At 41.3% G+C, this 144,179-nt stretch overlaps 4 protein-coding genes, 2 long non-coding RNA genes and 1 pseudogene across 33 annotated transcripts; 4 read left to right on the top strand and 3 right to left on the bottom strand.

The window, feature by feature from the left end:
- Positions 1–501: 501 nt before the first annotated feature.
- On the bottom strand, positions 502–15,036 carry LOC103888701 (uncharacterized). Its single transcript, XR_002912426.3, has 4 exons — positions 14,853–15,036; positions 14,038–14,207; positions 10,076–10,239; positions 502–3,387 (listed from the first exon to the last, which is right to left on the bottom strand). It is a non-coding gene; the product is annotated as an uncharacterized LOC103888701 (long non-coding RNA).
- On the top strand, positions 14,989–25,216 carry LOC103888700 (zinc finger protein OZF-like). Of its 9 annotated transcripts, none has more exons than XM_054539146.2 (6): positions 14,989–15,228; positions 15,735–15,805; positions 16,157–16,215; positions 20,037–20,163; positions 20,411–20,503; positions 23,734–25,216. In XM_054539146.2, exons 3-6 carry the CDS (start codon positions 16,186–16,188, stop codon positions 24,831–24,833), a joined length of 1,350 nt encoding a protein of 449 aa, XP_054395121.2. In that variant the 5' UTR covers positions 14,989–15,228; positions 15,735–15,805; positions 16,157–16,185; the 3' UTR covers positions 24,834–25,216. The 9 variants fall into 9 exon arrangements, with proteins under 9 accessions (XP_054395121.2, XP_009231448.3, XP_063575828.1 ...); XM_009233173.4 differs by having other exon boundaries at positions 14,989–15,089; XM_009233172.4 differs by having other exon boundaries at positions 15,203–15,327.
- Positions 25,217–29,587: 4,371 nt separating this feature from the next.
- ZNF582 (zinc finger protein 582) lies at positions 29,588–40,615 on the bottom strand. Of its 2 annotated transcripts, none has more exons than XM_009233169.4 (5): positions 40,362–40,615; positions 38,668–38,756; positions 37,210–37,336; positions 36,835–36,930; positions 29,588–32,016 (listed from the first exon to the last, which is right to left on the bottom strand). In XM_009233169.4, the coding sequence occupies exons 2-5, from the start codon at positions 38,674–38,676 to the stop codon at positions 30,695–30,697; spliced, it is 1,554 nt and encodes a 517-aa protein (XP_009231444.3). In that variant the 5' UTR covers positions 38,677–38,756; positions 40,362–40,615; the 3' UTR covers positions 29,588–30,694. The 2 variants fall into 2 exon arrangements, with proteins under 2 accessions (XP_009231444.3, XP_024093114.2); XM_024237346.3 differs by having other exon boundaries at positions 40,140–40,478.
- A 221-nt stretch (positions 40,616–40,836) lies between these two features.
- LOC134760665 (uncharacterized) lies at positions 40,837–46,061 on the top strand. The gene is made up of 3 exons (XR_010138526.1): positions 40,837–40,973; positions 41,137–44,934; positions 45,781–46,061. It is a non-coding gene; the product is annotated as an uncharacterized LOC134760665 (long non-coding RNA).
- A 4,864-nt stretch (positions 46,062–50,925) lies between these two features.
- Positions 50,926–72,676, top strand: ZNF583 (zinc finger protein 583). 6 transcript variants are annotated; one of them, XM_009233178.4, is made up of 5 exons: positions 50,926–51,344; positions 53,940–54,037; positions 60,933–61,059; positions 61,319–61,414; positions 69,893–72,676. In XM_009233178.4, the coding sequence occupies exons 2-5, from the start codon at positions 54,029–54,031 to the stop codon at positions 71,368–71,370; spliced, it is 1,710 nt and encodes a 569-aa protein (XP_009231453.1). In that variant the 5' UTR covers positions 50,926–51,344; positions 53,940–54,028; the 3' UTR covers positions 71,371–72,676. The 6 variants fall into 6 exon arrangements, with proteins under 6 accessions (XP_009231453.1, XP_009231452.1, XP_063575824.1 ...); XM_009233177.4 differs by having other exon boundaries at positions 50,966–51,344; positions 61,316–61,414; XM_063719754.1 differs by lacking the exon at positions 50,926–51,344 and adding an exon at positions 51,368–51,392 and having other exon boundaries at positions 61,316–61,414.
- A 14,126-nt stretch (positions 72,677–86,802) lies between these two features.
- Positions 86,803–124,702, bottom strand: ZNF667 (zinc finger protein 667). Of its 14 annotated transcripts, XM_054539154.2 has the most exons (8): positions 122,554–123,791; positions 121,425–121,446; positions 120,496–120,608; positions 118,146–118,658; positions 108,044–108,135; positions 106,377–106,503; positions 103,831–103,923; positions 86,803–89,917 (listed from the first exon to the last, which is right to left on the bottom strand). In XM_054539154.2, exons 5-8 carry the CDS (start codon positions 108,074–108,076, stop codon positions 88,338–88,340), a joined length of 1,833 nt encoding a protein of 610 aa, XP_054395129.2. In that variant the 5' UTR covers positions 108,077–108,135; positions 118,146–118,658; positions 120,496–120,608; positions 121,425–121,446; positions 122,554–123,791; the 3' UTR covers positions 86,803–88,337. The 14 variants fall into 14 exon arrangements, with proteins under 14 accessions (XP_054395129.2, XP_054395133.2, XP_063575833.1 ...); XM_054539158.2 differs by lacking the exons at positions 121,425–121,446; positions 122,554–123,791 and adding an exon at positions 124,562–124,702 and having other exon boundaries at positions 118,146–119,758; XM_063719763.1 differs by lacking the exons at positions 121,425–121,446; positions 122,554–123,791 and adding an exon at positions 124,562–124,608 and having other exon boundaries at positions 118,146–118,655.
- Positions 122,789–144,179, top strand: part of LOC134760675 (nascent polypeptide-associated complex subunit alpha, muscle-specific form-like) — a 23,314-nt pseudogene continuing 1,923 nt past the window's right edge.

Genomic DNA, 144,179 nt, shown 5'->3' on the forward strand with positions numbered 1-144,179 from the left:
AAGATGTTTGAAGCACAGTTTGTGTGTGTTTAAACTGGCAGTACTGATCCTTCCATGTATTTGTTCCTGATTATTTATTAACTTAGAATATGCATCCATTCTTTATTCCTTCATATGTTTAGGTATTAAGCACCTATTATGGGTCAAGGTTTGAATCAGGCTTGGGAAGAAGGTAATGATTATGATGACCTCAAGTCACAACCTAAAGAAATTTACAGATTAGTATTTGGGAAGACAAAGAACAGATGTACACTTATTTTCTGTGGTGCCAATATTATTTACTGACATCCTCATTAACACCAGATACCAGTGTGTACTTGGTGAAAAACATCTACTTTAAGATATGCAATAAATAGATGAAAGGATGAGACAGGGAGAAAAATGTAGGGAAAGTTCCACATTGTCCCAGAAGGTAAATGCAGGGTTTGCTGATGGAGTTATGCAGATGGAGGATTTGGTAACTGTCTTGTAGCGGGACAATCAGAGATGGGAGAGACCGAACAGAGTTCAGGAGAGCCTTTATTAACGTGATCACCTGGCTCAGTAGGACTAGCGTCCAGGAAAGGCTGAGCCCTGAACAAAGAGAGCAGCCACCTTTTCAACAGTCAGTGGTGGGAATTACGTGATGCAGGAAGCATACTTACAGAAGTGAGAAGAAAGGCAGTTGTTAGCCCATGTCTTACATCCTTGGGAATACATGGTTGTGTAACATATACTTATCAATCTTATGACCTTGCAGCTGTGCTGGGGAGGTAAGCAAGAATTCGCAGAGCTCTAAGGAATGTGAAACTGGGGAGTAGAGATACGGCTCACGGAGCACAGAAGGAGCACAGGCTGTTTAATATCCTTCTCTAACTTCTACTACAGGGTGGGGGGGGGGGGGCACTACCTTATACTAAGCCCTGAGGGGAAAGTTAATTTTCTGGCTTCACATATTGTAAAATTCATTAATTTCCTTTTCAGTCTCAGTGAGGAGAAAACCAAGAGTGTATAACTGATTCCATTTACCCCATATCCTTCTTTGCGCAATTCTTATAATTTTTACTTTTGCCTACAGTATAAAAACTGCCTGTGGGGTTATTGTTCTTTAAAGAGTCGGTAGTGTTTTACAGCAATTCCATCAGGAAAGAAAATGTTGTCTTTTATATATACTCCTTTACTGTTTCTCAGGTTCATCCCTGGACCTGCACTATGATTCCTGCAGACTGAAGGAGTTCCTTTAGAACTGGTTGTCATGTAGGTTGTAGGCAATAAAAATTCTCATAGCTTTGCATGTTTCTAAGATTACCTTGATTTTTATCCTCATATTTAAAGGATATTTTCCTAGGATATAGCATTAAGTGTTTTTTATTCTTCAGCAATTTAAAGACAATTTTCCATTTGTGTTAGGCCTCCATTTTTTGGATGAGAAGTCAAGGGGCCTTCTTCTCCTCTTTCTCCACTGTCTGTGACGTGTCTGTTTTTGTCTGGCTACATTCAATGACTCAGCTGGATGCCAAGGGTGTTAAGGAACTGTTCATAGTCACTGCTGTGTGTTAACAAGTTTGGAGAGTGAGGAATAATAAAACATAGTCACTGCTATTTGGTAAATGTCTGGTGATCTTGCCTCATGCATGTGAAGCCCAGCCCTCAGCCATAAGTGTATAGAGGCCCCTGACACAGACTTTATCATTACACAATACTTACACATATTTTGTTGGTACATGCGGTATTTTGATACATGCATACAATGTATACCAATAAACCAGGGCAATTGGGACTACCTCACCCCAAACCTTCACCCATCTTTATGTTGGGAACATTCCAATTCCTCTTCTCCAGCAACTATACCACAAAATATTGTTAGCTATATAGTTCTACTGTACTGTCAAATACTAGATCTTAATCCTTCTGTCCACATGAAAAAAAATCAAATTCAAATTGAAGGACATTTGATAAAAAAACTTGACAAGTGCTCTTCAAATGTGACAATGTCATGAAGGATAAAGATAGACTGAGGACTCACTGCAGACCAGGGTAACTATAGACCATGGCGGCCTAAGGAAATGTGGGATTCCTGATTGGAACATGGAACTGGAAAACATAATTCTTGGAAAAACAGTGAAAATCTGAGATGGGGAGGGGCCAGGTTGGCCAAGTAGAAACAGCTCCTGTCTGCAGCTCCCACCAAGACAAAAGTGAATGGAGAGTGAATTCTATATCCCTAACTGAGGTATCCAGGTTCTCTCACTGGGACTGACTGGGCAGTTGGTGTGACCCATGAAGAGCAAGGAGAAGCAGTGTGGGGTGATGGTTTACCCAGGAGCTGCACAGGGCACAGTGACATCCCTCCCCCATACAAATAAGGTGGTGAGAGATTGTGCTACCCGCTCAAGGAACTACTCCTGTCCTACAAATTTTTGCAACCTGTAGATCAGGAGATTCCCCTGTAAGCCCACACCACCTGGGCCTTGGCTCCCATGCACAAAGCTGTGCAGACTCACGGCAGCCACTCAGGCCAACTGGCCACTCAGACGGGCACTGAGCTGCAGGAGTTTTTGCATACTCCAGTGGCTTCCAGAACTCTGGTGAGGCAGGCGATGCATCCATTCCTGTGGGAAGGGGGCTGAAGCCAGGGAGCCAAGCGGCCTTCCTCAGTGGGTCCCACTCACACAGAACCCCACAAACTAAGAAGCACTGGCTTGGAATCCACACTGGCCAGCACAGCAGGCTGGAGTCCACCAGACACGACCAAGTTCCCAGGGTGGGGCTGGCGAGGGGCAACTGCCATTACTCCAGCTCCAGCTAGCGGTTTTCCGCAGCCAGGGCTAGGGAAACTGGGAAGTTTGGAATGGGTGGAATTCCCCACAGCACAGCAGCTGTGGCAGATCACGGCCAGACTACTTCTTTAGGTAAAATCCGCATCCACCCCTCTTCACCAGGCAGGGGCTCCCTGCAGGAATTCCAGCAACTCCACCCAGGTGTTTACAGACAGAACTCTCATCTCCCTGGGTCAGAGCACCAGGGGGAAGGGGCCTCTGTGGTCTCAGCTTCAGTGGACTTAATGTTTCCTGCCTGCTGGTTCTGAAGAGTCCAAGTGATCAGGACAAGGGGAATTCCCCCCAGCACAGTGCACCTGCTCTGCTAAGGAGCAGCCAGACTGCTTCTTTAAGCAGGTCACAGATCCCATGCTCCTGCCTGGGTGCAACCTCCCAACAGGAGTCTGCAGACACCTTCTACAGGAGCAGTCCGGCTGGCCTCAGGTCCATGCGCCTCTGGGACCAAGCTTTCAGAGGAAGGAGCAGGCAGCAATCTTTGTTCTTCTGCAGCCTCCACTGGTGATATCCAGGTGTACAAGGGCTGGAGTGGACCCCCAGCAAACTGCAGCAGACTTGAAGAGGGTCCTGACTGTTAAAAGAAAAACAAACTGAAACCAACAACAATCACATAAACAAAAAAGACCTCACAAAACCCCCATCCAAAGGTCAACATCCTCAAAGTTCAATGGTAGATAAATCCATGAAGATTAGGAAATATCAACACAAACACACTGAAAACTCCAAAATCCAGAATGCTGCTTCTCCAAATAATCACAACACCTCTCCAGCAAGGGCACAGAACTGGGCTGAAGCTGAGATGGATGAACTGACAGAAGTAGGCTTCAGAAAGTGGGTAATAATAAACTTTCCTGACCCAAAGGATTATGTTCTAACACAACGCAAAGAAGCTAAGAAGCATGATAAAAGATTACAGGAGCTGCTGACTAGAATAACCAGTTTAGAGAGGAATATAAATGACCTGATGGAGCTGAAAAACACAGCACAAGAACTTCATGATGCAAACACCAGGATCAATAGTTGCATTGACCAAGTGGAAGAAAGAATATTAGAGCTTTAAGACTATCTCGCTGAAATGAGGCAGGCAGGCAAGATCAGAGAAAAAAGAATAAAAAGGAATGAACAAAGCCTTTGAGAACTACGGGACTATATAAAAAGACTGGAACTACGACTGATTGGAGTATCTGAAAGAGATGGGGAGAATGGAACCAAGTTGGAAAACACACCTCAGGATATCATGCTGGAGAAATTCCCCAGCCTAGAAAGACAGGCCAACATTCAAATTCAGAAAATGCAAAGAAGCCCAATAAGAGAGGATCAACCCCAAGACACATAATCATCAGATTCTCCAAGCTCAAAATTAAGGAAAAAATATTAAGGGCAGCTAGAGAGAAAGGCCAAGTTGCCTACAAAGGGAAGTCCATTAGACTAACAGCAGACCTCTCAGCAGAAACTCTACAGGCCAGAGGAGATTGAGGGCCAATATTTAACATTCCTAAAGAAAATAATTTCCAACTCAGAACTTCATATCTGGCCAAACTAAGCTTCAAAAGTGAAGGAGAAATAAAATTCTTTTCACACAAGCAAATGCAGAGGGACTTCATGACCATCAGGCCTCCCTTTCAAGAGCTCCTGAAGGAAGCACTAAACATGGAAAGACAAAACCATTATCAGCCACTACAAAAACACCCTGAAGTACACAGACCAATGACACCATGAAGCAACTAGATTAACAAGTCTGCAAAATTAACCAGCCAGCATCATGATGACAGGATCAAATTCACACATAACAATATTAACCTTATGTGTAAATGGGCTAAATGCCCCCAGTAAAAGACAAAGACTAAAAAATTGGATAAAGAATCAAGACCCATTGGACTGCTGTATTCAAGAGACCCATCTCACATGCAAAGATACACCTAGGCTCAAAGTAAACGGATGGAGGAAAATTTACCAAGCAAATGGAAAGCAGAAACAAGCAGGGTTTGCAATCCTAGTCTCTGGAAAAACAGACTTTAAACCAAGAAAGGTCAAAAAATACAAAGAAGGGCATTAGGTAATGGTAAAAACTGTAATTCAGCAAAAAGAGCCAACTATCATAAATATATATTCATCCAATACAGGAGCACCCAGATTCATAAAACAAGTTATCTTTATTTTGTTTTATTAGGACTGAATCTCGCTCTGTCTCACAGGCTGTACTGCAGTGGTGCAATCTCAGCTTACTGCAACCTCCACTTTTCAGGATCAAGTGACTCTTGTGCCTCAGCCTCTCAAGTAGCTAGGATTACAGGCGCCCACCACCACACCCATCTAATTTTTGTATTTTGAGTAGAGGCTGGGTTTCACCACGTAGGCCAGGCTGGTCTCGGACTCCTGACCTCAAGTGATCCACCTGCCTCAGCCTCCCAAAGCGCTGGGATTACAGGTGTGAGCCTCCATGCCCAGCCCATAAAACAAATTTTTAAAGACATACAAAGAGACTTGGATACCTACACAATAATAGCGGGAGACTTTAATACCCCACTGTCAATATTAGACAGATCATCGAGAAAGAAAATTTAGAAAGATATTCAGGACTTGAACTCAGCCCTGGATCAAGTGGACCTGATAGAGATCTACATAAGTCTCCACCCAAAACCAACAGAACATACATTTTTCTCAGTGCCACATGGCACTTACTCTAAAATTGATCACATAATTAGAAGTAAAACACTGCTCAGCAAATGCAAAAGAACTGAAATCATAACAGTCTCTCAGTCCACAGCACAATCAAATTAGAACTCAAGATTAAGAAATTCACTCAAAAACACATAACTGCATGGAAATTGAACAACCTGCTCCTGCATGACTTCTGGATAAATAATAAAACTGAGGCAGAAACCAAGAAATTCTTTGAAACTAATGAGAACAAAGAGACAACGTACCAGACTCTCTGGGATGCAGCTAAAGCAGTGTTAAGAGGGAAATTTACAGCACTAAATAGATCCCACAAAAAGCTAGAAAGATCTCAAATGGACACACTAACATCACAACTAAAAGTACTAGAGAACCAAGAGCAAACAAATTTCTGAGTTAGCAGAAGACAAGGAATAACCAAGCACAGAGCACAACTGAAGAAGAAAGAGACACAAAACACCCTTCCAAAAAATCGACAAATCCAGGAGCTGGTTCTTTAAAAAAAAAAAAAATCTATAAAATAGATAGACCACTAGCTAGACTAATAAAGAAAAAAAGAAGATTCAAATAAACACAATCAAAAATGATAATGAAGATATTACCACTGACCACACAGAGATACAAACTACTGTCAGAGAAAATGATAAACACCTCTATGCAAATCAATCAGAAAATCTAGAATAAATGGATACATTCCTGGACACATACACCCTCCCAAGACTCAACCAGGAAGAAGTTGAATCCCTGAATAGACCAATAACAAGTTCTGAAATTGAGGCAGTAATTAATAGCCTACAAATCAAAAAAAGCCCAGGACCAGATGGATTTACAGCTGAATTCTACCAGAGGTGCAAAGAGGAGCTGGTACATTTCTTCTGTAACTATTCCAAACAATTGAAAAGAAGGGACTCCTCCTTAACTCATTTTATGAGGCCAGCATCATTCTGATACCAAACCTGGCAGAGATATACAACAAAAAAATAAAACTTCTTGCCAATATCCCTGATGAACATCTATGTCAAAATCCTCAATAAAATACTGGCAAACCAAATCCAGCAGCACATCAAAAAGCTTATCCACCATGAACAAGTTGGCTTCATTCCTGGGATGCAAGGCTGGTTCAATACATGCAAATCAATAAACATAATTCATCACATAAAGAGAACTAGAGACAAAAAACACAAGATTATCTTAACAGATGCAGAAAAGGCCTTTGATAAAATTCAACATCTCTTCATGATAAAAACTCTCAATAAACTAGGTATTGATGGCACATACCCAAAATAAGAGCCATTTATGACAAACCGACAGCCAATATCATAGTGAATGGGCAAAAGCTGGAAGCACTCCCCTTGAAAACGGGCACAAGAAAAGGGTGCCCTCTCTCACCACTCTTATTCAAAACAGTATTGGAAGTTCTGGCAAGGGAAATCAGGCAAGACAAAGAAATAAAGGGTATTCAAATAGGAAAAGAGGAAGTCAACTTGTCTTTGTTTGCAGATGACATGATTCTGTATCTAGAAAACCCCATCAACTCAGCCCAAAAACTCCTTAAGCTGATAAGCAACTTCAGCAAAGTCTCAGGATACAAAATCAATGTGCAGAAATTAAAAGCACTTCTATAAACCAAGAGCAGACAAGCAGCGAGCCAAATCATGAATGAATTCTCATTCACAATTGCCACAAAGAGAATAAAACACCTAGAAATACAGCTAATAAGGGGAAGTGAAGGACCTCTTCAAGGACAACTACAAATTACTGCTCAAGGAAATCAGCAAGGACACAAACAAATGGAAAAACATTCCATGCTCATGGACAGGAAGAGTCAATATCATGAAAACAGCCATACTGCCCAAAGCAGTTTATAGCTTTAATGCTATTCCCACTAAACTACCATCTGATTTTCAACAAACCTGACGAAAACCAGCAATGGGGAAAGGATTCCCTATTTAAAAATGATGTTGGAAGAACTGGCTAGCCACATGCAGAAAATTGAAACTGGACCCTTTATTACACCTTATACAAAAATTAACTCTAGATGGATTAAAGACTTATATGTAAAAAAAAAAAAAAAAAAAAAAAAAAAAACTATAGAAACTCTAGAAGAAAATCTAGGCAATACCATATGGGACACATAAGCATGGGCAAAGATTTTATGATGAAATCTCCAAAACCAATTGCAACAGAAGCAAAAATTGACAACTAAGATCTAATTAAACCAAAGAGCTTCTGCACAGCAAAAGAAAACTATCATCAGAGTGAACAAGCAACCTACAGCATGGAAGAAAATTTTTGCAATGTATCCATCCGACAAAGGTCTAATATTCAGCATCCATAAGGAACTTAAGCAAATTTACAAAAAACGAAAAGCCATTAAAAATGGGCAAAGGACATGAACAAACACTTCTTAGAAGAAGACATACATGTGGCCAATAAACGTGAAAAAAAAGCTGAATATCACTGATCATTGGAGAAATGCAAATCAAAACCACAATGAGATACCATCTCACACCAGTCAGAATGGTAATTATTAAAAAGCCAAGAAGCAACAAATGCTGGCGAGGTTGCAGAGAAATAGGAATGCTTTTACACTGTTTATGGGAATGTAAATTAATTCAACCATTGTGAAAGACAGTGTGGTGATTCCTGAAAGATTTAGAACCAGAAATACCATTTGACCCAGCAATCCCATTATGGATACCCAAAGGAATATAAATCATTCTATTTTAAAGATACATGCATGCGTATGTTCACTGTAACACTATTCACAATTGCAAAGACATGAAATCAACCCAAATGCCCATCAGTGATAGACTGGATAAAGAAAATGTGGTACAAATACACCATGGAGTACTATGCAGCCATAAAAAGGAACAAGATCATGTCCTTTGCAGGGACATGGATGGAGCTGAAAGACATTATCCTCAGCAAACTGACACAGGAACAGGAAATCAAACACTGCATGTTCTCACTTATAAGCGGGAGCTGAACAATGAGAACACATGGAAACAGGGAGGGGAACACACACACTGTGGCCTGTCAGAGGAGGGTATGGTTGGGAGGAGAGTATCAGAAGGAATAGCTAGCTAATGCATGCCAGGTTTAATACCTAGGTGATGGGTTGATAGGTGCAGCAAACCACCATGGCACACATTTACCTATGTAACAAACCTGCACATCCTGCACATGGTCTCTGGAACTTAAAAAAACAAAAAAAAGGCTGGGCACGGTGGCTCATGCCTGTAATCCCAGCACTTTGGGAGGCCAAGGAGGGCAGATCATGAGGTCAGGAGATCGAGACCATCCTGGCTAACACGGTGAAACCCCGTCTCTATTAAAAAATACAAAAAATTAGCCGGGCGTGGTGGCAGGCGCCTGTAGTCTCAGCTACTCGGGAGGCTGAGGCAGGAGAATGGCATGAACCTGGGAGGCGGAGCTTGCAGTGAGCCAAGATTGTGCCACTGCACTCCAGGCTGGGTGACAGAGCAAGACTCTGTCTCAAAAAAAAAAAAAAAAAAATTAAAAAACCCACTGAAAATGTGAGTGTCTGTAATTTCTTTAATAAATATTGTACCCATGTGAATTTTTAAGGTTCACAGATGTACCACACTTAAGTATGAAAGTAACATTATGCTGGGCACTATGGCTTGTGCCTGTAATTCCAGCACTTTGGGAGGCCAAGGTGGGCAGATCACCTGAGGTCAGGAGTTTGAGACCATCTTGGCCAATGTGGCAAGACCCCCACCTCTACTGAAAGTACAAAGAATCAGCTGGGCATGGAGGCATGCGCCTGTAATCCCAGCTACTTGGGAGGCTGAGGCAAAAGAATCACTTGAACCCAGGAGGCAGAGGTTGCAGTGAGCCGAGATTGCACAAAAAGGCAACAGAGTGAGGCCCCATCTCAATAAAATAAAATAAAATAAAAAAGGTGGCCGGACGCGGTGGCTCATGCCTATAATCCCAGCACTTTGGGAGGCCCAGGAGTGCAGATCACGAGGTCAGGAGATTAAGACCATCCTGGCTAACACGGTAAAACCCCGTCTCTACTGAAAAATACAAAAAAGTTAGCCATGTATGGTGACGGGCACCTGTAGTCCCAGCTACTCCGGAGGCTGAGGCAGGAGAATGGTGTGAACCAGGGAGGCAGAGCTTGCAGTGAGCCAAGATCATGCCACTGCACTCCAGCCTGGGCGACAGAATGAGACTCCGCCTCAAAAAAAAAAAAAAAAAAAGGTAACATCAGCCAACACTGAAGAACATGTATATGGGAACTGCCTGTACCATTTTTACAACTTTTTAGTAATCTGAACATATTTTAAAATACAACTACTCAAGAAAAAAGAAAAAAATTTACTACTTCATAAAAGCATTTTCTAAAATGATTAATGTCCCAAAGTTATACATTCCTGTAACTCTCAGTACCTCTGTATTTTTAATGCTCCTTGCTGTTTATATATTTCAGTGGTTACCTGCCCATATTTCTCTAGTTTTCAGGTGAGGGATATGACAAGAACACACAGATCTAATGGATTTTAAACAGTGTATTTGTCTCTGAACAGCATCCTCTTAGAAACACTCACCTCTATCACTCAGATTACACATTTGCCAGATAAGCGAAATGAATTCATCCTCTTCCTACTTCTCTTTTTCTCTTCTTCTCGTCTTCATTCTCTGCTGCCTCTGTCTGTTTTCTTTTTCCCCGAAGTGTATTTATCCTCATGTTCTCACGCTTGTGGTTCTCATCCTAGGACATAAGAGCCAGTGGAATATTGCTATAAAGATATCTGAAAATGTGGAAGCAACTTCAAAACTGGGTAATGGGCAAAGATTGGAAGAGTTTGGAGGGCTCAGAAGAAGACAGGAAGATGAAGGAAGTTTGGAATTTCTTAGAGACTGGTTAAGTGGTTGTGACCAAAATGCTAATAGTAATATGGACAGTGACGTCCTGGCTGCTGAGGTGTCAGATGGAAATGAGGAACTTATTGGAAACTGGAACAAACGTAACATGTGTTATGCCTTAGGAAAGAACTTGGTTGAATTGTGTCCATCCTTTAGGACTCTGTAAACATTTGAACTTGAGAGTGATGATTTAGGTTATTTGGCAGAAGAATTTTCTAAGCAGCAAAGTGTTCAAGATGTAGCATGGCTGTGTCTAACAGCCTATGTTCAGATGTGTGAGCAAATAAATGACCTAAGGTTGGGAATTATATTCTATTTAAAGAGGAAGCAGACCATAGTAGTTTGGAAAATTTGCAACCTGGCCACGTGGTAGAAGAGAAAAGCCTATTTTCAAGAGAAGAATTCAAGTGAGCTGCTAAGCAACCACTTGCTAGAGAAATTTGCATAAGTAAAATGCAAACGAGCTGATAGCAAAGACAATGGCAGAAAGGTCTCAAAGGCATTTCAGAGACCTCTGCAGCAACCCCTCCCATCACAGGCAATCCATCCACCCAGTAAAGCTAGAACATGGATGAGGGGATGAACTGCTGGAGAGCTTCTGGGCAGGAAAAAAATCCTGAAGTCAGGCAAAGAATAGATTGAGGAGACAGAGAACCTGAAGGGTGACAGCACTTTTTAAAGCTCAGTGGTCCTCTGCAGGACTTTTTGAACCAAGCAATGTAGAGACAGCTTACCACATGAACTCATGTTATTACTCATGAAAGTTGAGAACTAAATAGAATAGTTTTCAGCTATTGTAGGCCAATAATAAATCAGACTGTCTATTGATATTACTTTTGCTTCACTAAGAAAACAGGATACTACTACAGACACATCAGAATGACTACAATTTAAAGAAAGACAATATAAAGTCTTGGAAAGGATGTGGAATGACTGGAATTATCATACACTGGTAGTGAACATGTTATATGGTACAACCACTTTGGAAAACTGACAGTTTTTTAAAAAATTAAACACACAACTATCCCATGACCCTACCTCTATTACAAGAGAAAGGAGTGCACATGGCCATGGAGAGATATGTTCATACAGCTTTATTCACAGCAGTTAAAAACTTAAAACAAGCTGGATGTCCATTAGTGAGTGAATGCATAAACTAACTGGTACATTCATGCAATGGAATGCTACTAAGAACTGTTGATGTATACCCTACACATATGAATTGCTAACATTATGCTAAGAGAAGCCAGATGCAAAAGAATACATATTGTATCCTATTCTAAGAAGGCCAAGAACTGGCAAAATGAATCTATGCGGATAAACATCAGAATAGTGGTTATTCTAAGGGGGTGATGAATGGCAAGGAGCTCAAGGGAAGTTTCCAGTGTGATGGAAATATTCTTTACCTTCTAGGTGATGGTTACATGGGCATACACATCATCATGCTGTACACTTAAGATAGGTACATGATACTTCAATAAACCATTTTTAAAAGAAAACATCCATTCCTGGAAACACAACAGACACATCACACATAAACAAGAACGCTTTGTTCTTATCAGAATGTATTACTTCATTTAAAGTCATGGTTTGGCCCTCCAGTTGGTAGTGGAGGCCCTCCAATTCCTATAACTTGATTAATTATTGTTGATCTTGAGAAATGTACATAATGGGATGTATTTGTTTGGCTATAGAAAAAGATGAGATTTCTGTCTTAGCAATCTCTTTAGCAGACTGCCTATGGTACATACTGGATTCTGGTATAATGCTTATTCAATAATAAAACTGTTTTCTTTCCCTTCTACCTTTGTAGCGAGGTTTTCTGGGTTGGCAGGAAGTTTCTGTTTTTATTTCCTCAACAGTAGACACGCAGCTTCCCTATACAACATGGTTAAAAGGCTTAAGCAGCTAAAATTCACTACCTGCTATTAAAAGATGAGTCTCATATGGATACAAAAGTGAACATGTTTAAAGACATTACTGAGACTTCCAGTTTCTGGTCCAGCAAGGAGCTGGAAGTCCTCACTCCATCCTAACAACAAATAAAAGCTGAACAAACTGAAAAATCGGCAATTCTTCTTAGATCTGTCAAATAAGTGAGGTCACAAGGCAAGCTACTGCCTCCAAAGTTGGAGACAGGCAGACACAGAGAATAACTTACCAGAGTAGAAACTCACAAGCAGAAATCTTTGTGCCTCTGCAGGAACCAGAACAAGGTTAGGAAAACCTGAACTGTAATTGATGAATTGCTGGAGGCTGAATGTGGTTAAGTCTGAGAGTTAAAAACTCCAAGAAGACCTTGCCATAGAGCTATCTTTATACTTTCGTGAGTTTTATCTCCAAGGACTCTAGCAGGTTCTCACAGTGAAGATCTGAGAAAAGTCCCCAGCTGGTTCTGGCAGGGGAAGAGGAAGAGTAGCCATTTTGAAATATACCACAGCATTCTGTTCAATGCTCTGGAGAGAAACTATTTTATCAGAGCCTACCGTCTTGGGGTTTTATCAGTGTCCAAATGACCTGGAAGAAGGAAAAAAAAAACCAATTCTGGTCCCCTCTTGCCATCCTGTCCCACTTAAGGGGAAAGGGTTTTACTGAGAAGGACTTGTGAAATTCATAGCCCCTGGGCTCAGGATAAGAGACTGAAACCTTTGGGAGGCCGAGGCGGGCGGATCATGAGGTCAGGAGATCAAGACCATCCTGGCTAACATGGTGAAACCCCATCCCTACTAAAAATACAAAATATTAGCTGGGTGTGGTGGTGGATGTCTGTAGTCCCAGCTACTCGGGAGGCTGAGGCAGGAGGCAGAGCTTGCAGTGAGCTGAGATTGCACCACTGCACTCCAGCCTGGGTGACACAGCGAGACGCTGTATCAAAAAAAAAAAAAAAAAAAAGAAACCTTACCATTAAGATTTGTTGAAACCATTAATTGGGAGGCCATTAGGCTGAGGTGCCTCCAGTAGCCTGAATTCTTAACCTAAGCAAACCCAAACCCAACTCAGTGTAACTGGCCTTAACCAATCAGAAACCACCAATTAACCTCCTACTATTGACTTTCCACTGGAATGATCCAAATAAGGCTCTACTCTAACCAATCAAGTATTTTCTTTGCCTTGTTTCTGAGTTCAGCCTGTAAAAGCCCTTCCCTCATGCCTCTTCAGAGAGACCCTAAGCTGCATGTGGTCTGGCAATGCCCAATTCATGAACTGCTATCTGCTTAAATAAACTCTTTAAAATTTTAATGTGCCTAAGTTTATATACTATTTTTGCAGACTATAGAACACTTCCCCTCTCACAACCAAATCTTATTACCATGTTACTAAAGACCTATCATGCAGCTCATTTTACCAAGTACATCATATTCAGCTATCAGGAAAAAATTACAAGGCACTCTAATAGGCAAAATACACAGACTGAAGATTTTACTTAACTCATTAATGAGAAAAACTGGTGACGTGTTAAAACCAACTCATAAGAGAACCCTTCCCCGAGCCGGAAAAAAGTCACATTTATAGATCAAGAATATTAAAGTGGCTGGCTGCAGTGGCTCATGCCTGTAATCGCAGCACTTTGGGAGGTCAATGTGGGAGGATCGCTTGAGGCCAGGAGTTTGAGACCAGCCTGGGTAACATAGTGAGATCTCACCTATACTTAAAAAGTTAGCCGGGCGTGGTGGTGCACACCTGTAGTCCCAGCTAATCAGGAGGCTGAGGCAGGAAGATAGCTTCAATCCAGGTTGTCAAGCGGCCGTGGCTGCAGTGAGCTATGATGGTGCCACTGCACTTCAGTGTTGGCAATAGAGTGAGATGCTGTTTCTTAACAAAACAAAAACAAAAACAAAAAAAATTAAAATTAAAATGATCTGCAGCAGCAAAAGAGGCAAAAACTGGCCTCCTCCCAAATGGAGATGGAGGAGGGAGGTAAACTGAGCCTCCTCCAATTTACTTTTGTGTAAACAAGAAGTAATTTGAACTGCCATCAGTGATCCACAATGTGAGTTGGTAAATAGCTCAAAACAATGACAAAGTAGAATCAAATGACCTAAAAGCCCATGATCTAAATAATGCACTGAAGCACAGTTTCTCCATTCATTGCTTATCTTGTGCCAGGCACATTTATGAGCACTTAATCCTCGCAACACTATTAGCTAAGAAATATTGTTCCGTGCACACATGAGCAACAGAAGCTCATAAAGATTAAACAATTAAGAAAAAGTCACACAGCAGACACACTCTACAGCTCAAGTGTCAACCAAACACCCACAGAGATGCATATAGGGTCACATATCAAATCACATAGCCTCACGGAGAATAGGCCTAACCTCACAGATACACCAAATGAGCCATCAGATACACCAAAGCAGACGCTCGGTGGTCCCACCCACCTCTCATAACAAACACTTTCCCAAACTTAAGACGCACATGTCCATGCCAATGTATTATCATAGGCCCGTTCCCAACCTCTTAAAGCCTCCCACGAAGTCTGAACCTGGTACTGATATACGCTTCGGCCCTCAGAGGGCAACCGCTTGATTCTCTGCGCAGGCGCAGCGTTCTCAACACCGCCAACGGGCACAAAGCCAATACCCCAAGGCCGAACTCACGCCTGCGTACTCAATCACCAGCGGAACCCTCTCCACTAGGCTCCGCGTCGAGGCCCTACGGGGCGTCAGTACGCACGCGTACTTTGTGTCCCAGGTAGCTTGTCTCATAGCCGAGTACGCCTCTGCATTCCGGTCACCAGGAGCGGGGCCGTGGGGCTGCACATGCGCACTGCGAGTCCTCGCCTACTCCCAGAAACCACCCGGGCGCATTGGCGGTGCGGCCGCTGCTTCAGGTCGGCGGGCTCCCGGGAGGCCTGGGTGGGCAGCGTCGCCATTTCTCCTTTCTTGGGCGGTATTTTCCCAGCGCCACGCGGAGCCTGGGCCATTATGAGGTTTGTGTTGCGTCGGGGCGGTCCGTCTCAGAGGCGCTCCGGGGAGGAGTGGGCGGCTGAATGGCCAGAGGCCCAGGGATCCGTGCAGGTCAGAGCTGGCGTCCGGGCCTGAGTTTGGAGGTGGCGGGTGCGTGACAAGAATGCGCGCGTGATCAGTGTGTTGGCGTTGGTGTACACAGAGGACATTATTAAAATTACTCTTTGTGTGAATGGTTCTATCCCAGAGTAGGCGACTGGGGCATTGAAAAAAGCCCAGTTACATTTTTAGGAACCAGAGCTGCACGCTAAACAGTGTTTTCTTTTGACGGTGAAATCTGTCGTTTTTGGAGTTTGTTAGGAACATGGTTGAAAATGGGTGGCAGTGGGTTCGAGAATCTCGTCTCTGAAGTTTTCTTCCTTCTCCTTAGCTCTGCATTTCCAGGACTCGGTCACTATTCAGGACACTGTTCCAGCGCAGTGCGCATTAGCCATGTCTCAGGTAAGTTTTGTTTTTTTTTTTCCTGAAACATCATAGGTTTTAAGTCCTGGGCACATCTAATTTTGCTTACTTGGGTGGTAAAGACTGACACCGGGACAAGGCTCAGGTCTTTTCATTCAGCAACACATGGGACTATAGGAACCTCTCTTCTCAGAGTCCATGTCCTGTACTTTAGTGTTCATTTATTCACTGAATGAATTAATCTGAATCTCCACTGTCACCAGTCTTCTTTTAAGCACTGTGTGGTGGGTCAAAGATACATTCCCTGGAGAAGACGAGAGCCTTTATCCGGGGACTGTCGTCTTCCTGAAGTAGAGGTGAAGACTCAGTCATCTTTGAATTTCTTTACAGCTCCAGACTGAGAGGACGCAGCGTAGAAAATGCTAATGAGTGGTTCAGACTCAGTAATGGTAATCTGCCTTTGGAAATTTTGGGGAATGGGAATGTGATTGATATCTTAAGCATGAAAGTCCAGGTTAACAAAGTCAGGCCATTTACTAGGACATTAGTGAAAGATAGTGTTTTGGATCACAGGTTCCAGTTTGACGCTGGGCAGCTTAAAGTCACAGGCTTTATCTGTGGAATTCCGGAAAATACCTATTGGCTTTCTGTAAATGAGGAACAAGAAGTATGCTGCAAGGGAGAAGATGGATGAGTTGGCTATATTTCCCAAAAAAGGGTTCTCTTCAGGGGGTTTGCATGGTCTCTGAAATTTTGTGCAAATACAACCAGATTTGATTCTTAGCCCGCTAAATGTAGTCACCAAGACATTTCGTTTGAAAAATAGATTTTCTTCTCAAAGGGGAAACTTATATTTTCTTTCTTTTAGGGAAACAGGCAGTATTTTCCCTACACATTCTGTTTGTTATGATGACTCAAGCTATTCATGAAGTTGTTAAATTATATTTATGTATTCTAAAAGAAAAGTTATTAAAAAATTTCAACCGTCATATAACAACCATGCAGAAAAAAACATTTTTACCACTTTATTGTTTCCGTATTTTGATGTGAAGTATTTGAGCTTAAGACTTTTTTTAACCACCAGTTCTTACCCCATTTCCTCCATACTTCCAATGCTTCCTTAACTCTGTTGATATTTTCACCATCAAGATAGATTTCCATCACTCCTGCAAGTATTTTTCATGTAGTTTTCCCTGCCCTGACCCTCAGAGGAAACTAATTTCTTGTTTTGATGACAGTGGATTTGTTTTGCTTGGCTTCACATAAATGGAGTCAAGTAGTTAGTAGGTGTGTGTCTGGCTTCATTAACTCAACATAATGATTTTAATGTTCATTAATATCCATTATTATTTGTTGTTTTGCTGAGTATTCCATTGTGTTAATATATTACAGTCTATTTACTCATTTTCCTGTTGATAGACATTTGGGATGTTTCTAGATTTTTGGCTATTATTAGTAAAACTGCTATGAATATTATTGTGTAGGCTGAATATCCCTTATCCAAAATGCCTGGGACCAGAAGTATTTCAGATTTTGGATTTTTTTTTTTGTTTTGGAATATTTGCCTTATACCTACTGGTTACGCAACCCAAATCTGAAATCCAAAATGTTCCAATGAGCATTTCTTTTGACTATTACATCAACACTCAAAAAGTTTTGGATTTTGAAGCATTTCAGATTAGGGATATTCAACCTGTATATGTCTTTTTGTGATCTTTTAGAAGATGTAGTGGTAGAAAAAATACTGGCATCTGGGCACAGTGGCGCATACCTGTAGTCCCAGCAACTTGGGAAGCTGGGGCAGGAGGATCACTTCAGCCCAGCATTTCAGCACCATAGTGCATCATGATCACACCTATGAATAGCCACTGCATTCCAGCCTGGGCAACGTAACAACACTGCTGTCTCTTAAAAGACAGAAAATACTGGCATCTGAAGAATATCAAGAAAAAATATTCATTTAAAATATTGTAGTCTGCCTCATTTATGGTGACAGAATTCAGGACAGCAAGAGGTGTGTCTTGAAGCAATCTTGGGGAATCTTGGAGGTGCTGGTAATATTCAGTTTCTTGATCGGGGATCTGTTGATGGTGTATTGTTTTGTGAAAATTGATCCTATTGGACATGAATTCATCATACTGATCATGGCTTACTGCAGTCTCAACCTCCTAGGTTCAAGCAGTCCTCCTGTCTTAGCCTCCTGAGTAGCTGGGACTATAGGCATGTGCCACCATGCCTGGCTAGTTTTTTAATTTTTTTTGTAGAGACGAAGTCTTGCTGTGTTGCCCAGGCTTGTCTTGAACTCCTGGGCTGAAGCAGTCCTCCTGCCTTGGCCTCCCAAAGTGCTGGTGTGGCAGGCCACGTCTCATCAAATGCAGGTGTCCATAACAGCTGTTTCAGTACTGACTGACTGGTTAAATATTAAAAGCCACTACCCTTACAAAGAGGCTGGAACGTAACCAAAGCCCACCAACAGTTTTGCCTCGGCCTTTCCTGGGCCTTAAAGCATGACAAAATAATGAAGGAGTTCTTAATTGGACCCATTTAGGATGAAACAAATTTTACTGGGGGTCTGAAGAAACTCCCCACGCCTCCACAAACAAGTTTATTGGAGGTCTGAAGGAAATCCCCAAACCACCGTGGTTCAGCAGGAGACAAGATAAGGGTAATCACTCCAGCATCCTACACCCATTTAGATTAAGTAAATTTGCTGAGGCTCCAGAGGAAGGTCTTCAAGACTCAGACCTTGGTTATAGATTAAAAGAAGTTAATCACTTGTCTTTAGATGAATGCACACCTACACATAGACATATAGCTTAGAAGGTATATAAGCACTGGAAAACTTTGTAATTTTGAGTTGGTCTGGCAATAATTTCCAAGCCTTCTCTCTGTAACCGGCTACAGAAATAGAAACTCCCTCCCCAGTTAATCTGCATCTCGTTATTGGGCCTCAATAAATAGCAGCCTGACCCTCAGCTTGGTCCAGGAACACTGGGATTATAGGCATGAGCCACTGCACCCAGAGATCCTTAAGATTTCTTAAACCCTACATTCATGTGAGAAGAGGAACCTTCTCTGCCCCATGTTTAATACAATTAAGTTTCAATAGCTTTTGACCTACGTACTGTTGTTACAGAGGGTGCAAGGGTGTATCTGGAAAGGACAACACAGGGCAACTGTATATGATTGGAGTGATTGGGAATCATAGTTGTATTATGAGTTGATGAAGTCCCAGGATATTGGAAAGGAAAACTAACCACAGGCTGGGCATCCTCAGTTCTTCCCACCTTCTTCATAAGTAGCTGAGGATGAAACCTTATTCCTTGCTCCTGTTGCACACCCCAATGGAGGCAAATAAGGTGAAATAATTAACACATCTGCTGCAGTTTTCAGACCATTACATCTACTACCCTAAAATGTAGCTGCTAGAGCAAAGACTACTTTATTTCCTATGATTCTATGGGTGAGGAATTCACACTGAACTCGACAGGGTGGGAATGATTAATCTCTGATCCTATGATGCCTGCCAGGGCCTGAATCCCCAAGATGGCTTCATCATTCATGTATTTTATATTTAGCTAGAATTGCTGGAGTCATGTATCTGGGCCACTGTTCTTTGCTGCTAGCTGAGTTACTCAGCTTTGTTTGATGTAGTCTCAGAATCTCTCACTCTCCATTGGCAGTGTCTCATTGTCTTTTCTTATGTGTCATGAGCCCCTATGAGGGCAAAACAGAAGATGCCAAGCCTTCCTAAAGCTTTCACCTGGAACTAGTTAGTGTTACTTCTGTCACATTCTGTTGATTAAAGCAAATTATAGGTCCAATCCAGATTTAAAGAAAGAGGACTACACTTTGTTCCAGCAAAAAAGTAATTTGTAAGTTATTCTGATACTCACACTACACAGATCTATGGTAGAATTGATCATGACTGGCTTTCAACAAAGTCAATGTGTGGTCATACTATGAATATGTAAGATTATAAAATCAACTATGCTAGTTCCTTTACAAATTGGTTTTGAATACGTGGATATACAATCTCTGAGCAATACATTTCTTAAATTATTCAGTGTTTTTTGAATCACCCTGTTCATCTTGAATGTTTCCCTTATTAAGTATTTTTCTATACCCAAATTTTAATAAACACTATTTCACAGTATTGCTCTTTAGTAACTTAAATAAGCTGCTGTTATAAGACACAGAGTCCTTATCAGCTCGTCCCAACTTCCAGTTATTTACCTAGGCTCTTCTAAGGAAGTGTTTGTCATTTCAGGGATCAGTGACATTCCAAGATGTGGCCATTGACTTCTCCAAGGAAGAGTGGGGATTCCTGAACCCTGCTCAGAGAGATTTGTACACAACTGTGATGTTGGAGAATTATCAGAACCTGGTCTGGCTGGGTAAGTGCTTAAAGCCCTTAATTCAGCATCTGGTCTTTAGTATTTCTTTTTTTGTTTTTATACTGGGAGTCTTTGGTGAGATTCAGAATTTACATGAGATGTGGAAATTGGAGTGAGCAGCTTTCTTTATCCTATCTGCCAGATGTTCTAATTTTTTTGTTTTTATAATGGCTTGTGTTTTGATTACAGTGTTGATCTGTCACAATACCTGAGTAACCAGAGCATAGCCAACTCTTTCTATTCACAGGACTTTCCATTTCTAAATCTGTGATTTCACTGTTGGAGAAAAGGAAACTGCCTTGGATAATGGGAAGAGAAGAGATAAGAGGCCCATTGCCAGGTGAGTATGAAGAACCAACTAGCGGGGGTAAGCCATGTATATGAAAGGCATACCAGGTCTAGAGGGCAAAGCACCTTTAAGATGTGAAAGATGCTCTCTTCCAATGTTCCATACGTATGTAGAAATTGAGGCTCCTTGAGTTTGAGTTCCTAAAAGGGTACTGATCACCCACCATTTATATCTACTTTTATAAATGCCTGTGGGCTCAGAAATTACAGGTGTGTCTTTCCTCTTTGTCTATGGTAAGCTTCCTTTTAAATTCAGGATCCTGTTTCTCATAACTTTTTTTTTATTTGACTCTTTGATATTGTTTTCTTTACTGTAAAATGACTTATATAGTGGTCTGATTGTTTGAATGGGTGTATTCATTGGTCATTTATTCATTAACGTTAATTCCTTTTTTAAAACTAGTCAACTGTTGAGAGTCCCCAAGACCACCCCCAGGTTCAAGGACTTACTAGGAGTAGTCACAGGAGTCATCATATCGTTGTATTCATGCCTGCAAAGTTAGTGAATAGTCCAGAAGAACACCATCATTCTGATGCCAGCTGCAAAGTATGGGGATCCCCAAGACCACCCTGAATTCTGACACAAATTGCAAATCCAAAGGTCCCCAAGATGACCCTCAGGTTTGATAATTCACTAGAAGGATTCACAGAACTCACTGAAAGCTGTTATACTCATGGTTAGAGTTTATTGCCATGAAAGGATACACATTAAAATCAGCTGAGGAAAAAGACATGGGGCAGAGTCTCGGAGGACTTCCATTTATGCCCCCACAGTGGAGTCATGGACAGTGTTAACTCCTCCCAACAATGATGTGTGGCAGTATGCACAGTGTATGGACAACCAAGGAAGCCTACCTGACCCTTGTTATCCAGACTCCTTATTAGGGCACCATCATGTAGACATGGCTGACTGCTCATGTCTCACCTCAGTCTCTAGCCCCTCTGGAGGTCACCCTAATATCATGTGACCCAAAGCCCCACATAAATCACATGGTTTGATTATCTGCTGTGGTCCAATGCCCATAGGTAAATAGAGACACTTTTATCACACAGGATATTTCAAGGTGTCAGAGATGATCATCTCCCAGGAGCCAAAGGCAAAGACTAGACCTCTCTTTGGAAAAGGTTAAATTCTTTACTACACAATGGCCAAGATTTATTTTAGCAAAAGATACAAAACAAAATCAGCAAAGGTAAGCTCATAAGGCAAAGTCTGGAGGAAATCAGGAATGTGCTTCCGAGATTCCTCTCCCAGTGGAGTCACACATGAGGTACTTAATTCCTCTAGCAGCAACTTGTGTGGTATGTGTGAGATAATAGCAGCTAGATAACATTAGACTTAGTGCCAAGGAATTTACTTAGGGAAGCCATAAAGGTACCCTCTGCCTAGTATATGCTAAAAATCCAGAATCTCAGAAGGAAAGTAGGTGTTGTGCATAAACCGCATCATCTGCACAAATAGTTTAGGCACAGTAAGCCACATGTACCAGTTCCGGGAATGGTAGAAACCCTCCTGAAATCCAAGTTCCTTAGAGGTCAGTCAGGGGCCAACGTTGTAAGCACACCTTTCTAAGGAGAACAGTCTCAAAGCCTGCTGTGTTCTTTTCTGAGTTTGCTTAAAAGTATAGAAACTTGCAGTGAGTTTACATTTGAGTGAAGGGATTAAGACTTGCTTCCACAAACCTTGTGCAAAGTAGAAACTAATTAACTAGTAGAAACTAATTAAAATGGGTTATTTTGATGTGTAGGAGTTAGTAAAGTTTTCGTTTCAAAACTCGGTGATATTTAAAGTTATAGAAAGTGAGGAAATGAAGTACATTTGTGATATATTTATTTAAGGAATTGTTAGAATTAAGGTATGTCTTGAAGTGTGAGTTACAAATATGTAGCTGGATCTCAATAGTAATTCAGAATTGGAGATGAATGTGTTTTTTATATGTTTTGTGGTGATGGACCCTTAGGAATGGAAGAAATGAATTGCCTATGGATAGCAGAGAAGGACTGATTGATTGGTAGCAGGAGAAACAGAAAACATCCTGTGTTAGAATTCCAGGGCCTCACTATTCATGAAGAAAAGGTAACCAAAGTAAGACCAAGACATTAGGATAAGACAACGTTGAAAGGTAGTTTATATCTGACTAATTTATGGTTATTGCTAAAGTGGATATTTCTATGGTGCAAAGGATGTAGAATAATGACCTTGAATCATCACATTTGGTAATAATCTTTTATTTGAGTTCATTTTAAAAACCATTAGGCCTTTGTGGTAGAGGCCCCCTGTAAAACCAGCCCCTCTTGCACCCTTAATGAGGTTAGCCCTCTCCACTGTCTACATACACAGTATAATCTGGAAAAAACAGTGGGATTCCCACATGTTTAGTGCATGAAAAACAGGCCAGACTCAATCATTTTCCATAATTGACCAAGGTTCTTTCTGTTCTTTTACAGCAAGCACAGCCAGCATCTCTGCCCTTTAGCTCCTAAACAGTAAAAATAACTACAGGTTAGAAGGGTATTATGTTCGTCTTTGTAGCAAGTCCTATTGCCTTTCTTTAATTTTTGATGATGTTGATCAGCCTTCCTGTAATGCCATTTTGGCCCCTGCAATTCCCCATAGTACATGTTTTCTTAAGCTCTAAATCTGTCTCCTTGCTGCCTTCACTTGACCCTTTTATTTTTCCTGTTTGCTTAGCAATCTCTTTAATCTCAAAATGTCTGTATTAGTGAGAATTCATACCCTGTCTGCCCCGATTATATGATTGATTTTATTGTTTCTATATTATGTCAAATTGTTTCTGCAGTGAAATAATTGGAGATGCCTTCTGTCTGGACACATTAATTCCTCTGGTTAATGCATACATCTACATACAGAAACTATCATTTACCTTTTTGTGTTTTGAAACTTGTGGTATAACTTAGCACACTGCATCTTGTTCTCTTCACTTAATACATTATCCTGCAGCTCAGAAAACAGCTGAAGTTCACTCTTTTTTTAGTAGCTAAGTAGTACTACAGATAGAGATATACCATGGTTAATGATGAGGGACCCCTAGTTTGTTTCCAATATAAAGCCTATTTCAATAAGAATTCTTATCAATATAACCTTAAAAACTGGTATCTTAGTTTCTTGATTAGGTGCCTAAAGTGGGATTGAAAAGATAAAAGACAGGTATATTACATAGTTTAATTTACATCTGTTCATTGATTTTTTTCCCCTTTTAGATGTGCCAGGTGCAGAGATTAAGGAGTTATCTGCAAAGAGGGCTATTAATGAAGTATTATCTCAGTTTGACACAGTGATAAAATGTACAAGAAACGTATGTAAGGAATGTGGAAATGTATACTGCCACAATACGCAGCTTACTCTCCATAAGAGAAATCATACACGAAAGAAATGCAATCAGTGTTTAGACTGTGGGAAATACTTCACTCGTCGATCAACTCTCATTCAGCATCAAAGAATCCACACGGGAGATAGACCCTATAAATGTAATGAATGTAGTAAAACCTTCAACCAGAGGGCACACCTTACCCAGCATGAGAGAATTCACACTGGTGAGAAACCTTACAAATGTAAGGAATGTAGGAAAACCTTCAGCCAGATGACTCATCTCACACAGCATCAGACTACACATACAAAAGAAAAGTTCCATGAATGCAGTGAATGTGGAAAGGCCTTCAGCCGTTCCTCAGCTCTTATGGATCACCAGCGAATTCATAGTGGAGAAAAGCCGTATGAATGTAAGGAGTGTGGCAGAGCCTTCACTCAAAGTGCCCAGCTCATTAGACATCAGAAAACTCATTCTGGAGAAAAACCCTATGAGTGTAGTAAGTGTAAGAAATCTTTTGTGCGCCTGTCTTCCCTGATTGAACATTGGAGAATTCACACTGGAGAAAAACCGTATCAATGTAAGGACTGCAAAAAGACCTTTTGTCGTGTCATGCAGTTCACTCTGCACAGGAGAATTCATACTGGTGAAAAACTCTATGAATGTAAGGAATGTGGAAAGTCCTTCAGCGCCCATTCTTCTCTTGTTACTCATAAGAGAACACACAGTGGAGAGAAACCGTATAAATGCAAAGAATGTGGAAAAGCCTTCAGTGCGCACTCTTCCCTTGTTACTCATAAGAGAACACACAGTGGAGAGAAACCCTATAAATGCCATGCCTGTGGGAAGGCCTTTAATACTTCCTCCACACTTTGTCAACATAATAGAATTCATACTGGTGAAAAACCCTTTCAGTGCAGTCAATGCGGGAAGTCCTTTAGATGCAGCTCTCACCTTACTCGACACTGTAGAATGTGTAATGGAAAATGTTAGCAAATAACCAAAACTCAAAATGTTAATTCTGGTTATTCTGTATCATCACCAGTACTTTGTACTCTGAGTCTTTTTAAATATGCTATCTTAGTTTGTATGGAATGATATTTCATTGCACTTTTAATTTAACTTAAAAATGCCTTCCCTTGACTGTTGATATATATTTTTTGTGAAGTGTGTGTTGAAGTCTTGCAGATTATTTTTTAAATTAGAGGTTTTTCATTAGGTATATCTCCTAATGCTATCCCTCCCCCCTCCCCCTAATGTAAATGACGAGTTAATGGGTGCAGCACACCAACATGGCACATGTATACATATGTAACCTGCACGTTGTACACATGTACCCTAAAACTTAAAGTATAATAAAAAAAAAATTAGAGGTTTTTCTTAGTGTGCAGTTATGACAGTTCACCAGATTTTAGAAATATTTTCTATTCTGTAACCTACCTTTTCATTTACATAACGGTGATAAAAGCTTTAAGTTTGATCACATCCAATTAATCACATTTTTTAATAGTTATGCTTTTATTTATTTTTCAGACAGGGTCTTACTCTGTCACCCAGGCTGGAGTGCAGTGGCACAATCATGGCTCACTGCAGTCTCTGCCTCCCGGGCTCAAGTGATCCTCCCACCTCAGCCTCTCAAGTAGCTGGGACTACAGGCATGTGCCACCACGCCTAATTTCTATATTTTTTGTAGAGACTAGGTTTCGCCATGTTGTCCAGGCTTGTCTTGACCTCCTGAGCTCAAGCAGTCCATCTGCCTCAGCCTCCCAAAGTGCTGGGACTACAGACGTGAGCCACTGTGCCTGACCTAGATCTGCTTTTTATGTTCTATGAAGTATTATTTATTCTATGCTGAGCTTACACAGAATTTCTTGCGTGTTTCTATAGCTATATTGTATTTGTACCTTTTACTGTTAGATCTATTTCATGTTTTTATTATGGATAATGGAGGAGGTAAAGGTTGAATTATATTTTCCCCCATATTATTGACCCATAGTGACACCAGTTTTGGGAGATGTCTTTCATTTTTGCCCTTACGTTGTTATTGGCACCTTTTGTAAAAATCAATTATTTATCATGAGTACACTTCTGAAATAATCAGTTTCATCAGTCTGTCTGTCTTAGTAGTTCTACATTGTCTTAATTATAGCTTTAGGGGAAGTCTTGAAATTTGGTAGTAAGTCTTCCAGTTTTGTTGTTATTTTAACAAATTCCTCTTGGCTGGGCATGGTGGCTCATGCCTATAATCCCAGCACTTTAGGAGCCCCAGGCAGGAGGATCACTTAAGCCCAGAAGATCAAGACCAGCCTGGGAAATATAGCAAGAACTTATCTCTACAAAAAACTTTAGAAATTAGCTGGGCATGGTGGCACCCATCTGTAGTCCTAACTACTCAGGAGGCTGAGGTGGGAGGATCGCTTGAGCCCAGGAGTTCAAGGCTGCAGTGAGTTGTGATCACACCATTGCAGTCCAGCCACGTTGACAGAATGAGACCCTGTCTATTTAAAAAAAAAAAAAAAAATCTTGGTGATGCTTTTCTGGATTAAAAAATAAAATAAAAATTGGCCTCACTATTCTAGCTTATTTACATTTTCTAATAAATGTTCAGAGTCACCTTGTCAGTTCCTACCAAAAAGCCTGTCAGTATTATAATTGAGATTGCATCAACTCTGTAGACAAATTTGAAGAGAATTGACACTTAACAGCAGTGACCTCCAGTCTGTAACCTTAGCATAACTTCTATTTGTCTCCTTTAATTTTTATCAGAAATACCCTGTAGTTTTCCGTATAGAGATCTTGAATGTATTTTCTTAAGTTTATTCATAGACATTTTCACAATATGTAAATTGGTTTGTCTTTTACTTTTCCAGTTGTTTGCTACTTGTACATGAAAATAGCATTTTGTACATTTATCTTGCGTCTTGAACATTTCACTTATTCTTGGAGTTGTCATACAGATTTCTTAAGATTTTTTTTTTGAGATGGAGTCTTGCTCTGTCACCCAGGATGGAGTGCAGTGGCGCCATCTCGGCTCACTGCAAGCTCCGCCTCCTGGGTTCACACCATTCTCCTGCCTCAGCCTCCTGAGTAGCTGGGACTACAGGTGCCTGCCACCATGCCCAGGTAATTTTTTGTATTTTTAGTAGAGATGGGGTTTCACCGTGTTAGCCAGGATGGTCTCTATCTCCTGACCTCGTGATCTACCCACCTCGGACTCCCGAAGTACTGGGATTACAGGCATGAGCCACTGCGCCTGGCCTTAAGATGTTTTTCATAAGCAATCATGTCACCTGCTAATAGACAGTTTATTCATTTCTGGTCTTTATGCTGTTCTTTTTTTTCTCATCTTATTGCAATTGCTGTGTGACTGCCAGGACAGTGTTGAATGAAAGTGATAAATGTAGGCACCCTTGTTTTGCTTTCAACCTTAGGAGGAAAGACTTACTGGGGAGGAAGTGGCAACTCTGAGTCAGGATGTAGACTTCTTAGCACATGCATTTGCACACATTGCTCAAATCCCCAGGTTTCCCTATACCCGCTATGCTCCCTTTAAAACAATGCTTTCTTTCGACAGTATCTTTCCCCCAAATCAATAAGGGGTCAAATTTCAGTAGTCCCAAACTGGGGAAGTTCTGGGACTGCTGTGGTAAGAAATGGATTCAGACACCAAAGGAGCTGTAGAACCTGGCTAACATGTACAAGCAAGAACCAGAAGAGTATACCTGGGAGGAGATCCTGAGACTGCTGCACTATTGGGTAAAATACAAAGTTGAATAGGGGAGAGTTTTTTGCTATGGGGTCACTGTATGACAGGATTAACACTGGCAAGGGAAAAAGATGCTTCTAATGGATGCTGGGACAGTTTTTGAAGCTTGGAAAAAGCATTGGTTCTCATTAAATAAAATGAAGATAGCAGAACTGCCATGACAAATGAGGACGGGATCAAAAGAAGTGGATATACAAGAAGGGAGAACAAGAGTCATGGAAATGGCCGACAGTGGCTGTCCCCTAGGCAAGAGCTGGCTGCAAGAGGTGCTGTTAAGGAACTGGGCTCTAGTTGCAATGGGAATGACAGAATCTCAGAATAATGGCAGCCAGGTGATAGCTCTTAGCATCAAAAGCAAGGAGGGCCATAATTACCATATGGGTAGAAGGCTTAGAATAGAATCTGGGGAGACTGATCTTCAGAAATCTATGGTTCTGGGTCATAGCACATGAGTTTGCCAATGGCAAGTCATCTGCTTCCAGTAAGAGTAAACTTACTGAGACAAGGTGTTGCTCTGTTGCCCAGGCTGGAGTACATGGCATGATCACAGCTCAACTGCAACTTGAACTCCTGGGCTCAAATAATCCTCTCACCTCAGCCTCCCAAGTAGTTGGGACTACAGGCACATGCCATCACACCTGGCTAACTTTTCTGTTTCTTTGTAGAGATAGGGTCTCCCTTTGTTGCCCAGGCTGGTCTAGAATTCATGGTATCAAGTGATCCTCCTGCCTCAGCCTCTGAGTGTTGGAATTACAGGCAGGAGTCATAGTGCCTGGCCCAAACTTAACTAAAACACCAGAGAAGGCAAGGTGCATTGGCTCACACCTGTAATCCCAAGACTTTGTGAGGCCAAAGTGGGAGAATCGCTTGAGCCCAGGAGTTTGAGACCATCCTGGGCAACATAAGAAAACCCTGTATCTACAAAATAATTTTTTAAAAATTAGCCTAGCGTGGTGGCACATGCCTGTGGTCCCAGCTGTTCAGGAAGCTGCGGTAGGAGGACTGCTTGAATGGGAGGTTGAGGCTTCAGTGAGCCATGGCTGTGCCACTGCACTCCAGTTTGAGATGCCATCTCAAAAAACAAAACAAAAAAACCAGACAGTAAATATAGGTGTTGTGGCCATATAGTCTCTGTGGCAACGACTCAGCTCTGCTGTCGTGAAGCCAAAGCAGTTGTAGACCATAAATGCAATGTGTCACTCAGACTTTATAAAGCAGGCAGCAGGCTGGATTTGGCTTTTATACCCTGCACTAGGCAAAATGGGATATTATGTAAAGATAAAGGTATAATTCATAAATAGAAGGTTAGTAGTATGTCCCTGTAAGTCGAACAATATAAATTAAAAAGCATAAATGTCTGGAAACTCAAGGTGTTGGCAAAATTTTTTTAGGAAATTCTGATCCAGCATACCAAATTATATAAAAACATGGAGATTTTTACCATTGCAGTCTAGTGGCTTAATGGATTTATTTAGAAACTTGTATCCAAAAATGCAGAATACCTATTTTTTCAATGTTCATGGTATACAGAAATCAATCTTGTATTTAACCACACACAGACAAAAATAAGTCAAATTGGGCGGCACAGTGGCTCATGCCTGTAATCCCAGCACTTACAGGAAGTGCTGGGAGGCCGAGGCAGGTGGATCACAAGGTCAGGAAATCCAGACCATCCTGGCCAACATGGTGAAACCTCATCTCTACTAAAAATACAAAAATTAGCTGGGCATGGTAGCACGCACCTGTAGTCCCAGCTACTGGGGAGACTGGGGCAGGAGAATTGCTTGAACCCGGGAGGCAGAGGTTGTGCCACTGCACTGCAGCCTGGTGATAGAGCGAGACTCCATCTCCAAAAAAAAAAGTAAAATTCAAAAAAGTAGATAACTTCAGGCCACATTTACCAACCATAGTAAAATTAAATTAGATATTATATCATTTAGGATGCTTTTGGCTGTGAATTTACAAAATATCCAAGTAAAAGTAACTGAGCAATCAAGGTTTATTTTTCTTACATAACAAGGCATCAAAAAGGCAGTTACAGAATTGGCCTAGTAGCTGAGTCTTCTCAGGCTCTGGGTCAGCTTCTCTGAGGTCCACTTTTTTCTCTTCTTGGTTCCAAGATAGCTGCAGCAGCTTTAGGCATCATGTTCTCATATAAGAATGTTTAAAAGCAGGAAGTGAGAGAGGAGGAAATCTTCATGATAAACCTGTCTCTTCTGAATGAGGAAAATCTTTCCCAGAAGCCCCGACAGATTCCACTGAGCAACACTGGGAGATACTGGCCATGCTGTGCTGCACAGGAGACTGGAAAATTAGCATCTGATATCCTCAGAGTCTAAGGCAAGACACAGATGCTGCCAATAACAAGGGGAATTGGGTATGGCTGCTGGGTTGGCAACCAATGATTGTCTGTGCCAGTCACATAAAACAATGTAACAATGTGGAAATTAAGAAATATTCTCCTAAATTTAGATTACTTCTGGATCAGAAAGAAACAAAAACCGAGATTAGTGTAAGATGGTCTCTTTATTTCATCATTTTCTGTTACTTTCTTCTTTCGCTGCCTGGATGTTTGGTAGTCTTGAACAGCATGTTTAGTGCATATGAGTTTATCTTTCAGAATTTCATGTATATGCATGCATTCAAAGGCTATAAAAATTCCTCCAGTGTAGCTTTGGCTTTCCCCTTACCCTCACATCTCTTTGGCCACATTTCACATCTCTTGGCATGTTAAACTCTCAATTCATTCTTTTCATTACCATTTATAGTAATTGCATGATTTCTTTGTTAAGCAAATGATAATTTGGCTGTTTTTTTAACTTGTAAGAAAACTAAAACTTTTTGCTCTTGATAAAATTACTACACTGTGGTTAGAAAATGTGATTCTGGAATGTGTTAGAAATAAAATTTCTTCCAAGCTTTCCCTGCTTCTTTGACAATTATGATCTGAACAATTTACATCCATAAAATTTTCTTTGATATGAATTTTCAGACTTAGGATAAAGGATGACCTCTGAATGATGGCATTGTCGCTGGCATTACATTCTTCAAGTCTTTCTCCAGGAGGGAGAAGTAAGTCGTGATTAGCCTAGGCTAATGGACTTTCCCCATTACTTCCATTCATATGGTTGCTTGCCAACATAAATTCTCTGATGATTAGTAAGGGGTAACTGCTGATGGAAGGCTTTTCTACTTTTATTATATTCACATGTGTTTCTCTATTACGCATTCTTTGAGGTTGAACAGTAGGTGAATCATGACTCAAGGTCCTGTCACATTCCTTATATTCATAGGGCTTTTTCTCAGTGTGAATAACCTGATGATGAATCAATTGTGAGCAATGACTAAAAGCCTTCCCACATTCCTTACATTCATATGGCTTTTCACCTGTATGAATTCTGTAATGTACAGTAAGATGTGAGACCCGTTTGAAGGCCCTACCACATACCTTACATTGGTAGGGTTTCTCTCCAGTGTGAATTCTCTGATGTTGCTTGAGTTGTGAGCTCACTCTAAAGGCCTTTCCACATACTTTACACTCATAGGGTTTCTCACCGGTATGAATTCTCTGATGTCGTATAAGTGTTGAGCCTTGATTAAAAGCCTTCCCGCATTCCTTACATTCATAGAGTTTCTTGCCAGTATGAATAGTCTGATGTTGAATCAACTGAGAACGATGACTAAAGGTTTTCCCACATTCCTTGCATGCATAGGGTTTTTCACCAGTATGAATTCTATAATGTACTTTAAGATGTGAGATCCGATTGAAGGCCTTGCCACATTCCTTACACTGATAGGGTTTCTCACCTGTGTGAGTTCGCTGATGTTCAATCAACTGTGAGCTTCGACTAAAGGCCTTCTCACAGTCTTTACATTCATATGGTTTCTCACCAGTATGAACTCTCTGATGTTGTATAAAATTTGAACCAGAATTGAAGGCCTTTCCACACTCCTTACATTCATAGGGTTTATTACCAGAATGAATATTCTCATGTTGAATTAGTCGTGAGCCATATTTAAAGGCCTTCCCACATTCCTTACATTTATAGGGTTTCTCATTAGTATGAATTCCTTGATGATTAATAAGGAGTTCCTTTTGCCACAAGTCTTTTCTACATTTATTATACCCAAAAGGTTTTTCTCTAGTATGAATTTTCTGATAAAAAGTAAGGGATGCATGCTGGTCAAAAGTGGGCATTTCTTCATGTCTGATGATCATTTGATGAAAATGTCTGTCTGGATTTCCCTGTTGTCTGTCAAACTGGTTTCTGCATTCCCAATCATCTTGGAAACTTGAACACTCAAGACCATAACTTGTAAGGCTTTCCATTATCTCCCATTGGGGTGATTCGACTTCATGAACATGCTGCTTTGGAGATAATTCCTTGGTATCATATCTGGACTCCAATACTGAGGAAGAATGAAAAAAGCGAATATGTCTGGTTTCTTTTTTTTTTCCAGATAAAGGAACTAAAATAAGAACTGGAGGGTTTAGACTCAATGCCTATTAACTCTTGAATGTAGCTAAGCAATTAGAAAATGGACAAGTAGAACAGTGAAAGGAAACTAACATAAATGAGATGAGGGAATAGAGGTTATAAAAGTGATTCTAAAATGTTAGTGTGGTGCTGGGCATGGTGGTTCATGCCTGTAATCCCAGTGCTTTGGGAAGCCAAGAAGGGAGAATCACTTGAGGCCAGGAGTTTGAGACCAGCTTGGGCAACATAGCAAGACCCCATGTCTACAAAATAATTTTTAAAAATTAGCCAGCTGCAGTGGCACATGCCTGTAGTCCCAGCTGAGAAAAGAAGACTGCTTAAGCCCAGGAGTTAGAGGCTGTAGTGAGCTATGATCATGCGAATGCACTCCAACCCGGGTGACAGAGGGAGACTTTTTAAAAAAATAAAAAAGAGTTGGTGTGGGTCAGAATCACTATTGAACTATATTTTTTAAGACAGTAAATGTTTCTGTGAGACTCTAGAAAAGACAAATATAGAGTGACAGAAACCAAAGCAAATCATTGGTTTGACGGACTGTGCAGGAAGGAGCACAAGGGAACTTTTTGGGTTGATGGAAATGTTCGCTATCTTGATTGAGGTGATGGTTATGTGGGTGTATAAATTTGTCAACACTCATTAATACTACATTTTAAAAATGCATTTTATTGACCATAAATTATGTCCCCAAAAGAGTGAATTTTAAAAAGATGATGGGGATTTCAAGATGAAAAGAGTTCTGGAGATGGACGGTGATGATGTTTGCACAACAGTGTGAATGTACTTAATACTACTGAACTGTACGCTTGAAAATGGTTAGCATGGTAAATCTTGTATTTTACCGCAGTTTTAAAAACTAAAAATAAAAGTGATGGAGGAAGTGTGTGGTTGGGTCTGCAACCTGCCCCAGTGCCTGGAGGACATGCAGGAGAATGAGCCAGAGGAATATGCTGGTACAGTGGCAGCTATTCTCATGTGTCTGCTAGAAGTTAGAATGACATGGCTACTGTCTTCCTCTGTGAAGCTTTTTATATCTGAAGTTTAGCTGAACACCATGGTGTTTTTTATATCTGAAGTTTAGTTGAACACCATGGCTGAAGCCCATTATCAACTGAGTGACATTTCTTAAATTTCTTAAATGTCATTCATTTACCTGAACCTTTTCATTTCTTAAAGGTGACCTTGGAAAAAGAAGGGCTTTTCTCCTTGTTTAGAGGATTAGGCCAGTTGATTGAGGGTGGGTCCTTCTAGAGCAACATACTTTGCTGATTATTCAAACTGCATGAAAAAGTTGAATGGTATAATGGACTGTGATTCTACCTGGTACATGATTTCAGCTACAGTGGCAGGTTTTACTGTACTTATAGCAACCAACCCCAGTTGACTTAAAGAGACTCAGATATAGCTTGACTACAGGTGGGCACCACCATGCTCAGCTAATTTTTGTGTTTTTTTGTAAAGATGGGGTTTCGCCGTATTGCCCAGGCTGGTCTCAAACTCCTGGGCTCAAGCAATCCGCCTGCCTTGGCCTCCCAAAGTGCTGGGATTACAGACGTGAGCCACCATGACCAGCCTCAAAGTACTTTTTGCTGAGAATTTGATTCTCTCCTAATTTGCTGAATCGTACATCATAGAAAGATTCAAGCTGATGTGCTAACAAGGATATCATTTTTAAATGTTGCCATTAAATTCAAATGCACCTTTTCATACTTTAAATTGATATATGTATATAACCTTTAAACATATTCATGATAATTCTGTTGAGACTTCTGGCTAAGGATGTTGCTATACTGGTATATAAAATGTGCACAATTAAACTCCAGTGTGATACTACTCATTTCAGTATATATGAGTGGTATATTTTGTGCAGTATCTTTATCTTAATATGGCTCTTTGTGAATGCACTTTATAGCATTTATTCAGGGTGAAAGAGCAGGAGGGAATTCTATGTTAAGTATTTTTATAAAAACATTGGTCATTTATTAAACAGAACCAGTATTCCTAACATTTGTCTGGGTTTTAGATATGCTGTTTTGCAGATCTATTCACTGTAGTGATCCCAACATTATTGAAAATTACCAAGCTTTTTCTGCTCTCACCAGTGAAAAATTGTACCTTCTTAAATTCTGTCAGCATGTCACATTTATTGTAATCAACAGTAACTGGATGTTTCTGAGGTGTTTTGACTGGACTCAAAAGTATTACAATCAGTTTGGACACAAAAACACAATCTGCATTTTAGTTTAAGTATGACACTGATGACTAAAAAAAAAACTACACAAACGTTCTATATAAAGTTTGCCTCCAAAGTATTTTTCTTTCTTTTTTTTTTTTTTTTTTGGGAGATGGGGTCTCATTCTGTTGCCCACGCTGGAGTGCAGAGGCACAATCATATTATACTACAACCTCAAACTCCTAGGCTCAGGTGATTCTCCTCTATCAGCCTTCTGAGTAGCTGGGACTACAGGCATGAGTTACTGCGCCTGGCTGCAGAGGGATTTTAATATGTAAAAGTATTAACACAATGTATTAACTTTGTGCCCACTCAAATCTCTTTTCTATCACATCCTTATGTTCTTCGACAGATTGACTTTTATGCTTCTCCTTTTAGAAACATAAAATTGTTTTATTCTTAGTTTCAAAAAACATTTGAATGTATACCCTTGCTTATGCGAAGATTTATGACCTACTAGTCATAGCTAAATAGTCAACATTGTAAGAGTTGATGCTTTTTGGTTCATGTGAGGTTTGGTATTCTTGCATTTATGTACATGGATGTCAATTGTGTGGACATGTTCTGTATTTATGTTAACTAGTTTTTACTGAATTGTTGAAACTAAAAAAGTTAAAAACGTGCTTATAAAAAAAGAGGGGGGGATTATGTCCAAAGAACCCAGGAGCCAGTTTGAAAGGGTGTCACTGGGCAAGTTTGGAAAAATATGAATGTTGTGATAAATAATGATAATAGGTAATAATCTGTTACAGGATAAAATAAGATTTATTTTATTCTGACCTGGAAATGAGAAAAAAAATGCCATCTATGATTAATCCATATGATATAAATGAAGAAACAAATGGTGAAAGGGAGAAAGCTCTTCTTTACAGGAGTATGTGATCTGATAAATAAAGAAGAATAAAGTTTTTTTAAAAATCACTATTTTGTAACTATTAATCATATCTGATCCAAGAGAAAACTATCAATGACTTCTGAAACTAGCAGGTGAATAATTTGTGAGAAGCACAATATTTATATCCTCTCCAGGTGGACCATAAAATCATGGCTTGGCTCTATTTCTACACTGCTTTCCTTCTGCCCACAGTGCAGAACCCAAACTTCTTAACGTGGTTGCCTTTCCTAGTGTATCTTTTTTCTTTTTGAGACACAATCTTTCTCTGTTGCCCCAGCTGGAGTGCAGTGGTTCGATCTTGGCTCACTGCAATCTCCACCCTCCGTGTTCAAGCGATTCTCCTGCTTCAGCCTCCCAAGTAGCTGGGATTATAGGAATGTGCCACCACACCCGGCTAATTTTTGTGATTTTAGTAGGGACGAGGTTTCACCACGTTGGTCAGGCTGGTCAAGTGATTTGGCTGCCTCAGGCTTCCAAAGTGCTGGGATTATAAGCATGAGCCACCATGCCCGGCCCCTAGTGTATCTCTTTGTGTTCCTCCCTTTGCTCACTGACCTCAGCCACAAGGGCCATCCATTATCTCAGAGGTACCAAGGGCTCCCTGCTCAGGTCCTTCACACTCATTGGCTACAACTGGTATTCCCCAGCTACATCACACCTTTCATGTCTCAGCTGAAATGCCTTATCCTTGAAGAGGCCATTGGCCCTACCATGCACCCTGACTGAACCTGTTCTTTTTCTTTCACATATTAGCTCATGTCCATGTGTGTATGATTTCATGTCTATTTTCCCACTGCAGTGTAAGTTCCATGAAAGCAAGGATAATGTCCGCCTGCCTCATCAATGTATGCTGTGGCATATTCCATGGTGCATAATAAAAGCTTAATAAGTACTTGTTAACTGACTCCAGATTCAAACAAACCAATACAAATTCCTTTAGAAAAATGGTCAAAGGACAAGATCATGTCCTTTGGAGGGACATGGATGGAGCTGGAAGCCATTATCCTAAGCAAACTAACACAGGAACAGAAAACCAAATACGGCATGTTCTCACTTGTAAGTGGGAGCTAAATGATGAGGACACATGGACACACAGAGCGGGACAACACACACGGGCCTCTCAGAGCATGGAGGTTGGGAGGAGGGAGAGAATCAGGAACAGTAACTAATGAGTACTAGGCTTAATACCTGGGTGATGAAATAATCTGTACAACAAACCCCCATGACACAAGTTTACCTATTTAACAAACCTGCACTTGCACTCCTGAACTTAAGTTAAAAAAAATTTTAAAAATTAAAATTAAAACAAAAAAAGAAAAATGGTCAAAAGATACAGACATCTTTCCAAAGACAAAATACTTTCCTTAGGAACCACCATATTTGTACTCAGTCTAGCCCTATAATCCAGGTTGAATTTTTAAGTGTTTCAGGAGGAAGGAGCAGCCACCTTTGTCGAATGCTGCTGATGAGCTGAGGAAAACAACACGTAAGACATAAGCTTTGAATGTAGCAACCTGCAGGGAAGATTTTCTAAGACAAAGGGCCACTTCCAGCTGACCTGATACCTGCAGTGGCTGCTCCCTTCCCACTGATACCTCACTCACCTGGACACAGGCCTCCAGACACCACCCTCTCCACCATCCAAGGCTCTTTGCCTTGCTCTAGGAAGGAGATCACATCAGGTTTGGAAACGGCAAGACCTGGAGATGAGAAGAAACATGCCACCTGGTTATGGTGTGGGGGCCCCAGAATTCAGATCCAGGACCTGGTCATCAAGCAGGAGAGGCAGTTGCAGGAAGTGCCAGAGGAAGATGGGACAGTTGCCTGAGGGTAGGGAAGATGCAGCTTCAGCTGACAGCGCTGCCCTTTAACCCCTCAAAAATGACCAACCAGTCATAAGACTGAAAAGCATCCAAAAACTGACCAGGAAGGAACATGCCCAAGGATAACCTCCAAACTAACAGACAAGATCACCTTACCCAGTGAGACCAGGTTGCTGTAGGTCTCCAACATCACGTCTCTGTACAAATCCCTCTGAGCAGGTGCCAACCACTGCCATTCTTCTTGGGAGAAGACTATGGCCACATCCCTGAACAATTCTGACCCCTGGAATGACAGGCATGTATGACATATCTGTATTTCAATGGTTCACAGTGGGATGAAAGGAGGTTGGGCAGGTCTTCGCGGGAGGGGGGGTTGTTTTGTTGAACAAGAAGGGTGGGACTGAATGGGAAAGGTGACAGAACAAATGGGGATGAGTAAAACAGAATGATCAAATGTTCTCAAACACTCCTTTTAACTGCAAATCAATGCTCTGTGTACAGATTTGGGATGAAAATTAAAATCAAGCTAAACGGAGTTTTCCTTATTGTAAGAAACAGTGTAATAAAGCACACTGCCCACTCTGTACTTGGCATACAATAAATTCTCAAGGTGAGACCTATCATTTCTATCTTTTGGAATAACAATAACAACAAAAAATATTTCTGATGGATTTTCCCCAAATATTTTATTTTTTAAAATTATGGAAACATGTTTTCTATCTTAGATACAGGATTTTCATGTAAGTCAAGAATTTCTTGGAGATGAAAGTTCATCATTATGTTGGAACATAACACAAGCATTTTTCTTCATGGGAAAAACCATGGAGATCACTTTTATTGAGTGTACAATTTTCTATCAAGTGAAACGAATGACTCAAACATCCTCTTATTTTGGATCCCGAGATTGGATCAGATCTCTAAAGCTTTTCCAAGCCCTGACCACTAACCCACCTAGCTGATCATCTCACTTGCTGCATCACTCACCATCCTCAGCTCTGTACTTTTCTTCCTCTTAAGCTAAAGAAACTAATGGAGGATGTCCCAGATTCAAATGCTCTGTTCAACGTCAAACTAGACTTTAATTCTGTACTTTTCTTCCTCTTAAGCTAAAGAAACTAATGGAGGATGTCCCAGATTCAAATGCTCTGTTCAACGTCAAACTAGACTTTAATTCTGGCATCACATTTTTGATGGATTCCCAGCCAAATTTCAATTACATATCCAATCATTAATCATTCCCAAAGCAGGACACTGTACCACGCACTGAAACTGACACCAACCAACACCACCTCCCCTGCTTTTTCTATATGTGATTGCTCCTAAGCATTCATCTCCATCTCTTTAAACTTCAGTTCTTACAAAGGATGCTCTCATTTCATACAGGGAAATGAGTTTCTCCTCCTAGAAGACGAAAACCATCAGGAGATGCAGAATGCTATAGAGAATAAACCTGTGGGCATTTGTCAGAGAGGAGAGGACAATGGGAGAGGGGACTCCTGCCTGGTCCTTTTATTCCCTAAAATGGGAAAGTCTGAGAACCAAATTCCTGGATGGAACCCAGGTGGAAAGTTTCAAGATAAGGAAAGCAAATATTTATGGGATTTAAAAACTCACGAGGGACATGACTTTTAGAATTTCAAGGGCTGATAGGTCCTCCTCCTGGTTCCTCTCTTGGGGAAGGGCAGAGTCCTGCGATGGTAGAGCTGGGGGAGGAAAGAGCAAACATGAGAGGCTAGGCTTGCCTCACAGCTCCTAGAATGCCAAAGTTACAAGTCCCCACCTGCTTGCCCTCTGCCCACCAAGAAAATGAGGCGGGGGAGGCAAAGGGATCCTCACCCAACCCCAGGAAACCAGCTTTAGCTGCTGCAAGGCGAAGGGGAACCAGTGGTCATTTCCCTCCCATTTCCCCTAAACATCCAGTGATTCTGTTTTGTTGCAGATGCAAGTCTGAGACAGGGATGCTGAGGGCTGTTCTAGTGACTGAGACCCACATGTTACCTCAAGGACAAGGAGGGCTTCCCTCAAGCCAGGGAGCATAGAAGTCCTGCATAATTTACATAGCCCCAGCCTAGAATAAAGCCTTTCCAGGACTAGGCCATTTAACTCTCTCCTGCAGGAAATATAAAACCTTTGAAAGTCTACCTGGCTCTTTTCCCAACCGCCAAATTTACAAAAAGCTCTACAGCCCAAACTGAGGCTTTGTGGATGCCACTTCATGGAGCACGCCTTGCATCAACAAACGGAATAGAGTTGGAAGGAACAGTAAGAGACAAATTACAAGCAGCACGCCCAGTGCTCCATTATCAGCACATAAATGTGTCCTTCCATAGAGACACAGCAGTGCACAAAGCTGCATGTCCAATAATGTTTGCTAAATAAGAGAACTGAAAATTAGTACATAAGTAGGCAAGTCCACAAGTAGCCAAGAGGTTGAATCATTTTTGGCACAGCCATATAATGGGATGCCAAGTGACTATCAAAAATGACTATCAAAAACTGACAAGCAAAGATATTAACTACTGAATCCTTTGAGAACATTCAGCAAAAAGAAGTCAAACTCACTAACACACAGGCTAAAAACAAAACAAAACAAAAAAATTGGAAGAAAAAACACCCAAGTATTCGCAGTGTTGTCATTTAACCAGTTCTTGAGCTCACTGTTAAGAAATATTTTGTAAAGGAGTATATAAAGTGCCTACTGCATTACAAACATTTGGTTCTAAGTAACGTGTAAGTGAAGTAATTATGAATGTTGCTTAACATGATGTAATAGGCAGCTTTTCCTTATTATGATCACTTTTATAAGCATTATTTGTATTAACTGCACGATATCCTATTTACAAAGGATGGCCTGTGATCCACTCAAGTGTTTCCCCATTGCTGGACACAGAATTTGAACATATAAAATGTTCCCAAGTATAAGTTTTTCTAAACTAGCGGTTCTAAATCTTCTGGGGTCTTGCAACTCTCTGAGAACCTCATGAAACAAGATTTCCTCTCAGATTAAAAAAAAAAAAAAAAGCACGCATAACAGTGAATGCAAAACATCCGCAATTTCTGGGGGTCGGAGACCCCTGCGCACCCACCTAAGGGGTCCATGCACCTGGGCTATGAGGCTGGAAGCAGAAAGGGGGCGCCGGCAAGCGCGCGTCGCGAGGGCCGGCGGGAAATGTAGTCTCACGCCGGTAAAGCCACAGAGCGACGATGGGGCGAGACGTCTGCGTTCTTCTCAGGCCTGAGACCCAACCGGCCGCGGCACCAGCTCCTGCTGGACCCCAGAGCGGCTGGAAAGCTCCGGAGCCCCTCACCTGTCGCCTCCTCGGGTCCAAGTGCCACCGCGGCCGCGCCCCCGGCAGCCCAGGGCGCGCTTCCCCCACGGTACCGGTGGATTCGTCGTGCGCAGCCGGAAGATGGCGCAGACGCACAAAGCACAGCGATGCTGCGCCATGATAGGGCCGGCGCCGCAGTGCCTTCTGGGAAACATAGTCTCTAGGCGTAAAGGCAGCAGCCCGGCCTTGAAGCCGGATCTCGCGATGTTTCGGGGTGAGCCGGCGCAGGCGTGCCTGCGCAGTGCGCGGAGGGGCGTTGTGAGTGTGTTCGAGTCCCTGGGTTGCTTTCTGGGGGTCTGTGGTGCTGGGTGTGCTATCTGCGTCTGATTCTCTAGCGAGAGATTGTGGGCGAGTTACCGAGTGGGCAAGGGGCTGTCACTGTGTGTGCGTGATTGTGACGGTGTGTGGTGGTCGCTTCTGACTCCGCGTGGGTCGTTGAATGTGTGACTGGGACCGTTTAGCGGTGGATACACAACTGTGTGCGGCTGTGGAAGATTCCCTCATCGGTTAAGTTCCCAATTCCGTGGAAAAACAGTTTTACCAGAAGGTTTCGAAGGAACTTTAAAGTTTGGAAGCGTAAGAGTTTATCTGGTAACTAATTTTAAACATTACATCTATGGTGAATTAAATGTGGGTTATGAAGGAGAACGCAAAATAAAAACGTTATAAAGACGTAAAGGAGTTTTATGGGGCGGCATCTCTTGGCCAAATATCAGACCGCCACAGGTAGTTGTTAATTCTCTCTTGTTTTTAGGCAGCTTTGGTGTCATCAAGTGTGAAAAGCCCTGGACTTTACACATCTAGTAGGATCGGGAGTCTGAGTACCAGATGCTGGTCAGGACCTGTTATGCTGGGTCTCAGAATGCGGAAACCCTCCTTGTCCGAGGTGGAACAGTTTGTCCTTGAGTCAGGCCGGGAGTCCTGAGTGACTCTTTTGATTTGATCCTGTTTCCCTCAGACCTGGTGAGCTCTATGGTGTAATAAGTGGTTAAGAGTGTGAACCCTTAACCATCTCTAAGACTGGAGCCAGAATGCCTGAACTCCAGTCTTAGAGATGTGCCTCAGTCTCCACATTTGAAAGAGGATGATTGTAGCATCTAATTCATTGAGTTGTTGGGGAGGAGTAACTGAGCTAATACATGTAAAATAATGCTACTGCTGCTGGATAAGGATGCTGATATGACTGAAGCTCATGCTTTCTTTCTGCAAAGATGCTTTTTCCAAAACATACCATATTGCCTCTTTACACATTCTTCAGGAGAGGGTAGAGGCTGCATTTTCGTTGCAGGCGCAGTGATGTGGTGGAAAGCACACTTTTAGAGTTAGACAGATGTGGATTCAAATAGCATTTCAGCCATTTATTAGTTTCTTCATGCCTATCTCAGTTTTTTTGTCCATAAAAGGAAGAATGTAATGCTGGGCTTGCAGCTTTGTCCTGAGGGTCAAATAAAATGATTTAATAATGTAAGCAAAGCTTAGAGGTTGGTTATTGCTGATGACTGATATTAAGAGACAACTTCAGCAAGGATGGTTGAATTTCACACTTGTGAGCAGACAGTTGAGGAGACAGTTGTAGATTTATCCTACTTGACCTTATTTGTGGTTCAGGACAGTGTTGTGAGTTCAAGAGGAGAGGGTAGATGCAATAAGTCATCATCTTTCGTATGTTCTCTGATCTTGGGAAGGGGCGAGTGGCTCTAGTTTCCCTTTAACATCCCACTGTGTTGAGTGTGTCTATATGTACATGCATCAGTATTTGCTTACGGAGGAAAGGAAGGAAAAGGACCAAACAGGTACAAAACCAGCCATCTCTCAGGCTAACTTTCTTCTATACCATTTTTACTTTCTCACATTCATTAATCTGCCAAAGAGAAATTTAGAGGATGATGAAATGGCCACTTCTGACTCTGAACCAAGCCTCTGAAGTCATACACCATTACACCCTTGGTCACAAAATCAGCCGTGAGTCTAAGTAGGTGGAGACTACACAAGAGTATAAGTACTAGGAGGCAGGGATCATTCAGGGTCCTTTTAGAGGGTGGCTTCCAGTTTCTTCCTTTTAAGAGTATGAGAATGCTCTGAGCTAGCCTTTCCATTCCATGGAATCCATAGGTCTTTTGTCAGCCACTTCCCAGTACACACTCCTGTGCCAAAGCACATGCAGAGTTTGTAGGGTCCAGCCCCACAGGGTTGGTGGGTTTTTCCCCATGTGCGGAGACGAGAGATTGTAGAAATAAAGACACAAGACAAAGAGATAAAAGAAAAGACAACTGGGCCTGGGGGACCACTACCACCAAGACGTGGAGACCGGTAGTGGCCCTGAATGCCAGGCTGCGCTGATATTTACTGGATACAAGACAAAGGGGCAGCATGAGTGTGAGCCATCTCCAATGATAGGTAAGGCCACGTGGGTCACGTGTCCACTGGACAGGGGGCCCTTTCCTACCTGGCAGCCGAGGTAGAGAGAGAGAGGAGAAAGAGAGAGAGAGCTTACACCATTATTTCTACTTATTAGAGACTTTTAGTACTTTCACTAATTTGCTACTGCCAACTAAATGGCAGAGCCAGGTGTACAGGATGGAACATGAAGGCGGACTAGGAGCGTGACCACTGAAGCACAGCATCACAGGGAGACGGTTAGGCCTCCAGATAACTGCGGGTGGGCCTGACATTAGTCAGGCCCTCCACAAGTGGTGGAGGAGTAGAGTCTTCTCTAAACTCCCCCTGGGAAAGGGAGACTCCCTTTCCCGGTCCGCTAAGTAGCGGGTGTTTTTCCTTGACACTAACACTACCGCTAGACCACGGTCCGCTTGGCAACAGGCGTCTTCCCAGACACTGGTGTCACCACTAGACCAAGGAGCCCTCTGGTGGCCCTGTCTGGGCATAACAGAAGGCTCGCACTCTTTTCTGGTCACTTCTCACTATGTCCCCTCAGCTCCTATCTCTGTATGGCCTGGCTTTTCCTAGGTTATGATTATAGAGCGAGGATTATTATAATATTGGAATAAAGAGTAATTGCTACAAACTAATGATTAATGATATTCATATATAATCATATCTAAGATCTATATCTGGTATAACTATTCTTGTTTTATATTATACTGGAACAGCTCATGTCCTCAGTCTCTTGCCTCGGCACCTGGGTTGCTTGCTGCCCACAGAGTTACTCCAGCAGCTCCCTCTCCTGTTATCCCCAGCCATATCCATGCTTCTGCCAGATTCCTTCTATTTCAGGATCACCCATTATCACTTGAATGAGATCAGCTGTGGGGAGGTGGGCCATATTCTGTTGTGCATAGTAAACCAAGCAAGGAATCACACAACAAAGTGGGTTCTAACCCAATCTTAGCTACTTACTCCCTGAGTGACCTTGGGCACCTCCCCCAATTTTTCTGACCTAAAATCTGTGCATTATAATAATAATAAATTTCCATGGAGGAAGTATAACCTTTTCAACAAACAGTGCTGGAGCAACTGGACATCCATAGCCAAAAAAGAAAAAGGATAAAAGGCTTTTCTCCAGTACTAATCCAGGAGAAAAATAAATGTATTGCATCTTCCTTATGACCACTGAGGACAAAATACATGTGGCCTTCTCTCTCTGAGGACTTTTTTTTTTTTTTAAGAGACAAGGTCTCACTCTGTCACCCAAGCTGGTGTGCAGTGGTGTTCCTGGACTGAACTGAAGGTCAGGCTGCTGATTCTCGCAGCCCTATGACAAGATGCTGATGAACTGTGAAAGAAGAGAGTTTTATTTCTGTAACCGGGTACAGGGAGGGCCAGAAAAATATTGCCAGACCAACTCAAAATTACGAAGTTTTCCAGTGCTTATCTACCTTCTAAGCTATATGTCTACATGTTAGTGTGCATTCATCTAAAGACACAAGTGATTAATTTCTTCTAATCTATAACTAAGGTCTGAGTCTTGGGGACATTACTCTGGAGCCTCAGTAATTTTACTTACTCTAGATGGGTCCAAGTGCCAAAGGTAATTACCCTTATCTTGTCTCCTACTAAGTTATGGAGGTCTGGAGAGTTTCTTTAGACCCCCAGTAAAACTTGTTTAATCCTAAATGGATCCTGGTATAAGGAGTGTGACCATTCCTTCATTATCTTGTCATGCTTCAAATCATCAGCCTTTGTGTTAGGGTGCTGGCTCTCTCAGCCTTTAATATTTAACCTAACCATTTAGTCAATGCTAGAACAGTTCTTATGAAGGCCTGCCTGTTCAGTTTTTGTGACATCTGGCTTGCCACAGTGGTACAAATGGCTTACTGCAGCCTCAACCTCCTGGGCTTAAGCGATCCTCCTACCTCAGCCTCCCAAGTAGCTAAGAACACAGGTGCGTGCCACCACACCAGCTAATTTTTCTTTTTTTTTGTAGAGATGGGGGCCTCACTGTATTGCCCAGGCTGGTCTTGAACTCCTGAGCTCAAGTGATCGTCTTGCTTCAGCCTTCCAAAATGATGGTGAAGCTGCATCATTGTCTGGGGTAAATACCTGAGGTTCGTTGTCTCACGCCAAGGGAATCAAGGATGTGGACACACAAGAAGTGAGTTTAAGAGCAGAGGTTTAATAGGCAAAAGAGAAAAGAGAATAGCTCTAGCTCCCGCAGAGAGAAAAGGGCTCCCAAGTAGGACTTCCAGTCCGTGGCGAAGGGCATGAGGTTTTATAGACTGGCTTCAGGAGGTGGTGTCTGATTTACGTAGGCCCCAAAGATTGGTTGGACCAGGTGTGCCAATCAGAAGCTGGCTGCCCCACCCTAATCTTTTATTATGCAGATGGGGTCCCTACCTGACCGGGCCATGTTGTATGTTCCGTACTGTACACGTGGTTGACAAAGAAAAGGGAAGATGGAGCTGTGATGTTGGACATGCCTGGCCCCCAGGCAGCTTTTTCCTATTGGCACAGCTGCTGGCATTTACCCGTGCAAACTTCCAGCTTGCTTATGTATGTCTGCAGCTTGATTTTTCAGGCTGCTCTTTGTTAGAAAAGAAATGACTTGGGGGCTGCTTTTCATTAAAAGGAAAACCTTACTGAGGATTTCCTTACCCTCACTGTCTGCCTAAATAATTTCTTTTTAACTCCTATGTCACTTGGGATTACAGGCATGAGCCGCTGTGCCTGCTAGAGGGTTTTTTATCTTTATTCCTCAAGATTTTGCATTTAGATAATTATGTTAAACTTGGGTGTGCTAGGTAGACATATGTCTGCTGATTACCCGTTTAGGAAGAATGTGGATTCCTATGTAGGGAAAAGGAGTCAGGCTGGTGGGACCAGGAGAAAGCAAAGAGATAAAACAAATAAGCTATAGATCTGCATTTTCTTCATGGTCCAGGATATATAAACAAAAAAAGGAAGCAGATAAGCTATAGGCTTGCTTTTCTTTATGACCCAGGACATACAGCCCTCCTGAGCAAATAATGAACATAACTCACAAACTTCCTGTTTATCATCAAACGCACGCATCCACTTTCATCAAACACCTCGGTTGACAGAAGAATGCAGGTTAGCTCCCTGCTGCCTTGGCATTATCAATCAGCCCAGGAACCATCCTATAAAACGTCCAGCAAGCCTTTGTTTCCTTGCAGTCAGCTCCTCTGCCACTGATTCTGCCTGTTGCTCCCTGATAACATACTTTGATACTGTCTTTAATAAATCTGCCTTTCTTCACCCACAGCTGTCTTGGTAAGTTCTTTTACCTCTGCGCCACCAGCCCAAATAGTTGCTGCTCACCTGAGACAAAGAATAAATGTGGTTTTTAAGCAAATCAAAGTTTATTTACTGACTCTTACCAAGCTTTGTAGAAGGCTGTGCCAAAAGGAGAAGCTTAAGAGATAATGGCTAAAAATAAAAAATGTTACCACCGCCCAAAGGGTTCTTCCTGCCCACTGCATAAAGAAAGACCATGGCATTGTAGTAGAGAAAGAGGTTAATAGACATGAGGCTGGCCATGCCACATGGGAAATGGAGTTCGTACTCAAATCATCTAATCCAAAGCTCTTATATTAGAGGTTTTTCAAAGTCACTTTGGGGGAAGGGGTGGGAGTGGCCAGATAACAGGTGCTTGCTGCTGATTTTTTGAGCTGGAGATGAAATCATAGGGGGTCAAAGCTCTCCTTGTGTGGGGTGAATTGCTTCTGGGTGGTGCCACAGGAGCTGGGTTGGTTAGTCCAAGTGGAACCATCAGGTCCAGGTGGAGCCATGGGTGTCAGACATGAAAAAACCTGAAAAGATATCTCAAAAGGCCAATCTGAGGTTCTACAGTAGTGATGTCATTTGCAGTAGTAATTGGGAAAGTGGCATATCCTATAACCTTTGGAATAATGGCTGACAGTTGAATAATGGTGCCACCTTAGCAGGACCCAGACTCCTCTCCTCCTAGACTGATGGCCTCCCATTAGCTTTACAAAAACAATTGAGTTTTGGGCAAAGCCTGTTATTTAAACTATAGCGTAAATGTCTTCCAAAGTTAGCTCAGCCCTATAGCCCAGGCATAATTAAGGGAAAGGCAAGATAGGTGGGTTAGCTCAGTTTACTGTAATAATTTTTCTCACTGATAACAGTTTTTGCAAAGGTGGTTTCATAAAGATGCCTACTCTCTTCACACATTTGTGAAATGTCGAAAAGACTGCAAAAACCTGGAAGTTTACTGATGCCTTATTTTAAACAAGGCTTGTCTGGTTTGAAAAAGCGAGGGGAAGCTATCAATCATAATTTTGTTAAATACAGTGAGTTCTAAGTTTCTCCTCAAAGAGTCTGTGTCAGTATGTTCAGTTCTTTGTTTTCCATTTTAAAGTTTAACTTCCTCATTCTCTTCATCTCCTTGCCCCTAGTTTCAGTAAACAACCTCCCTGCCAGTTCTGATCAGTAGTTCACATCTGTTCCCCTGGTCACTTGCTCCATCCTGAGTCACCCCTGGTCACCCACTCTAACCTAAGTCACCTTTAGTCACCTACTCCGTAACCGTCTTTCCTGCCAAAACTGCTCACCCCACCACTCTGGCTCTTAACCCCTGCTGTCTTTAAAATAGCCAATCGGAATTAGCTTAGACTGTGCAGTCCAACCCTAGCCAATAGGGGAACGATGCAGCAGTAGGGGCTACCTGTGTCAGGGATAAGAACCCCTTCCCCTCCCTTGTTCAGGTGTGCTCTCACCATTGCTCCATCCGCAAGATGCAACCTTCTATAGAAGTAAAATTGCCTTGCTGAGACAATTTCTGTTCAAATGCTATTTCTTTTGCGGCACCAAAAATTTATTTCTAACAATTTCAACACTCAAACACAACCCAACTACAATTTTTGTGGATTATGTTCCTTTTACTTTTTAGGAACAGTTTTCCAATGTTGCAGTCATAATGCAATTTTATCAGCTTTGTTCCTCCTTTAAGAAACCTTAACACAAGAAGTATTTTTACATGTTGCTTCATTGCCATGCAATTATTCTTTTAAAAAGTTGTATAGTTTTCAGTCAGATAGATGTGAAAGGAAAATAAATCTCAGGACTCCAGTTGCGCACAGTGGCTCATGCCTGTGATTCTAGCACTTTGGGAGGCCGAGGCGGGTGGATCACGAGGTCAGGAGATTGAGACCAGCCTGGCCAACATAGGAAACCCTGTCTCTACTAAAGATTAAAAAAAAAAAAAATTAAGCAGGTGTGGTGGTGTGCACCTGTAATACCAGCTACTCAGGAGGCTGAGGTAGGAGAATAGCTTGAACCTGGGAGGCAGAGGCTGCAGTGAGCAGAGATCACACCATTGCACTCCAGCCTGGGCAACAGGGCGAGACTCTGTCTCAAAAAAAAAAAATCTAAGGACTCCAAAATCACTAAGCAAAGGGAAAAGTCAAGCTGGGAACTATGTCAGGCAGGGCTGCCTCTCATTTGATTCCTAAATACAATAGCTATAAAGATAAAAAACTACATACCTCCCTCACAATTTGCCCACAAGGAAATTCCTTTCGGACAAAGGACAGAAAGAATTCAAAGTCATCCCTCTGAGGCTCACCTGAGAGAAATGCATATCTGATTGCTTCCTTGGACCTATTGTTTAGGTAAAAATGCAAATTCATGGAGCCAGACTAAATTGTGTATTCAGTGGAAAGCTAATCAATAACTCAAAAGAATGCAACCTTTTGTCCCGTATCTATTTATGACCTGGAAGCCTCCACCTCCAATTTTTCCACCTTACCTGACTGAACCACTGTACATCTTACACATAGTGATTGATGTCTCATATCTCCCTAAAATGTATAAAAGCAAGCTGTACCCCAACCACCTTGGGCACATGTCATCAGAACCTCCTGAGACTGTCAGTGCTTCCTTAACCATGGGAAAATAAACTTTCCAAATCGATTGAGACCTGTCTCCAATACCTTTTGGTTTACAACATACTGTTATTTATTTGACCATTCTTCTACTTGTAGCTGTGGAGTCCTGATAAGTAAGCAACAATGACGAAGGGGCCTCAGTGGGGAAGAACAATGAACAGTTGTTCTGAGAGATGGCTAATCAAACAACAGCTCTCTCCAGGATGACCCTATAAAACTTCCTTCCAGCTCCTGCCTCTTTGCAGACAGCTCCTTCTCTCCTGTGCTGCCAGTTGCAACCCTGCAGTGTATTTTCATACTTTCTCTAATAAATCTGCCTTTCTTTAGGACTGTCCTGGTAAATATGAGACTGTTTACCACCTTTGATACAAGCCCTATCTAGTTGCTACCCGTGACAGTAGCTATATTGTTTTTGTTCAACATTTTATTATAAACAATGTTTCAGCTGGGCTCGGTGGCTCATGCCTGTAATCCCAGCACTTTGGGAGGCCGAGGCAGACAGATCAGGAGGTCAGGAGATTGAGACCATCCTGGCTAACAGATGAAACCCCGTCTCTACTAAAAATACAAAAAAAATTAGCCAGGTGTGGTGGCACGCGCCTGTAGTCCCAGCTACTCGGGAGGCTGAAGCAGGAGAATGGCATGAACCTGGGAGGTGGAGCTTGCAGTGAGCTGAGACTGCGCCACTGCACTCCAGCCTGGGTGACAGAGCAAGACTCTATCTCAAAAAAAAGTTTCAGTTAGTATTTTTTGCTGATATCATAGTTGCATTTTTTTTATTTCCTCAAATAAAATTCCCAGCTTCTATGATGTTCTTTGTCACTGGCAACTTTGGTCAGACAATTAAATGAAGCAATTGAAGGGCATAACAGGATTTTGGAAGGGATGGTACAGGATTGGGAGATAAACTAGAGATAGGAGTTTATAAAATATTTTCAAAGACAGATTGAAGAATAGGAATAAGAGAGTATGATATTGTGAAATATATATTTGATCTTCCTAGCATAGAACTTCTAAAATCCTTAGAAACTACAAAGTAAGAGTAAAAACTGATTTTTTGCTAATGAGTTGACAGCTTGCAACCCCTATAGAGTTTCAGGATGGGGACTGGTTATGGAAAGACCAAGGCATGACTAGAAGGTTGGGACATTCAACCCCACCCCCAACCCTAAGGAGGGGACGGGATTTTAATCAACCATGCCTATGTAATGAAGCCGCTGTAAAACTCCCAAAAGATAGGGTTTAGAGAGCTTCCACACAGCTGAACACGTGGAGGTTCCTGGAAGGTGCAACACCCTTTTTTCTGTACCTTGCCCTATGCATCTCTTCATCTATATCATTTGTAATATCCTTTATAATAAACTAGTAAACATAAGTGTTTCCTGAGTTCCGTGAGCCACTCTAGCAAAATATCGAACCGCAAAGAGTGGATAGTGAAAATCCCAATTCGAAGCTGGTGGGGTCAGATGTTCCAGAGGCTGGACTTGTGACTAGTGGGAAGGGGGAGGCAGGCTTGGGGACTGAGCCCTCAGCGAATGGTGTCTGACCCATCTCCAAGTAGACGGCGTCGGAACTGAACTGGAGGACACCCAGCTGGTGCCCGCTGCAGAACTCACTGAACTCATTGCTTGCTTGGGATGTGTGGGAAATTCCCCTATATTGGTCAGAGAAGTCTTCTGTTATGATTAGTTGTCGTTGAGATAATAGAAAAAAAATGCACCTTGTGTTTTTTCCACTGATTCAGAGGGCATAACTGAAAGAACGAAGAACTGAAAGAATGATCTTAATACTGTTTCGCTTTTCTTGATAATACGCATTACTTCCCAATATGCATCAGTGTCCTTTATTATTAATTTTTTCCCATTGAATTCCTCCCGCATTAGAATGCTGCTCCATGAGGTGGGGATTTTGTCTGCTTGTTCACTGCTGTGTGCCCAGGGCCCACGACAGTGGCCGACACAGCAGGCGCTCAATAAATGGCGAATGAAAGACAGGGCAAGGCGGAGAGAGAAGAAACAGAAAGGGAAAGAGAAAGCCCGGGCCGCCAGAGCGCTTAATCACACGTACGTCCTACCGGGCCCCTTTCCAGCTGGCTCAGGCTCCACACTGGTCCTCCAGCTCCCTTTTCTCAGCGATGGGCTCACAGCCCCACCCGGAGCGCTCGAGCGCGGACGCGGCCACTGCGCGTGCGCCTCACCGCGCTAGCACCCCGGTCTGGCAGCCTTTGGGGACCTGAGCCAGCTGCGCCTGCGCAGTCAGAGCGGGTCCTCACAGGCCTCGGGTCGAACGGGTGGGGGAGCGGACAGTCGAACGGCCTGAGAGGGCTCAGCTAGTCCGGGTGGGGTTCTGAAGGCCAGCGGAGGTGGGCTTACTAGGGAAGGGGGCGCAGCAGAAACTAACCGCAACTGAGAGGCGGGACCTGCGGCCGCCCGGGACCCTCGGCCAACATCCCAGCATCCTCTGCGCCGTGCCGGCCCCGGACTCCATTTCCCAGCGGCCCCTGCGGCCTGCCCTACGGCTGCGGCGCCTTTGTGAGCGCGGCTGGCGGCCAGCATCGAGCCCTGGCCCGGGCCCTGGCCCAGCCCCGGCCTCCAAGGACCGCACAGAAGGAGGTGCCCACCGGAGGGAGGAGGCGGTGAGGAGCGCGGGATGGAGCTGACGCCGGGAGCGGCCATGCCACCATGTGTGGGACCGTGTGTGACAGTGTGTGAGAATGTGTGAGACATTAAGGAACCGTGTGTGACAATGTGTTTGACAGTGTGGAACCGTGTGTGAGTCCATGTGTGACTGTGTGAGAATTTGAGACCGTGTGTGACAGTGTGAGAATGTGAGACCGTGTGTGAATATGTGTGTCAGTGTGAGACCATGTGGGACAAATGTGGGACTGTGTGTGACAATATGAGACTGGGTGTGAGAATGTGTGTGACAGTATGAGACCGTTGCCCCTGTGTGTGCGGGAGCCTTTGACAGTATATGGGACCGTGTGGGACTGTGTGACACTGTATGTGTTTAAGACCACATCACTATGTGTGAGACTGGGAATGTGTGACAGTGTTAAACTGTCATTATGTGTAGACCACGTGTGAACAGTGTGTAAGACCATGTCACTGTGTGTGTGACCTGTGTGTGTGGGATAATGTAAGACTGTGTGACAGTGTGTGTGACTTTGTGAATAGAGCTTGACCGTGTGTGTAGGATTAGGTGAGACTGTAACAGTATGTGAGACCATGTCACCGTGTGTGAGGCTATGTGTGGTTGTGTACGGTGTGTGGCTGTTGATGTGGGACCACGTGAAACTGCGACAGAATTTGTGTGACAGTGTGTGAGACTGTGTCACTGTATGTGAAACTGTATGTGAACAGAGTTTTTGTTGTTGGACTAAGATTGTATGTGACTGAGACTGTGCATGACAGTGTGTGTGATTACGTGAGACTGAGGGAGATGGTGTGACTTAGCACTGTATGTCATCCCGACAGTGAGTGTGACAGTGTGAGTCAGAATGGCCTTATATGACCCATTGTGAGAGCAGGGTGGGCTACAATGTGGGGGCATGTCCATAGGTTGCCAGGGGAGGTGCCAGAATGAGAAACTGTGTGGTTTGTTGTCTGTGATTTGTGTGGGCAGGAAGCTGTGTGGGTGCTTGGAGATGCTGGTGTGCTCTGGGGTTTGGGAGACTGCTGTTGTGGTGGAGAGACAGAGAGATTGAGATAAAGGGGAAAAGATGGAGAAAGGGAGAGGGGACGAGAGCTGGAAAGGGAGAGACAGACAGGAGCCTCAGCCTTAAGCCTGAAAAGCTGACCACGCTGGCTGCTTGTCCTCTGGCACAGTAGTTTTTCCATCCCTCTCAGTCTCTGGGGGCATGTGAGGAATTTAAAAGGAAAAAGGAATGGGAGACCTACCATGTGCTGTTTATGAAAATAAATGTCAGAAAGATGAAAATTTATTTAAGAAAGGATATACCAAGCACTGTGCTCAATGCTTTATGTAGATCATTTCAGAATCCTCCCAACAATTGATAGGGAATAGTTACCATTTCACTGATAGAGAAACAGGTTTGCAGTGGTTACCTAACTTGCCAGAGGTTGTATAGGTAGCATGTGGTGGTTTGGCTGTTTGAGACCAGGTGTTCTGATCCTTAAGCCTAGTAGTTCTTACCACTAAGTTATGCCACTTCTTAGGTAATGGCTTTATTCTTCAAGGCAGTGAGGTCTGTGGACAAGAATTCATGATAGGGGGTTTGGATGACTGTTCATGCATAGCCTGCCCCTCCCTCCCTCTCTCCTTCTTTCTCTCTGAGGAGATTGCCCAGAAAAGTCAAGAGATTAGTTTTCAGTTGTGGGTCGTCATAAGCCAGGACCTGAAGTAGGCCGTCTTGACTCTTTGATCGAGTGTCCACCACACCACATGGACCATCTGATACTCACTCTGTGTATGGAGATGCTTTCTCTCAGAAATTTCACTTTGTAGCTTTATCTCTCATCCTTGCAGAAAGGGTGGGGACATATTTCCTTTCAACATCATGATCGGGTGGAAAGAATTAAAAGTTAGACCTGGTTTCCAGTTTGGCTTAATTACTTATTACTATGATGCCTTGAATAATTACTCCGATGAAGAGCCTTCATGTGTGATAGAGGGGGAAATCCTTGCTTGGTAATGCCATTCTGTAATTGCTGTTTTTGTTTTAAATTATAAATGGGGAGGTAACTTAAGCACAGAACATGTATTTTGTATTCTTTTTTTTTTTTTTTTTTGAGACAAAGTCTCACTCTGTGGCCCAGGCTGGAGTGTGGTGGTGCGATCTTGGCTCACTGCAAGCTCCGCCTCCTGGGTTCATGCCATTCTCCTGCCTCAGCCTCCCCAGTAGCTGGGACTACAGGCGCCCGCCACCACACCTGGCTAATTTTGTATATTTTTTAGTAGAGAGGGGGTTTCCCCGTGTTAGCCGTGATAGTCTCGATCTCCTGACCTCGTGATTCGCCTGCCTCGGCCTCCCAAAGTGCTGGGATTACAGGCGTGAGCCACCGCGCCTGGCCTGCATGTTGTATTCTTAAGATCCAAAGCATGTGGGAAAAAGAATTGTAAATTTAGATATAAATGACTTGCTCAGTGATACCTCTAATTTACTCCTGAGGTTGGGGAAAGAAGGAGAAAGAGAAGGAAAGGTTTCTAGGCTGATGATACTGAGAGCTGCAGGGCAGCTGGAATTTTATGGTTTCTTTTCCTTCTCCAGCTCGACTTTCTCAGGATACTGTCCCTCTCCCAGAGAGGAGCTGAAGGAGTAGGACAGAAGAACTGTCAAATTCTGGAATCCTTAAAGCCATGTCCAAGGTAAGGAAGCATTTCTTCTCTCTTCCCTAAAATGCCATCTTATTTTTTAGGTTATACAAACATTTTGTTTTTCTTCCAAAATTCTGCAACCTAACAAGGTTCCATTCATCCAGTGACTCGTTCCTCATATCTTGCTTTCCAGTAAAAGTCTCCAAAAGCCTAGTTATCTTTTTTTCCACAGCCAGCATTTTTATCTTAACTCAAGAAATAGTTCAGCACCTCCTCTGGGTTTAGTGTCTGTTAGAAGCTCTCAAGATGCAAAAATACACTCATTGGCATATGTAAACCTTCATTGTAGTAAGTTGATTCATTGAGACTGAGGTGTATGTTCAGATGTAACCACTAGCATAAATAAAGCTTTTCCGTAGACCTAGGTTTGAAAAGAAGGCAAGACAGGAGGGTTATCAGGTGGTCTTAGTCACAGAACAGGGCAAAGTCTGTTGCTCAAAGTGATTTTGAGGAGTGACATGTGTTGAGTCTTGAATATTAAAGTGTGGGTCAGCTAGGGCAGGGATTTTTCCAGGCACTCCATGGGCTTTGAAGAACAGTATTCTAGGGAATAATGAGGTACCATTTTAGGGACATTCTGAGTGTCCACAGCTATGTTATTCTAGGTCATCCAGTTAAGATTAGTGGAATTAATATGTAAAAAATAGCAGAACTTTGTTTTGAAAAAGACTAATGGGAGAGCACTTGAATCTGCATTAAAATAAAAGCTGTATATGTCTATAATAATGAAAACAGTTGATAGTGTGGAATGGAGCCAGAAGAAACATATATGTTAAGAAACAAATCCAAGTATAAGAATTCCATAAGAATGGAAATCTTCATTCACTGAACATATGGTTATTAAAGGCCTTGTGCTAAGTGCTGTGATAAATAAAAATAAAGACCTTGTGCTAAGTGCTGTGATAAATAGGCCCTGTCTTTGTCTTCATAGAATTTAATGTACACTAGTTTATTATGTGATATGCTGATATTATTTTAAATCAGTGGGAAAGGGATGGATTATTCATTTAGTAAAAAAAAATTCTCTGCACTTAGAGAAAAATACATAGAGGTTAAATACATTATACAGGTTAAATATACACACACACACACACACACACACACACACACACACACACACACACACACACACACACACACACACACACACACACACCCCTCTAGGTTAAAATATGGAAAATGGAGAAAGAGTAAGGTGAGGCAGATGTAGAAATCAACTAGTACAGCACTGTCCAATAGAACTTTCTGTGATGATTGACAATAGAAATGTTCTATATCTGCAGTGTTTAACATAGTAGCCACTAGCCAGATGTGGCTACAAAGACTTGTATATGCTAGCATGACTGAGAAACTGAATTTTTAATGTTAATGGATTTAAATTTAGCCATATGTAGCTAGTAGCTACTGTATTAGACAGCACAGTCTTAGGCTTATAAAACAGTAAAGCCAGGAAGATAATTATGGGTGATCTTGTCCAAGTTTCTCATTCTACAGATGAAGAAAAAGAGGCCAGGGGAAGAAAGTGACATGTCCACGTAACCAGTTAGTGACTGAGTCAGATGTAAGAAGTTGTAATAAAAATTGAGGGTCAGTAATGTCGATGATGATGAGTGATGATATGAAGAGGGTGGTAGAAAATGATGAGGGACACTGTAGTGAGACTGTGAAGGGGCTCATTATTTCACTTCCATGCCCAGAACCTTCATTGCCTTCCTATCTTACTTGGAATGAAATCTAGTGTCCTAACCATGGCCTATAAGGCCCTTTGTGCTTCAGGTCCTGGCTTTCCTAGACCTCATTTTCTACAAGTATTTACCTCTCTTCATTTTAATCACAGTTGTGAATTTGCTGTCCCTCAGACTTACTGTGCTTTTTCTTGTCTCTGGACTTTTGCATTTGCTCCCCCGTCCCCCTACATGTTGACATAGCTTGCTCTCCCATTTCATTCAGATTGTTGTTCAAACCTTACCTCTTCATTTAGACTTACCTTGACCATATTATCTACAATAAACACCCTATCACTCTTAATCCCCCTTTACCTTCTTTTGTTTTTTGTCACACATGTCACTACCTGACATGTATGACCTTATGTTTAATGTTTTTCTCCTTTGTTAGGATATTAAGAGGAGGAACTTTGTTTTGTTCACCTTTGTATTCCTGACTCTTAGAATTGTGCCTGGTTGGTAATAGGCATTCCGATGAATTCCTTATCTGTGAGTGAGACCAGGATAGCTAGAGCTAGCCACCTCTTCTTTCCTGCTACTGATTTGGTAACAGAAGAAAGAAAAAGCTGAAAGTATGATGTATAGAATAGATGGAACCCATTAGCCCAAATGCTCTTTCCAGGACCCCACCCCAGACCTCCTGAATCATGGTCTCTTGGTGGCGCCTAAGAAAACACATTTTTATTGGGTTTCCCAGGATGATGATTATTTTTTTTGAGATGGGGTCTCACTATGTTGCCCAGGCTGGTTTTGAACTTCTGGCCTCCAGCTGTCTTCCTGCCTCAGCCTCCCAAGTAGCCAAGTAGCTGGGTTACAGGTATCCAGGATGATTTTAATGCATGGTTTTTGAGAACCTCTGCCTTCAAAGATTATATTTAAAGTATACCTCTTGTAAGCAGCATATAATTGGCTAGTTTTAAAAAAGCTAGGCTGATAATCTTAATCTTTTAGTGTTTATTACAGATTTAATACTTATAGATATGTGTTTAAAGCTACTGTATTTCTGTTTGTTTTCCATTTATCCCATCTGTTCTTTTTTCCTTTGTTTCTCCTTTTTTGCTTTTTTTTGGTTAAGTCAGGTATTTTTCCTTATTATTTTAGTAATTGTACATAATTTTTATTGTTCTTTTAGTGGCTTTTCTAAGATAATATTCATCCATTACTCATATGTAGTAATCCTTCTTTCTTCTGTAGTCTTCTTCCTATGATTAGTACCCTTATCACTTCCTGAACAGGATAAGATGCCTATGATGATTTAACTCCACAATATTCTTATTGCTCTATTTATAGTTACTGCTTTAGAACTCTTAATTTCTTCTTGTGTTTTCATGCTTCCATTTTCCTTCTGTATTACTTCTACCTGAAGAACTCTTCGAGTATGTCTTTGAGTGCAAGCCAACACTTTACTCCTACCCTGAATTGTTTTTTCAATTAAAAAACAATTTGACCGTATTGTTGCTGGGTCAAAATAGTGTAATTAAAAATTTTTTTGAGGTTAAGTAATTTTGTGAAATCCTGGTCTCAATGGAGAGAACGACATCTATGAATCGATTTTAAGAAAATAATTCAAGACCTATGCAACATCATAGTAAAGAATTAAGATTTATCTGGCTGGGTGTGATGGCTCACACCTGTAATCCCAGCACTTTGGGGGGCCGAGGTGGGTGGATCATCTGAGGTCAGGAGTTCAAGACCAGCCTGGCCAACATGATGAAACCCCATCTCTACTAAAAATACAAAAATTAGCTGGGTGTGGTGGTGGGCCCCTGTAATCTCAGCTACTTGGGAAGCTGAGGCAGGATAATTGCTTGAACATGGGAGGTGGAGGTTGCAGTGAGCCAAGATCGTGCCACTGCTCTCCAGCCTGGGCGACAGAGCGAGACTCCATCTCAAAAACACAAACAACAACAACAAAAATTAAGATTTACCCAACTGAAAATAAGCATGGGGGTTAGTAAATAAGATAGGGCATAATTATACTGTATAATATTACTCAGCCAATAAAAGTGACATTATCGGTAAATGAAATTATATACATAATCATAGACATAAGTATAAGGAACCATTTGAACAGATTATACTAACTATAAATTATAATTGCTTTTAGGAGGTAGGGTGACACGGGAGTAGGCATGGGGGTGAAAGACTTCCAATTCTTTAACTTAAAAATGGAAAAAATTCGCTGGGTGAGGTGGCTCACACCTGTAAACAATCCCAGTATCCTAGCACTTTGGGAGGCCAAGGCAGGAGGATTGCTTCAGCCCAGGAATTTGAGACCAGCCTGGGCAACATAGTGAGACATCATCTGTACCTAAAATAAAAAAAAATTACCTGCGCCTGGTGATGAGTGCCTGTGGTCCCAGCTGCTTGAGAGGCCAAGGTTGGGAGGATCATTCAAGCCTGGCAGGTTGAGACTGCAATCAGCCATGATTGTGACACTGCACTCCAGCCTGGGCGACAGAGCAAGATCCTGTCTCCCAAAAAATCAAATTAAAACAAAGGAGTGGGGGGAAATCACTGAGGGTAGAAATACTGGAAAGTATATTTTAAGTTTCTTTAATGATGGCAGTTTTTTAAATTAAATCTAAATAAATATAAAAAACATTTACAAGGTATTCATGGTCTCATTGGCTGAGAGGAAAATGTCAGATAGTTAAAACACAGAATCTATTAGTTCATGTGTGCAGATAAAAAATGTCACTTAAGGACTTTATGTTGCAAAAGCTGCTTCGCTAATGTCTGCAGAATAAATGATGTGTGTGGAACACTTTCCTCCACAAAATTTTAAAGAGTTTGTGTTGAAGTGTTTGAGTTACAGTAGAATTGATGATTAGCAGTGCCCAGGCCTATCCAGCACAAATTTTAATTTTTAGACCTGATTCACATTCCTTTCCTTCTTTGAAGCAACAAGTCACTTCCTCAGATTTCCTTGTATTAAGAAGTGTTTCAGAGATGGAAGCTTTTTAAGCAGCTGATGCATGTAATTGATATTTCTTGGAGCCATACTTTTGCTTTCTTTATAGATAACCTCCTTAACATTTTTGTGCATTTTTTTGGCAGTAACAATTAACATTGACTCATTTTTTTTCCATTGAAAAGGTTTCTAAATAAAATCACTGATGTATTTGAGTATTTCTTCAATAGGAGCATTACTCTGCAAAGGGTCATATAAGAGTAGGGGTGATGTTCATATTTGACAATCAACAAGGTAAAGGCACAGAGCAGAACTTATCCTAGCTGGGATCCTGGAGTTTGCTGCCATGCTGGGCATTAATCTTCAGTTGCTGAATTCCTTATGGAGAAATCTGGTGTGGTCACTAGCAGCACTCAGTGAAGTAGCTGTTTATCATTGAGTGTGGCAATATTTCAGTATTTAAGAAATCAGTATGTTCAGGTGTGTACCATTGAATGCCGTTTCTGTGTCAGCCCAGCTTAAGAGCAGGCTTTGCTCTGTGACATGTCAAAACCAAGATGCATATGCCTAACCATACAACAAGCCCTGGTAAGTCTTGAGCTGATTTATCTTGTTAGGAAGAATACCCATTTTTAATTTTTAGGGAGCAAACTAGGTCTTGTTCCATGTTATCTTAAAGATCCTTAATTCAACATTCGGTAGTATTATTTGGGAGCTGTACTGTAACATTTTAAAAACTCTCTTGCTCATCAAACAGGCACGATTGTGTATGTTTCTCTAGTGAGAGCTGTAGGTATTTTTTGATGCATTTTATTATCAGACTTGGAGACATTCACTATTTAAGTAAATTAATAGTGCTTAAATTACTATTATTTTGTCTCATGTAGCACGATTGTAAGTTACCAACTATCTTTACAACTTAGTGGGGTTATCAAGAGCTGTTAGGCAATCATTTGTTGCCTCTTACACACAGTCTCAGGAAAATTTTTATTTCCAATGGACATTTGTCCCATATTGAAGTAACTTTTATTGTACTTCTTTGATTCCTTCTTATCAAGTACTGATTATACAGATTCAAACATTTATTGTAATATTACTCTTCTTCTTCTCAAGACATTAGAAGTCATAGTCTTTGAGATCAACTTCATTTTATCTGTGACAAATTTTTTCTTGTTTTGATTCAGATACCTTTTTATTTGTTTGTCTTTAGAAACGGGGTCTCACTGTATTGCCCAGGCTGGACTCAAGCATCCTAGGCAATCCTTCTGCCTCAGCCTCTTGAGTACCTGGGGCTTTAGGCATGCACCACCACACCTGGCCTGATTCAGATACCTTTTGTGACATCAAGCTGCTGTTCATCTAAACCATATGCCTGCCATTCATTTAAACCATCTACAGGGGAGGAATTTGTGTAAAACAAATGTTTAAAATTCAACACACACAAGACCTAGGTTGTCATTGTGAAATGTGTAATGTGAAATGTAAAAAATAAGTGAGATACCTTATGTCATCAGTGAGATGAGATGCATCACTTTGACAGCTGGTTGGCAAATGTTGTCTTTGCCACCAAGCACAAATTCAGTGGCATACTTTCACACATCAGGTGATCTGTCACTCAGCTTCTTGATTGCTCTCTGTTATGGTATACGTTTAAGCCATGTTTTTGCAAGTCAGTATATAACTTTGTTTACTGTTTCTATTATATATTTAATTTTGGAAAGTCAATATTATAAGCACCAAACATATTTATATATATTTTTATACAACCCTATTGATGTCTCTGGAACATTGACCATTCCATTGTACTGAGTTTGGAAAAATGCCAGATTCAACCATGTACACATTATAAAGCTTAACTCAGCCTGTTTCCTCCTTGAAGCTCTCTACTGCCCCGGTGTATCTGATTTTCCAATATTGAGAAACACTCTGGCATTTAGTATGAATAACATATTTTATACTTGATTTACAGTGTTCTGTTGTTTTCCAATTTTGTGTGTGTGATAAATCCTTTCTCTACCAGTAGGATTATCTCTCAAATTGTATACTTTGCATGACAGAATATCAAAACAAAGCACAAAGAAGTCATCTAGCAATTACATGACGTGTTGCTCAGAACCTAAGATACTGTCAGAAAGTTTTGCTATGTGCAATATTTTTCTCTAAAAGTATAGACAATTTAACTTTTTAACTTAGGCTCATGTGAGGATATGAACACTAGTTGAGCAAGAATGTGTTTATGTCATTTCAGGATTTGGTGACATTTGGGGATGTGGCTGTAAGTTTCTCTCAAGAGGAATGGGAATGGCTGAACCCTGCTCAGAGGAATTTGTACAGGAAAGTGATGTTGGAGAACTACAGGAGCTTGGTATCATTGGGTAAGGACATCTCCCCTTAATTCAGAATCTGCACATGGGACTGAGCTCCAATGTAATATTTGGGAAACCTCTGACATGCTTCACTAAATTTCCCTTTCTTGTGCTTCCCAAAACAGGTTGAATTTGTAGAATTGGCAGCTTCATCTTCCCCATTCTTATTCCTCAGCTCCCTCCCATTATTCTCCCACCTTCATGATGATGCAGAAACTTGATCTTATTTATAGACCTGCCTAATTCCCCTTTTGTTTTTTGTAAGCAGGAGTTTCTGTTTCTAAGCCAGATGTGATCTCATTATTGGAGCAAGGAAAAGAGCCCTGGATGGTGAAGAAGGAGGGAACAAGAGGCCCATGCCCTGGTGAGTGAGAGAGAAATAGGGAGATAGAAGCCATTGCCAGGAAAAGCTCAGCAATTCTGAAAGATTTCAGTTCATAATTGATGTTTCCTGGGTAGCTTTTCTTAAAGACTCAAAGCCTGGGAAGAAATATTGAGGCATCTTTAGCATGAGCTCCTCACTTTGTTCTCTCTGTCTATATTCTCTCACAAGTTACAGTCTTCTCTGAGAGTAATCTTCTCTGGTAACCCATTTTCCTATTGTTGGATCCAAATGTCACAGCATCTCCCTGTCCTTGCCTTTTAGTTTTATAAAAGTTGCTTGGTTTCATTTTTTAAAAATCCAGGTGCCTATAATCCCAGCTCTTTGGGAAACCAAAGTGGGTGGATCACTTGAGCCCAGGAGTTCGAGACCAGCCTGAGCAACATGGCAAAACTAAAAATACACACACAAAAAAAATTAGCCAGGCCTGGTGGCATGCGCCTGTAATCCCATCTATGTGGGAGGCTGAGGTGGGAGGATCACCTGAGCCTGTGATCTGAGATCGCGCCACTGCACTCCGGCTTGGGTAACAAAGCAAGAGCCTGTCTAAAAAAAAAAAAAAAAGCCAGTTTTTTTGTTTGTTTGTTTTGTTTTTTTTTTCCTTTCTCAGTTACTCATTCCTTTTAGATTGAAGGATTGATACATTTATTTATTTATTTATTCTTTTACCAAGCCTCATTGACTTTATGTTTTGAGAAGAGGATTCTGCTAAATTCTTGGGATTATTCAGAGGCTTATACACCAGCAAAGAAAAAAGAAAGCCAATTTTATTTTCAAGTCTGGGTAACTAGAAGATGATAACACTTAATAGAAACAATCAGAAGAACAGGTTGATAGGAGGAAAGATGAAAAATTTGGCTGTGGACATAAGAGGGTTATATATATAAGATGAGGAGAGTTCAAAGCAAAGAAATGCAACATGCAACTGATTTAGAAGATGGGAGCTCAGAAAAATAGTCTGATTTAGAGATGTCAGTGTGAATGAATGAGATCACTGATCTTAAGAGTTTGAGAGATAAAGCCTGATGCTGAGGCCTTTGTGGGGAAGTGAATCTTTGATAACTTTCTCAGTATCCTCCATGGTAAATGGCATCTCTATAATTTGTCTTTGGTTAATATATATATATTTTTAGATGAGGTGTTGACCTGTTGCCCAGGCTGGAGTGCAGTGGTGCACTGCAACCTCTACCTCCCAGGTTCAAGCAATTCTCCTGCCTCTGCCACCCAAGTAGCTAGGATCACAGGCATGCACCACCACGCCTAGCTAATTTTTCTGTATTTTAAGTGGAGATTGGGTTTCACCATGTTGGCCAGGCTGGTCTTGAACTTGTGACTTCAAATGATCTGCCCGCCTGGGCCGCCCAAAGTGCTGGGATTACAGGCATCAGCCACTGCCCCCAGCCTGTCTTTGGTTAGCCACTGCCCCCAGCCTGTCTTTGGTTAAATTTTATGCATTTTAATTTTTCTAGATAATTGTCCTTTTCATTTAGGTTATCAGATTTCATGAATTTGAGCAAAGTAATGTACAATTAGTTTTCTTTTATATGTATAATGGTTTCCAATTTTAATTTCTTATTTTGAATAACTATTATTTTTTTAAAAGAATATATTGGTCGGGTGTGGTGGCTTACACCTGTAATCCCAGCACTTTGGGAGGCCGAGGTGGGTGGATCATGAGGTCAGGAGTTCAAGACCAGCCTGGCCAAGATGGTGAAACCCCGCCTCTACTAAAAGTACAAAAATTAGCCAGGTATGGTGGCAGGCTCCTGTAATCCCAGCTACTTGGGAGGCTGAGGCAGAGAATCACTTGAACTCAGGAGGTGGAGGTTGCAGTGAGCCAAGATCACACCACTGAACTTTAGCCTGGGAGACAGAGTGAGACTCCATCTCAAAAAAAAAAAAAAAAAAGAATACATTTATTAGGTCGCTCTACTCATAAATCAGTTTATTTTTAAAGAACTAGCTTATGGATTTATGTATTACTAGTATTTTCCAATTTTGTGGGTTTTTTTCTGTACTAATTCATAAAATATTTTCTCCTTACTAATTCTTTCCTTCTAATTTTCTTATTTATTTTGATCTCCATAGTGCTGAAACGAGAGCTTAATCTATTAATTTAATTATTTTATTTAGTAATGAGATTATTAAGGACTATGAATTTTCCTCTAAGTTTATCTTTGTCTATCTCCTATAGATTCTGATACTTAGTGTTTTTGTTACTGCTGTTCATACTAGATAATCTACCTTAAAAATTTTTTTCTTTCACCCAGAGTTGCTTAAAAGAGAGTTTTCTGGTTTTATTGTATTTGATCAGACAGTATTAAGGAATTATTTACATACAGTAAACTGGATACATATAAATTGTACAGTTTGATGACACTTGCATATACCCATGAAACTGTCACCACAATCAAGACACATTTAGTATTTCTATCACCCCAAAAGATTGCTTGTGTCTCTTTCCATCTATCCTACTCTCCACTCCCAGTTCCAAACAAACATGAATCTGATCTTTGTTATTTTTATTAATTTGCATCTAAAGTAAATGGAATCATACAGTATGTATTTTGTTAGGTCTGGCTTATTTCACTCAGCATAATGATGTTGAAATTTATCTATATTGTTGCATGTATGAATGCAACATTTCATTTATCCATTCACCTGGTGATGGACATTTGGGTTGTTTCCAGTTTGGGGCTATTATAAATAAAGTTGCTATGCAGCTGTCATGTACAGGACTTTGTGTGAACATATATTTTTATTTTTTGGGGGTAAATATCTAAGATGGAAGAACTGAGTTATATGATAGGTATATGTTTAACTCTGTTAGGAACTGTCAGTTTTCTGAAGGAATTATACCATTCTTCTAGCACTATATGAGACTTCCAGTTAATCCACATTCTCACCAAATCTTGGTATCGTCAGTAGTATTTTTAATTTTAGTCATTCTAAAGGTTGTATTGTGGTTTTAATATGCATTTCTGGAATGACTAATAACGTTGAGTCTCTTTTCATATGCTTACTGGCCATGCATATAACTTTTATGAAATCTTTGTTCAAACATTTTTCCCATGTTTTATTGGATTGTTTATCTTATGAGTTGTAAGAGTTCTGTATACAGTCTTAAAACAAGTTCTTTATCATTTATATATATTGGCTTATATGTATGCCAATTATTGCTTGCCTTTTTTTCTGCTGCCACCTCTGTTGGAGGCAAAGTTTACAATTTTTGTAAAATCCAATTTATTAATTTGTCTTGGTTGGTGCTTCTTATATCTAAGAAATTCTTGCTACTCCCAGGTCACAAAGATATTTTTCTAGGAGTTTTAAAGTTTTAGCATTTATATTTAGCTCTGTGAATGATTTTGAGCTAATTTATGTGTCTTGTGTGAGGTAAAGGTTGAGGTTCATTTTTTTTTCCATATGGATATACAGTTGCCCCAAGACCCTTTGTCAGGAAAGACTTTCCCTTCCTAATTGTATCACCTTGCTACTTTTCCTGATCATCACTTGACCACATATGTGTGGGTATAGTTCTGGAATGTCTTCTGTTCCATTGATCTATATGTCTATTGTCTCACCAGTTCCATACTGCCTTGATTACTGTAGCTTTGTAGTAAGTTTTGATATTAGATAGTGCAATTTGTAAAATTACCTTGACTGTTTTAGATCATTTGCATTTCATATAAATTTTAGAATGAAGTTGAGAATTTCTGCTCAAAAAACTTAGATTTTTGTTGGGATTACATTGACTTTGTACATCAGTTGAAAAAAACTGACCTCTTAACATTGAGTCTTCTAATATAAGTATGGTTTATTAAGCCATTTATTAGTCTTTAAAAATGTCTTGAAGTTGGATGTGATGGTGTGCACTGGTAATCTCAGCTACTTGGGAGGCTGAGTTGGAAGGATTGCTTGAGTCCAGGACTTGGAGACTAGCCTGGACAACATAGCAAGACTCTGTCTGAAAAAGAAAAAGGAAAAATAATAAAATTTATCTTAAGAATATTTTGCAGTATCCAGTGTAGTGGTACTCTGTTAAATTTTTTTTCCTAAGTCTTTAATAGTTTTTTGAGTGCTATAATAAATAGAATTTTTTAACAATTCAGTTTTCTAATAGTTTGCCACTAGTAGGCAGAAATGTAAATTGATTTTTATATTAGCTTTACATCTTATGACCTTGCTAGATTCATTTAATAGTTGCCCTCACAGTTATTTTGTAGGTCCGTGAGGATTTTTCGGATGGACAATCATGCTATCTACAAATACAGTTTTTTTTTCCTTCTGATCCTTACACTTTATTTTTCTTGATATATTGCAATGGCTAGGACCTCCTATATAATGTGTAATTGAAGGGGTAAGAGGAAATGTACTTGTGCTGTTCCAATCTTAAGGGGAAATGTATTCTGTCTTTTACTATTAAGTCAGTGTAAGCTGTAAGTTTTTCTTAGATGTCCTTGATCAGTTTGAAAACGTTACTTTCTATTCCTGGTTTGCTGATAATTTTTATAATAAATGGATCAGATACTATTTCTACATCTGTTGAAATGATCATGTGATTTTTTTCTTTAACCTTTTAATATGGTGAATTACATTGATTGATTTTCAAATGTGAAACCAATCTTGCATTTTTGGGTTTAACTCTACTTGGTCAAAATGATGCTGTTCATATTTTCCTGGATTTGATTTGCACAGTTTTATTAAAGATTTTGCCTTATGCACATGTGCTACATTGGTCTGCAGATTTACTTTCTTTTTTTTTTTTTTTTGAGATAGAGTCTTGCTCTGTCATCAGGCTGGAGTGCAGTGGGCTCAATCTCGGCTCACTGCAACCTCCACCTCCCGGGTTCAAGCGATTCTCCTGCCTCAGCCTCCCAAGTAGCTGGGACTACAGGCATGCGCCACCATGCCCAGCCAATTTTTGTATTTTTAGTAGAGATGGGGTTTCATCACGTTGGCCAGGATGGTCTCGATTCTTGTCCTCGTGATCTGCCCGCCTCGGCCTCCCGAAGTGCTGGGATTACAGGCGTGAGCCACCGCACCCAGCCTGCAGGTTTACTTTCTTATAATTTTTTTATCTGGTTTTGGTATCAAGATAATACTAGCCTTATGAAAACAAGTTGGAAAGTGTTTATCTTTCTCTATTTTCTGACAGTTTGGATAAAATGGTATTATTTCTTCTTTAAATATTTGATAGAATTCACCAATGAAGACATCTGGGCCTGAAGTATTTTTTACATAACAGCTTTAATGGATATAGGGTTAATCAAGTTATCTGATTTTTGTTGAATCAGCTTTGGTAGGCTGTGTCTTTCAAGAGATTTCTGTGTTTCATCTGAGTTTTTCAACTTATTAACATTTTTTAAAAACAGCTGTAGGCTATGTAATGATAACTCCTCTGGTGTTACTGATATCTTCTTTTTTTCTTGATAACTGATGTTTTAAAAGAACCTACTTTTGTTTTATTTCCTCTGTTGTTGTTTTTCCATATTGTTAATTTTCTTTCTTAACTTTTTCTTCTACTTTCCTTAAGTTTACTTTGGTCTTTTCCTCACTTCTTGAGGTGACATCTTAGATTATTGATTTTTTAGACTTTTAGTTGTTTTCTAATATAAGCATTTGAAAACTGTAGATTTTTCCTTTAAGTACCATTTTAGCTGTATCCCACAGATTTTGATATGTTGTACTGTCATTATCAGCCAAGATATTTTCTAATTTCTCTTGTATACTCTGACCCATGATTTATATAGAAATGTGTTTAGTTCTCAGATGTTTGGAGTTGACTAGGTATTACTGATTTAAAAATCAATAACCTCTAACCTCTGTTGAGGTTAGAGAGCATACTCATCTTGGTTTCAGTACTTTGGGATTTATGGAGACTTGGTTTATGCCCCAGAATACAGTCTATCTTATTTACTGAACACATTGTGTGCACTCGAGTACATGTTGTACAAGTGTTGGGTGTAGTATTGTGTAAATATAAATTAGATCAAAGTAGTTAACCCTGTTGAGATCCTCTTTGTTACTATTTTTTCCTAGTTTTGTCAGTTTCTGAGCAAAGCATGTGTTAGTTGCCTATTATGACTATAGGATTACCTATTTCTTACACTTTCAATTTTTGTTTTATGTATTTTGAGGCTTTATATTAGGTGCACACACATAAAAGATTATTTCCTTCTGATGAATTGATCCTTTTATTACTGTATGTCTCTATCTTTGGTAATACTCAGTTTTAAAGTCTATTTTATCTGACATGAATATAGTCAGTCTAGCCTTATGCTTACTGTTTGCATGTTACATCTTTCTTTATCTGTATTATTAATGTATTCTTATATGTAATGTGAGGTTTCTATAAACAGCATATAATTGTGTCTTTCATTTTGTTGATTCCTATAAGTTCTGCCTTTTAACTGAATAAGGAGTTCATTAATATTTAATTATTTATATAATTTGAGTTGAGTCTACTATTGTTTTCTCTTTAATATTTCTCATTAAAAAATATTTGCTCATCTCTATCTTCTTTTGGGATGTTGGAATATTTTTTATAATTCCATTTTATCTGCTGGCTTGTTGTACCTTTTTATATTATGCTTCCAGTGGGTGCTATAGTGCAATGATGCTCAAAATGTCATCTTGAGACCAGCAGCACCACCACCTGTGAATTTATTAGAAATGAAGATTCTCAGCCCTCAGCCTCCACTAACTCAATCAAAAACTCTGTGTGTGGGGTATAGCAATCTGTAGTTTAGCAAGTTTTATCTAATTCTGATGCACTCTAAAATGTAAGAATCATGCCTGTAACGATTATAGTATCCATCCTTAACTTTTCAGTCTAATGAGAATTAGTATTCATCAGTGACTATACCTATGTTTTTACTTCCTTATTATAGTTTTATCAACTTAATTCTGGGTTTAATTAGATCATTGCTCCTTGGCAGTCATTTCATATTTCTTTTTTGACCCATGAGTCTTCAGAATTTAATCTTCATGTTGACTTTCTATAGGGCATTCATGGGTGTGATTTGCAACTGTTTAGAGAGGAAAGTGGAATTTGGAAGGGCACTGAGGTAGCACAGCAGAATTAGCAGCCTCAATTTAAGTATGTTGCCTTCAGATTATTTTCCTTCCAAATATCATCCACTATAATATTTAAGTTTAGTGGTAATATTCCATTTGGTTTCAGACATTTACCCCATTCATGCAAGCATGTCATTCTAATAAGAGGATGAATTAGTGTGGTGTTTTATGTATTATTGATTCAGTATTTATTCCAAAGATACTAAGCACCTTCTATCTGTCCAGGCTATTTTAGGCAATGGGTGTTCAAGGGTGAGAAAAAAAGTTCCTGCACATGAATGTTTACATTCTAATAAGAACAGAGAGTAAGTTAACATGTAATATGATATTAAATAAGTTAAGTGCTATGAAGTGCAAAGCAGGAGGAAAGAGAAACATAAGAGTGTGGAATACTTCATATTGGATGTTCGGCAAAGGCCATGCTGAAGAGGTAATATGTGAACAGAACCTTAAGTGAAGAAGTGCAATGAGAGAAGGGATCAAGCAGATATCTGTGGAAAGTGCTTTTCAGGCAGAGAAACGCAAGTCTGGTGTTCCTAAAGTGGAAATAAAGTGAATTCCCGTATGACTGAAGTGGAGTAAGCAAGCAAGAGAGTAGTAGAAGATAAGATCAGAGAACACCAGGTCATGTAGAGTTTCATAAACCAGGGTAGGAATTTTCACTTTATTCTAAATGTAGTAAGAAACTACAGGAAAATTTTAAGCAGAAAAATGAAGTGATCTGATTTGGAACTGGACAGGGGAAGGCAGACTAAGTTCTGTGCTAGGTTAGTAAGACCAAGCAGTTTGATACAAAACTACTCTTACATGAAGGCATCTTAGCTGCAGGGATCAGCTGAAAGTTTACATATGGTTGGAATTTGTTACATAGAAAATGATTTTCGGAAGACTTTTTTCTAACTACAGATGTTTACCCATAGAGTTTTATGAACAATATGAACAACCATAAAGTTTTACATGAATCCTAATAAGGATATTAATACTGCCTAGTGTTTTTAGGCCTGGGATTCCAATGGAGTTTTTAATCATATTAACATCATAAAACTGGCTTATTAAAGATAACTGAGCTTGAATGCAGGATAACCTATGACAAAGAGGAAAGGTGTTTGAAGTCTGTTATTAACTTAGATATAAAAAGATGATTATGATTTTTAGAATACCACCTTCATTGTTTTGTTCTTATATTTACCTTACTGGTTGTCAATGATTATTTCCTTAATCAACTCTCTTAAGTTCTTATTATTTATAATGTCATTATTTTAGAATTCATTATAAGCTTTTAAATCCTTTAACTTGGTATGTATTTTATTCACATGTTTTTGTTCTAGAAGTTTCTTCTAGTGAATTAAATACAAAAGACATTTGTTTCTTGATATCTTTTAGATTGGGAGTATGTATTTAAAAACAGTGAATTTTCATCAAAGCAAGAGACATATGAAGAATCATCCAAAGTTGTGACAGTGGGAGCAAGACATCTTAGTTATAGCCTTGACTATCCCAGTTTGAGAGAAGACTGTCAAAGTGAGGACTGGTATAAGAACCAGCTGGGAAGTCAAGAGGTACATCTTAGTCAATTAATCATCACTCATAAAGAAATCCTTCCAGAAGTTCAAAATAAAGAATATAACAAATCTTGGCAAACATTCCACCAGGATACAATCTTTGATATACGACAGAGTTTTCCCACCAAAGAAAAAGCACATAAGCATGAACCACAAAAGAAAAGTTACCGAAAAAAATCTGTTGAAATGAAACATAGGAAAATCTATGTAGAAAAGAAACTTTTGAAATGTAATGATTGTGAGAAAGTCTTCAACCAGAGCTCATCCCTTACTCTTCATCAGAGAATTCATACTGGGGAGAAACCCTATGCATGTGTTGAATGTGGGAAAACGTTCAGCCAGAGTGCAAACTTGGCACAACATAAGAGAATACATACTGGGGAGAAACCCTATGAATGTAAAGAATGTAGGAAAGCCTTCAGCCAGAATGCACACCTGGCCCAGCATCAGAGAGTTCATACTGGAGAGAAACCTTATCAGTGTAAAGAATGTAAAAAAGCCTTCAGCCAGATTGCACACCTGACTCAGCATCAGAGAGTTCATACTGGAGAGAGACCTTTCGAATGTATTGAATGTGGAAAGGCCTTTAGTAATGGTTCATTTCTTGCTCAGCATCAGAGAATTCATACAGGAGAGAAACCTTATGTGTGTAATGTGTGTGGGAAAGCCTTTAGCCATCGTGGATACCTAATTGTACATCAGAGAATTCATACTGGAGAGAGACCCTACGAATGTAAGGAATGTAGGAAAGCCTTCAGCCAGTATGCACACCTTGCTCAACATCAGAGAGTTCATACTGGAGAAAAACCTTATGAATGTAAAGTATGTAGGAAAGCCTTCAGCCAAATTGCATACCTTGATCAACATCAGAGGGTTCATACTGGAGAGAAACCCTATGAATGTATTGAATGTGGGAAGGCCTTTAGCAATAGTTCATCACTTGCACAACATCAGAGAAGTCATACTGGAGAAAAACCCTATATGTGTAAGGAATGTAGGAAAACATTTAGCCAGAATGCAGGCCTTGCTCAACATCAGAGAATTCATACTGGAGAGAAACCTTATGAATGTAATGTTTGTGGGAAAGCCTTTAGCTATAGTGGATCTCTTACTCTACATCAGAGAATTCATACTGGAGAGAGACCCTATGAATGTAAAGATTGCAGGAAATCTTTCAGGCAGCGTGCACATCTTGCTCATCATGAGAGAATTCATACTATGGAGTCATTCTTGACTCTTTCCTCTCCCTCACCCTCCACATCAAATCAGTTGCCAAGACCTGTAGGTTTCATCTCCTGAATATGTCTAGAATCCAACTCTTGAATCCATTTCCATTCCATCGTCCTTGTCCAATGCACATTAATATATTTGACATGGGATACTCGAGTAGCTTTCTAATTGGCCTCCTTGTATTCACCATTGTCTCTGTCAGATGTCTACATTGCAACCAAATTTGTATTTTAAAAAATATGTTTAATCTCATTTCTCCCTCATTAAAATTCCTCAGTGGCATCCCATGGTTTTTAAGTTAAAGCACACATTCTTCAAAATAGCCTAAACACCTAGCCTCTAACACCTTGTTCCAGGCTACCTTCCAAAGTTCGTATCTTGTGTCACTATCCATCTCATTCTCTGAATACTTACCCAGGATTAAGATACATATTCCAGGATCAAAAAGACCTGGGTTCCAATTTTTGCACTTCCATTTTCTGCCCTCTAATTTGGGGGCAGCATTTTGTGCTTTGTAAGCTTCAGTCTTATTTATATAGTGTGGGAATAATAATGGTTCTACCTCAAAAGTTAATAGAAGAATGAAATAATGCATGTAAATTGCTCAGCAGCGTGCCTAGCATAAAGTAATTACTCAAACATTAATGTAAAGTAAAAAGATAACCATACTATACATAGAAAGCCAATCATCTCAGCCATGATTATCTCAGAAATAAAAAGAGATGCAGCAGCTCAGGACTGAGAGATTGTGAAGTTTTTTTTAATTAGGAATGATAGGCATTTTTCTAAAAGTAGGTGAGGAGGGTATCTAACAGTAGGATTTACATTAGAGTCCATGATATAGGGTAAGATGGTGGCTTGTATCAGCATTCACTGGATATTTAACAGTTCTAAGACACTAATGTCTTATTTCAAAAGTTTTTTTTTTTTTTTTTTTTTTTTGAGATGGAGTCTTGCTCTGTTGCTCAGGCTTGAGTGCAGTGGTGCAATCTTGGCTCACTGCAACCTCTGCCTCCTGTGTTCAAGTGATTCTCCTGCCTCAGCTTCCTGAGTAGCTGGGATTACAGGCCTGCACCACCACGCCCAGCTAATTTTTGTATTTTTAATAGAGAGAGGGTTTTGACATGTCAGCCAGGCTTTTCTCTTAACTCCTGATGTCAGGTGATCCGCCTGCCTTGGCCTCCCAAAGTGCTGAGATTACATGCGTGAGCTACCGTGCCTGGCCTAAAAAATCATTTTTAATAAGACAGTTTACTGAGATGTATTCATCATTTACATGTAAACAAAGGCAAAATCGAAATTAAAAAGAAATCTTGGAAAAGTAACCAATGATGAGTAGAAAATAAAGTATAAGCTTGAACCCCTGTTCTAAATCTGGGTGAATGAATTATATCAAACCTATGTCATTTAAAATAATAAAGGTTGTTAAATTACTAAAATTTCAAAACTAGTGAAGAAAAGAAACCAAAACTATAGGTCAGTTCTCATAAACTGGCCTACAAACATGTTTGATTCTGTATGCATCAAGTTTAAAATACATAGGAATACCTTCAGCAGACCATGTGTTTTCCCTTTCTCCAACATTCAAACCACTGATCCTTTACATCTGACTTCTTAATATTACTTCCTGACCCCAGAAGTCTTTTGGCATATAATAAATGCAGTGATGAATTCACATACGACTATAGATACAAACAGAATGACGAAAGTTTAATGGAGGATGAAAAAGATAAATAAATATTTTATCCTTTATATGGTAAGACAGATTCACTATCATACTGATGTCAGTAGCCCATGAATTAATTTACAGATTCTGCCTAACAAAAGTCTAATAAATTTTGTAAGGTTTTAACATGTATGTGTGAACATACATATTCATGCTGTTACACATATAAAGAAAATTATAACAAAGTGACCTATACCATCAGTGGTTTAACAGTTTTGGAAAAATTTATCCTGCTCTATACAACAATTCATTCTTTCCATATGTGAAAGTTACTTTCAAGTGGTTTATCTAAATGTGGAATAAACAGTATTAGAGGACTCTGTGACACACTCTAATCATGGAATGAGAATGGCCTTGCTAAACATCATATGAGATTCAGAAGCCTCCCCACCTCCTGTCAACAAGTCATAGATTTGGCTGTATAAGAACGTTATAAAGCTTTTATATAATCAAAGATAGTAAAAGATACAATATTTTTTAAACCTAAGAATGGGAGAAAATTATTGCAGCACATATAAACGGTGGAATTCATATCCTTAACATAAAATTGCTCATAAAAATCCCTTAGGAAATGAAGCTTTTCTCCAGCTCATAGTCAAAGGATATGAAGAGGCAACAGGTGACCAATAAATATATGGTAAGTACTAAATCTCCCAAGGATCAGAAGAAATACAGTTTAGGCCAATGAAATACTATTTTTTTCAATATCAGATTAATAAAACTGCATTGAAAGCATACGAAAAGAGATACTATGCACTAATTTAAAAGAGCATGAGTTTGTATAAACTCTGGTAGGCAATTTGTCAACTTCAGAATTTTAATTGGGAAAAGTAGAATTTTATTTTGAAGTTCAAAAACTCGGCACACAATGTCTTTCCCTCCAGATTCTATTATACACATAGAACAATGTAAATGATACTTAAAAAAAAAAAAGGTGAGGCTTTTGAGTGGATGAAATAATTTTGTAAAAGGTAAAACAGGGAAGAGTGTTCATTCATGAATTGTAGCAGAAGATTCTGCATGTTATATGTGAATGACTGAAGGGTTTTAAAAATGGGATCTAGTCTTCCCAAAGGATCCCTAGAGAAGTTCAGGCTTGGAGTTGGCTTATGTACAGGCTGTGGCTTCTAAGAAGACATGATGAAAAGCCTGTTAAAGCCTTTGTATGTGAAACTCATGTCAGTAGCCCTTGTCAAAAGCCTCCTCAGTCTCCCCTCTCTTGTATAAGTAAATTGAATGGGATCCTTATTTCACACCATTAACAAGTATAAGTTCTAACTGAATAAAAATCTAAATGTAAATTACTAAAGCAAAAGTATTAGAAAAAATATAGTGGGATATGTTAATGACTTTGGTATCAGACATGTCTTTCTAAAATATTCAAATACCATAAAGGAAAAGATTGATAAAATTGACTGTGTCAAAAATTAGTGTGCTTTGGCTGGGTGCGGTGGCTCATGCCTGTAATCCCAGCACTTTGGGATACCGAGGCGGGTGGATCATGAGGTCATGAGTTCAAAACCAGCCTGGCCAAGATGGTGAAACCCCATCTCTACTAAAAATACAAAAAATTAGCTGGGTGCGGTGGCAGGCGTCTGTGATCCCAGCTACTTGAGAGGCTGAGGCAGGAGAATCACTTGAACCATGTGGCAGAGGTTGCAGTGAGCCAAGATCATGCCACTGCACTCCAGCCTGGGCTCCATCTCAAAAAAAAAAAAAAAAAATTAGTGTGCTTTTTGCCAGGCATGGCTCACGCCTGTAATCCTAGCACGTTGGGAGGTCAAGGCGGGTGGATCACCTGACCTCAGGAGTTAGAGACCAGCCTGACCAACATGGTGAGACCCTGTCTGTGCTAAAAATACAAAATTAGCTGGGTGTGGTGGGGCATGCCTGTCAACCCAGCCACTTGGGAGGCTGAGGCAGGTGAATGGCTTGATCCCAGGAAGCGGAGAATGCAGTGAGCTGAGATCACACCATTGCATTCTGACTTGGGTAACAAGAGTGAAACTCTGTCTCAGCAACAACAAAAATTAGTGTGCTTTTAAAGAAAGTTAAAAGATAAGCAACAGGAAGGAAGAAACACATTTATAATATAACGGACACATGTAAGAACACATATAAGTCAATAAGTAAAGGACAACTAAGCAAGTATATAAATGTGCAAAGATGAGAATGGCCAAATTATGGAAGACATACAGATGTCTAATCTAAGTCTCTGCTTAACCTCATTAGTATTAAGTGATGCAAATTTGCTCATTTATTATTTATTTATTTTGTAGAGATGAGGTCTCACTTTGTTGCTGAGGCTGGTCTCAAACTCCTGGGCTTAAGTGGTCCTCTTCCCTCAGCCTCCCAAAGTGCTGGAATCACAGATGGAGAGATTCAAATTGAGACAGTATAATACCAGATATTGGTCGTGGTGTGGAGACAGGATTTCTCATCACAGCTACTTTAGAGGCAGTGAAGTTTTTAAAATGCTCACTATAGCCACTTTGTAGGGTACAGTTAGTATATGAAACACTGAAAACAACCTAAATTTCTATCAATAAAGTAATGACTAGGAGTTCTATGCTAGAGTTTAAAAGAATGGGCTGATAATATTGATACGAATTTGACTAAAGGACTTACTGGTTGAAAATGTAAAAATTTTGCATACACTATTGTATATTTAAAAATATATTTTATTTCTAATGCATTTATAGAAGTATGCAAATGCTTAGTGAAAGTTCTGAACAGACATCCAACTGATAAATGTTTCCTCTAGGAAGGGACTGGTATTTGATGTTCTGGTCAAAGGAAGATTTAGTGTTATTTGTACTGTTTGAAGTTTTAAACATCAATGTAATAATTTAAAAAAAAACTTTAACATGAAAAAATTGAGTTTACAATGAACTGGACACCTAGAATGAAAAGTTGGCAGTCTAAGTTAAAACCTTTTTTTGGAATTCGGAGAATCTCTCTTTGACTTGCCAGCCCTTCCCAGGCATACAGATACCCTGGTAACCCTTCCCATTTAGGCAAACAGATCTACAGTGGAAATATACAAAGGACCCCCTGGCATTTACCTATGGTAATCAAACCATGTAATACTTAAATGGAAACTGATAGCTAAGTATCATCACTTGAAGAAAACTACCAGCATAATAAAGACCAAGAGATATAATTGAATCCTCAGTGGGGAAAGTCATGTAATAACAGAAGAAAATGAAAAATTGATTTTAGCCTGCAATTTGAAACTACAAAATAAAGGGAACAATTAGAGAAGAACTCCTAAGAAATAAAAAATACTGCTGTAATAAATTTAATAAAGGTTAGAAAGAAAAGAAACTTTAGATGCATAAATTAAAAAGAAAAATGAGAAAAAGGGACATGGAAATTTACAAGGTCCAATATCAATGTTTTGGGAAAAATTTCACAGAAAATATAAGAATGTATCAAATGAATGATTGAGAATCTTTCTAAACTGAAACAAGGCAAGCATGTTCCGCTTGGGTTAGCTCACTGAATATTGTATAGGATGAACTAGGAAAACCACAACAGGAAAATCCAGAAATATGCTTGTGAAATTTCAGAATATTAAAGAAGAAAACATTCTAAAAGCTTTCAGAACTGATTAGGTCACCTAAAAAAGAACAAGAATCAAGATGATTTTTCCCTTCCTCCTATCAGAAATATTGGATAGAATACAGAATAGCACTTTCCAACTTATGAGATAAAATTACTTTGGACCTAGAAGTCTATACCTGGCCAACAGTATTTAAAGCATGAGGCCAAATATTGATGTTTTCAGTCATGGAATTTATTTCCATTATCCAGGATATTAAAGGATTCACTCAAGCACAATGTAGATGAAAAAGGAAGAAGACAGCAGGATAGGCTTAAGTGAACAGTGGTTGTAACCCAAGAAGCTGGAGTTGAGAATTACAAGGATACCCACTTTGCAATAAGCGTAGAAAACAATCCAACCAAATTATTGGTAGACTAAGAATCCAGGGAGTCAGTGAAGAAAAACTTTTTGAATGGAATGGGTTCCATTAAACAGAATTCATATGAAGTTGGAGGATCTTAGCAATATGATAGAGATAAAATGTTGTTCATACGAGAAGAAAAGAAAGATAATTACTGGCTCTGGAAAAGACAAAGGAAAAACCAAACTAGATATCATGGTCTTAACATTAAGCAAATCCCCATGAAATGTTGCATGATTTTAGAAAACTGAAAAAGGAAAATCCATTTGATATGAGGATAGTTCCCTTTAAGTGAGTACTAAGATCATAACATTGGATGTGTAGAGGAGGAATGTAATCTTTACATATTACTTGGCTCTGGCTCTTCTGAGAATAACAAATGTTGGTAGTAATGCAATGCTATTTTTTTCTTTTTATTCTTATTCTTCTTCTTATTATTATACTTTAAGCTCTATGGTACATGTGTGCAACGTGCAGGTAAGTTACATATGTATACATGTGCCATGCTGTAAACTATCGCAAGAAGAAAAAACCAAACACTGCTATTTTATTTTCTACATTTAGAATACAGAAATCACTGAAGTATTATCTATAACATAAATATCTACTAATGTGAAAGGCAGAATATAGCTGATTGATTGGATGGTGGAAGGTAGATTGGAAAATGAAATATTGAAGCAAGGATAAGTGGCAATAATCTCATTGTGAAGAGGAGATTCAGGAGATCTGCCTAAAGTTGATAGAGTAAGAAAATACAGGTTAGCTATATTTCAAGTTAAAATGCAACAAATGTGATAAACTCACATGGGATGAGTTACATCCTTTTCTTTCATAAAAGACTTATAAAGAGCGTATAAAAATAAATCCAGAAACAGCAACAGTAGTCAGGATTGATAGAAACCAAACAAAATTAGTTTAGGAAACAGGTTATTGATTCTTGTAACTAAAAAGCATTGAACATGTATGGCATAGTGTCAGGCTGGATTTAAGTGCTCAGACTTATCAGAGATTTGTAACTCAGCTCTGCTTTCAGTAGTTTCCTTCTCTCCAGGTTCTGTCTCTTGGTGGGAAAGAAATGGCATCTGAGGATATTAGACTTAAAATGTCCATAGAATATTTAATCTCAAAAGTAGGGCAATATCTCTGTCTCTCTGCCTCCATGTCAATCCCTGGGAGGAAAATATGATGTTTCAGTTTTGGCTGTGTGCCCACTCTGGAGCAGTCATTGGGTCCATGGTATGTGGGGGACTCTAGCCAGCCTGTGTCAAGTGCACATGCCTCTTCCAGAGAGACTGAATCACTGAACTGACCAATTCACAAAAAAACACACAGAATGGGGGCTGGTTGAAGGGAGGTTGAGAATCAGTTCTCATAATGGCAAAACCTGACCTGAATTGACATGAGGGTATTTATTGACATTGATCCCACTTAGTATAAACATTCATATCTTTTTCTTCAGAAATATTAATTTGTTCAATTCAGGGGTGCTGCCTCAGACTCTGTAGCATAGGTAAGTTACATGTCTATGGGTCAAATGGACATAGCACACAGCGGCTTGTAATTAAGCTGTCTTGCCAGTAATCCAGAGAAGGTTGCATGATAAAGTAACCCCAGCAGAAAGAGGCTGGGGCTGTGGTGACAAGAATTGGTTTAGCATCACCTGGACCCAGCATGCCAGGGGACTTCAGGGGAGTTCCTTTTAAGACACTCCACAGAAGGCCTCCCTCACAGCAAGTGTAAGAGATACAACCCACAGAAAGTGAGACGGTGCAAGGGAGTTCCTTTTAATACACTCCACAGAAGGTCTCCCTCATAGAAAGTGTCAGAGATACAACTCACAGAAAATGAGACGGTTTACATGTATAAAGGAAAGTAGATCTGATCTATAAAAACTGTGGCCTTCAGGTAAGGAACTTCATTTTCCTACTCCCTTATCCTATTCTCTACAGCAGAGTGGTAGACTGGTGTATTCCCACAAGGAAACATGTTTGCATATATGTGTGAGAAGCCTTTAAAAATATTTACTAACTTCTGCATTTAACAAGATGGAATTAAGTAGTTTCTGTTTGTTTCTCCTTTCTGAAACCAAGTTAAAGCAACAAGACTAAGAAATGCATTTAGAGGCTTCGTCTTTAATGAAGTGAAGAAACATCTGTAATTCTGAGCTTCAAAATCCACAAAGTGGTGCTGCTAAATGTGAGAATCCTGGGTAAAGAAACTACTGCTGCATTGAGGAGCACAGAATTTTCCTAAAGCAGCAGCGTATCTGGAAGGGCAAAAGAAGGGGCACCTTGATTGCAGCCACAACATCACTTCAAACATTCTGGCTTTGGAAGCATTCCTAAACTCTATTATAGTTGCAGAGTGTTGTGTGAGTGACAGGAGGGCTTAAGGAGGAAATGCATGGGTTTTAAAATATGGTTTATCATGTAATCCCAGCACTTTGGGAGGCCGAGGTGGGTGGATCACGAGGTTAGGAGATCGAGACCATCCTGGCTAACATGGTGAAACCCCATCTCTACTAAAAATACAAAAAAACTGGCTGGGCATGGTGGTGGGCGCCTGTAGTCCCAGCTACTCGGGAGGCTGAGGCAGGAGAATAGCGGGAACCTGGGAGGCGGAGCTTGCAGTGAGCCAAGATCCCGCCACTGCACTCCAGCCTGGGCGACTGATCAAGACTCCGTCTCAAAAAAAAATGGTTTATCATGTAATAGAGGAAATAAAATACTGCCAGTGATGTGCAAGAATGCACAGTAAGGACTAATCCTTGCTACTCAAAGTCTGGGCCATGGAATAACAGCATCAGCATCACCTGAGAGTTTGTTAAAATTCCAGAATCTTGGGCCTTAACCCAGACTTAATCATTCAGAATCTGCAGTTTTACAAGATCTCCAGATGATCTGTACACATTAAGGTTTCAGATTCACTGGGGTAAAACCAATTATCTGCTAGTGTAAAGCACTGTCCTTTGATAAATAAGTAGATCAGGAAAAGCTCACTTCATTCAAAAATTAAAAACTCCAGCCATTCACAGATCTTATCGATAATGGTAGGCTCAAAATTACAGAACACCTCTTCATTAAAACTGAACAAAATGAAAAGAATGTGCCACCATCATAGAATGAGAAAATTGCACCACCTCATATCACATACTTGAAAATATAATACAGAAACAGTAAGTTCACACTACAACAATGTGCCAGCATCTTTGGTAATCTCTGCCCTCTGGGAAAAGCAGAGCGAGAGAAAGTCTGCATAATGGAGAAAAAGTCAGAAGAAAATCTGAAAAAATTTCACCAATATATCCTGATAGTTGTGTGGGGAAGCGGGGAGATGCAGGCAGCAATGAACAAACATACGTAAAATTCCTCTTAAGAATCCTACTTCACTCTAGATAGTAGTTTGGATAGGAAAGACAAGTTGGTAATATATGTTAAATATACCTACGTTTTGACCCAATAATTTATCCTCTAAAAATATGGGTAAATCTTTACAAAAGCATATGTACACGGATGTTAATTGCGCTATTATTTAAAAAAATTAAAAATCCTAGATTCCTCATTATTACCGCCCTCTCTAAATGCTTATCTGAGATCTACACTTCTGGCAAAGATGGAGTCATAGGGAATAATTTAATCTCCCATCTGAAATAATAAAAAACGACATCAGGCAATAAAATAATGATCCCTGAGAAATTAGAAACAAATGAGGTGAGTCCTATGATTTTCCCAGACAACTGCATGTAGTTTCCAGGCTGTGGTACAGATCTCCACAAATTAAGGTGATGGAGCTGGGAGTCAGGGAGATCAAGGTGGCTAGAGTTCCCAGGATAGAGTTTGAGAGAAGACAGCTCTCAGAAAAGGGAAGAAAAAGCATCTAGAAATCTACAGTGTCTTCTTCTTTTTTTTTTTTTAACCTGAGTACAGATCAGAATATGGATGTGAAGCAACTACCTGAAATTGGGGAAAGAACTTAAAGAACTACAAGGAGAAATAAACAAATCCAGAATTAAAATTGGAGATTTCAGCATGCCTCTCAATAGAACATATAAATAGAAAAAATAGTGAGGATATTGAAGACTTGAATATTATCACCAACTTGACCTAATTGATATTTGTGGAAATATTCACCCCAAGAAGAGTAAAACACACATTCTTTTCAAATGAACCCAGAACATTCACCCAGACAGACAATAATTCCAGACCTTAAAACACATATCAGTAAACTGAAAAGGATTGAAGTCATACAAAATATGTTTTCTAACCAGAATGGATTTAAATCTATAACAGAAAAGTAATTAGAAAACACCCAAATATTTAGAACAAAAGAGTACACTTTTCAGTAACCATATTTCTAAGAAGAAATAAAAAGAGAAAATAAATATTTTGAGTTGAATGAAACTTAGAAAAAAGTACATCAAAATGCATGGGATGTACTACAGTACTTAGAAAGAAATACAGTGGCACTAAATGCCAATGTTACAAAACAAATGACTCAAATCAGTGACTCCTATTTCCGCCTAACAAATTAGAAATAGCAGAGCAATGAAACCCAAAGTTAACACAAGAATGGAAATAATAAAAATCAGAATGGAAGCCAATGAAATAGAAACCTGAAAAACAAAAGCTGGTTCTTTGAGAAGGTCAATGAAACAAACAAAAAAATTGCAGACAATTAAAGAAAAAGATTATACAAGTTATCAGTATCTAGAATGGCAGATGTGGTATCACTACAAATGATAGTTATTAAATGAATAAAAGAATGTTATGAACTTTATGCAAATAATTTGACAATTTAAAAATTCTTGAAAGAAGCTAACAAGGTTTACTGAAGAAATACTCAGTTCTATATTAGAAAAATGGAATTTGTGGGCAAGCGCGGTGGCTCACGCCTGTAATCCCAGCACTTTGGGAGGCCAAGGTGGGCAGATCACGAGCTCAGGAGATCGAGACCATCCTGCCTAACACGGTGAAACCCCGTCTCTACTAAAAATACAAAAAAATTAGCCGGGCTTGGTGGCAGGCATCTGCAGTCCCAGCTACTCGGGAGGCTGAAGCAGGAGAATGGCATGAACCTGGGAGGCGGAGCTTGCAGTGAGAGAAGATCCCAGCACTGCACTCCAGCCTAGGCGACAGAGCAAGACTCTGTCAAAAAAAAAAAAAAAAAAATGGAATTTGTAATTTAAGCCTTCCAAATATTTTCAGATGTCTGTGTTTATTGCAACTTTAATTCTGGTATAGTCAAGGAACATAGTTTGCAAAATAATTTTTTAAATTTATTAATATTTATACTCTGTCTTGGTGAATGTTTCATGAACACTTAAAAAGAATGTGTACCCTGCCTGGATTGTTTGGAATGTTTTATATTAACAAATGTCAACCAGGTCAAGTTGGTTATGTTGCTGAGGTCTTCTATATCCTTTTTTTTTTTTTGTCTACTTGTTCTATTAATTACCAAGAGGAGTGATGAAGTCTCCAATGACAATTGTCAGTTTGTCTTTCTCTCTTTTCAATTCTATCATTTTTCCTTGCAATTCAATGTGTATTCATTTAGAATTACATTTTTCCAGCCAGGCGTGGTGGCTCATGCCTGTAATCCCAGCACTTTGGGAGGCTGAGGCAGGTGGATCACCTGAGGTCGGGAGTTCAAGACCAACCTGGTGAAACCCCATCTCTACTAAAAATACAAAAATTAGCCAGGCATGGTGGCGGACACCTGTAGTCCCAGCTACTTGGGAGGTTGAGGCAGGAAAATTGCTTGAATCCGGGAGGTGGAGGTTACAGTGAGCTGAGATTGCGCCATTGCACTCTAGCCTGGGAGACGAGTGAGACAAGACTCTGTCTCAAAAAAATCAATCAATAAATAAATACATTTTCCCAGTAAACAGACCCTTTTTATCATTATGTAATCTCACTCTTTATCCCTGATTGTATTCCTTGTTCTGAAGTCTACTTCATCTGATAGTAATATAGTCATTTCTGCTTTTTTGTTAATGTTTGCATGGTGTATCTTTTTCCCACCATTTATCTATGCCTTTAAATTTAAAGTATGTTTCTGGTAGACAGCATATAGTTGGATGCTGCTTTTTCATTCAATCATAGAATCTCTGTCTTTTAACTGGTATATGTAGACCATTTACATTTGATATTTTTAAATATATAGTTAGATTAAAATCTCCACCTTGTTATCTCTATCCTAATTGTTCTGTTCTTTAGTTTTTGTTCTATTTTTGCCTTCTATGATCTAAACGACCATTTTTAATAATTCTATTTTATATTATTGTTTACATCTCATTAAACATTTTCAGTTGTTACTTTAATTGGAATATACATTCAAATAATATACAACTTAACATGTTAGTATCTTATATATTCCCATTTCCTCTGACATCCATTATGCTTGTCATATTTTACTTTTATATGCTGTTTACATGGTACATTTTTACTCTAAGACAGCCAGTTACTTTTTAAGATAAGTTTTTAAAGTTATTACCTTCATGTATTCCATTTCTGCATCTCTTCACTTCTTTGTGTATCTCCAAGTGTCTGTTGTTTCATATTCCTTCTGTTTGAAGAACTTTTCTTGTACAGTAGGTCTTCTCAATGTATTATTTTCTCAGTTTTGCTTCTCTGAGAGTATTTTTCTATCAATTTGAAAGATTTTCATGAGCATTTCATGAAGACAGATATTTTCCTTCAGCTCTTAAAAGATGCCATTACATTGTCCTCTGGCCTGCATACTTCTGATAAGTCTGCTGTAATTTTCTTAACTTTGTTCTTCTATATGTAATTTTTTCCCCTCTCTAGCTTGCTTCAAGATGATTTTCGGTGGCTTGAATGTAATATGGCTGGGGTGGTGTGTGTGTGTGTGTGTGTGTGTGTGTGTATGAGTGATTTTAATATTTATCTTTCTTGAGGTTCTCTGAGCTTCATAGATTTGTGTTCTGGGTTCATAAATTTCGGAAACATATTGGCCATTATGTCTTCAAATATTTCTTCTGTCCCATTTATTCTGTATCTTCTGAGATTCCAATTATGTGTATGTGTTGGACCAATGGATATTTTCTCAGAGCTCTTGGAGTCTCTGTTCCTTCTTGTCCTACCCTACCCCACTTATGTTTCAGTTTGAGTAACTTTTATTGTCCTAACGTCAAGTTCATTTACTTTTTCCTTGACTATGTCAAGTATATTGATGAGCCTGTTGAAGACATTGTTCATCTGCTTATTGTGTTTTTTCATTTCTAGTATTTCCATTTTATTTTATTTTATTTTTTTTTTTTTGAGACAGAGTCTCACTCTGTCTTCCAGGCTGGAGTGCAGTGGTGCGATCTCAGCTCACTGCAAGCTCCGCCTCCTGGGTTCCCACTATTCTCCAGCCTCAGCCTCCCAAGTAGCTGGGACTACAGGCACCCGCCACCACGCCTGGCTAATTTTTTTTTGTATTTTTTAGTAGAGACGGGGTTTCACCGTGTTAGCCAGGATGGTCTCGATCTCCTGAGCTCGTGATCCGCCCACCTTGGCCTCCCAAAGTGCTGGGATTACAGGCGTGAGCCACTGCGCCCAGCCCCATTTTATTCTTACAGTTTTTGTCTCTGCTCAAATTACCCATCTAATCTTGCCTGTTGTGCACTTTTCCATTATAACTCTTAAGATACTACCCATAGTTCCTTTAAATTCCATGTCAGTCCAACAGCTATGTATTTCTGAGTCTAGTTCTGATGAATGTTTTGTTTCTTGGTGGGGTAAGGTGTTCATTTTTGCATTTTTGTATGCCTTGCATTTTTTTTTTTTTCCTGAAAGCCAAGTATCTTCTGTAGAACAACAGATATGAAGGTAAATCAATTTAATTCCTGGAAACAGCATGTCTTTCTATGTAGCCTTTAGTGTGTGGGAGGTGGATGGGTAAGATTTTCATAATTATAGCTAGGAATTGAGGAAGGTTTATGGTTTGTTGTTGCTGTGGTTATAAGTTCACCATAGGTTTCAGATATGAATAGTGATTTCTTATCTTTAGGGTCAGAACTGGTTTTCCCAAGGGTCTATCTGAATGTCAGGGTGACCTTCAGGTTTAGGTCCCATTGGATTATGCTTCAGATAGCCCATCTATACTAATATATTTTCATTCATTCAAATATTTATTGAGTGCTAATCATTGAAGTATGTGTCATTGTACTAAACGCTGGAACTTGTAACTCCCCAAATACTTTATTACTGTTTGCCATTATTTTATCCATCTGTAATTTTCTCTTTAGCTTTCCAACTTTTGTGTGCCTAGTAAATTCATGTTCTTCAATACTAATTGCAAAAACAATCCCTGTCCCCATACCTCCATCACCATGAAGTTTATCATCCTCTTCTCCGTACTACCTATGCACCTTATACAGAATTCCATATTTTATTACCCGAATTCCCTGGTAAACTGTAAGTGTCTGCTGGCAAGAACAGTGTCTTACTAGTTTACATATCTGCAGGATTTAGCAGTGATTGGTCCAGGGTATTCACATGCACAATAAATGTGCAGCTAAAATGTTTGCTAATGAAAGCTGGAAATCTATAGGCATCTATTAAAAGCAAAATACTGTAATAATGGGCTCTCCTACAACAGTCTAGGAATAAAGCAAAACATTTTTCTTGCCAGTTAAGTTTTCAGGACTTTAAAAAAACACAAAGTTGATTTCCTTCTTAGTTTAGATATATTTTTTAAATTCACGTAATGCAAAATAATTTAAATAATAAATGATTCGGCCTATTAGGATATAACTGAGTTCCAAGCAGTTGGGAGGACACATGAACCCAAAGTTACTTTACCTTTATTGCACTTTCACAAATGCCTTTAAGAGCTTAAGAATAGGAGAGAATAGACAAAACTAGATGAAAAGAGGATTTTTGACTAGGCCAGAAATAAAGCAGTGAGGATATGCAATTCTCATAAGTAATTCCAAGTTAAGTTTAACTTTATCATGTATTGCCATTCTAATGCTCTCTTGAAATCCCCAAGAGGAGCAAGAAATGCAATAGGCAATGAGATAAGCCTGAGGAAATTAGGTGACTGTGGGCAGGGCATCCTCTTGTTTCTCCCCAGTCTTCAGGTGTGTCACAATTCATTTGGGACTGACATGTATTTGTATAGCAGATTGGCAGAGGAATTAACAAGCTAGAGGGTGTGTGTGTAGAAAAGAGGGGGAAAAAAAGACCTGTCTCTCCATGAGTTACCTCTGTGCTGTTTGCTCACCCATTTGCTCCAAGGGGTGGATTTTTATGCTTGCTTTACAAATACGGAAGAACAAGTTTAAATGGGAAGTTAGTTGTACTGTCCTGTATGCATGCTCACCCCTCACAATTTGGATTGCTAGTTTATCAATTGTGGTCAAAGTTAGGATGACCTAACCCATATACATTCCACACATTCCACAAAGTCATCTTAAACTTTAGGTATTCTCAAAAATAACTTTTACAGAAGGAAAACTTAAACAGAAGAGCCCAACTGTATATGATCCAATTACAAAAAAGTTATCTGATTTTATTTCTTTTATATTTGGCACAAACAGCAGAGACTGAAAGCTACTACACATGTTGAACTGCTGACAGGAAAAGAACCCAGTATATAAATCTAGGGTTTCCACTCCATATATTAGCTGGGGCTGCCATAACAAAACATCATAGACTGGGTGGCTTAAACAACAATTTACTTCTCACAGTTCTGAAGTCTGGAAGTCTGACAACAGGCCACCAGATGATTAGGTTCTCGTAGGGTTCTCTTCCTGTCCTGTAGACAGCTGGCTTCTTGCTGCATCCTCACATGGTGCAGACAGCAAGCAGGCTTTCTGATGTCTCTCTTTTTTTTTGAGATGTAGTCTCGCTCTGTCGCCCAGGCTGGAGTACAGTGGCGTGATCTTGGCTCACTGCAACCTCCGCCTCCTGGGTTCAAGCGATTCTTCTCCTTCCACCTCCTGAGTAGCTGGGACTACAGGCACATGCCAGTGTGCCCAGCTAATTTTTTGTATTTTTTTTTTCAGTGGAGACGGGGTTTCACCGTGTTAGCCAGGATTGTCTCAATCTCCTGACCTCATGATCCACTCGCCTTGGCCTCCCAAAGTGCTGGGACTACAGGCGTGAGCCACCGTGCCCAGCCTGATGTCTCTTCTTATAAAGGCACAAATCCCATCATGAGGGCTCCACCCTCATGACCTCATCTAATCCTAATTGCCTCCCAAATGCCTCATTTCCAAGTAACATCACACTGATGTTGAGGATTTTAACATAATTAATTTTGGGGGTGGGGACACAAACATTCAGTCCATAACAACTCATATTACACCACTTATTGCATACCAGTATTGTTACATGAAAATACCAATGTTTACTCATATAAATATAGATGATTTATTTCCAAATAAAACAATACTGATTTCTCCTGGCTCTGAAATCCTCGTTCTTCACTATATCTTGGTTCTTTTACTGATAGCTTGTCTCAGCCATATTAGACATTCACACCATGAAGATCATACATCCTCATAACCATGGAGATGGTACAGTAAGGTTTCTACTGTTACACACCGTTATGAATGACAACTTTATCTACCTAAAGACTCACTTTTCTTTATTCTCACCCACAAGTTTGTCAGCTGAAAGTGGCACCCTGTTTTGCTGAGAAGTTCCTTATATTTGATAATTCTAGATCTGAGAAACAGACTCAAATTCTTTCTTCTGTGACCTTAAATCAGGCTCAGAGCCCTATAATGGACTTCACAATTCTATTTTGTTGTATGTGACCAATAAATTATCATTAAAACTATGCTAGAAGTAAAATATCAGTAATTCTTTTTTTTTTTTTTTTTGACACAGTCTTGCTCTGTTGCCCAGACTGGAGTGCAGTGGCGCAATCTCTGCTCAGTGCAACCTCCACCTCCTGGGTTCAAGCGATTCTCCTGCCTCAGCCTCTCCAGAGCTGAGATTACAGGTGCACACCCACCACGCCCAGCTAATTTTGTATTTTTTAGTAGAGACGAGGTTTCACCGTGGTCTCAAACTCTTGACCTCGTGATCCGCCCGTCTCAGCCTCCCAAAGTTCTGGGGTTACAGGTGTAAGCCACTGCGCCCAGCCAGTAATTCTTATCAAATGAAAAATGATCTTCATTCACAATGACTGACCAAACTTCTGAGTTTCCTCCAGTTAATTTCAAATCCTGAGGTCAAAATCACCAATGACTTTTGCTCTTTGGCTTTCAAAGTGGGACATATCATCAAATGGTCCCATATACGCAAAATTTACATTATAGACAAATACATATTTGCCATATCTTTGATAGCCTCATTCGTTGATTTTATAGACTTGAAACAACCTTAGGCTTTTTCTTCAGAATGTGTATTCTGATGTCGAATCAGGGATGAGCTCCGACTATATGCCTTCCCACATTTACTACATTCATAGGGTTTCTCTGAAGAATGACTTCTCTGATGTCGAATAAGGTCTGAGCCACTGCTAAATGCCTTCCCACATTCATTACATTCATAGGGTTTCTCTCCAGTATGACTTCTTTCATGTAGAATAAGAGATGTGCGCTGACTAAAGGCCTTACCACATGTTTTGCATGTATATGGCTTCTCTCCAGTGTGAATTCTTTCATGTTGGGCAAGGTGTGCACTCTGACTGAAGGCCTTCCCACACTGATCACATTCATAGGGTCTATCTTCAGTATGAATTCTCTTATGTCGCGTGAGAGATATTCGGTGGCTGAAGGCTTTTCCACATTCCTCACACTGGTAGGGTTTTTCTCCAGTATGAATTCTTTGATGTTCAATAAGAAATGATTGGCGGCCGAAAACTTTACTACATTTATTGCATTTGAAAGGTTTCTCTTCAGAATGAATATTCTGATGTATTTTAAGGTTTGCAGTTCCAGAAAACATCTTCCCACATTCCTTACACTCAAATAGTTTCTTTTTCTTTGTATGAACTTTCTGATGTTGAATAAGGGATGAATGCCGATTGCAGACCTTCTCACATTTATTGCATCTGTATAGTTTTTCTCCATTATGAATTCTAAGATGCAGAATAAGGGTTGAAAGCCGCCTGAAGAGCTTGTCACATTTATCACATTTGTACGGTTTCTCTGAAGTGTGAATTCTCTGGTGAAGCATCAGGGGTGAAATCCTATTAAATAATTTCCCACATTTTCTGCATTTATAAGGATTCTCTAAATGGTGACTTCTTTGCTGTAGACTCTGACTTAAGGCCTTCGCATTTTCAGGGATTTTCTCTCCAGCATGAATTCTTTTATGTACAACAAAGACTGATTTCTTTTTGAAGCCTCTCCCACATTTATTATATTTATGTGTTTTCTTTCCATTGTGAATTTTCTTATGAAGTAAAAGGGATGACATCTGACTGAAGGCTTTCCCGCACTTTCTGCACTGGCAGACATTCCCAACAACGTGAATTTTCTGATGTATACTGAAAGACTGACATTGACTCAAGGCCTTCCCACAGTCAAGAATTTCCTTTCCATCATGAATTCTCCTATGTAGAATAAGGGTTGTTCTTTGATTGAAGCTTTCCCCACATTTATTGCATTCATGGCTTTTCTTTCCACTGTGAATTCTCTGATGAAGTAGTAGGGATGAGATCTGTCTGAAAGCTTTTCTACAATTACTGCATTCAAAAGGCTTCTCTCCCGTATGAATGTTCTGATGAAGTTTAAGAGAGAAGCTTCGACTAAAGGTTTTACCACAGTCATTACATTTTAAAGGTTTCTTCCCTGAATGCCCTTTCTTAGGTTTTATTAGGACTGAATTTTTGTTGCAGCCACTCTTTCGTGTAGGAGCTTTCTGTTGTGCAGAAACTAGTTTCTGGCAGATGCTTTGCCCAGATTTGTTGCATTGATTTGGAGGTAGCTTCTTGGTCTCACACTTAGACCCCGAGTCTGAAAGACATAAAGGAATTAAATGTTTCTCCTTTCCCATGCTGAAAAAATGAAGAGTCTACAATATAAATGTAATTATCATTATTAATCATAACAACAATTATGATTACCAAAACAATAACTTTTTAGTGTTTTATTGTGGTTTTGATGACTATACTAAAGGCTTTACAGAGATATTTAATAACCAGAGTTCAGAAGAGTCTGTAATTTGAAAATGAATAAGTCAAGATTTTATTTATAGGATAATTTTTATGCCATATATGGCACATTGAACTCCACAGGTTGTTCAATGGATAAACGTATGTTTATTAGAGAATGTGTCCAGAAAAGGCAAGTCTACAGAGACAGAAGATAAGTGGTTGCCTGGGGCTCAAGGTAGGAATGGGGATTAACTGAAAATGGACATGAGGAATCTTACAGGGGTGATAAAAATGTTCTAATACTGGATTATGTTGATGGTTACACGCTCTGTAAATTTATCCAAAATCATTTAATTATATTCTAGAAATAGTGACTTTTATGATGTTTACCTCAATAAAGTTGTAGATTTTAAAAAATGTATTCTTAAGATCAAATTTAAAAGAACTAGTAACAATTAGAATTGAGTACAGTCACGGGTTGCTTAACAATGGGGACATGTTGTAAGACATGCATTGTCAGGCAATTTCATCATTGTGTAAATGATGAATCTACATCTTACAGTAGATTTACATAAACCTAGATAGTATAGCCTACTATACACCTATGTTATATTGTATAGCCTGTTCCTAGGCTACAAACCTGTACATGATGTTACTGTATTGAATCCTGTAGGCAATTTTAACACTATGATAAGTATTTGTGTATCTAAATATACATAAATGTAGAAAAGGTACAGTACAAATACAGTTTTATGATCTTATAGAACCATGGCCATATATGTAGTCTGTTGTTGACAGGACTGAAACATTATGCAGCATATGACTGTATTTAGATATTTACAAAGGTGAAGACTTTAGCAAGAAGCAGGAAAAACTCAGAAAAACAGGTAAGAGATTAGACTAAAAGAAGAAATCTATTATATAGTAAAATAGATCAATGTGGCTGGCATAGGGTGTCAAAGTCCAAGGTGATACAAAATAACTACTTGTATGGCAAACTGACTATAAACTTGAGTGAATGTGGCATGATAAACACAGGCATTAGAACTATGCTATCCAATATAGTAGCCATTAGTCACCTGTAGCTACTGAGGAATTGAAATGTGGCTGGTTTGAGGTATAGTATGAGTATAAAACATATGCCAGACTGTGAAAATTTACTACAAAAAAGTATAAAGTATCTCATTGTAAAAATGCTGGTTATATGATATAATATGTTGGATATATTAGGTTAAATACATATATTACTAAAATTAATTTTACCTGTTTGTGTTAGGAAGTTCTTATATTGCTATAAATAAATACTTGAGTGGGTAATTTATAAACAAAATAGGTTCAATTGGCTCCTGGTTCTGTAGGCTGTACAAGCATGGTGCTGGCACCTCCTTGGCTTCTGGGGAGGCCTCAGTGAGCTCTTACTCATGGTGAAAGACAAAGTAGGAGAAGGCACATCACATGGTGAAACAAAGAGAAAGAGAGAGTGTGGAGGAGGTGCCACATATTACAATGATCAGATTCTGTAAGAATCACTCCCTATTGCTAAGACATCACCAAGGGAATGGTGCCAAACCATTCATGAGAAATCCACCCCCATGATCCAATCACCTCCCACCAGACCCCACCTCCAACACTGAGGATTAAATTTCAACATGAGATTTGGTGGGGACACAGATCCAAACCATATCACTGTTTTTAAATTTTTATTTGAATGTGGATACTAAACATTTTTTCAGTACATATGTGGCTCACATTATATTTCTATTTCATAGGTGTGCTTTAAAGGCAGACATTACTGAATTAACTGAGGTGTTTTTCATTTAACTACATAATCTTGTGACACACTTGTTAACTCTATTACCATAAGCATATTATCTTGAAAATACAGATAATAATCTCATACCTCACAAAGTTTTCATGAGAATTGGAAATAATGTGCGAAATTTCTGGCACATGCTATGACCTCTAATCTGCCATTCCAGTATTCAAAAAGCTGAGAACCAAAGAACCAAAGTCTTCTTTCCTTTTTTCTTTTCCTTTTTGAATAGACATTTGGAGTGAAACCCCATCTGAAATGCAATGAGGCTATTCATAGCCTCTATTTATTGCTCTTAGGAAGTCCTAGTCTTTGTAGCTATCTCAATGTGTTTGATTTATGCCACACATAGTATATGACCTGTTCACCTTTCTAAAATCTGCACCATTCTGAATTCTGAAACACATCTTGCTCCAAGGGTTCTACAGAAAGCTTTGTGTACCTGCAGTTGCTTAATAACTGGTAGTAGCTACCATTATAATTATTATTAGTAGAAGTTCCAGAAAACAACCAGACAAAATAAGGAATTAACAAAGGAAGATAATGGAAATGTTTATAGTGAAGCTAGCAGCATCAGTAAAACAAGAAACCCAAGATTCCTCCTATAGTCCCTTCCCACCCCACATCCCATTAAGTCACATCAGTTAAGCTGCTTCTCCCTCTCACATTTTCCTAAAACTCTTAGCTTCCCTTCCTTTTCCTTTGTACCTTCCTTTGTTCCTTCCTGTGTGGAATACTAACATATCCCCTCAGCCCATCTCCCCATCTTCAATGTGGAAATTCTTAAACCACACCAGACAACAAAATTAATCCCAGGTGAATTAGTTCAATATAAAGTACAAAATCATTACAAACTAAAATAATATGAAATCTACCCCAAATTCTTTCTAACTATGGAAATAAAAAGAAAAATTACAATGTGAATGCCAACATTTCCAATCACACAAAAATGAAAAAAACTTTCATATAACCAAATAGAAAAATAAGAGGTAAATAAAAAGTCTTAGGAAAGAATGGGGAAATATATGAAGTAAAATGTAATGTCATATGGTTAATGCATTTTCTATATGAAAGCTTACTATACAAGCAGAAAATAAAAAAGTCACTGCCAGATAAAAGGGGAAAGATAATGAAAAAACAATTCACGAGAATAAGTAAAAACAGAAAACAAATGCTAGCAAATCTATAAGAAAGATTTATGGCCTATCCAGTACGGGTAAACCAATATGGATATCCAGTCTATCCACGAGGGCTCAAGAAACAAACTGGTACTTGGGAGGCTGAGGCAGGAGGACTGCTTGAGCCCAGGAGTTTAAGGCTGCAGTGAGCCATGACTGCACCACTACACTCCAGCTTGGGTAACAGAAGACCCTGTCCCTGTCTCCTTAAAAACAAACAAACAAACAAACATGGTGACTCACGCCTTTAATCCTAGCACTTTGGGAGGCCGAGGTGGGTGGATCACAAGGTCAGGAGTTCAAGACTATCCTGACCAACATGACGAAACCCCATCTCTACTAAAAACACAAAAATTAGCCGGGTGTGGTGATGTGTGCCTGTAATCCCAGCTACTCAGGAGGCTGGGGCAGGAAAATTGCATGAACCCAGGAGGCGGAGGTTGCAGTGAGCTGAGATGGCGCCACTGCACTCCAGCCTAGGTGACAGAGTGAGACTCTATCTCAAAAAACAAACAAAACAACTAAAAAGGAGAAAATGGAAGAGCCAGATGGCCAAATAGAGCCCTCCAGCAATTGCCCCCTCTGCAGTAACACCAAATTGAACAACTATCCACAGAAGAAAACACCTTCATAGGAACCAAAAATTAGGTGAGCAATCAAAGTATCAAGCTTTAACATCGTATTCAAAGAAAGAGGCACTTGAGGAGGGTAGAAAAGACAGTCATCATATGCCTGCACCACCCCTCCCCCAATGCCTGGCAGTGCAGCATGGCAACAAGAGAGAATCTATGTGTTTGGAGGAGGAAGAATGGAGTGATGGTGGGACTCTGCATTGGAACTCAGTGCTGCCCTGTAACAGCAGAAAGCAACGTGGGGTAGAATTTGGCCAGCACCCCCAGAGGAAGCATTTAAATCAGCTCTAGCCTAAGAATTGTCCACCACAGTGGTGGAAACTTGAGTTCCAGCAAGTACCCCCACCACAGACTAAAACACTCTGGTGTCCTAAGTAAATCTGAAAGGCAGTATAGGCCACAAGGACTGCAATTCCTGGGCAAGTCCTAGTGCTGTGCTTGGCTCAGAACCAGAGGACCTGGGGTACCTGCTACCCAGTGACATACCAGTGACACACCAGCTGGAGTGGCCAAGAGAATGTTTGTATCAACTCTTTCCCAACTCCAGGAAGCACAGCTGGCAGCTCCAAGAGGAGAGGGAAGAGTAAAGAGGACATTGTCTTGCAACTTGGATATCATCTCAACCACAGTAAAAAAAAAAAAAAAAAAGTGCCAAGCAGTGTCCTGAAGGCCTCATTCTAGGCCATAGGTCCTGGACAAGATTTCTAGACCTACCCTGGGCCAGAAAGCAACTCGCTGCCCTAAAGGGAAAAACAGGCCTGGAAGAATTTACCACCTGATGAATTAAGACCTCTTGGGCTTCGAATAAACATCAGTGGTAGCCAGGCAGTGGTAGCCACAGGCCTTGGGCAAGAATGAGTACAACGCTGGCTTTGGGTCAGACCCAGCACAGTCCCAGTGTTGGTGGCCATGGGAGTGTTTGTATCATCCCTTCCCCAACTCTAGGCAGCTCAGCACAGAGAGAGAGAGAGACTCCATTCATTCAGGGAAAATAAGGGAAAAGAATGACTTCCTGGTAATCTAGGGAATTCTCCTGGATCTTACCAAAGACCACCAAGGCAGTACTTCTGTGAGTCTACAAGAGTCACAGAGTTACTGGCCATGGGGTGACCCCTAATGCAAACATGGGTGCAGTGAACAAAGACACATCCTAGCCCCTTTGAATACATGGAGAGCCTTCTCTGGAAGGACCAGTACAAACAAGCCCAGACTACAAAGATAAGAATAAATACCTAATTCATCAATGACCAGGTACTGACAAACATCCAAAAGCATCAAGACCATCTGGGAGAACATGACCTCACCAAATGAACTAAATAAGGTAACAGTGACCAGTTCTGGAGTGACAGAGCTAATGTGACCGTTCAGTCAGAGAATTCAAAATAGCTATCTTGGCCTGGTGCGGTGGAGCATGCCTGTAATCCCAGCACTTTGGGAGGCCGAGGCGGGTGGATCACCTGAGTTCAGGAGTTCGAGACCAGCCTGACCAACATGGTGAAACCCCGTCTCTACTAAAAATAAAAAAAAATTAGCTGGGCATAGTGGGACACACCTGTAATCCCAGCTGCTCGGGAGGCTGAGGCACAAGAATTGCTTGAACCCAGGAGGCGGAGGTTGCAGTGAGCCAAGATCATGCCATCATTGTAGTCCAGCCTGGGGAACAGAGATAAACTCTGTCTCCAAAAAAAAAAAAAAAAAAAGGTATTTTGAGGAAGCTCAACAAAATCCAAGATCCACAGAGCAGAAATTCAGAATCCTATCAGATACATTTAAAAAAGACACTGAAATAATTAAAAAGAATCAAGCAGAAATTCTGGAGCTGAAAAATTCAGTTGACAAATTAAAGAATGCATCAGAGTCTCTCAACAGCAGAATTGATCAAGCAGAAGAAATAGTGAGCTTGAAGATGGGCTCTTTGAAAATATAGTCAGAGAAGTCAAAGGGAAGAAGAATAATAAAGCATGCCTACAGGATCTAGTATATAGTCTCAAAAGGGCATATCTAGGAGTTAGTAGCTTTAAAGAGAAGGTAGAGAGACTGGGGTACAAAGTGTATTCAGAGATAGTAACAGAGAACTTTCCAAACCTGGAGAAAGATGTCAAAATTCAAGTACAAGGAGGTTATAGAACACCAAGCAGCTTTAATCCAAAGAAGGCTATCTCAGATAATTTAATAAACTCCCAAATGTCAGGGATAAAGACATGATCCTAAAAGCAGAAAGAGAAAATAAACAACATAAAACGGAACTCTAATACATCTGGCAGCAGATTGCTCAGTGGAAACCTTATAGGCCAGGAAAGAGAATTATGATATATTTAAAGAGCTGAAGAAAACAAAAACCTTTATCCTGGAATATTCTATCCAGTGAAAATGCCCTTCAAACAGGAAGGAGAAATAAAGATTTTCCTAGACAAACAAAAGCTGAGAGATTTTGTCAACACCAGACCTCTCCTACAAGAAATCCTATAGGGAGTTCATCAGTCTGAAAGAAAAGGATGCTAATGACCAATAAAAAATCATCTGAACATACAACACTCACTAGCAATAGTAATTGCACAGATAAATACAAAATATTATAATACTGTAATTGTGATGTGTAAACTACTCATATCTTAAGTAGGAAGACTAAAAGATGGACTGACAAAAAAACGGCAACTACAAGACACACAGTATGAAAATATAAACAACAAAAAGTTTGAAAGCACAGGAGATTAATTTAAAGTATAGGGTTTTTATTAGTTTTCTCTTTGCTTGTTTGTTGGTTTGTTTTTGCAAAGTTAAATTGTCATAAGTTTAAATTAATGGGTTATAAGATATTATTTATGAGCCTCATGCTGACCTCAAATAAAAAATATATAAGAGATACACAAAAAATATAATTCAAGAAATTAAAACATACCATCACACGAAATCACTTTCACAAGAAGAAAGACAAGAAGGAAAAAGAAAAGGCCACAAAACAACCAAAACAAATAACAAAATGTCAGTAGTAGGTCCCTACTTATAAATATTAAATGTACATGGACTAAATCTCCAATCAAAAGCCACAGAGTGGCTGGATGAATTTTAAAAAAGACTCAATGATCTGTTCCCTATAAGAAACATGATTTCCCTATAAAGACACACATAGACTAAAAATAAAGGGAGGGAAAAAAAATCCCATGCAAATGAAAACCAAAAAAGAGCAGGAGCAGCTATATTTAGATAAAATAGAGCTTAAGACAAAAAGTATGGAAAGATACAAAGAAAGTCATATAATGCTAAAAGGATCAATTCAGCAAAAGGATATAACAATTGTAAATATATACACATCCAACAATGGAGCACCGAGATACATAAAGCAAATATTTTCAGAGCTAAAGAGAGAGACAGACCACAATACAATAATTGTTGGAGACTTAACCACTTCATTTTCAGCATTGCACAAATCATCCAGACAGAAAATCAACAAAGAAACATCGGACCTAATGGACCTAATAGATATTTACAATTTCATCCAATAACTACAGGTTACACATTCTTCTCAGCACATGGATCATTCTCAAGTATAGACCATGAAATATTAGGACACAAGACAAGTCTTAAAAATCCAAAAAAAGCTGGGTGCACTGGCTCACACCTCTAATCCCAGCACTTTGGGAGGCTGAGGCAGGTGGATTGCTTGAGCTCAATAGTTCAAGACCAGCCTGGGCACCATGGTGAAATCCCAACTTTAAAAAAAATACAAAAATTAGCCAGGTGTGGTGGCACATGCCTGTAGTCCCAGCTACTCAGTAGGCCAAGGTGAGAATATTGCTTGAGCCTAGAAGGTTGAGGCTGCAGTGAGTCGTGATTGCACCACTGTATCCCAGCCTGGGTGACAGAGCAAGACCCTGTCTCAAACAAAAAAAAAAAAAAAAAAAAAAAATCTTTCAAATTGAAATCATATCAAGTATCTTCTCTGACCACAATGGAACAAAACTAGAAATCAATAATGAGAAGAACTTTGGAAAGTATACCAACACATTGAAATTAAACAATATAATACTGAATGACCAGTGGGTCAATGAAGAAATTTCTTTTTTTTTTTGAGATGGAGTTTCACTCTTGTTGTCCAGGCTGGAGTGCAATGGCACCATCTTCGCTCACTGCAACCTCTGCCTCCCGGGTTCAAGCGATTCTCCTGCCTCAGCCTCCCAAGTAGCTGGGATTACAGCCATCCACCACCATGCCCGGCTAATTTTTTGTATTTTTAGTAGAGACAGGGTTTCACCATGGTGGCCAGGCTGGTTTCGAACTCCTGACCTCAGGTGATCCACCCACCTCGGCCTCCCAAAGTGCTGGGATTATAGGCGTGAGCCACCACCCCCGGCCTGAAGAAATTTCTTAATTAAAATTTAAAAATTCCTTAAAACAAATGATAATGAAAACACAACATATGAAAACATGCTGCAACCTATGGGATACAGCAAAAGCAGTATGAAGAGAGTTTGTAACAATAAACGCCTACACCAAAAAAGTAGAAAAACTTCAAATGACCTAATGATGCATCTTAAAGAACTAGAAAACCAAGAGCAAAACAAACCCCAAATTCGCAGAAAAAAAGAAATAGTAAGGATCAGAGCAGAAAGAAATGAAATTTAAACTAAAAAACCACAAAAGAGGCCAGGTGCGGTGGCTCACACCTGTAATCCCAGCATTTTGGGAAGCCAAGGTGGGCGGATCACCTGAGGTCAGAAGTTCAAGACCAGCCTGACCAACATGGTGAAACCCCATCTCTACTAAAAATACAAAAATTAGCCAGGCGTGGTGGCGGATGCTTGTAATCCCAGCTACTCAGGAGGCTGAGGCAGGAGAATTGCATGAACATGGCAGTGGAGTTGCAGTGAGCCGAGATCGTGCTACTGCACTCCAGCCTGGGTGACAGAGCAAGACTCTGTCTCAAAAAAAACCCACGAAAGATCAACAAAATGAAATTTTTTCAAAAACATAAACAGAATTGACAAATTTTTAATCAGATTAAGAAAAAAAGAGATAAGACCAGAGATGCAAAAGGAATGATTGCAACTGATACTACAGATACTCAAAGGATCATTAGAGACTACTATGAGCAACCTAGGCCAATACATTGGAAAACCTAGAAGAAATAGATAAATTCCTAGACACATACAACCTACCAATATTGAATCATGAAGACATCCAAAACCTGAACAGAGCAATAACAAACAATGAGATTGAAGTTGTAATAAAGTTTCCCAGCAAAGAAACGCGCAGGACCTGACAGCTTCACTGCTGAGTTTTACCAAATACTTAAAAAAACCTAATACCAATCCTACTCAAACTATTCCAAAAAATAGAGGAGGACAGAATGCTTCCAAACTCATTCTACAAGGCCAGTATTACCCTGATATCAAAACCCAAGGACACATCAAACAAAGAGCTTAATATTAATTCAAGAATCCTCAACAAAATACTAGCAAACTGAATTCAACACATTAAACAGATCATTCATCATGAACAACAATGATTACTCCCAGGAATGCATGGATGCTTTGATATATGCAAATCAATGATATATAGAAACAGAATGAAGGACAAAAAACATATGATCACTTCAGTTGATGCTGAAAAGCATTTGATAAAATTTAACATCCCTTCATGACGTGATCCCTCAAAAAACTGGTTATAGAGGAACATTCCTCAACACAATAAAAGCCATATATGACAGACCCATGGCTAGTATAATACTGAATGGAAAAAAAACCTGAAAGCCTTTCCTCTAACATCAGGAACATAAAAAGAATGCCCACTTTCACAACTATTATTCTACATTCAACATAGCACTGGAAGTCCTAGCGAGAGCAATCAGAGAAGAGAAAGAAATAAAAGGCATCCAAGTTGGAAAGGAAGACGTCAAATTATTATTCTTTGCAGATGATATGATCTTTTAGTTGGAAAATCATAAAAAATCCACCTAGACACCTATTACAACTGATAAATTTAGTAAAGTTGCAGGATACAAAATCAACATATAAAAATCCAGCAGCATTTCTATATGCCAACAGTGAACAATCTGAAAAAGAAATCAAGTAATCCCATTTACAATAGCTACAAATAAAATAAAATACCTAGGAATAAGCTTAACAAAAGCAGTGAAATAACTCTACAATGAAAACTACAAAACCTGATGCAAGAAATTGATGAGGACACAAAAATATGGAAAGATAGTCCATGCTCATGGATTTGAAGAAAAATTATTAGTAAAATGCCCATACTACCCAAATTAATCTACAGATTCAATGCAATCCCTATCAAAATATCAGAGACATTCCTCATAGAAATAGAAAAAATAATCCTAAAATTTATATGGAACCACAAAAGACCCAGAATAGCTAAAGCCATCCTGAGCAAAAAGAATAAAACTGTAGGAATCATATTACCTAAGTTCAAATTATACTACAGAGCTATAGTAATCAAAACAGCTTGGTACTGAGATAAAAACAGACACACAGACCAATGGAATGGAATAGAGAACCCAGAAATAAATCCATACATCTACAGTGAATTCATTTTCAACAAAGATGTTACAAATATATATTGGGGAAGGGACAGTCTCTTCAATAAATTGTGCTGGGAAAACTGGATATCCACATGCAGAAGACACTAGACTCCAATCTCTTGCCATATGCAAAAATCAAATAAAAATGGATTAAAGACAAATCTAAGACCTAAAGCAATCAAACTACTAAAACAAAACACTGGCAAAAGTCTCCAGGACATTGGTCTGGGCAAATATTTCTTGAGTAATACCCCACAAACACAGGCAATGAAACTAAAAATGGACTAATAGAATCATATCAAGTTAAAAAGCTTGGGCACAGCACAGGAAACAATCAACAAAGTGAAGAGACAATCTACAGAATGGGAGAAAATATTTGCAAACTACCCATCTGACAAGCGATTGATAACCATAGAATACATAAGGAGCTCAAACAACTCTATAGGAAAAAAATGTAATAATCCAATTAAAAAATGGGCAAAAGTTCTGATAGACATTTCCCAAAAGAAGACATACGTACACATGGCAAACAGGCAATATGAGAAAGTGCTCAACATCACTGATCATCAGAAAAATGCAAATCAAAACTACACGGTATCATCTCACCCCAGTTAAAATGACTTTTATCCCAAAGCAGGCAAAACAAATGCTGGTGAGGATATGGAGAAAGGGGAACCCTCGTACACTGTGGGAATGTAAATTAGTACAGCCACTATTGAGAACAGTATGGTGGGGGGGGGGTTCCTCAAAAAACTGAAATAGAACTAATATATGATTCAGCAATCCTACTGCTTAGTATATACCCCCCAAAAAAATAAATTAGTATATTAAAAAGATCTCTGCATTTCCATGTTTATTACAGCACTACTCACAATAGCCACATGACCATCAACAGTCATGCAGTAGTATTTAGCCATAAAAAAGGATGAGATCCTGTAATCTGCAACAACATGGATACAACCGGAAGACCTTATTTTAAGGGAAATAAGCCAGACACAGACAACCTTCACATGTTCTCACTCATTTGTGGGAGCTAAAAATTAAAACAATTGAACTCATGGATATAAGAGAGTAGAAGGATGGTTACCAGAGGCTGGGAAGGGTAGGCAGAAAAAAGGAGATGGTTAGTGGGTACAAAAATACAGTTAAGATGCAATAAATACAATCTATTTGATAGCACAACCGGGTGAATACAGTCAGCAATACTTTGTTGTATATTTTAGAATAACTGAGAGAGTATGATAGGAATGTTTGTAACACAATAATAAAAGCTTGAGGTGATAGATACCTCATATACCCTGATGTGATTCTTACACATTATATGCCTGTATCGAAATATCCTATTATATACACCTTCTATATCCCGTAAAAATTAAAGAGAAAAAAATTTAAAAAGGTCAACTGCCAAGGCTTCAAACCTTCTACTGCATCTCCTGGACAGGAGATCCTGGGCAAGTTATTTAACGTTTCTAAGACTCAAACCCTCATCTTGTCACTTAGGAATGACAGAGATTTCTACAAGTGTTGTGAGGATTAAATGAAATGCTGAACTTACAGGCTTTAGCACAGAATCTGCACAAAGTAAATTCTCAATAAATGCTGACTGCTATTAATTTATTTTGCTAAATAAAGAGAAACATTTTAATGGCAATATCCAATACTAGTGAGTATGAAAATCAAACCCCGTTGCTATTGATGGTGCTGATTTGATAATTCTAAGTTGTAGTCATGGTTCTGATTTATTACAGCAAAAGGATTCAAAGCGAGTGTGCAAAGGGAAATGGGGCAGACTCTAGAGGAAACTGGTTACAGCTTTCAGGAGCTGTGTCCCTGTGCAGTCACACAGGCTGCACTTCATTCCTCCTGCAACAAATTGTGACAACACACCCACAATTTGTGAAATTTCACAATTGTGAAACCTCACAATTGTGAGAAATGTTGTCTTCTAGATAAAGACCTAGCGCCTAGGGTTTTTTTATTGGGGGCTAGTGATCTGACAATTCTTCTGCAAAGTAATTCAGAAGTATCTAGAGCTCCCCCTCTGTGACTCAGTACTATAGAAAACAGGCAAAAGCACTTAATGCAGATACAATGATGTTAATAATAATAAATTAGAATCTAAATGGAAAATATGACATGAGAGACTAGTAACATAGAACATTTCTACTAAAACAAAATGTGAAAAAAGCAGAAATATATAAACCTTATAGTAACCATGAAATTCAATTTCATAAAATAAACAAGTAATCAGTGATAACTCTATGTATAAACTGTTTGTGTCTTTTCCTTTTTCTAAACTTTGTTATATGACTAAATTTCTTCTAAACTTAAAAACAGTATTTTAATAAAGAATATTTCTTCATGTTGAAATTAAGATGTAAAATAATGCATATGTGTCTTCTTTTTGCACTGTGCTTCCATCTGGCTTCTCATTACACACCCTCAGAACCTGGAGGTCACCAAAGCCAGACGCTCGAGGTGGTGCCGTTTTCTCCCAGCCTACACCAAAATATTGATCCCTAGCTCCTAGATGACGCATCCCATCTAAGCAGAAACTCAATGAATGCTACTTAAAGAAACAAACATACAAAATATATAACTTGGCCAACCAAAGAGGAACCTATTTGTCAATGAATCCTTGAAAAGTAGCTGAAAAGAATACTCGGAGAAAAGAGTTAAAAAATATTATTTTTAAAAGAATCACAAAAATCATGCAGATTTGAATGTTATCATAAGTATTAACAGAGAGGTCAGTGTACACCTTCTCTGAAAGGAAATACGAAAGCAGAGATGCAGGGGTACAGGTGGGCATAAGGGTGTGGAGAGCTGAGCTTCTGGAAACAGGCAGAGGCTGTTTGGCCCTCTGAAGAGGGTCTGGGCCTCAAACCCTCCTCTGCTGCTCCTTCCTAGCTGGGTGACCTTGGGCAAGTCAACAAACCTCTCTGGGCCTGTTTGCTTATCTATAAAGTAGGGGTAATAACAGCACCCACCTTATGGTGGGTTGTTGGGAGGAAGACCCTGAACTTAGAAGAGTGCTTGATACCTAGTAAGGGCTTACTAAATGTTGCTTTTTCTTCCTCTAGGACTCATACTGAAGAGACTTGAATTCTCTATACAGGCCTGGAGCCTTTCAGTGGGAGAGGCACACAAATAATCTCTTAAAGAGATTGCCCCCTCACAATCACGTGAGCTCTTATGCAGAACGCCTGCCTCTATGCTGCAATAGATTGAAAGTTTGTCTCCCCAAATGCCTATGTTGAAATTTTATCATCTAAGGTAATGGTATTAGAAGGTGGGGCCTTTGGGAGGTGTTTAAATCACGAAGGTGGAGCCCGTATGAATGAGATATCATCTATAATCACCTATAATCTCTCTCCCAGAGAGCTCCCTCACTCCTTCCTCCATGTGCAGACACAGCAAGAAGGTGCCACCTATGAACCAGGAAGCAGTCCTCACCAGACACCGAATCTGCTCATGCATTGATCTTGGACTTCTCAGTCTCCAGAACTGTGAGAAGTAGATTTCTGTTGTTTGTAAGTCACCTAATATATGGCATTCTGTTATAGCAGCCCCAGTAGACTGAGACATATGCCTTGGTTCTCTGTCACTCACCAGGAGCCCGGCGTCTTCTTACTGGCTCTACCATCCAGGGCGCTTTCCCTTTCTCCAATAAGGTGATCACATTTGGTCTCCGAAAGGAAAGACCTGTACGTGGGACAAACATGGGAAATGATCATAAATGTGGGCACCACAGAAGTCAGAGCCACGCTCTGCATCAACAGGAATGCAGGTTTAGTAGCATGAAGGGAGCACACAGGATGTGAAGGGCAGCTGGAGAATGGGGAGTGTGATATTGTGATTTATAAGAAGAAATATGTATTTGCTTTTCATCCCTGTTTCCTGGCACACAGCTCCTTAAACCCTGGGAATCTCCTGCATATGTGTCTTTTGTATGTTAATGAGAAGACTGTGGCTGGGGGATCCTGGACAGCCTTCAGATGGGGGCTGGTTGCCAATCATGTGATTAGAGGATTGGAACTTTCAGCCCCATCTCCTGACCTCTGGGGAGGGGTCAGAGGCTGGAGCTTGAGCCAATCACTAATGGCCAATGATTTAATCAACCTTGCCTACCTGAAGCCTCCTTAAAAACTCCAGTGGACTGGGTTTGGAGAGCCTCAGGGTTGCTGACCACGTGGAGGGTAGTGCAGTAGAGGGTGCATGCTCTGTGTCCCTCCCCCCATAACTTGCCCTCTGCATCTCTTGCATCTGGCTGTTCAACTGCATCCTCTGTAATATCTTTTACACTGAGCCGGTAAGCATAAGTAAAGCGCCTCCCTGAGTTCTGAAAGCTACTCTAGCAAATGACTGAACTTGAGAAAAGGGTCATGGGAATCCCCTAATTTAGAGCTGGTCAGTCCGAAGGCCCGGACATGCAACTGGCCTCTGAAGTAGGGGACAGTCCTGTGGGACTGGGCTCTTACCCTGTGGGATCTGACACTATCTCCAGGTAGACAGTGTCAGAATTGAATTGGAGGACACCCAGCTAGAGTGTGCTGGAGAACTGTTTGGTGTGTGTGGGAAAACCTCCAAACATCTGGTGTTAGAGTGTGCAGTGTTGAGTTTGCAAAGTTGTTTAAATCTCACATGGAGAGGCAGGAATCTAAATTATAGCCAGTAGAGTTGTTAAATTTTAATTCGACAAAGAAAACTATTTTCCTGAAAATTGAGTCAGAAACTCCTGAGGTTGGTTATGAAGTTACTGTCTTTCTGTTCCAGACCCTCACCCTTCTATTATCTGTTTTGTGGTGCCAGGGCAGGGGCCTTGCGGTCTTCACTTCTGCTTCACTGGCTGCTTCCTGTCAACATCCACCAATAGGGGCTTTGTCGGTTTCTATGACTGGGTTTTTTAGTTCTGTACTCCCAGAACCAGTTTCATGTGGCTCCTCAGAAGTATGAACAAACCAGGCAGCACACTGCCCCCTCCTTCAGAAGTTCTGAGTCCCAGATCCGAGGGGACCTTCCTTGAAGCCCTAAAAACCCCAAACTCTTCCCTTTGTCTCTCCAACCCCAGGAATGGTGGCAGCATCCTGCAGTTACTGTCTCTGTGTTACATCAGTGTCCACCATTCACCTTTCAACAACACCTCTTAAATCAATTCCTGAAATTCTATCAAAAGAGGGCTGGGTGTGGTGGCTCATGCCTGTAATCCCAGCACTTTGGGAGGCCGAGGTGGGCAGATCACGAGGTCAGGAGATTGAGACCATCCTGGCTAACACGGGGAAACCCCATCTCTACTAAAATACAAAAAATTAGCTGGGTGTGATGGAGCGTGCCTGTAATCCCAGCTACTCGGGAGACTGAGGCAGAAAAATTACTTGAACCCGGGAGGCGGAGGTTGCAGTGAGCTGAGATCGCACCACTGCACTCCAGCCTGGCGAAAGAGCAAGACTCTGTCTCAAAAAAAAAAAAAAAAATTATATCAAAAGAACTCAAGAGTTACCTACAGAGTTTCCGTAAGACCCAGCAATTCTGCCCCTAGGTATATACCCCAGAGAAATGAAAACATACATCCACACAAAAAATTTGTATATGTTCATAGCAGCATATCAAAATAACAAGAGTGAAAACAACCCAAATGCCCATCTATTAACTGATGAATGGATAAACAAAATGTGGTCTATCCATACCACACCTATTCTTTGGCAATGAAAAGAAATGAGGTATTGGCACATGCTACAACGTGATGAACCTCAAAAACATTAGAAATCAAAGAAGCCACATATTTATGATTTCACATGTATGAAAGGCCCAGAGCAGGCATAACCATAGAGATAGAAAGTGGACTAGTAGTTGCTGAATCTGGGGGGATGAATGACCAGAGGAGACGAAGAGTGACTGCTTATGGGTACTGGGTTTTTGGGTGGGAATAATGAAAATATAATTGATTGTGGTGATGGATGCATAACTCTGAATACACTATTATAAAAACCATTTAACTGTGTACTTTTTATGGGTGAATTGTATAGTATGTGAATTATATCTCAATAAAGCTCTTTTAAAAAAGAAACTGCAGTGGCTTCCATTTTCCTGACTAGACCTAGAGTGATGCATGTCCCTCAATAGGCTGGTTCTGGATTGTGGGGGAAGAAGAGCCTTACCAAGCGAGACCAGGTTCCGGTAATTCTCCAACATGACATCTTCATACAAATCCTTCTGAATGGGGCTCAGCCATTCCCACTCCTCCTGGGAGAAGTAGATGGCTAAGTCCCCAAATGTTATAGGTGCCTGAAATGAAAAATCAAATGTCTATTCACCACGGACTTGTGCTTCCACATGGCTGGAGGAAACGGTGCACACATCTTAAACATGGGAGACACAAGATACCAAGAATCATTCAGGAAGCATTCAGGGTTCTGAGGCCAAAAGGGGCAGGTGTATTAAATAAATTAAGTAAAATACAATATCAGAAATAGCTGTTATTAAAATTATGTTGCATTAAGAACACGACATGGCAACCTGGATCTACCAGGCATTTACAAAGTCAAGGCATTCTTCTAAGCACCTGACTGTACTGGCTCACTTAGTGCTCATGTGAATCAGTGATAGAGGCACTGTCAGCAGAATCACAGTATGTTACAGATGAGGAAACTGAGGCCCAGAGAGATGAGAAAACTTACTGCAGGTCTCACAGCTAGTAAATGGAGAAGCTAGTGTTCAGGCCAGACAGCTCCCGATTTAATCTCCTAACCACATGCTCTCCAAGAAACATGTGAATATGTTACACATGACAAAAGGTTCTTTGAGGGTATAATCAAGGCTACTGATCACTTGACCTTGGCAGATTATCTTGGACTTGACCTGGCCAGTTGGTTATTGGTTCTTGCTGTCTTGAAGATGAAAAATGAGGGTGAGGTGGAAAGTGTGGGAAGGAACTGAATCTGGCCAATAACCAGCAAGTCTGGAAGAGGACCTAAGCCCCAGATGAGAACACAGTCGGCTGACACCTTGATTTCAGCCCTGTGAACTCCAAAGCAGATGACCCAGCTAAACCATGTTGTGCCTGGACGCCAACCACAAAACTGCATAATGATAAGCACGTGCTGTTTTGAGCTGCCAAGTTTGCAGCTAATCTGTTACAGCAGCAAGGGGCAACTAATACACCTAACTGAAAGCAAACACGCTTGTTATGGGAAACTGCATTTGAGATGCCTGTTGTAAAAACCACTCAATGATTGACAGTGGTGGAGCATGCTGACCACAGGAGGCTACGCATACCACCTCACTGCCTGCATCAGTGCAGTCAATGGAATAGCAGGGCTATGTGGTGCCTTTTAGTCTTGGGACCTTAGCTAAAGAGATTTCCTCCCTGTAAATATGGGTTTTAAGAGAAACAAAACCACACAACAAGACTAACTCCAGAGCACATGTCAAGTCCCCTCTGCTACCGCAGGCCCCACCTGGGCATTCGTCTCCATGCTGAGAAATCACAGTGGCTCTCATCTTCCTCCACAGAGGACATTTCTCCTGGGGAGGGCATTTCTCCTGGGGAGGGCATTTCTCCTGGCACTGGCAAAGCCCCTGGGAATGCTAAACCAACAGGCCAGTGGCCATGTGCACACTGGGAATGGAGAGAGGCCCGCTGGGCAGTTTCCTGGCTGCTGGGCCCTTCTCAGGTTCTCATCTCCCATAGCAATGGGAGAAAACCAAGGACTAGGTGTTGGATGGATCTCCAACAGGCAAAAATTCTCCATGGAAGGAAAGCAAATGGTCCACATCTCATAAGACATGATGGGGTGTTCCGGAAGAAAGAGGAATTACCACTTACCTTGGATTTGGATTTCCCCCGTGCAGAAGGCATCCTTTCCTCCCCCTTTAGGGTCCACACTCAGAGAGGGGCAGAGAGCTGGTAAGGCAAGGCTGTGGGGAGAAGACAGGTCATGAGGCCAACTGGGCCTTTTGGGCAGTGCCAGAGTCCACAGGCCCCTACCTAACCTGGAGACACACACACAGACACACATACACACATATGCATGCGCACACACACAGATGTCAGAACACCTGGCACATTCCTGTCCCCTCTCACCCTCTCATGGTCAGGGAAGGGCACGGCCAACCCTTTTTGTGCCTAAGATCATAGCAGGTTCTTGATCAGAAGGCAAATAAGGACTGTACAGACCTCTGGCCATCCATTTGACAAGTATTTACTGAGCACCTACTAGGTGTCCAGCTGTCCCAGGTACTGGGGAGTCAGCAGTGAGTTAGAGTGGAAGAGTGCCGGCTCCCAAGCACCTTACATTCCAGTAGGGAAAGCACATCCATATAAAGCACAATGATGATCATGGTCATTGTTATGAAGAATAAACAGGCCAGGGCAGGGATTAGAGTCGTGGGATGGTCAGGGAAGGTGTCTCTGAGGAGGTCACATTGAGCTGAGGTCTAAATATGAGAGCATGAGCCATGTGGGTGCTAGGGGAAGAGCATTCCAGGTAGAGGCACAGCAGGTGCCAGCGTCGTGGGTGGGCGCAGGCTAGGTGTGAGGAGAGCAAGGTCTGTGTACTGAGGCAGAGTGGGTGCAGCGGGGAGGGTGGGCTAAGGCAGGAGGGGCCGGATCATGAAGGGGGTGCTGAGCAGCTAGGATTTGATCTCAAGTGTGACATCACTGGGGGAGGAGGGGGAGCTGAGCAGGGGAGTGACACCATCAGACAACATTTAACAAAAATTTGGAGCATGTCTATATGGTGGGTAAACTGTGTGTTAGGAGAGGGAGCAAGAGTGAGGAGAGGACTCACTAGGTAGCTCTGCGGAAATCCGGGGAAAATGTTGGTGGCATGACTAGGGTGGGTGGAGTGGAGGAGGGAAGATGTGGTTAGATCGCCTCCTCAAGGGGGCCCCTCTATCCACCTATCTCAAAGAATCTCTGCCCTGTATCAGTCTATACCTATGCTGTCCAATGTGAATGCCACTAGCCACATATGAAAACTGAGCACGGGAAATAAGACTAGTGGAACTGAGGAACTCGTTTTCTTTTGAGACAGGGTCTTGCTCCGTTGCCCAGGCAGGAGTGCAGTGGTGTGATCTTGGCTCACTGCAACCTCAACCTCCCCGACTCAAGCGATCCTCCCACCTCAGCCTTCCGCGTAGCTGGGACCACAGGCACCCGCCACCACACTCAGCTTATTTTTGTATTTTTCAGAGACAGGGTTTTGCCATGTTGCCCAGGCTGGTCTCAAACTCCTGGGCTCAAGCAATCAGCCTGCCTAGGCCTTCCAAAGTGCTGGGATTACAGACATGAGCAACTGTGCCCAGCCTGGAACTCATTTTCATTCCAATCAATTCACTATTAAAAGAATAATAAAATAAAATTTAAAATTATTGCTAAAATTATTAAAATTTACTGTCAATTTAAAATGAAAAACTGATGCTCAATTTGGTTACTGTAAAACTTTAAAGTATGTCTGGAACAACTTGGGTATGTGACTCTGCTTTTCCAAAGGTTTTATGAAATTAAGTACGGATCAGGTATCTCTACTAAAAATTAAGGGTCTAGATGGACCATGTGTATAAAACTTGTATCAGATTTCAAAGACTCAGTATGAAAAAATGTAAACTATTAGTATGATAAAATAACTATTTCATTGATAACTGTTTATATTGGCTACATGTTGAAATGTTAATATTTTGATATAATCAGTTAAATGTTATTAAAATTAACTTTAATGGGCCAGGCACAGTGGCTCATGCCTGTAATCCCAATGCTTTGAGGCTGATGCAGGAGGATCACCTAAGCCTAAGAGTTTGACAGCAACCTAGGCAATGTTGTGAGACCCCATCTCTGTAAACCATTAAAAAATTAGCTGAGTGTGGTGGTGTGTGCCTGTAGCCCTAGCTACTTGGGAGGCTGAGATGGGAGGATTGCTTGAGCGTGGGAGGCAGAGGTTGCAGTGGGCCAAGATCATGCCACTGCAGTCCAGCCTGGGTAGCAGAGTGAGACCCTGTCTCAAAAACAAAGCAAAACAAAACAAAATTAACTTTAATGATAAATGTGTTGCTTTTTACCCTTTTCAATGTAGCCTCTGGAAAATGTAAACTTATCAGCCTCACATTATGTTTCTGTGGGGCAGTGCCGCTGCATGCTCTATTATTGTATTGCCCCACTTTCCACAGAGCACTTTACTGCTTTCTGAAAACAGCTTGTTTATGTGGGTGTTTATGTGGGTAGTACCTCCTCCCTCCCTAAACACACACAATGATCTGGGCTGGAAAGCAGAGACTTTGTTTTGTTCACCGCTCTACTCCCAGGGCTGAGAACCTACCTAGCACAGAGCAGGTGCTCAATAAACACTTGTTGACTAACTCAACCAAATCCTCAGTGTGCTGAAACCCCACCCCAGAGATACAGTTCTGCCATAGCCATTCTCTGGCCCTCCACATTTGTCTTTGGAGAGGACAGAAATGGGGACATACTTTTCACTTCCCTTAGTGTGGAAAGCTTGACATCTTGAGAAAACGATACAATGAATGCCTAATTACTCTTCACCAAATGTTAACATTTTTCCTACACTTTTTTATAAAAAGGCAGTCGTCTGAAAGTTGTAGAATGATGACAGTTCATCCCTAAATGTTCCAGCACACGCCTCCAAAGAATGCCATCGTCATACCCTGCTGCCAACAACAGCAGAAATGTCCCCAAAAGCTTTTTGTGACTTTGTAATGAAAAAAGTACAGCAGGATACAGCCTGGAAAATGGAAATAATGGATGTTCCCTCTACAGATGTTTGTTTCGTCCCCGTAGGGGTGGAGGTAGAAGAAGATAAATAAATCCAAGGCCATCAGGCTGGAGTTCAGAGTTAGGTAACGGATATGTTTTGATATGAAACATGGATCCTAAGATGGCCTTGTCCTATTTAAGAGAAGCTAGGCAGAAGAATGCTTGGATAATTAAGTTTCTCTCTTTGTAGGATAAAGTAGTAGTTAAGAATAGGAATACTAAGGTGAATTATTAACAAGATGAATAAATGTTGAGTGCTTCCATGTGCTAAGCAACACTGAAGATTATCATTTCAATTCTCACATCTGGTGGCAAGTCCAGTTCTAACGCCATTTTCCAGATGGGGAGGTGGAAGCACAGAGAGGAAGGAATCACTTGCCCAATGTCATAAGGTAGACCAGTGGCAGAGCCAGGGTTCAAACCTGGACATTTGCCCCGAATGCCTGGCTCTTAACCACACTGTGTGGCACCCTCCCCTCTGCCCGTGTCAGAGGAAACAAGGTGAGCAGAGAAGACCAGCAGGACAGGCTTGAGGCTGCTCTCCCAAGAGGCCTGTGTGCAGGGTCAGCCCCAGGCTGGCGTCTAAGGACCTGGCTGGGAGACCATTCCCTACATGGATATAAAACTTTTCCTAACTGTTAAGAATACCTTCAGCTTCACTGTGTGGTGCAGGGAGCACACAATTTATGCCTTATGTTGAACCCCTGCTTTCCTCCTGGGAGTCTGCAATTTTGTTATCTGCCAACCAGAGGATGCCGACGTAACCAGCTCACAATAACAAATGTGGACACTGAGTCTCTAATGGGCATGCTGTGTAGACAGCACCTCGCATGTGTTGTTCTAACTCGTTACTAAGGGAATTAGTATGTCACTCAGGACTGCACTGGGAGAGGACTCCGAGGAGCCTGGCCCTGGCTTCCCCAGGCTCTGCTCTGTGCACCCTTCCCTTTGCTGATACTGCTCTGCATTTTTTGGCTGTAATAAATCATTAGCTGTGAGCATGACTACAGGTTGGGTCCTGGGAGGCCCTCGAGAATGCTGGAACCTGGGAGGCGGCCCTGCAGACTCTGAAACATAAGCCAGTAAGAGGTAACCCCCACTCTATCACACCCCCCAGCTGTATCAGCCTTAGAATGAGGATCCAGTGAACAGTCATTCTGCAACAGATGGAGTTGAAGCCAGGCTCTGCTCTGTGCACCCTTCCCTTTGCTGATACTGCTCTGCATTTTTTGGCTGTAATAAATCATTAGCTGTGAGCATGACTACAGGATGGGTCCTGGGAGGCCCTTGAGAATGCTGGAACCTGGGAGGTGGCCCTGCAGACTCCGAAACATAAGCCAGTAAGAGGTAACCCCCACTCTATCATACCCCCCAGCTGTATCAGCCTTAGAATGAGGATCCAGTGAACAGTCATTCTGCAACAGATGGAGTTGAGGTGGGCACATGATCAATGTCCTGGCCCCAATGGGAGGCAGCTAGAGGTGTGGCTTCCCAGCCCCTCAGGATGGTGCCCTGAGCCACACCCCACTTCTCTGGTGCTCTTGTTAGAGGGACCCCTGGTTACCAGGCCTCTGGTTTAATAAAATATGACTAGAGTGACTCTATCTTAAAGTGAGTAGCTAGGCGCTCACAAGGCCCCCGCTATAAGGTTAATGCTTACAGTCTGAAAGTAGCCACATCCTGAGCTGACCACCTATTATAATTACAGAAAATATATGGACACACAGAACATCTCCCACCAAGCCTGCAGAATGTCCAGATGTCCTGAGAGTGCAGCCCACTTTACTCAGAGATAACATCAATGACCAGGCTTAGGCTGAAGGATGAATGGTCATTGATAGCACAAATAGCCCTACCTTTAGTGAGCGCATCTGCACATTCCAGGTTTAATGACAGCTCCTTACAGTTTCCCATTCCTTCTCCTGCTTTCTGAGAACACCCTACTCTGTAACAGAGTAGTTTCCAATAAACTTGCTTCTTTCACTGTGCTCTGTGACTCACCTTGAATTCCTTCCTGTGCAAGATCCAAGAACCTTCTCTTATGGTCTCGATTGGGACCCTCTTTTCCAGCAACACTCACTGGGCAAGAAGGGGCAGGGTCCCATGCAGGTGAGCCATGGTCCAGGAGGGGCCTCTAATTAGCACTGTGTGCCATGCCGGCCACATCAGGCTAAGGGGGATACTTGACTTCATCTGCCTGGGAATGGGGTGGGGGGAATGAGGGCACTGGGGCATTAGTGACTGTGGTAGACCAGAGTTATGCCCTCCCCACCAAAGATATGGACATCCTAATCTTCAGAACCCATGAATATGGCACCTTACATAGCAAAAGGAACTTTGCAGATGTGATGAAGTTAAGGATCTTGGGGGCAGTGGAGATAATCCTGAAAATGGAAAAAACACAAACCGTTTTTCCTCTGCTGTCACACCACAACAATCCATGACCACATGTGTGAGGAGTTTTCCCCACACACCAAGCAAGCAATCATTTCTGCAGTGGACCCCAGCTGGGTGACCTCCAACTCAATTCTGACACTATGTTCCTGTGGACAGAATCAGATCCCAGAGCTTGAGGTCTCAGCCCCCAAGACTGCCCCACCTGCCCCACCTTCAGATACCAGTTTCAAGTCTGGACTGCAGGAACGTTTGACTGGCTTTAAGTTGGGGTTCCCACAACTTAAGAATAATAAACATTTATTCATTATAATAATAATTTATTATAATTTATTTATCACTATAAATTTATTAATAATTTATTATTAATTAATAATTTATTAATAATTATTATTAATAATTATTTATTAATAATAAATTTTTATTATAATAAATTAATAATTTGCTAAAGCAGCTCACAGAACTCAGGCAAATACTGACATTTACTGGTTGATTATGAAGGCTATTCCGAAGAATACACAGGAAGAAATGTGTAGAAATACAAGGTATGTGTGAGGTGGTGTGCAGCTTCCATGCCTTCCTTGGGAACCCTCCAGGAACCTCCATGTGTTCAGCTATCCAGAAGCTCTTCAAACCCTGTCCTGAGTTTTTATGGTGGCTTCATTACACAGGCAAGATTAAACTACTGGCCCTTGGTGATCAACTTAACCTTCAGTCTTTCTCCCCTCCCCAGAGGTTGAAGGGTGGAACTCAAAGTCCCAACTGTCTAGTCCTGCCTTGGTCTTCCTGCTGACCAACCCTATTCTGAAGCTACCCAGGGGCTGCCAGCCACCAGCCATCTCATTAGCATACAAAAGACATAGAAAAGAAAAGGGCACGGTGCCTCACACCTGTAATCCCAGCACTTCGGAAGGCTGGGGTGGGCAAATCACTTGAGGTCAGTAGTTCAAGACCAGCCTGGCCAAAATGGGAAAACCCCGTCTCCACTAAAAATACAAAAATTAGCACATGCCTGTAATCTCAGCTACTCGGGAACCTGAGGTAGGAGAATCGCTTGAACCTGGGAGGCAAAGGTTGCAGTGAGCCAAGATCACGCCACTGCACTGCAGCCTGGGTGACAGAGCGAGACTCTGTCTCAAAAACAACAACAAAATCTCTGGGCCCCAAAATCACTAAGCCAAAGGGAAGTCAAGCTGGGAACTGCTTCAGGCAAACCTGCCTCCCATTTTATTACTAACCACGTACCTCCCTCACAATATGCCCACAAGAAAGTTCTTTTTGGACAGAGGACACACAGAACTCATGAGATAAATGCATATCTGATTGCTCCCTTTGCCCTATTTCACTAAGCCAGACCAAGGCATAAGTGACTACTCGTCTACCCTCCTGTCACATGTAAACTGTGTGTTCAGTGAAAGGCTCATCAGAGACTCGAAGGAATGCAACTGTTTGTCTCTTATCTACCTATGACCTGAAAGGCTCCTCCCTCGCTTCGAGTTGTCCCACCTTTCCGGACCAAACCAACACACATCTCACGCATACTGGCTGATGTCTCATGTCTCCCAAAAACATATAAAACCTAGCTGTGCCCCGACCACCTTGGGCACATGTCAGGACCTCCTGAGGCTGTGTCACAGGTGTGTCCTTAGCCTTGGCAAAATAAACTTTCTAAATTGACTGAGACTTGTCTCCAATATTTTGGGTTCACAGACATCACTTTGGAAATTGTAAGATTTCAGGAGTTTTATGCCAGGAAACAGGTTAAAGGCTAAATAGTTATTTCTCAAAAAGGCTAAATAGTTATTTCTCAATAGCACAATCCTGGATGGCCCGAGTGGGCTCAACATAATTACAAAGGTCCTCTTTATAAAAGGGAGACAGGAGGATCAGAGTCAGACAGAAAAAGAAATTGCAAGATGGAAGCTATGCTGCTGGCCTTGAAGATGAAGGAGCACCTGCCGACATGGCTTCGTAGCTCTGCCTTTCAGGACTGTAAGAGAATAAATGAGTGTAGCTTGAAGCCATTAAGTTTGTGGCAATTTGTCACAGCAGCAAGAGGAAATGAACACAGTGACCCTTCCACCATTTCCTTCCAGTCCTCATGCCCAATAAATGGGCTTCTTCTGCTTCGTCAGTGACCTGGTGCTGAAAACATCTGTAATTCAGGGGAATTACAGGGCTAGGGTGAGATGAAGAGGTCAGCTGGTGATTGCTGAAGCCGGCCTGTGAGGCCACTCCAAGAGGCAGAAAGGAGCCCTGAAACAGCAGCCCTGCCTGCCTCCCTCTTGCACGCCTGCACACACACACACGCGCGCATCCAGAGCTCCCTCATGCTGAGGAAGCTCAGAGTCCTGCCTTGTTCTAGCCAGGGTCAGAGGGAAGGGTGAGGTGGCCCCCAGTGGTGGTACACACATCACTCTGGGGTCAGACTACCTGAGGGTGGCAAGTGTTCCTATCAGCTGTGTTATCCTGGGCAAGCCACTGAACCTCTCTGTGCCACAGTTTCCTTACCTCTCAATTGGGGACAATACAGAACCTACTTCTGGAGGGAGTTGTAAGAATGAAGAATCACGTTCGGGTCCTACACCCCCACCCCCACGCCAGTGCCTCCCTGCTAGTCCCTGAAGGGGCTGCCACAGCCCCACCTCACTTCCTTCAGTCTGCTCAAACCTCACCTTCTCAGCAAGCCTCACTAACGTTTCTATTTAATAATGCAAGCTGCCCCCTTCACCCTTCACGGCTGGTTCAGATATTTCTTTTTTCGGTAGCTCTTATTGTGGTGTAACTCGCTGCAGAATTTGCTTATTATGCTTACTGTCAACCGTCCTTAGGACAGGCGTCTCTGTATTCCAAGTGCCTTAGACCAGCATCCAGCACACGGAAAGGGCTTAAGTGTTTGCTAACTGAATGACTGAAGGGCTTTGTAATAAATATTAACTTTCTTTACCAACACTTTTTCAAGCAGCCTTCCCTCACCCACTAAACCGGGGTAGGGGTATCCTTCACATGTATCAGGTGCCACTTCTTCACAGCGGAAACACATTCCATTGTGAGCACATTTGCCTTCTGGCTTTACCTCTTGTCCTCCACCGGACAATGCATTGACCAATGTTCTCATGTGTGCAGCTGCTGTGTGACCTTGGGCAAGTTACTGAACCTTGCTGGGTCTTTACCTCCCTCCTTTACATCTGCAAAGGGAGGACAAAGGGCTGTTGGAGGATGAGATGAGATCATATCAGTCAGTGCTCCATTAAGGTAAACTGTATTTACCATCATTGCTGTTGAGGTTACAAGAGCCAGGTGGGGCCAGTTCTGTGGGATGTGAGTTTGGGAAAAGGTCGCGTTGACCGTCCTTAGCCCACACGCTCTATGCACGTGCTCAGGTGTGTGTGTTGAATGTGCTCCATGCCTGGGCAGCAACATCACCTCCTCAGTTAATAATGATGAGAATGAAAGCTGTGCTGGATCCTTTATATGCATTACACCATCTCCTTTAACCTTTAATGGCAAATCAACCACCCAGGGTCCTTATTTTCCATCGCGGGGATGAGAGAGGGACGATGACCCGCCTGTTGTCGCAGAGCTTTAACTGATGGAGCCTGGATTTGAGGCCCTATCCACAAGCCGCACACTCTGCACTCCTCACACAGGGCAGGAGTCCACTATCCACCCTGGCAGGGTACGGGAGGCATCAGTGTGGTGAAATGCTTCCTGAAAACATCCCCATATGTATGTTTATGTCATAGTAGAGTGGCCACAGGAGTTGGGGAAAATTTGAGCATATCATGTTAAGACTGAGGAGCGAGGGTTCGGTGACGAACTGAGCAGACTGGCCTTCGATTCTGACTTTTCTGAGCGAGGTTTCCTTCGTACAGAGATGGGGACCAAGAGGCCTGCCCTGAATCCTGGACACCAGAATTCTGGGCTGTGTTAGACCCTAGGACAATGGTGTGCTGGGGAATGTTTAACAAGCAGCTTACTGCAGGGGTGATTTATAGTGTTACAACTTCCATGGAGTAAATACGCTGATATGGTTTGGATCTGTGTCCCCATCCAAATCCCATGTTTAATTGTAATCCCCAATGTTGGAAGTGGGACCTGGTGGGAGGTGACTGGATCTTGGGGGTGGATCCTTTGTGAACAGTTGAGCACCATCCTTTTGGTGCTGTTCTCATGATAGAGTTCTCACGACATGTAGTTGTTTAGAAGTGTGTAGCACCACCCCCCTGCCTCTTTCTCCTGCTCCCACCATGTAAGACACCTCCTCCCACTTTGCCTTCCGCCATGAGTAAAAGTTTCCTGATGCCTCCCTGAAGCTGCTATGCTTCCCATACAACTTGAAGAACCGTGGGCCAATTAAACTTTTCTTTAAAAATTACCAGTCTCGGGTATTTCTTTATAGCAGTGTGAGAACAGACTAATACACACTCCCACCACAGCAGGTTGTAAGCTATTGAAGTGATGTCACTTGGCATGGGGCTGAATGGCTTGGGTGAGCCAGCTCCACCACACCAAAGGCTGCTGCAGAGCCTTTGAGGACAAAGCCCTATTCTTTGCCTGGGAATTCTTAAACTTTGGGCAGAAATCCCTGAAGAGTACAGGAAGGCTAATGCCTATTTCTATGGTTTGAGATATATCCGAAAGCAGCTGCCGATAACAGAAAACTCTTTTGATTTCTTGTTTTGAAACATGTTCATTTGTGCATATTACTTCATAATAAATCTGGGTTTGTGTTAATGTAAAAATCATGTTTTAAATGATTTACCAGATAAGCAGATCACTTGGCTTTCCCCTTCCAAATACATAGGTAAAATGACTTGTTCCAGGAAGTTGTAATGCATTCATCCCGCAGTTTTCACAGGTGTGTGCACTCAGCCATGCACCCCAAATTTGAGAAGATGATTCTTGTCTGATATGGTCTGGCTGTGTCCCCACTCAAATCTCATCTTGAATTATAGCTCCCATAATTTCCACGTGTTGTGGGAGGGACCCGGTGGGAGATAACTGAATCATGGGAGCAGTTTCCCTCATGCTGTTCTCATGGCAGTGAGTAAGTCTCATGTGATCTGATGGTTCTGTACGGGGAAACCCTTCTCACTTGGCTCTCATTCTCTCATTCTCCCTGCAGCCATGTAAGACGTGCCTTTCACCTTCCATCACGATTGTGAGGCCTCCCCAGCCACGTGGAACTGTGAGTCTGGGTATGTCTTTATCAGCAGCGTGAAAACAGACTCATACATTGTCCATAAAATAATTTTCTTCAAGGAACTCGGCACTACTGGGGAAGAAAGAACAGCAGTTTGATATTAGGTAATCCTGGATTCAAAGCTTGCCTCTGCCAATTACTGGCTGTGAAAAAGTTACACAAAGCCTGTTTGCTCATCTATACAATGGGGTAAAGAAAACCTACCTCACCTCTGCTGTTAGGATATTTATATGTGATGTCTTCGGTAACTGGAACATGGTCATTGCTTGCCTTCCTTTTCCTTTTCAACTCACAATACAGTTGACCCTTGAGCCACGTTAGTTTGAATTGTGAGGGTCCACTTATATGCAGATTTTTTTCAACGGAAGTTACACTGAGTGTGCCTACCTCTCCAGCCTCCCCTTCCGGCTCCTCCACCTCTTCCACCTCTGAGACAGTAAGACCAGCCCCTCCTCTTCCTCCTCAGCCTATTCAACTTTAAGGCCACAACGATGAAAACCACTCCTACTTCATGAACAGTAAATATATTTTCCTTATGATTTTCTTAATAACATTTTCTTCTCTCTAGCTTATGGTAAGAATAGAGTATGCAATACATGTAACACACAAAATATGTGTTAATAGACTGTTTAGGTTATTGCTTAGGTGCCAGTAAGGTGACCAGTAGACTATTAGCACTTAAGTCTTTGGGGAGTCAAAACTATATGTGGATTTTCTACAGTACAGGGGGTTGGTACCACTAACCCCTGCACTGTTCAAGGGTCAACCATATACCAAGCATCCAAGAGACCAACAAAGACTGAGACCCACTAAAAAGGCTGAGATTAGAATTCTTATCCAGTGCTGGAGGAGATAAATTGGTGTAACCTCAATGGAGGGCAATTTGGCAATGTCTTTAAGACTGAAGATACACATTCTTTACCCCTGTTGTACTCTTTAATCCAGCAACCTTATTTCCTGTACATGTCTTCAGACATCTCTGCACATGTGCACAATGAGAGACACACAAGGGTATTCACCATGGCAGAGTTTATAGAAAGAGGCAGTACATTTCCTTGGGTAAGGGTGTGGGCCTGCAGCAGGCTGTCTAGGTCCAGTATTTAACTCTGCTGTCTGCTATCTGTGTGGACTTAGACACTCTATGTGTCCTCTCCCGGCCTGAGCTTCCTCAACTGTAAGATGAGACAAAACACAGTAATGACTTCACAGGGTTGTGGTGAAGATTAAATGAGTCAAAATACGTAACACATTTAGAGTAGTGCCAGGAAGCAGGGCCAATGCTAAGAATTTTATTATTACTACCACCATCAGGAGACTGGAAACAACCTAACAGCCCATCAATAGGAAAATGGCTAAGTGAATATTACATGCATATAATGAGACACCACATATTAAAAGAAACAAAGCAGAACCATAGTAGTGATTCCTAATTGGGGGTAATTTTGCCCCCCGTGGGAAAATTGCAATGTCTAAGGCTATTTTTGGTTGTCACATCTGGGAGGTGGGGTGCCCCTGGCATCCAGTGAGTGGAGGCCAGGGATGCTGCTCACCATCCTGCAATGCACAGGACAGCCCTCCAGAGCAGAGAAGGATCTGGCTCAACACATCAACTGTGCCCAGGCTGAAAAACCTCCACGATAAAATGGTATAAGGGCAAAAATATAGAAAAGCCATTTAGAAAAAAACAAAATATAGTATACAAATACATGACTTTGAAAAGGCTCTGGAAAGATAAACAGTTTGTAGCAGTGACTGTCCCTGAAGAAAGGAACCAGGTTATATGTGTGGGAATGGAAAAAAAATCCAAAACCCGCTTTTTCCTCTCTATGCTTTGGCATTTTGAGTCATGAATGTATAATTACATCTTCAAAACAACAAACGAAATAAAAGAAGGCTGGATCGCACATACCGCATCAAGGCAGGGCTGTAAACCTGGCTCGTCTTCTGAGTCCCTGATGATAGATGAGAAAAGACCTTGAAAGGCACAAAGCTACGTCCTCCTGAGGTTAGGACGGCTGGAACCTGGATGGGAACATGCTTCAAAGAGTTACTGAACCGTGGTTGTGCCTCCCTTCTGAGGCAAATAACTGAGGGGCCTTCCCCTCCTGCCCTGGCACCCCTTTGAGCCTGGGGGGCTGTGCTGGGTATTGAATTGGGGGAGGGTCCTGATATACTGAAAACCAGCCATTAAATGCACTGCCACAGCCTCATTGCCTCCTTTGGGCCAGTCAGCTTTTGCTGTACCAGCTGTCAAATATTCAAAGATCACTCCTGGCCTGAACCTGCCAGCCCCAGAGGCCAGGGACATATGTAGGCAATTTCTCCAAAGACCTCAGCACAGCTGTTACAGGAAGAACACAGGCTATGCATATGCATGTCTAGCCTGCCATTTCCCCACTTTGCCTGGGAACACATTAGGTTTCCTCACTTTCACGATGGGGCTAGGAATACCCCTACTGCAGGGAAGTGCAGCTGTGAGGACTGTTTTTGATAAGATATCCAAGCAGAGGGCACTCGCATCCTCCCCCTGACTCCTCCAAATCAATTTATCTCATTCCCAGAGGCCCCAAAGAAGCCTGGGCTGCAGGCACTCAGAGCTGTAGCTCTCAACCCTGTGCGTACATTAGTCTCTTGGGAGCTTTCTAATAAATAGTGGAAGCTGATGGCAGTTCACTATGCCAGACCAATTAAATCAGAATCTCTGGGGATTGAGTCTGACCCGCCCCCGCCCCCTTTTTTTTTTTTAAATAAAGCATTCCAAGGTGAGAGTAACATGAAGCCATTGTTTAGAATAACGTTCGAGTCTCAGAATCTCAAGAACAGGGCTAGAGATCTGACCTGTTTCTGTTGAAGTCAAGACCTCAGTGAAGAGAAAAGTCTTTGGTAAGATCAAAGTCAAACTCTTAAGATTCCCTAATCAAGGAATTCCAAAGGGTCACTGCTGGTGGCCATTCCTGGCTCTGGAGTTGACCAAGATGCCCATGGGAGACCTGGATGTTGACTCTGAAAAGAACACCTGCCAACACCCTGTAATCCCTTTACCCTGCTTTACTTTTCAAAATACCCATCAGCACCTATTATAGACATTATTTTTGTCTCTCCTACTAAATGCAAGTTCCAGCTGAGTAAAAACCTTGCCTGTTTTGTTGAGAGACTAGCACAGTGCCCAATCCACGGGAGGCACTCACTGGCTGAATGAATGAATGCATCTCGGAGCTTACCCAGGCTGCAGGCCCTTTCTTCTCATCTCAGAATACTATCTCTTTATCATCTCTTCGCTCCCCACCTCCCCAGCTCCCTTACTCTTTTCCCTATCATCATGCCTTGGGTCTGTCCATGCGTTTGCATCACGGTCCTCTCAATCAGAGTGATTTTGCCCATGCAGGGGACATCTGACAGTGTCTGGAGACATTTTTTTTTTTGCTTGTCACAACCCGGAGGGAGGTGCGGTGTGCTACTGGCCTGGTAAATAGAGCCCAGGGCTGCTGCACAACATCCTATAATACGTAGAATAGCACCCCCTTCCACCTCCCAACAAAAAACTATCTGGCCCCAAATGTCATAGTGCCAAGGCTGTGAAACACTGGTCTGGACAGAAACATTTCCAGACCCATGTGTTATATGGAAACATCCCTTAGTCCCTGACACTTCAAAGTTCTGTTCTTGACCCCATGGGCTCCCTAGGGACATCTCCATCAGGAAGATCCTTTGTTCCTGACCCCACCTCCTCTACCCTAATGCTGCCCTCCCAGGACCCTGCCTACACAATTCTGAACCTAAGCCCTGATCTGGACGTCCAAGTTATTTTACCTCTGGACCTGAAACCTTTACTCTGGGGCTCATCCTTTTGCATTTCTACCTCTGGATTTTATTTTCCAGGTGTGGGACGCCTGCGGTTATTATGCTAATAATAAAACGGTGACCATTTATGTGGCACTTCCTTGTGCCAAGTTCTACTTATGCTCACCATAAGCCTGAGGTTGGTTCTGTTATTACTACTGTTTTACAGGTGAACCGAGGAGTGGTAGACTTAAGTAAGCTCTCCCAGTCACACAAGCTAGCCACTGGTGAAAGCAGGAGTCAACACCAGACAGCGGGGCGCCACAGTCCATGCTCTTAATTTTCCAAGCTACCCTGGTAGGAAGGGGACACAACCATACTTAGCGTCAGTGGAGGGCTCTGTCCTCCACTCAAATGCACACATGCAGAAAACGGACGACGCAGGTGGTTGGCGGGGGCAGCGCACCACTGCTCAACTGGAGATGGTCAGATGCCCTGGTATGTGGACAAAGATCGCCCAGTCCCAAGTTCAGAGATGCAAACTCCTCCAGTATTCACTACTACCTCTGCCTCTGTATAGGGTCAAAGAAAAACGACCACCAGCACCATAACCAAGACCTAAACACGGTGATTAGTATGTGACAAGCTCTGTGCAGGGTGTTTGAGCTACATCATCCCGTTTAATCTTCCCAATAACACCCAGGCAGGTGCTATTAATATGCTATTTTACCAAGGAGGAAACTCATGCACAATTAAACAGTTCCACAGATTTCCAGGGCAGCCCATCACACCTTAGAGCCGCTCAGAATTCTTCCCTGTGGGCCTCCATTTCCATGGTTACAGTGAGATTATACACCAGAATGGCAGTCACACACTCATAACCGCAAAGCCACTGACGCTAAGCGGCAGACAGACGCCCAGGCAAGTCACACAGTAACCCAAGGCTACAATAAACGCCCACATCAGCCTGACACTGACACACGCACACACTCCAGCAACACAAATCTTCACAGCCAGCGTCACACACCCACTCCCCGCTTCCCACTGGCTCCATTGTTTCCTTCGCGTGGGTCACGCAGTGATACACAGCCGCGGTCCCGACATAGCTCCCTCACACACAGGCACACACGGCTCGCCTCACACGCGGCGCCCACTTCACACTCGGGCGCACAAGCCCCAAGAGCCACAGAGGCGAAAGGGCGCAAACCCCAAGCCGTCGCGGGCCGAGAACCCACGCAGGCGCGAGCCCACCGCCCACGCAAGCACCCGCGCAGACGCCCACGCCATCGTGGACGCGCAAACCCACGCGCGCCTGGGCAGGAACGTCCACGCAGTGGCGGGCAGGAACGTCCACGCAGTGGCGGGCAGGAACGTCCACGCAGTGGCGGGCGCGCCGCCCACGCCCTCAAAGAGACACACCCACACTCTCGCCAGCCCCCTCACCTCGGTCTTCCCGGGTTCCGACCCCGGCAGCGACCACCGTGACAGCCGCGCAGGGACTCAACGCCTGCGCACTCTCCTCCGGGACCCCGAGACCGCGCGCTGCACCCCCCTTCACACACGCACCACGCAGGCGGGCGCGTGGCCCCGCCCCCAAACAAGGCCACGCGGCACGCGCTCACCCGCCTCTCGGGTATAGTACCACCAGCCCCGGCCTGAGGCTCCGCCCCCTCAGCGCCACACGCACAAGCGCGTTCGCACTAGCGGTGCAGTACTGGGGGCAGACGCGCGAGGTCTCGCGCCTGCGCACACCCGAGGGGCTGGCATGCGCACCCGGCTCCTAGGCGACGGGCGCCCGGCCCTGCTTTTCATCTTCTCAGATTACGTGTGGACACTGAGGCGTTTCCTCGAGCTCTTTAACCAAACCCAACCTCCCCAATTCGCCGCCTTCCCCGCTCCCACAATCACACGTTCCCGTGTGAGGGCTTATTGCCCCCAGCCGCCCCCACATTCACGAGGTTTGGAGCCGGCCTCACCCGCGAACGCGGACGCCCGCCCCCCGCGCGTGCGCACTACGCAGTCATCCTGCAATATCCAGAAGCCCCCGAGGTGCAGCGAGGCTGTGGAAGGTCCCACCCAGAACGTGAGGTGAAGAAGGCTTGGGCTGCGCTGGTTCTGCTCTGTCCGGGTCGGAGATGAACTGACCCGGGAGAGCAGTGGAGGGATGTTTCTTTAGGCCAACAGTGGGGACTCACCCGCACGTTTTGCGAAGAGGCCCACAGTCCTTTGCGTGGCGGCCGGACTACATTTCCCAAAGGCCCCTGCGCGCCCTGGGGCTGTTTCATGCGGTGTTGCGCCTGCGCAGCCGGCGGGCTGGCAATGAGACTGACTGTGTCGGGATTGAGACGGGGTCGATGAGGCTGACCGCGGCGGTGAGAAGGGACGAGGAGGAGCGGGCAGCGGAAGGTCCGGGGATGTCCGCTATAAAGTCGTTTGAGGTGACCGTTGCGTAATTGTGAGTGTGTGAGAGAAGACGTGAAGTATGGCCTCGTCCCAGTCATCTGGGCTTGCGGGTCCCGGGTTTTGATCGCGCGTTTGTGTAGGTGAGACCCACATTGTGTTACCCTGAACATGTGTGAGGACGAACCTTTGTGTTTTCTTATACGTGTGTCTCTGAGCCGAATTTTGTGGTTTTGTACGTGGCGGGGGGCACTGATTTTGAATATGTGTGTATGTTCTGGACATTTGTTTAGCTTCTGCATCCACTTTTGCGGAAGGGCAGAGTTGAGTAGGTGGCAACAAGTACTGTGTGGCCCCACAAAGCCTGAACTATTTACTATTGACTCTAGAGCCCAGTTTTTGCAGTGTGTACATCTCTGTGGGGAACCGCTGATTTTGAATATGTATACTTGTGGATATTTACGTCTATTCTATGGATGCTTTTGCACAATGGCAGGGTTCAGTACTTGCAGCAGAGATCTTGTGGCCCATAAAGCCTAAAATACTATCCGACTAAGGTTTCGAGCCCTAGCCAGTTTTTGTGGGTGAGTGTTGTTTGTGTGTGGGAAGTCAGTGATTTATTTATTTATTTATTTGGGACGGAGTCTCGCTCTGTCGCCCAGGCTGGAGTGCAGTGGCGCGATCTCGGCTCACTGCAGCCTCCGCCTCCCAGGTTCAAGCCATTCTTCTGCCTCATCCTTCCCTAGTAGCTGGGACTACAGGCGCTCGCCACCACGTCCAGCTAATTTTTTTGTATTTTTAGTAGAGACGGGGTTTCACCATGTCGGCCAGGATGGTCTCGATCTCTTGACCCCGTGATCCGCCCTTCTCGGCCTCCCAAAGTGCTGGGATTAAGGGCGTGAGCCACCGCGCCCGGCCAAGGAAAGCCAGTGTTTTTGACTGTGTGTGTGTGTACCCGCCTGTGTGTTGAGACCCAGTTTTTGTAGTTGTATAGGTGGGTATATGTGCGAGGGGAACCCAGGGCCTGTGATTTCTTTCTTCCCCGGTGACTCTGAGCAAGTTTTGGGGACTAGGTAGTAGGGAGAATGTGTGAGGAACTAGTTTTGGGTTTCCCATTTCTGTGATTAGGTAGTAGTAATAATAAAAATAAAAGCTAACAGACACTGCTATTAGGACTTTTACCATTACCTCTGTGACTAGCAGCTAGCACTTACTGATTGTTGTTCCTGGTCAAAAGTGAATTTTTCCATTTAAGGTTTTCTTTAATCCTGTAAGCCGTTCTCTGAGTTGTTCTTGGAGCAAGTTTCTTTCTAGGCTGGAGATTGTTCTAAATACCTGTTAATACTAGAATAAGGGGTGTGGTCAAGAGATCCAAGAAACCTTAGGATAAATCTGTCACTTGGCAGTTTCTTTGTTTTCTTTAAACCACCTCCCAAGAAAGTATGTCATCCTTTCTGCTGTTTTAGGGGCACGTTAGTGCGAAAATCTGGGAAGCCCTGGACTGAGGAAAAAGCTTTATGCCTCAGACTGTCCTAGTTCAGAGAAACCAGAGTATGTGGGTCAGATGTCTTGGCTCCTGATCAAGCTCTGTTGTGCCCATTCTCCGACACCCATGAGCTTTCTAAGACACCCGTGAGCTTTCTAAGACAGTTTGTCCCAAGACACCCATGAGCTTTCTAAGACAGTTTGTCCCAGAGCCCATGTCCAGAATCTAGTCCTGCTCTTGGATTTGGTCAGACCTTCCCTCACTCTCACCTCAAGACTCCCCACCCCCTCCCCCTGCCCCAGGAACCCATGGGAATTACAGGTATAAATTAAATACCTGACCCTATCACAGCTCCAGAGTATCTGGAATCTTTTTTTTTTTTTTTTTTTTTTTTTTAGACAGAGTCTCGCTCTGTGGCCCAGGCTAGAGTGCAGTGGCGCGATCTCGGCTCACTGGAAGCTCCGCCTCCTGGGTTCAGGCCATTCTCCTGCCTCAGCCTCCCGAGTAGCTGGGACTACAAGTGCCCATCACCACACCCGACTAATTTTTTTGTACTTTTAGTAGAGACGGGGTTTTACCGTGTTAGCCATGGTGGTCTCGATCTCCTGACCTCGTGATCTGCCCGCCTCGGCCTCCCAAAGTGCTGGGATACATAATGTAGGTGACGGGTTGATGGGTGCAGCAAACCACCATGGCACGTGTATACCTGTGTAACAAAACTGTACATTGTGCACATGTAACCCAGAACTTAAAGTATAATAAAATAAATACATAAATTCATATGCTTTTAAAAACACACCTAACAAAAAATGATACACTTGAAAATGAACTTTTTTAGTTGTAATTGCAAATTCTAACAAGATAAGGTTAGTTACACAAAGCTTTTTCCTTTTTTTGGCTGTAGAATATGACTCAAACTTGGTAACTTTTTTCCCCTATGATGTATGGGTTTGCTACAACTGCTATAATAAAGTACCACAGATTGGGTGGCTTAAATAGCAGAAATCTGTGGTCTCTTCATATCATTTTCCCCATGCATGTGTCTGTGTGCAAATTTCACCTTTAAAATTTTTCCATTTAATTTTTATAATTTTCTTAATTTTTGTGGATACATAGTAGGTATGTATATTTATGGGGTACACGAACTATTTTGGAAGTTTCCCCTTTTTATAAGGATACCAATTAGATTAGTACCCTAATGACCTCATTTTGATGTAACTAATTATATCTGCAACAACCAAATAAGGTCGCATTCTGAGGTGCAGGGTGTTAGGCCTTCAGCATAAGAATTTGCAGGGACACAGTTTGTAACACATGAGAAAAGCTTTTTGAAATGTCTCCATTTTATGTCTTCTTAATCTAGTGTTGCTAAAACATAATCCTATTTTATGTAGCATCAAACGTTAAGTTTATGTTTTTTTGGTTTATTTTTGGCTAAGACAGTTTCCATGTGAGGAGAGGCATTTTAAAACGTACCCTGGATTTTTAAAATCAGGTATGGTGAGGTGACAGACATGGAGACAACTGCCTTTGCAGGAAGAGTTTATTACTTCCATTTCCCAGCAGAAGGGAGCATGCCAACCATACAGAGCCACGTGGGGATGTATCAAGATTTGGTCAGGAGGCAGAAGGAGTGCCAAGGCAGAAGGGAAAAAGCCTAGACCCAGAGCCTTTATCATGTTTCCTCTAGGAAAGGCAAAGTGAGGCAGGGGAAGCAATTTAGGATTGTCTAGTTTGAATAATGTCCTCAGGTTCTGGGCTATGGGGGTAGTCTCTAGTTGTCTGGTCCTCAGGTTGGTTTAGGGCAGGGGAAATAACGGTTGGTGTATGAGCGTTAGATGAAGATGGTAATTGGGGATATGTGCTTTGGATTGGTTGGTTGCATATAAAGGCTATGTTTATGGGCAAATTGTTTACTGCCTTTAAGAATTAGCTAGCCACAGGAGGGGCTCTCCCCAGCCAACTACTAGCTCCCCTACCCCAATATGTTGGAACATAATAAAATATAGAAAATAAAAACATATCTCTAGAATAAGCAGGCCCATAGATACAGAAAGTAGATTACTATCTGCTTTGTTTTGGAGGAATGGGAGGTGAGGAAGGGGATAGCTAAAGGTTATGGAGTTTCTTTTTGACGTGATAAAAATGTCTAAAATTGACTGTGGTGGTGGTTACACGTGTCTATGAATATACTAAAAGTTACTGATTTTTACACTTTATATGGGTGAATTATGTAGTTTATGACTATATCTCAATAGAGCTATCTTTTTTTAAAGATACAGTGGTGGGGTCAGAAGTCAAATTGAAGTAGATGACATTCTTCTTCCCTATTCAGGAATCAGTTGAATGATGAAGATCCTTAGTCTGATCTACTCCAAGAGAGATTCCAGCTGGGTCCCATCTGTTGCCATTTGGAATATTAAATAGTTTGCCAAGGATAGAACTAAGTCTGTGCAAGAATGTATAGAGAGTCAGAATGGCCACGCTTCTACACCTCCTTCTCCCCACTCACTTCTTCCCCAAGTCATTCTTCGATTTCAAGGGTAAGGTGAGCTAACAGTGGAATGTAAGTGTGTACTATTTTTCTGTCTGTCCTGAATGCCAGCACTTTAGGAGCAGTTAAAATGTGATTCAGTAACATGAGAATATTAGAAAACCTGGTTGTAGGCTACAGTGTCATATACTAGATAATCTCCTTGGTGTTACCCTAGAGAATATCCAGTTCTTCATTAGTTAAATGCATCTCTGCTGCACCCACTGTGAAATACTAGATGTTGAGTTGCCCATGTGGGAAGCAGCTGAATTATAAATCATTGCTTACAATTCAGAGGGAATATGGATTTGATGCCTCCTTTTTTTTTTTCTTTTTGAAATGGAGTTTTGCCCTTGTTACCCATGCTGGAGTGCAATGGCACGATCTCGGCTCACTGGAACCTCCGCCTCCCAGGTCCAAGCGATTCTCCTGCCTCAGCCTCCCGAGTAGCTGTGATTACAGGCATGCACCACAACGCCCAGCTAATTTTGTATTTTTAGTAGAGACGAGGGGTTTCACCATTTTGGTCAGGCTGGTCTCAAACTCCTGACCTCAAATGATCCACCTGCCTTGGCCTCCCAAAGTGCTGGGATTATAGGTGTGAGCCACCATACCTGGCCGATGCTTACTTTTCAACACAATTGGGTTTCTGCCATCATCATAACATCTGTACGTCTATGTAGGGCATGTCTCTCCCAGTCAGTGTCAGAGGCCTCTGATGCGTAGTTTTAATAGGTCTAAAGGAAAGTTCTAATGTGGAGTGTCCCTGGGCCTATAAGTGTAAATTCATGTTCTCCCTGGGTTATAATTTGAATCATATGATACAAAACACATTAAATTGCATGAAACTCCTCTTTTTTTTCTTTTTTTTGAGACGGAGTCTTGCTCTGTCTCCAGGCTGGAGTGCAGTTGTGCCATCTCGGCTCACTGCAACCTCCGCCTCCTGGGTTCAAGCGATTCCTGTGCCTCAGCCTCCTGAATAGTTGGGACTACAGGTGCACACCACCATGCCCAGCTAATCTTTTGTATTTTAGTAGAGATAGGGAATCACCATGTTGGCCAGGATGGTCTCGATCTCCTGACCTCGTGATCTGCCCGCCTCAGCCTCCCAAAGTGCTGGGATTACATGCGTGAGCCACTGTGCCCGTCCTGCATGAAACTCTTTAACTTTATCTTATGCATTAGTGTAGCTGATAAATTATCAACATATTCTCATATCATAGTGCATTATATTAGCTGTACTTCTGTTATTGGCTGGATTGTGTCTCTCCCAGGAATTTATATGTTGAAGCTGTAACCCCAAGTGTTACTGTATCTGGAAATAGGGTCTTTAGGAGCTAATCAAGTTAAATGAGGTCATAAGGGTAGAACCCTAATTGGATAGTAGCATGGCCTTGTAAGAAGAAGAAAAGAGATCTTCCCCTCTCTGTCTCTTCACCATATGAGGTCACAGCAAGAAGGTGGCCATCTGCAAGCCAGGAAAAGAGCCCTCACTGAAACCGCATCATATTTGTACTCTGATCTCAGATTTCTGGTCTCTAGAACTATGAGAAAATAACTGTCTGGGCCAGGTGTGGTGGCTCATGCCTGTAATCCTAGCACTTTGGGAGGCCAAGGCAGGTGGATCACCTGAGGGCAGGAGTTTGAGACCAGCCTAGCCAACATGGTGAAACCCCGTCTCTGGTAAAAATTCAAAAATTAGCTGGGTGTGGTGACACATGCCTGTAGTCCCAGCTACTCAGGAGGCTGAGGCAGGAGAATGGCGTGAACCCGGGATGTGGAGCTTTCAGTGAGCCGAGATCGCGCCACTGCACTCCAGCCTGGGCGACAGAGCGAGACTCCGTCTCAAAAAAAAAAAAAGTGCCTGTATTCCCAGTTCCTCGGGAGGCTGAGGCAGGAGAATGGCATGAACCCGGGATGCGGAGCTTGCAGTGAGCCGAGATCGTGCCACTGCACTCCAGCCTGGGCGACAGAGCGAGACTCCGTCTCAAAAAAAAAAAAGTGCCTGTATTCCCAGTTCCTCGGGAGGCTGAGGCAGGAGAATGGCATGAACCCGGGATACGGAGCTTGCAGTGAGCCGAGATCGCACCACTGCACTCCAGCCTGGGCAACAGAGCGAGACTCTGTCTCAAAATAAAAATAAAAATAACAAAAACAGCCAAAGATCAAGCTCCGGAATATTGTTGTGATTTAATCTCAGAAATTTCTCGTTTGAACAGTGGCTGTCAAGATTTCATTTGTTTAAAAAAAAAGAAAAAAGTAGGATAAAGACGCTAGAAAGTCTAGAGAGGAAAGAGGGATTATTTTACACAGGATGGTCTGGGGAGGCCACTTTGATAGGTGGCATTTAGCAGTGAGGCTTCCTGAACTCAACATGACTGCTCCGCTTGGCTCAGATTCCAGCTGTGTCCACTGTAGTTGAGGAATTATCCCTCAACAGAGAATGGGGAGATAAAGAGGCTCAGCTTGTTAACAGGTTCCCCTCTCACATGAATCTTAGTCATGCATGGCCTTTTGTCCACTGCCTGAAAACTGCCCTGATATAGTTTAATTTTGTAGTGTGCTATTGTGTCATGCTGTAACTCTTTCAACTCCAAAAGGGATGGCACCAGGTTCAAGAGGCTGAAGAAGAGACTCAGATCCAGGAAATGAGGCATAGGTTATATGTGAGATGGAACTTACATACAGAGTGGTCCAGCGGTGGTGGGCTGAACAAGAGAACTGCCACTGCTTGCAGAAAGCATGGACTTTATATAGCATTTTCACTTAACACTCTCCTCCTAACAGCATCCACATGGCAACTGTCATTTAACCCAAGACAAAGAGCTTCAGCCCCCATAGGGCCAGCGTTCCACAGGACAGGCCAGGGACTCATTTAACCCAAGACAAAGAGCCTCAATCCCCCATAGGGCCCGCGTTCCACAGGACAGGCCAGGGACTCAGACATTCATCATAGATAAGGATGAATCTCCAGGTTGGTCGTATTTGGAGCTCCAAACATGCATTCAGGTGGGTCTGCCATGCTGGGTCATTTTCAGAGTATGCTTAAGTTAGTGCTATCGGCTGTGTCTACCATACACAGTTGCATCTACCATACATAGTTGCATCTGCCATATGCTATGATACGGAAGACTTGTCTAGTACAAGCTTCTGTATCATAGCCCATAGCAGAACTCGTATTTGTGAGTATTGTTTGAAGGGGTTAAGCAGAGAGAATTGAGTCAGGATATCACTGGGGAGGTATACAGTTTATTTGTGGGATTTCAAGGGCCTGAATTGTGACAACAGAATAAAGTTCTTGTGGAAGAATTATTTTCAGAGGATTTGAGAGCATGGTGTTGAAGAGTTAAGGAAACAGCCTATATCTTTTCGTGCTAGATGCTTATATGCAAATGAATCTCCTTATGCTGTCACAAATGTATGCTTCTCTCTCCCTCCCTTTCACTTATCAGTCACATCCCACTAGTCCTGGAGCCTCCCCTACCCTGAGGTCAGGCATGAACCCTGGTGTGTAGTTTTGCTCAAATGCTTACGATCAATAACCTAGTTGTGCACCAGATTTCTTTATATCTTGAGGTTATCTACTGAACACATGAAAAATAAATTCAGCAAATTATAGAAACTACGAGACACTGCTGTCTACCTTTTGACAAACATTTACTCAGTGTTGTGTGCTGGCTTATTTGCATTGTGTTTTGCGAAAGTCTTAAAATCACAGTCATATCCAGTTTTTTTTCAAGCAATTCTCCTGCCTCAGCCTCCTGAGTAGCTGGGATTACAGGCACCTGCCACCATACCCGGCTAATTTTTGTATTTTTAGTAGAGACAGGGTTTCACCATGTTGGCCAGGTTGGTCTTGAACTCCTGGCCTCAATGGTATACACATTCCTATGGAAGGCAAGCATTATCTTGTGAGGTACATAGCTGATATGATGCTTCTGCATGGTCTTCAAAGAAGGGGGGCCTTATCTTTCAAGAAACTGAATGAAACTCTTCTTAAAGCAAAAATAAGGCTAAAGAGAATATGACTGTTTAAGATCTACAACTTCATCTGCTTATATGCCCCATCTCCAGTCCTAAAGCCAACTCTTTCTTCATCAAGGGTCCAACTTTGGCTTGGGAGACTTATGTAGTTGAGAAATTGAGCCTTTGAGTCACCTCTTCCAGTAAGTGCATATGCTTGGACTTGAGCTCTGCCTGCCCTCTGACTGCAAGAGATGACAGTTTCTTTAAATGCTCCTTTTGATATTCACGCTTTAGAATGCTGATTAAGGTATCTGAGATTGTTATTTTCTCTGCTGTTTGCATTAGTAGCACTTTTTTAAAGGCATCTATTCCACAGTCCTAATAGTTGCTATTTCTGCAGTACTAATCAAAGGCCAGAGGTACTGCACATGGCAGGGCATTCTTTTGCACCTATATCCCATCACAGTAGATAATCTTAGCAATTGTAATGTGAAAGCTGGCCAGGAGCTGTCTGTCCTTTTGATGTCCGTTTCCTTGATGCTTAGTGATATAGAGCATTTCTCATATACCTGCTTGTCATTTGTATGTCTCATTTTGAGAAATATCTATTCAGGTTTTTTTCCCATTTTAAAATCAGATTATTTAGTTTTTTGCTATCGAATTGAGTTCCTTATATATTCTGAATATTAATCCCTAGTTAGATGCATGGTTTGTAAATTACTCTTTCCCAATCTGTAGGTTGTCTCTTTACCTGCCCAAGGCTTACGGCTGCCAGTGAATTGATTTGAGGCTGCCTGCCAGTGAATTGATTTAGGGCTGAGGCCATTTTAGTCAGCCAGCAGTGAAGTGGTCTGGGACATGGGACCGTCCTGTGTGGGTGGCAGATTCTCTTCTGGCCTGGGGTGGATCTAAAAGCTCTGTTCATGGCCACCATTCTATACTCAGGGGCCTTGAGGTTCTGCCCAGTGCTGTGTTTTACTGTGGCAGGGCAAGTACTTGTACCATGCACGTTTCCCTCTCCTTCCTTTAAGGCCTTCCGTGCTATGCTGCCTAGGGTTGGAAGGAGGGAGGTGAAGCCAGTGGGAGAGTATCTTTCTTACTGTTTTCAGTTGTCTTTCCTTGTTATGCTAAGACCAGGTACTGTGATCTTTCATCTAGTTTCCTTAGCTCTTGTGAATATATTTTCTTGCGTAGAGAGTTGTTGAAATTTATGTTCCTGCTGGGGGGTTTGCTGAAGTGTTCCTTTCTGCCATCTTGCTCCACCTCTCTGTTCCTTGACCTTTTCTAGTGACCATGTCTTCTACCCCATCAGCCACTCAACTCAAGGGTTACCCCACATATTTTTCATTAATAATGTATGTATATCCACCATCATTTCAATGTCACATATCTATATTTTAAGAAAATTTGCATTAGCAACTCCATTTCCACAGTACTTCAACTCGAGAATTACAACTGAGTGATCTACCTTCATCTTACTATCCCTTTCCTCTCATGAGCTAATTTACTTCATAGCCCACATTGAGATGTTGAAATTAATTAGTCACTTTAATTACTTTAGTCACTTCTTTGCATTTTTAGCTAGAGAGAATTCATCTGATAAACACTAATCCCAAGTAAACTCAACTTTAAACATGACAGGAGATGAAACCGGAAAACCTTGCTTAATTATCTCCCTTTAACCTTAATGTCCACTTACACCAAGACTTGTTGCCTGAGAAAACATCATACCTTATATTTCTGCTTTACCTTCAATAGCTTCTCCCAATCTTCTCTTTCATCCGATGACCTTGAGGCACATTTAATGAGTAAACCAGGATGGGTCAGGAAGAAGTTCCACATTTTCCAGCAGGACAATCATCCCCCTGCCCCCTCCCATTACTGTAGATGAGCTGTCCATGTTCCTGCTGAAGGCCAACCACTCATCTGAGGCTCACTTTTCTCACTGCTTTGCTTACTTGCTCAGGGTGTAGCTCTAATAATTATGAGCATTGTCTGCTCTAATAATTATGAGCATTGTCTTCCACATAATTTTCCTACTGTCTTAAATCATTCTAGAATAATAAAAATGTTCTGGAATTTCCCTTAATTTAAAAACACTGTTACTCTAAGTCATGCATACTCTTTAAACAACTCCCCCATTTCTCTGTTCCCCATTACAGAAAAGATCCTAAAAAGAGAAGTTTCTGTTCTTTGTCTGTGGCTCCTTGATAACATTTTTCCTTGAGCACACTGGGCCTCTAATGCCACCATTGAAATTGCTCTTATAAATGTCACCAAAAGTTGTCCATGATGCTAAATTAAAGGATCAATTAGTCCTTCTTCTACCTAAATCTTTACCAAGATGTGATGTTACTGATGAACCCCCCATCCTTGAACCCCTTTTTATTTGGCCATTTGATGATTGACACCACCATTTTCCACATGGATTACTTCAACAACTTGTTGACTCATTCTGTCACTTTTTTATAGTCATGTATTCTTAACATATCAGGTAGATTAATTCTATTAAACCATAAGTCAGATCATGTTCTGGTCTCCTTTAACTTCCCCAGTGACTTTCTACCTCACAAAGAGTAGAATCCAGATTCCTCACAATGGCCTAGACAGCCCTAATGAAACCCCACACTGTGATCTCTCAGATTCCACTTTAGTCCCACTGGCCTCCTGTGTTCTTCCTCTAACGTGGCTGGTTTGCCTCCTCATCAAGGTTTTGTACGCTGCTGTTCCTTTACCTGGAATGCTCTTCCCTTGGGGAGCCCAGCAAATAGGTCAATGTCATCCTCTCCTTGAGGTCTTCCCAACCACCCCATTGTAGACTGCAGGTTGAAAATGGAATCTTTCCACCCTGTGAAGTCAGCAACCTCATTCTTTCCAGTGCCCACTGTGTGGTGAGCATGTTTAGGCTTTATTACAGGGTCTCAGATGAAGGTTTGACCTGTAATAAGTCACAGGTCTGTCCTCTGTTTTTCTCCACAGGGGTTCTATTCAGCCTCTTTGGTGGGATAAACATTCCTTATTTTCAGTATATGTGAAGAAAGACTCACTCCACAGGACTAGGGCCTAGATCAGCACTGTGAGCAGAAGAAACTCTAAGAAGAAAACGTGAGAGTGCTCTACATGATGAACAATATCTAGAAAATGAGTGTGGCCAGGCCTGGCACAGTGGCTCATGCCTGTAATCCCAGCACTTTGGGAGGCTGAGGCAGGCGGATCATGAGGTCAGGAGATCAAGACCATCCAGGCCAACACAGTGAAACCCCGTCTCTACTAAAAATACAAAAAATTAGCCAGGCGTGGTGGCAGGCGCCTGTAGTCCCAGCTACTCAGGAGGCTGAGGCAGGAGAATGGCGTGAACCTGGAAGGTGGAGCTTGCAGTGATCCGAGATCGCACCACTGCACTCCAGCCTGGGCGACAGAGTGAGACTCCGTCTCAAAAAAAAAAAAAAAAAAAAAAAAAAGAGTGTGGCCAGATGGTTTCCCAAGATATACGCTATTCACTATTCATTAACAATGCTCTGTTTTTAGAAGTCTTCTTCATAATCTTAAAAATACTCCATTTCTTAGTCATTCAAAGTCATGAGCCACTTATGTTATTTTATAAAGTCAAATATTTTTCTTGTCCCATGTCTTAGTGTATCAATAGAAGAAGGGAAATTCAGTCTTTATTTCTTTCACATCCTAATACTAGAAACCTTTTCTCATGAACCATCCTTTACTGTGATGCATATAGTTACCAAGTACCCATTTATGGCTAGTGTTCCATTATTGGAATGCTAAGCATGTGGGAGTTACATCTTACTGTTCAAGTCATTGCCAAGGTCTGATGGCAGAAATTGAAAAAATTGCAACCTCAGGCATAAATGGTAAGGAATAGTTGCTCATTTTATTATCTTTCATGGTCTGGAAGGATGTGTGCTTAATGACTTGAGTTCAGTTCTTCTGGGCTTAGTTTCTTGCCCAATAATTGGCTGATTCTCTCTACACTGGCTCTTATGTCCTAGGATGAGAACCACAAGAGAGAGGACATGAGGGTAAATACAATGGGGAAAAAGAAAACAAACAGCAGCAGCAGAGAATGAAGATGAGGAAAGAAAAAATGAGAAATAGGAAGAGGATGAGTTTGTTATGCTCATCTGGCAAACGTGTAATCTGAGTAAGTGATAGAGGATAGTGTTTATAAGAGAATGCTCTTCAGAGGCAAATAGACTGTTTAAATGCCATTAGATCTGAGTGTCCTCGATACATTCTTAGCCTGAAAACTAGAGGAATATGGGCTGGCAACCCAATACTGACATAAATAAATGGCAAGGAATATTAAAAAAAAAAAGTTTTGAGAGCCACGGGAACATATAACTTTAGGATATTAATCATTTCAGAAAAGGCTTTTATGAAGTAGTGAATTTTTTCCTTCTTTCTTGAACAGTTTTATTTTTAAATAAGTTTGGATTACCAAAGAGCTGCAGAGATGGTACAGAGTTTCTATATACACATTCCCCAGCTTTCCCTAATGCTACCATCATATAGAACCATGGTATATTAGTCAACCTAAAACCTTCACATTGGTACAATACTCTCAGAGAAACTGCAGGCTATTCAGAGTTCCACTGTTTTTCCAAGTATTATCTTTTTTAGTTCCAGGTTCTAGTCACAAATCTCACATTTCTTTAAGCCATCATGTCCCTTAGTCTACTTGGGTCTGCAATGATTCCTCAGTCTTTATCTTTTATGACCTTGTCACTCATCAGGATTTTTATCAAATGTCCCTCAGTTTGAGTTTGTGTGACTTTTTTGTGTGTGTGATTAGTCTGAGGGTATGAATTTTTAGGGAGATTATATGCTAGAGAATTTTAAGCTGTTTTGTAAAGAATTAGTCAAATCAATGCAAGGATACCATAAGTTTTTCTAGCAGAAGAAAAAGCAACAGCATAGATGGTGAGTGGGAAATGATTATGGTGTATTTTACCTCTTTTAATCCAACTTAAACCTCTAAGATAGAGCTATCTTTCAACCAAAATGACCAGCTTTCCTAATTTTGTATATCACCCATGTAAATGGACTAGAACAGAAATGATAGATTCCCCAGTTTTCCCTATTTTCTTCTCTACCCCATAAATGGTTATTAACTGACTCTTTGTGAGATTTGCAAAACAGTTCTTTAGAGTGGGATTGTCCCAACCACTCTGAGGAAGGGGCAAGAAAACCAAGAGAGGCTAGAACAGCAAGTTTCACAATAGACAAAAACTGCCACCTGAGTTCAGACACAGAGATATACTCCTCTCTTCTCATCCTGTAAAACTCAAACCGGATGGTTCCCCTTGAGGAGAGCCCGGCCTTTAGCTGCCCCAATGCACATTGACTGAACTTTAAACTCTATTTCAGCCACTTTTGATGGCACCCATCCCTTTCTGTGCATGTCTTTGAATATTGACATGCTCCATCCTTGCTGGAATCCAATTTCCTGTCAATCTTGGAATATATAAATACTTCTTGCTCCATTTTTGAAGCCCCCTCAAAGCCCCATCTTCCTTCCCACCCATTCCTGACACTGCCTCTGGGTTTCTAGAATTCATCAAAATTTTCCCTAGAATTGTTGATAGCCCTCACCGTGTATATGTTAAGCTCTTCCTCAGTACATGCATGAAAAGTTGCCAAAGGAAATAAGAAAATTGAATAAATAACATTTGCCACCTAACTGGAACAATGAAGAAAAGGCAGACAGCAACCATCCTTGATCTTCTCACTGGGATAACCTTTGAATGGGACAGTGGAATAGAACCATTAAGGGAGGGAAGATAGCTGTGAAATGGGGTGGAAGAGAGTAAATTTTGGGGAAAGATGGTTACCTGATGCAGTTCCTCACATGCTACTATCAGGACATTCTTTTTTCCTCTCATTTGTAGCCAGCCATGAGTGTGGTCATACCATGAGTCATGAGTCACTGTGAGAGAGATGAGGAAAAGAGGTGATGGGTTTGATTGTCTGCACAGTTGCAGCCCACTGTATGCATGCCATAAGTAGTTAAGGAGCACATGGGTGAAGTGAACGGAAATCCTTTTCCTTTTTTTCTCATTTGCAAGAGAAATAGAATTCTGCCCTTACTGCCTAGATACAAGGCAGCAGGTGCTATGTGAGATCGAGTATTGAAGATAAGTTTCACCTCTACCTGTGAAGTGGATTTTCAATTATGAAGAAAATTCAGTTAGCAAATGTAGGAGCTAAACTTCATTGTTCTTTTTTTTGAAGTCAGTGACTTTGTTGTTTCTATCATGAATTTAGTTGCTTTCTCTTATGCCAGAAAATGATGTAATTAACGGCTGCTAACACGTCTTTTGCTTATCTTCTACCCACCAAGAAGGTTTTCCCTCACATTTGCACTGTATTCAGATGACTGTGGCTGGAGGGGTCATGTCTCAAGGGATCCTGTTACTTCGATATTGTTGACTTATATAGTGTGGGGCATCTGACACATGCACACCAGCGTCTCCCCTTGATATTTTTAGTCTTCATATCCAGAGTAAACTTGCTATTTCTCTCTGTAAATCTGGACAGTAAAATAGAAGAACTAATATTCAGGAATGGTCAGCTTGCTTTCGGGTCATATGGACACAAAACAATAGAAACCTATGCTGAAACATAAAAAGTGAAACATTCAAGCAGAAAAGTGCAGAGATTTAGGGAATTCTGTTTGATTCCACTGCTCCAGCTCATTCTAAGGAGGTTGAGTTGAATTCTTATGTAGGATTCATTGAAAAAGCATAGTGTTTTCATAATTGTCCTTTTGCTCAAATTATTTACATTTAATATTTCTTGCAACTAAAGGTCTGGCATAATTCAGTAAAAGCTATGGCTGTGGACATGATGGTGCTGAAGTGCAAATAATGAAGTGATCTGCTCAATTCGATGTAGATCATATACCCCAAGAACTTCAAATACCAAAATGGATGCTTTTAAAAATCTTACAATAAAGATGCCAAGTATTTTTACATTTTTTTAAATTTCTATTTTTTGAGACAGAGCCTTGCTCTGTCATCCAGGCTGGAGTGCAGTGGCACGATCTTGGCTCATTACAACCTCACTGCCTCTCAGGTTCAAGCTCTTCTCCTGCCTCAGCCTCCCAAGTAGCTGGGATTACATGTGCCCACCACCATATATGGCTAATTTTTTTGTATTTTTAGTAAAGACGGGGTTTCACCATGTTAGCCAGGCTGGTCTTTAACTCCTGACCTCAAGTGATCCGCCTGCCTTAGCCTCCCAAATTGCTAGGATTACAGGTGTGAGCCACTGCACCCAGCCAGAGATGCTAAGTATTTTTGTAACATGGAGCAGCTCTGAACACTTTGATCAATAAGAAAATTGAGGCTCATAGAAGTTAAACCATTCTTCTGCTGAAAATAGCTAGTAAAAGGTTGAATAATCGCTGTTTGAATGCCGACACTGGGACCTCTGAGAGGAGAGCATTTATGCAGGAACATGCCAGATCATGGACTTTGGGAGCATGTTATGCTGCTATAGCAAAAATTGTACCAGTTAAAAATATGGTTACTCCATGAATTACAAGGTAATCTCACAAGATGCCAGATAATTGCACAAGCTGGCAGAAGGAAAAACAATGTTTTAATTTTTTTATTTTTGGCATGACAGCCTTTAAAAATAACTTTTATGGAAGTCCACCCTTTAAAAACAATATTTTTTAAAAATTGAAATACAGGTTAAATTTGAAGCTCTTTAATATAGTGATTAAGTCTGCACATGATGTTGACCATGCAGATATTAGTACCTTAATGCCTTCACGACACCTAACTCCCATCCTGGTTCTAAGCTGTACCAGCTTTTCTCACCTCATGCAGTTTCCTGAGTTTGTCCTTCAACTTGGTTCCTTGGTAGCCTAGTCTACAGGTTTTTCTTTATATCTTTTTTTTTTTAAGTTAACAATGGATCCTAGAGGCTACTGTGCGGTGATGTGGCAGTATTCCCTATTCCTGTTTTAAGTTGGGTACTATTCCAGAATATTGTCAGTGGCAATTTTGGTTCTTTCTTGTTTGCTATTTCAAGTAAAGAACATTTGAATAGTTTTGTAAATCCATCTTTTTTTGTGTTTTTGCTTTTGTACTTCTTCTGTTTGATAAGGGGGAATTCTGCATGAACATGTAACTGCAGGAATGTGAGAATTTGCAAACTTGTCCTACATAGATTTATGTCATTTTCCATCTAACCACCAATATGTGAGCATGCCTGTCTATGAGAGTCTCACCAATAGGGTGATTGGAATGATCTGAATGCTAGCTGTAGTAGGCAGCAGGTCACCCAGTACACACACACCAAAGATGTCCATAACCTAATCTTCAAATCTGTGAATGTGTTACTTTTCATGGCGCAAGTGACTTTGAAAGTGTGATTAAAGAATCTTCAGATGGGGAGATTATCTTGGCCTATCCAGCTGGAGACAGTGTAATCACAAGGGTCATTTTAAGAGTCAGGCAGAAGTGGGAAAAGCAGAGAAAGAGATGTGATGACAAGAAGGATGTGGCCGTGTGACGAAGTGAGGGCAGCCTCTAGAAGCTAGAAAAGGCAAGAGGTAGATTCTCTCCTGGAGCCTCAGGAATGGCAGGTAGCTAGACCCACATATTAATTTTAGCTCATAGGACATATTTTGGAATTCTGAACTACAGAACATAGCAGTTTAAAGAAAACTGCTTTGTTTTAACTGCTATATTTGTGGTAATTCATCACAGCAGAGAGAAACTAATAAACCTCCTAGTGTGATAGGTGAGAAATGGTATCTCGGTGTGGTTTGAATTACACTTCTCTTATTTTGAGTGTGGTAAATTGTATTTTTAAATGTTCACAGCACTTAGAATAATTTGGAGGGACAGAGCATGTTCACTGAGATTCTGTTACTAACTGGAGGTACCAGAGATTTAACCAACACCTAGGTTTGGAGGGCAAAATTTGTTTAAACCATGAGACAGTAAGACCTGGAGGTAGAAACTCTACCATTCTTCTAGGAACCCCTATTTTGAGTCATAGTCACCATGTCCTTGAAGAAACCATTCAAAATATTCTTCAGATGACTCTGGATTTTTGACCATCCTTATTGCTCTCCAGAAATAGTAACTAGAAATAACAACATCTCTGGGATTTCTCACTATGTAAATAAACTTAAATGAAAAAGGGGATATTGAGAATAAATATATCCATTTCCTTTGCTCCAGGATTTTTGCAAATGGATAAAGAAATTTAACTCACAGTAGAGTCTTTGGCTGTAGCTCAGCCTTCTTTAAATCATTCATTTAACAAAATGTATTGAGAACCTACTATGTGCTAGACGTACAGCTATGATGGATCAATGAAAGAAGTCTGCGTCCAAGTCCTCTCTACATTTATGGCTAAGGGCTGGGCTGTACAGGCATGGGGCAAGATCACCAGAATTTTACCAAATAGTAGTGACTTCTAACAGCTTCTTAACACTCCTGTTATCTAGCTGAGTCATTGAAAGCAGCCAGATACAAACAGACAAATTCCAGGCAGTGGAGAAAGAGGAGAAAAATGCCCCCTAACTTCTCATCAGAAAAACAAAGGCCTAATGAAAATGGAAAATTGTCTTTAAAGTGCTGAAGGGGGAAAAAAAACCTTCCTGCCAAATATGCTTCAAATATGAGGATGAATTCAAGGTAATCTTAGAAACATGAAAGCTGTGAGAATTTATTGCTGTCAGTTCTACACAACAATGAATTCTAAAGTCCTTCAGTCTGTGAGGAAATCATAGTGTTGTCCAGGGGGAAAGAAGGAAGAAGCCAAGAAACAGTAAAGAAGTAAATTTAAAAGACATTTTCTTTCCTCTTCCAATTAACTTAAAAGACAGCTGAGTGTTTAAAGCAAAATAACCCCGTTGACAGTTTTTGCAGTGTAGATAAGAGTAAAAATTGTGAGGGAAATAGTACAAAGAAAGATGGTGGGTAAATGGAATCAGTTAATAACTCCAGATTTTCTCCTCATTCAGCTTGACAAAGTCACCAAATCCTCCATCTGCATAACTCCATCAGCAAACACTGCATTTAATCTCCTGGGACAACCAATACTTTTTCTATATTTTTCTCCCTGTCTCACCCTCTTCACCTATCTATGATATTTCTTAAAATAGATGTTTTCACCAACTGCACCCTGGGATCTGATACTAAGCTAGGCTGTCAGTAAATGATATTGTCACTACAGAAACCAAGTGTATGTCTACTCTTTGTCGTGCCCAAATACAAATCTGTAAATTCCTTTAGTATGTGGGTTGGGGTCATCTTAATCATCACCTTTTTCTCAATCCTGTTTCAGAGCCTGACACATGATAGGTGCATAATACTTAAATGTATGAAGGAATAAAAGGCATGAATGCATACATAAGTTAATTAATAATCAGAAGTGAGTACATGGAAGAATCAGTACTGCCAGTTTAAACACACAGAAACTGTGCTTCAAAGACGTTGCACTATTTGCCAGTAGACAAAATGTGGAACCAAGGTTCAAACTGGAATTTTCTGAGCTAAAGTCACGGTCATATTACAGAGCTTGGTCTTGGGCTGTTTGCTTGTGCTATTTGTTTTCTTTTTCATTTATTCATCCTATATTTTCTTAAATCTCTACAACGTTTTAAGCACTTTGCCAAATTAGTATAAAACAGTAAAAATAGTAACATAATCAACATGGTCTTCATAATCATGGATGTCACAGTAAAATTAATGAGCCTGACAGTAAATAAGCAAACAAATGAAACATAGCACAGTAGTAATACAATGTGATAGCATAATACTATAATGCCTTTTTTTTTTTTTTTCCTTTTCTTGAGATGGAGTCTCTATCTGTTGCCTAGGCTGGAGTGCAGTGCCATGATCTTAGCTCACTGCAACCTCCGCCTCCCAGGTTCAAGCGATTCTACTTCCTCAACCTCCCGGGTAGCTGGGATTACAGGCATGTGCCACCATGCCCTGCTAATTTTTGTATTTTTCGTAGAGATGGGGTTTCACCATGTTGGCCAGGCTGGTCTCAAACTCCTGACCTCAGGTGATCTGCCCGCCTTGGCCTCCCAAAGTACTGGGATTACAGGTGTGAGCCACCACACCTGGCCTATAGTATCTTGATAATACTGCTACTACCACATCACCTAAGATGCTTCAAGGGAATTTCATACAGTTTTGATGGTTTTAATGCCATATGATTTAAACTATAATCTATGATGAGTAAACATTCACATTTTATAGCACAGGGTCACTCAATGCTAGAGGTTTTATGTAGAGCTCCTGAAATGATGCATCTGAGTCCTTTCAGCTGGGAAAGACATGGTCTGAATAGGTAATATCATGGTTAGAAAAACCCAATTGGGTTTCACATATGAGCACCAAACCTATATTTCCTCTCAAATAGAGGTACTGGTTTATAA

Source organism: Pongo abelii, chromosome 20 (assembly GCF_028885655.2).
Source record: "Pongo abelii isolate AG06213 chromosome 20, NHGRI_mPonAbe1-v2.0_pri, whole genome shotgun sequence".
Taxonomy (NCBI): domain Eukaryota; kingdom Metazoa; phylum Chordata; class Mammalia; order Primates; family Hominidae; genus Pongo; species Pongo abelii.

Excerpts from the sequence above, each read along its gene's own strand:
- LOC103888700 (XM_063719755.1), top strand. The coding sequence starts at position 15,388 with ATGGCCAGAGGCCCAGGGATCCGTGCAGGTCAGAGCTGGCGTCCGGGC. Across the intron at positions 15,806-20,036 it reads GCGCATTAGCCATGTCTCAG|GGATCAGTGACATTCCAAGA; the intron begins GTAAGTTTTGTT and ends TTGTCATTTCAG. Across the intron at positions 20,164-20,410 it reads TCAGAACCTGGTCTGGCTGG|GACTTTCCATTTCTAAATCT; the intron begins GTAAGTGCTTAA and ends TTCTATTCACAG.
- ZNF582 (XM_024237346.3), bottom strand. Across the intron at positions 37,337-38,667 it reads TTCTAAAAGTCATGTCCCTC|GGGTCAGAATTGTTCAGGGA; the intron begins GTGAGTTTTTAA and ends CTGTCATTCCAG. Across the intron at positions 36,931-37,209 it reads CAGCAACCTGGTCTCACTGG|GTCTTGCCGTTTCCAAACCT; the intron begins GTAAGGTGATCT and ends TCTCATCTCCAG.
- ZNF583 (XM_009233177.4), top strand. Across the intron at positions 61,060-61,315 it reads CAGGAGCTTGGTATCATTGG|CAGGAGTTTCTGTTTCTAAG; the intron begins GTAAGGACATCT and ends GTTTTTTGTAAG. Across the intron at positions 61,415-69,892 it reads AACAAGAGGCCCATGCCCTG|ATTGGGAGTATGTATTTAAA; the intron begins GTGAGTGAGAGA and ends GATATCTTTTAG.
- ZNF667 (XM_054539158.2), bottom strand. The coding sequence starts at position 108,076 with ATGCCTTCTGCACGGGGGAAATCCAAATCCAAG. Across the intron at positions 103,924-106,376 it reads CCGGAACCTGGTCTCGCTTG|GTCTTTCCTTTCGGAGACCA; the intron begins GTAAGGCTCTTC and ends TCCCACGTACAG. Across the intron at positions 89,918-103,830 it reads AAGAAGACGCCGGGCTCCTG|ACTCGGGGTCTAAGTGTGAG; the intron begins GTGAGTGACAGA and ends TATGTCTTTCAG.